The sequence below is a fragment of the Chionomys nivalis genome, chromosome 2 (assembly GCF_950005125.1).
Source record: "Chionomys nivalis chromosome 2, mChiNiv1.1, whole genome shotgun sequence".
Lineage (NCBI taxonomy): Eukaryota > Metazoa > Chordata > Mammalia > Rodentia > Cricetidae > Chionomys > Chionomys nivalis.
Window position 1 is genome coordinate 99,534,385 of NC_080087.1, and position 144,179 is coordinate 99,678,563.

Sequence of the window (144,179 nt, forward strand, 5' to 3'; positions counted from 1 at the left end):
TACTTGGTAAATTTCCACCTTTTCACTCACTGCATCTCATATGGTAAAGAGCTCTTTGTCCCTTCCAGTTACAAGGACACCAGCCCTATTGGGCTTGAGCCCCAACCTTATTACTTCAACTACGTTTGATCACCTCCTATGGTCAGTTTCTTAAACACAGTCATGCTTGAGGGCAGAGCTTCAACATATATGAATTCTGCAGGAATACAACATCTCTTCTGTAACAGAAATATGTAAATTTCAATAGTCTTAGTTTTTCAGTTACCCGCTTGAACTATTCTTTTTTAAAGCTTAGATATGTTGAGTTAATAATTAACCTGATTGTCATTAATATTAGAATGATAAGGTATGATGACAATACAGCTGAGAAAGTGGATCTAAAGCCTAGATAAGGAGGAATGATCAATAGATAGATAGATAGATAGATAGATAGATAGATAGATAGGATGGATGGATAGGTAGATAGATCAATAGATGGATGACCGATAGACAGATATATGATAGATAGATAGATAGATAGATAGACAGATAGACAGACAGACAGAAGTCAATGTGCTACCTTTCATTACAAAACAAATAATAGGATATAGCCAGACAAAGCATCTATGTATTTTCATTTAGTCATCTGATAAAAGATGACTGAGACATTAAGATAAAGAATATTTTCCTATCAGGAATACACAGACTTAATATATATATATATTACACATTGCATTTTAAGGAGCCTAGTCTGAGGTTCAGAGAGGAACTTAAAAGACTTTCTACATTCAAGGGCTATAGTTTAATGTTCCTCGAATAGCCATAGAGTGCTGGTCTAAAATACGGACACACAAGTGGGCTTTGTTCTTTGTTAGTTTGCAAAGTCCATAAGTGCCTAGGTCTGACAGCTTGGCACTTTCAGAGTTTTCTTAAATCACATCATACTTTCTTCCACTAGGCTGTCATTCTGACTGAAGCAGTAGGTTATACCTTTTGGGCTGAAGTATACAGCAAAGAATCATTGATGTGCAGTTGAAACAAAAGAGAAACAAAACTCTCCCTCCCTTTGTTTTGTTCTTCCGCTGCTTGGTGGGGACAGAATAACCTCAGATCATCTACTGGGGCCTTCTAGACATTTCAGAGTAAAAGGGTTAGAAACAACTGACTTGAAAACCTTGATATCTAATACTTCTGCTGGCTTTCTTTGAATTTCCTTTGACAGTTTTTTCTTTCTTTTTCTTCTTTTTCTTTTTTTTCTTTTTATTGTTTATTTATTTATTAAAGATTTCTGCCTTCTCCCCACCACCACCTCCCATTTCCCTCCCCCTTCCCCATCAAGTCCCCCTCCCTCATCATCCCTAAGAGTAATCCGGGTTCCCTGCCCTGTGGGAAGTCCAAGGACCACCCACCTCCATCCAGGTCTAGTAAGGTGAGCATCCAAACTGCCTAGGCTCCCACAAAGCCAGTACGTGCAGTAGGATCAAAAACCCATTGCCATTGTTCTTGAGTTCTCAGTAGTCCTCATTGTCCATTATGTTCAGCAAGTCCAGTTTTATCCCATGCTTTTTCAGACCCAGGCCAGCTGGCCTTGGTGAGATCCTGATAGAGCATCCCCATTGTCTCAGTGTGTGGGTGCACCCCTCGCGGTCCTAAGTTCCTTGCTCGTGCTCTGTCTCCTGCTCCTGATTTGGACCTTGAGATTTCAGTCCGGTGCTCCAATGTGGGTCTTTGCAGACCTGGAACCACCTTTCATAGTTGTGTATGGATGTGAAAGGTATACACACAGCTCTACCTATAGGCATTGCCATCCACCGTGGGAAGAGGCCATGATTCTAAGTATACCATGTCCAATAATATACATGTCTGTTGTAATAAGAGCGGCGGGGCTGCGTCCCCGGCACCCGGCCGCCCGCATGGCTTACTTACGCCCCGAAATAATTACACGGAAACTGTATTCTTTTAAACACTGCCTGGCCCATTAGTTCCAGCCTCTTATTGGTTAGCTCTTACATATTGATCTAACCCATTTCTAATATTCTGTGTAGCCCCATGAGCTGGCTTACCAGGGAGGATCTTAACCTGCGTCTGTCTGGAGTGGGAGAATCATGGCGACTCACTCACTCAGCTTCTTTCTCCCAGCATTCTGTCTGTTTACTCCACCCACCTAAGGGCTGGCCTATAAATGGGCCAAGGCAGTTTCTTTATTAAATGAAAGTAACTCCTCCATCACATGTCTTACTTTGATAAATAACTATAGAAAATGTTATCCATTTGAAAATAAGTCCTTAAGTGAAACTGAAGTCTGTACCATCCAAAGACAACAGGCAAATATCTATAATCCCTTCTTTCAAGAGCCCGAGTCAGGAGGACAACATGGAGTTTGAAACCAGGCTGGACTACACAGTGTGTTGTGGACAAGCCTGGACTACAGAGTGAGACCTGCCTTGAAAGAAATGATAATAATGTTAATTGTATTCCCTTTTTGTGCAGTTTCTAATCTGAAGGAGAGAAAGTGAAGCTGTCAAAATTTGTTGTCTTTTATCTGGAGATCAGTTCCTCACTTGTGGACCTGTTTTGAGCCTGGGTGACTCTTTATTCTCCCGTGAGCTCTTTTCACTACGTTTCCCCATTAATCAAACAAAAATAGTGTGTGTTACTAGCCTTCTGTAGTCTGGTATGAATTTAAATTGTTATCTCTATTCAGGGGATTTATATTTTTGGATTTACCCATAATACTAGAATAAATGTCTCTCTATTTTATTTTTTCTAAAAGAATCCATAGACACAAGCAGAGAAAACAACTGCTTTAGTAGTCAGAGCAACTTCTCATTGTTGTCAAAATCATACAGAGGACTAGTTACCGTTTTTGAGAAGACTGGTGTTCAAACTGTTTATGTAAAGTTAAGGGCAGAACTATAAGGAAGGAACAATTTGGCACAGTATTTTGGAAGTCAATAAAATCAAATTAAGATTTACAGGTGGCTTCTTATATGCTAGGCAGCATGAAAGAATTTTTACATTTTCTTAGGTCACTTAGAAGTTGCTGACAACTTCTGTCCACCATAGAAGACATAACATCGTAGAGAGTAAAGATTTCCAAAACTCTCTCAACTAACAAAAGAAGTCTGATCTCTCTGACTTCAGTGTATATTGTCTCAGTGCAGTAAAATATTGTCAGTATGCATTTGGATGTATGGCTGCATTTACTCTAGTCAAAACTTGCTTGGACCATTTTGGATTAATGTGCTCTATTCATGACTGCTATGTTACTTTTGCTGGGTTTTACATGGTAAGTGAAGATGAATTGCTTTTAGAAATGTCCTTATTGATGTATGTTTGCATCAAACCATTCAAAAATGGTTTGTGTAAGGTGATAAAAAAGGTTATTAGAGAAGAAAGATGCAAAAATATCCAAGAGCTGCCTCATACCCAACTGGTGAATGTTACTTTCCAACTAGCCTCTGAATATGAACATTTCTGCATTATTTGAGAATCAGTCAGGTGAAGCCAAGCCACACAATTTTATTAAGCTCAAACGTCAGGACACCCTGAGACACCAACAATGTGAAAGTATGGATGACACATTGTTATATATCTAGAACATGTGGTTGGCCTGTTGGGTTATTGAGACTAATTTTCTATTTACTCTGAATTAGATTATTCTACAGTTTCATTTAAGATTGTGGTATAACACTTTACTAAAATGAATAAATCATTTTATCTATTTGTGAAATAAGGAGAAAATTAGGTGGCAAATAGAAACAAATTAATAATAGTTTGCAAGATACAAACTGACTTGGTGGCTTGTTCAGTAGGATCATTTTTTTAAGGAAACCTGTAGATTATTCTGGGGTCTAAACAGCAAACATATCTGAACAAAATAGTGCAGGAAATGCAAACAAATCTTGTTTATGTAAAAAAAATACACTCATTTATCTACAATCAATTCTCTCTATATGAATCAGGGCTGGCTTGGAATCACATTTTTTTGTGCATGCGTGTGTGTGTGTGCTAGAAATACTGTCTTTATTCCATTCCAACAGAAAGTAAAAATATGCAAGTGTTTTCCTGAACTCTTTCAGAAGTTACCCTAAATAAATGTGATTAACAACCACAAATCCTGTTAATTTAAAGCACATTTTCTATGGGCTTATATTTTACGATCAGTTTTTGGCTAACTCTCTTATACATTAGGAATATCAATCTACAAAAACACTAAGAAACATATAGTTGACTTAATTATTCAGTCCAACATGAAGCTTACACAGTCTTTTTGCACATTTGAGCTCTGTTTCAGAATGCCCTTTCTGCTTATAACTTTCACGCCCAAGTTGAAGATATAAGGCGCTTAAGACTTTACTCTGTGCTGATTCTGTCCATTGGTGCAATGGTAGTAACAAAATAGAGTAAAATGAATGTACAATGTGGTGTTTGGGTTTTGAAGGGGATCTTAGTCTGCATGTCTGTGGCAAAATTTTAGAGATCAGGGTGACTAGTAAGCAATAGGTTTATTCCTCTCGGTCTGGGAGACTGAAGTTAAGAGCAACATGCCCATAGAGTCTGTGTCTGATGGGAATCTGCTTTGTGCTTCCTAGATAGAGTCTTCTCGTTGTGTCTACTCAGGGTGGAAGGGGTGAGAGACCCCAGTGGAGTGTCTTTCATAGTGACACTGAGGAGATCTATGCTGAAAGATTTTATTTTAAAGTATGTATCAACTTGAGGGTTAATATTTCATCCCACTGATTTGGGGAAGAACCTGAGACTATAGCAGTCTCGTTTCTATTTGCTATTTCTAATATCAAGTTGGCATAAAAAAATTGAGGCTGCTGAAATAAAATTTATAAAGCAGATCCATACCACTATAAAAGGTGGATCCTCCATTTTTAAAAATGCTATTTATTCCTGCAAACTTTAAAACCTGACTGATTGGAAGTGGTCAAGTCACTTTAAAGAGAATCTTTAGAGACTTGTGGAAAGTGATATTTATAGCAGCTTGAAATTGAGCAGAAAGCAAGCTTCGGAAGAAGCACATTAACCTTCAGGGTAACATGGATACATACTGTGTGACCTTTGAATGGAATTCTTACTGCTGTGGCATTCCAAAGGAGAAAGCAATGCATTTTTCATGAAAACAAAACAAAATGAAAAACCTCAAAAGATATAAGAAAGACGTATTTTGCGTACTAGTTAATGTCTCTATAAGACAAGTTAAGAAATAACTTGTGAGGATAGAAGGTCTTCATCGATCTCTACATCAAAACAAAACAGTACAAACCCTCCTGGGACCTGTTGTTTGAAAACAAAGGATTTTTTAAAAAAATACTTTTCTAATGTTAAAACTGTTTCATGAAACCAGGCATGATGGCATATTTATATTCCCAGACCTTGGGAGGCTGACAAAGAAAATTATGAGTTTGGGGATTGATAAGAACCCACGTCAAAGACAAACAAACAAAAATCCCAGAACACCAGCTTGTATTATGCGAATTCTTTGTCTCTCAACACAATGAAGAGACATCAAGATTGAACCATGCATGAAAAGTCTGTTAAGAGTTGCCCATGGACATAAATCCTGCTCTGATAACCTGAACCTCAGAGCTTCTCTGAGTTCTTAAAGTAGTTTCACAAAGCATGGAGGCCACAATGCTGGGGATGCATTTAGGGAGAGAAGACTAGACTGTCAACATTTGCAGGTGCTGATTCTCGGTCTCCCTTCCCTTGACAGAAGTTCATGAGATGCTAGTCAGGGGAATCCAGATTATTACACTTACGTTTCAGGACACAGAGATACTGAAATAGAGTGAGGAGCACAGGAGAGGAGAGACGCTTATTAGGAAGAAACATTCCACCCTTGGATATTCTTTCAAGACTCAAGATGACTCAGTCTGACTCTCCAGGGGCCCCTAGATGACAGAGAATCCTCAGTTCTACCTTGCCCTGTATTCTATCAGTTTTTATATTCACTCAAAGGCTTAATATTAATTGTAATTGTTTAGCCAATAGCTTAGGCATATCATTGACTAGTTCTCACTTGTAAATTAACCCATTTTTACTACTCCGTGCGTTGCTTCATGGCCATCGCTTACCGGGGATGCCCTGGCTTGTTACTGCTTTGGTAGCTAAATGGCATCTCCCTGACTCTGCCATCTTTTTCTCCCTATCTTTGTTTGGATTTTCCACCTGGCTCTATTTTTCCTGGTCACTGGCTGAAATAGCTTTATTCATGAACCAATGAGAGAGTCACATATTCACAACACACAGTAGGACATCCTGCATCAGGTATGACTTGATTTTGTTCATTAATTTACCTAAGTATGTGTCTAGGGAACATATTATGTACCAAACAGTATACCAAGATTCTGGAGTGGAGACAGTGAAGAGACTAGAACAAGGACAGCAAAGTCCTTTTCTAAGTAATGCACTGAGCCAGGAGAAAAACATGTAGGTGATAATGTGAACAGGAAAGGGGAAGAGCAGGTAGGGAGCATGTCAAATCAAGGTGTGTGGTGACACCGCTAGTCTCAATGTTTAAAACAAGTCACAAAGGAGTGAACCCCTTATGCTCTCTTTGAATTCTGTTCCAGTGATCAATGTTGGTGAATTATGTCTGTTCTCCTGCAGGAGAAGACAATAAAAGAAATATCTCCAATGATCTGCAATATTTTTCTACTCATACATGATCTAGAGTTGACAGTAAGTATTCAAGTGTGGTTTCCAGTGAGACAATACCATCACTGGCTTCAATTAGGGATCTGTGTTTACCCAAGGTATCTATTCTCAGTGGCCAATCCTGTGGCTATTGGATGAAAGGTATTTCCATTAAGGAAAAAACTTTCTATCCAAGAGATAATGCAGTTTATATATTGGGCCATCTTCTGGGGTTTAGCAACCTATCTGGACTTCTTTAAGGGAAATCTGAGTTTCTTGTCTATCCTGCAGTCTTTGGTTAAGGTTTAGGACCATCCTTGCCTTCAGTATCATGTTAGTAACTTTCTTAAAGGCTTGCAAGTGAAGCAGGCTGCAGATGGCACAGATAAGGACAGTCCGGATGAAACTTGCTAACTTGGTTTTCCAATGAATTTCACATGGACAACAGTTGTCACTATGAAAAATTTAATTGCAATTTGATTCTTTTTTTTTCCTATTGGTTCAACTATCAAAAGGTTACATTGCTTACGTAAGTTATCTTGTAGTTCTTGTGTGATAGAACTGTTTGTGCATCAAAAGAAAGACAGAAAATTACAAGGTGGACTCTGTACTGTTAGCATAGCTATGGTTTTTCATATATCTACGGAGCATGACATACTCACTTTATTTATTCATGATTTGTATGACAGAAAGGCAGCTTTTATTATTTTTCAATTAACAGCTATACTTATTACAGTTTTCTTTAGTCTATAAAATGAGAATTTAAATCAATAAGCCAGCAAACTTTGTTGGATTATTACTAGATATAATCAATATGAGGATCTAAGGAGTCATGCAAATGAAAGACTTTCCAAACTGTAAAAACAAGATGGAGGTCTGAAAAGATGCCTGACCAACATATGGGCATACATATCATCGTTGTATTCTGGAAACACTCTTGGTGACTTAAAAGATGAAAAACAACTGAAAGGTTTAATATCTATCCTCAGATTTGATACGGTTAAGGAAACTGGTTCAACATTTGTGTAGTCCAGAGTATAAACACTAGTATTCAAAGGTGCTTGCTCCAAAGTGAGTGCCAACATGGGAAAGCTGGGAGGGCTGGTATTAGATAAAAGAAGCTTAAAAACAATCATGCTCTAGGCTCATGCCTGTTTTTCGCATGTCCCCTTCCTACCATATCAATGTCAAACCCTTATTTATTGGTTTAGCTGTTCTAGTTCCTAGGAACTCTCTGCCTTCAGTCATGAAGCTCATCACTTTCTTTCCTGGCTGCCAGCCTGGACTAACACACATTTTAATACTGAGAATATCTCATTATGTCAAATCAATACAGTAATTATCATTTGGAAGGGAGATGGACCTACGTTCTAGTCTCTTTCACCACTCCCTGCCTCTCTGACTCTGGACAAGGCACTGAACAATATTGAGTCTGACTTCCTTCAAGTCTCAGCTAGATGATGTTCATAATGATGTCATTATGACCATTAAATAGTGTCCAAAGATGTCCTGCATATAGGAACCACTTCAGAAGTGACATCCGTTGTTAATTTTTATGGATATATTACTCCTATTAGATGATTTTGTGCTCGCTTCATGCTCTTCCTTAGATACTGGAAGCTGGCATGAGGGTCAGGTCCTTAGGAAGTATCTGATAAATATTTAAAAATTCATTGTAGTGAAAGCAAAAAGGACAGAAATGAAAGCAGAGATATTTCGTTTGAGGGAACAGTGAAAACAGAGTTGAAAGAGACAAGAAATTAGAAATCTCTCTGATCTTATCAGAGGAAAGACAAGCAGAGATTCAGTTCTGTCAGCTGGAGAACTACAGGCTGGGCAGATCAGGTTCAACAGTTTGCACCTGCTATGGTGCGGAGTATGAAGTCACTCTGTTTTGGGGAAGAGGGATATGCCGAAAATTCTGAGTAATGGATGTATTTAGGAAAGCAGGTGCATCCCTATGAACCCTGCGATGGGTGGTTTTAATGTCAACTTGCCAGAAATTGGAATCACATGAGAAGGGAACTTCACTTGAAGAATTGTCCTGGTTGACTCAGTGGTTGAGAGAAGACCTACCCTAGTGTAGGTGGCACCTTTTGGGAACGGCTAAGATAAACAGAGGACCTGGCACAGGGAACAGTGCTCCAATTATGCCACCAAGTTGGTTACCTTGCCGCTGCTACCGTTATTGCTTTCTCCATCTCAGAACCAGTATTTCCAGGCTTCATCACTGACCCAAACCAGCCGTTCTCTAGGAACCTTTGAGGATTTTCAGCTCCAGGTTGTGACTTGTCTGAGGCACTAGCCTCAGGGACTGAACAAGCACTGTGTTGTAGGCTTCTGGCGTGAGAAAGCCACTGCAGGATTCGCTCTGACTGCTGATGCACCAGCCCCAGAGACTGAGTCACTGCTGGGTTCTCATCTCCTTAGACGTGAGGCAGCTATCATGATTACTATTTTAACATACACTGATTTGATCATTTTTTTTTATTGAAAATTTCCACCTCCTCCCACTTCCATCCCCTCCCCCACTCCTCCTCCCCCTCCCTCTCCAGTCCAAGGAGCAGTCAGGGTTCCCTACCCTATGGGAAGTCCAAGGTCCTTCCCGCTCCCCCCCAGGTCCAGGAAGGTGAGCATCCAAAGAGACTAGGCTCCCACAAAGCCCGTCCATGCAGTAGAATCAAAACCCAGCGCCATTGTCCTTGGCTTCTCAGTCAGCCTCCACCATCAGCCACATTCAGAGAGTCCGGTTTGATCACATGCTCCATCAGTTCCAGTCCAACTGGTATTGGTGATCTCCCAATAGATCAGTCCCACCGTCTCAGTGGGCGGACGCACCCCTAGCGGTCCTGACTTCCTTGCTCATGTTCTCCCTCCTTCTGCTCCTCATTTGGATCTTGGAGCTCAGTCCAGTGCTCCAATGTGGGTCTCTGTCTCTATCTCCATCCATTGCCAGATGAAGGTTCTAGGGTGATATGCAAGATCAGTGTGGCTATAAGATAAGGCCAGTTCAGGCATCCTCTCTTCTGCTGCCCAAGGAACATGCTGGGGACATCTCCTTGGACACCTGGGAACACCTCCAGAGTCAAGTCTCTTGCCAACCTTAAAATGGCTCCCTTAATTAAGATATCTACTTCCCTGCTCCCACATCCACCCCTCCTCCATCCCAACCATCCTATTTCCTCAAGCTCTCCCCATCCTCCTCTTCTCCCTTCTCTCTCCGAATCTCCCCTTATCCCCACCCCACCCCCACCCCCGTGCTCCCAATCCTTGTCTGGCAATCTTGTCCAAACCAGGTTATGGTAATACACACTTTTAACCTCAGTAGCCATAATGACAAGCGCCTTTAATTCCAGTGTCACAGTAGTTGCCATAGAAACTGGGATGTGCATGCCTTTAATGATGGTGGGGCACACTTTTAATCCCAGCCCTAGAAGGGATTATAAAATGGTAGGAAATAGCTCTCAACACACAGCTTCTTTTTGAGATTCCTGGAGGCAGGATCTCCATTTCAGACTGAGCTTGAGGTAAGAGCCAGTGACTGGCAGTTTTGCTTTTTGGATCTTCAGGTTGAACCCCAATTTCTGACCCTGAGTTTTTATTAATCGTGTTTCACAGCACAGGAAGATTCCATGCAGACAGTCCATCTGAAAAAACTGAAGGGTGTCTTAAAGATAGTGATTCATGACTTTAGAATCGCCATTAATCTTTGAGGAATGAGCAAAGCAAAATTAGGAACATATGTCCCCTACGCTTTCGGTGTGGCACTTCCACGAGAGTCACCAGGAGTTAAGTGGAATGATGACAAGAAGCATATGGCACCAGATCTGTGCTAAATTAATAACAGTATGAGAACACAGTTAAACAGTGATAATCCCCTTGTTATCCAGTGTCTTTTCCCTTTCCAACCACCGCACAGTACATCATTAAACACCCCAAAGACACTTGTTAATGGGGACATCTGACATGTGAGGAGAAGCCATGTGGCCTAGCTTTTGAAACAAGCTGAAGAGGCAGTGATTCGAGCTTCCTTTGCAGGGCTGCCATAGAGTCATTTGGAGATCAAAAAAAGAGGCTAGACCTGACGATGCTTGAGGCACTCCATCTGGCTCTGCCCCATGCTGTTGCCATAGCCACCCATCTCCTAGCAACAATGAATAGCATTTTCATGTCTCTACAGTGACAAAGCATGAGAGTGAAAAACAGAAGTATGGTCACAGTATACTAATAATCTCAGAGGTTATTTCATAAATTAAGTTCAGCCTGAAGAGCTCCATGAATATTTGATTTTGTGATCATATCTTTCCTGGGGTGGTCTTTGGTTTGGGTTTAAATGAAGGCAGTCTGCCAGCCTGCCGTTGAATATCAAATGACAAACATCATTACAAAAGGGTATAATAAAGTTAGACTTTATTTTAAAATCCCATGGAAAAACAATTATCCTTTCGAATAGCTGCTCAGCATCATCTAGACTCTGGGGAGAAGCGCTGGAGTGGAAAAACCCAGCCTTCGGTTTAGAAGGCGTATTCTGTTTGGACACAGCCAGGCTCAGGCAAGCCATTAGCAGCATTTGCAGTGGGCAATGAGTCTCGGCTGAGGTACCAGTGAGGAAGCTGCATAAAGAGAGAAGGAAAGGCCACTGGCATCATACTTATCCTTGAGAAAAAGTGCAAAAGTGGTAACTCATCACAGAGGAGGGGAACTGTTTATTTCTAAACATGTGTACCTTACTTCAAGCAGGTTTTATTTGAATATTCTCCCTGGAGTATTCTATGAGGATGGTACCTTCTTTTTTTTTCTTCCATAAATAGTAACTCTCAATCCAAATAACCCTCACTTTTACCAACCCTTATGCTCCCCCTGAGAATGCTGAAGATTTTAGATATCCATTGAGATGGAGATAGTGAAGTCAGTGGCAATTTTCATTTCAGAATACTATCGTGTCTATATTTTTCCTTTTTCTGTCAGCTAGAGATCATGACCCATCTCTCATTTAGAAGTAAGAATCTATCTGTCACAGTTCGAATATTGCTTTCCTGATTTTTTTTTATGAGAACCTGGGCTTTTGGTAAATGTCACTGAAAGATGAACACAGTGAGAAAGCACTTCAGGAATCCGACTGAGAGAATTCACTGGAGAGAATGCCGAGCATCCAAATAATGTGATCTGCAGGATGGAATAAAACAATCTCCACACTTATGCAGGCTATTAGCATGTGTTTACACATCACATGTGGAGTTGAGTTTAGCTGTGTTAACTGCTTTGTGAAAAGAAAATCCCCCTGAAATTAAATAATCAAAAAAGATAGGTGAATGCTGATTTTATGAAATAAACAGTGATTGAGGAGAGAAGAAAAACCAGCAGGACTCAGCATGAAGCAAATTAATTCATGTTAGAGATTTACTCTCCTGAAGAAATTAAATTGCCCTCTTCCTAATCAGTACAGTTCTTGTATATTGTTTCTTTTCCATTCTTCCTAAATTTGTTTCATGTTAGGATTCTAATTTTTCACTCTATTATTTTTTAAATTATAGCTTAAAACTCCCTTTCTTTGAGAGGTTCTGTGAAGTTCTGTACTCGGTTATTCACCATTTCTTTAATGTGAAAAATAAAATTATTTCCCAGTTATCGCATTTACCTATTTCATTTGCGGCAGTTTCAGAGGATGATTGTAAGAGGATTCCATTACTGTGTTTTTTCCTACACTGGAATGAGTGTTGACTCATGGGATCATGTGTAGTCGTGATACTGCTTTGTAATATCTGAAGGAAAACTGTGTCTCAGTGTCCTTTTATGGTGAATGGCTGCTCAATTGCTGTCTCTGTCTACATTCTCACCCTGCAGCAAGCGGGAAAAAGCACAAAATGTTGTTCTCCCAGTTAATGCTGCACACAGTGAAAGATATCAACACACATTAAAACTGCAACCACGTTCGAGAAGACACGCAGAACTCTGCAAATGCCATCGTTGTTTGCCGAGCTCGAGCTGCCGAGATGGCGTATGGTTTTCAATCTGCCTTCTACTCCTCTGCGTCTTAAAATAAACCATGTCATTCTGGTCCTTGGTTTTTGAATGTGAGTTGTGCCTTCAGTCTGTTGGGATTCATTCACTAAGTTATTCTAGGGCTGAAGCGTTTGTCCTTTCTCTAATAGTCACTGCAGCATCACTTTGCCTAGAGGAAGCTACTGACTGTGCCTTTGGAAAACTGACACACGAAGGGCAGAGCAGCAATGTGACTCAAACCCTGGGCAATAAACTCTTCTCTCCCACAGGAGCATTGGCAAATGGGAAAATCCGACGGGCACCTGGATTCTAGCTTTCATATTAAACGACGAGTTCAGCCTTCCAAGCATGAGTTGTTAGAACATCACCACAGAGGATTGCTGAAGTCAATAGTAGTCGGTACTCCAGGAGAGAGGTGTATGAAATCAGTCTCTGAGATAATTGGCACACTCAAGCAGACTCCCTCTGCAAACGTACCTGCATTAAGTGTATGGAAGAAAGGGGCTAGTGTGACACACCTTTCAAGCGTTAGTCACCACTTCTTGTAACCATCAGAAGACAAAGAGGCTCTGCTGAATACCTAAACAGCTGAGTTAGTGCCAGATGTACGCATTACCAAAGGCGATGGAGGTAGGGAGGCCTTTGGCTTTTAATGGAAACTGAATCTTTTACAGCTAGCAAGTTTTGAAGATGTCTTAATAATGGAAAGGATCAGAGCCCTCCTACGGGATGAGATGGTGGTAGCATTAAGTCCCTGAGACAGAATGAACTTGACAGGACATTAGTCTTTGCAGTGTCATGTCTTGCTAACTCCCAAGATCAACTGGCATTGAAAAGAGAGTTAGAAAATGGTCAAATAGAGTAAAAACAGTTTTAAACTAAGCACAGAAACAGATAATTTCAGGATTGCAAAAAAGGTTGGTGAGATAACTGTATCTTGTATCTATGATATGCAAGTGTTGATTTATAATGAAATCATATTCAGATTGGGCTACAATAGGTAAAGGACAGAGTGTGCTCCAACACTAACATATATATATATATATATATATATATATATATATATATATATATATATATATATTATAATGCTTCATTGTTTAGCACATTATTAATTTGTTTCTCTTCTACATAATTGTCCAAAATAGGGGCTTCAGGCAGGCACAAGTCTTTTCCCTAAATGAGGTTCAGAGACACCGGTTGTTCTGTTTTATGACTCTATCATCAAAAGGGACCTCAAAGTCTATCACATTGGTCAAAGGAGATAAATAGTCATGGAGAAGAGGCAGCTACTTCTTAGGATAGGAAGCACAGCAATAACTTGATGCTATGTAAAGGGAGGCTTATCTAGCCATCTGGCAATTGTATTTTTTAATAGTTGAACAGAACAAAAACAAAAGATTTATTAATTAGTTAATTCAAGAAATTAGAGCCCAAATCTTTCCAAGAGAGGCAAGAGACATGACTATAAGATTCATTGATGCTCTTTTCACAATATTTAGGAAATGTAAGCAACTTCAGTGTCCTTTAACTGATGAATGGATAATGAAAATATGGTATGTATACACTATAAAATAATATTCAGCCATAAAGAAAAATGGAATCATAAAATTTACAGTTTAGATGGAAAGGACTGGAAAAGATTATATTGAATGAGGTAATCCAAACCCAGAAAGACGAACAAATGTCTTCACTTTGCATGCATACATATGTTCACGTACATGTACCTGCATACACTGACACATCACCCAACACACACACACACACACACACACACACACACACACACACACACACACACACAGAGTTACTTCAGTGCCACCAAACACATAAGAGAATGGGATAGAAAGGAAGATGAATGGAAATAGACAAAGAAACGCTATTGCTTGATTGTAGCAAATGTGACCTCTTTAATAAATTTTTGAAGACAAGGCCTCAGAAGTTCTCTCATCCACAAAAGTATCCAGGAAAGAAAACGAAGGGTCTGATGTCTGACTTTACAGCAACTTTCCAAGTCTTCTCCTGGAGTAAAAATTTAGACCTCTGTGGAGCAGCTTGCTTTGGCAGCTCTATCTGCATATCCTGATTTTACCAAAGTCTCAAAGACAAAAGACATGGACGTGAGAAAAACCTTTTATACTTTAGGGTTAAAGTGAATTAAAAAGATCTTTTCAAAGTGCATTTTTGACACTGTGGAAAGTCTGCATTCAAGAAGAGGAGACTTGAATAATATTGGAAAACAGAGCAGAGCAGCAGGACACAGATGGCAAAGGCACAAGCCGGCAAGTTTACGTTGTGGATGTGGAAACTTGTATGTCAGTGTCTTCACGGCCAAACTGAGATTGTCATACTACTGAACTCATGGGATTGTTGTAGGGGTTAAAAATAGGATATCATGAAGTTGTACAGCATTTTAATACCTGACAAAATAGCTCTCAAACCAAAAGTAGTTGGAAGAGATATAGAAAAAGGCTATATATTCAAAGGAAACAAATTATACTTAGAGGAGTACTTCTCAACTTTCCTAAAGCTTCAACTGTTTAATACAGTTTCTCATGTTGTGGTGACCCCAACCACAAAATTATTTTTGCTGTTGCTTTATAACTTTAATTTTTCTGGTGTAATGAATCGTAATGTAAATATCTATGTTTTCTTATGGTCTTAGGTGGCCTTTGTGAAAGGGTTATTCAATACCCAAAAGGGTTGTGACACACAGGCTGAAAACCACTGACCTAGAGGATATTGCAATTCTAAATAAATATGCATCAAACACAAACAGATTGAAGTTCATAAAATATACACCACTATGACAAAACCTTGTATTGATTCTCACACAGTGATAGTGGGTTGATTTAATACTCCCACTTTCTCCAGTAGACAAGGCATCCAGACAAAAATAAAACAGAAAAAGTCTGGAGCTACAGGACATCATAAACTGAATCTACAGAGCATTTCACCTAAGCACAAAAGAATGTGCCTTCTTCTCAGCACCTCATGGAATATTCTCCAGAGTTGGCCACATGCTTGGATATGAAGCAAGTCTCAACAGAGGTAAGAAAATAGAAATAATACCCTATGTACTATTAGATCACCAAAGCTTAAAGTTGGATATCAACAGCAAAAATAACAGAGCTTACAAACTCATGAAAACTGAACAACTTACTGTTGAATATAGATGTTAAATTCCTTGAAATTATTTTTAGAAATAGGGAACTTCGAACACTTACCTTGTCTTTTTAACAGATAAAGTTGTTTTTTGAATTTCAAGCATACATAATTAAAATAAATTCTATAGCAGAAACTAAAAAAAAAGATAGAAATTAAGAAAAAAATCGAAAAAACTTTTAATTAAATGAAAATTAAAACACAACATACCCAAACTTATGGCACCCAATGAAGGCAGTTCAAAGGAGGTACATTCATAACACTGATTGTCTGCATTAAAAAAAAAGAGGACTTGCATATTAGTACCTTAAAGCACATTTGAAAGCTCTAGAACAAAAAGAAAAATTCACACTTGAAAGTAGTAGATGACAAGAGATAATCAAACCAAGGGCTGAAATCAAAATAGAAACAAACAAAAAATGCAAAGAATCAATGAGATAAAGAGTTGTTTCTTTGAGAAAAATCTGTAAGACTGACAAACAGCCAAACTAACTTAAAAAAAGAGAAGATCCAAATTAATAAAATTTAAGATAATGCGGGAACATTCCACCAAAAAGTGAAGAAATCCAGAGAACCATAAGAAAATATTTTAACATCTTATACTCCACTAAATTGGAAAATCTAAAAGAAATGCATAATTTTATATATTTCATATAACTTTACCTTCTTAAGTTAAATCAAGATCAGATAATAAAATTAATCAGACCTATAACCCCCAGTGAAATAGAAGCAGTAATTAAAATCTCCACAAACCAACACAAAACAAAACAAAAGCCCAAAGCCAGAAGGTTCAATGCAGAATTCTACCAGACTTTCAAAATAGAAACAGAAAAAACATTACCCAAGTATTTTTAGGGGGGGAAATTATGCTGATACTCAAACCACATAAAGACCCAACAAAATAGGGGAATTAAACAATATCCCTTATGAACATAGATGCAAAAATTCACAACAAAATACTTACAAACCTAATGCACAAAACAATCCCACACCAGTTTGGATTCAAAGGGGTATTTTTTTTAGGGGTAAAACTCATAGAACACCACCAGTCCCGAAAGGAGTCTAGTCTCTGGAGCAAAAGCTGGAACCAAGAGCTGGACCCAAAAGAGGGAGCAGAGGACTGCTGCTCTTTTTTTTAAAGAGAAATAGACCACTCCTCAGTGGACTGGTATTTCAGTGACTATTGGCTGAAGGAGCAGAAGGTGCTCCCGCAGCACAAACCAAACACAAGAACACATCAAATAGTGAAAAATGGCCATGTTACCCCAACAATCTACAGGTGCAATCCCTGTCAAAACTCCAGCACAATTCTTCACATAAAGCTGTAGAGGTTTTGTTTGTACTTTCATGTTGTTAGCAGAATGCTACTGATTTCATCTGTTTTGAGTTTTGCTTGCTTTTTAAATCATCCCTCCAGTGTTTATTTTAATAATGTCTAAGTTGGTGAACTACAGGCCCTTGAGTGGTGCTTTTTACATAGAGACCAGCAAGTATTAAAAGAAAGTGGGGCTCCAAGATGCAGCTGAAGAAGATATCAGTTTACAATTCAAACTTTATCAAAATGGGTGGCAAGAAAATTATTCTAATCTTGTCCAGAGCAGAGGATTATTTCCTATCACCGCAGCAGCATCTGAATTGAAAGCTTCTGATAACACAGCAGAGATTCTATATGGGCAAAGTATGGGTAATAAGATATTAGTGAGCACAGCATACAATATTACAACCCATAGTTATACTCTCACTTAGTATACCTCCATCAAATTCTGGGAAGTTGAATCATAATTTTAATGAAAAATTAAATGTGGAACTCTGAAAAGGCTTTTGTACTGAACAATTTCCTTCCATTTACATTCAACAATTATTGATACCAAATGCTTGGTATGTTATAAACAAACAAGCAAACAGAAGAAAAAATTCAAAGAAAAGCACAAGTAATACACATAGATGTGGAAGCTCACACATTTACACACACACACACTCAACAGAAACACAAAACTGGGTCCCAAATCATAATATATACCCAAAAGACCTGTGAGGTTAAAAAAAAATGCCCCAACAAAGCATTTTGAGATAAAAACCAAGCAAGCAAACAAGCAAGCAAGGAAACAAAAACCCTTTTGTTTTGGGTTCACCATCTGTTATTGAGCATGGGGCCTTCCTTTAGCAGTGGTTTGTAACACCAGTGAGACGCCATTGGAGAAAACTTTTCCTTTTGTGAATAGGTATCAGTTGGAAATTGCTTCTGAGATAAGAATGGTGCCCAGGTTGAGCTCCTGGACATCAGCTGAAGAGAGGGAGAAGTGATGTGGGATCCTTTCTCTCTGCTGTGAATACCATTGGTTAATAAAGAAGTTGCTTTGGACCTATTGTAGGAGAGAATAGGGCAAGATAGAAATTCCAAGCAGATAGAGGAGGAGAGAGTAAGCAGAGTCAAAGAAAAGCCATGTAGCTGCTGTGGGAGACAGACACAAAACACCTGACAGAACCTTACTGGACACTGGAAGCCAGACAAAACCTTACTGGCAGGTCACAAACACGTTAATTTAAGATTTAAGAGTTAGCTAGAAATATCCCATGTAAACATACTATTTCCTCTCTGAATATTTTCCAGCTGTGATTCTCTGTTATCTGTTCCCATCTGCTGCAGGTGGAAGCTTCTCTGAATGGTGGCTGTGCAAGACAGTGATCTAGAGCTTAGTAGAATGCCATTAGGAGTCATTTTATTGATTTGTTCTTTTAGCAAAAAAGGAGTGCTTGGTTTTTTACCTTGGTCACTGGCCAATTCAGTCTCAGGTTTTTGGCCACCTGAGCAGTGTTGGGGATGAACTCCATCTCATGGAGTGGGGCCTTAAATCCAATATTGATATCCAAACCAGATATTGGTTGGTCACTACCATAGATGTGCCATTACTGTGCTAGTATATCTTGTGGGTTGGGCACTGTTGCAGATGGAAGGTTTTGCAACAAGGTTGGTGTTTATCTTTCTTCTTTAGAAGCGTGCAGAATTCCTCCTAGTACCATGAACACTATTCATTAGGAGTAAGGGCTCTGATAGGCGGCAGTTCAACTTTGCCATATTCAGTGAATTGTATAAGTATTGTCTTTAGCAATAGGGTCTTGCTATCGGCTTGTGGAGGACAACCAGCAGGCTTGGCAATAGCCTGAGTTGTTTATGGGTTCCCATGACTCTCCTTTGACCAACAACTCAATTTTATGTAATCCTTTCCCGGAACTGGAGTCTTCATTTGGTGAAAAGAGATGTTCAGCTGGGGTTTGATTTCCCCCATTATTTGGTGATTCCGTATTTATTTAATTTAGAAAAACTTCCGGTATGTTAGTTTCCCTTATGATCCCTTAAATTACTCTTAGTTTTAGTGGTCCCTCCCCATTTTCTCTGCTTCATTTCATCTTCCCTATTCCTCCCTGTTTGTTCCTCCCATTTCTGTCTCCACCCCCAATTCCAAGCATGCACCTATCTATCTATTACTATCTATTTCTTGGGAGATCAATCCCTCCCACCTAGTTCCTTACTCTATATGTAGCCTCTGCATTTTATATGTATATTGATTCTAGTCTGCTTATTTAAGACTTAACAACTAACTTCCACACCCGAGGGAGTTTGCTGTGAGCTTGTGTCTCCTAGTAAGATTAGAAGTTACACCCTTAAAGTTTCACCAACACGACTTCCTAAGTATGAGCTCAACAAGAATGACACCAATGTATATGTCAAAAACTGAGTAGGGAAAAGCACACACAACTTGCACTCTACATAAAGAACTAAAAGCAATTGAGAAAAGTTGGGAGCAGGAGAGATGGTCTTTCCCCTAAAAGCTCACCAATTGGTTGTATAGACAATACCAAATTGTAAGCCCTGAAAACATTCATACAAGTAACATTATACGAACTCAAAATATTTAGGAATATGTATGTATATGCATATTTGTGTGTGTGCATGCATATATAGATACACACATACAAATATATACACCTACAAATCCATGTGTATATATATATGCATGCAATAACAACTAGTGGAAAAAGAGGCCATGAATCTAAAGGAGAGAAGCAGATGTATATGGGAGGGTCTGGAGGGAGGAAAAGGAAGGGATAAATGTAATTATAATCTTCAAAAATTTGAAAAATCTTTAAAAAGGTTGTTGAGGACAACTATTATATAAGAATCTAGTAACTGATAAACTCTGAATCATGACTGATAAAATATTCATTTTGTATTCAATATTTTTTTGCTTTACAATAGATTAAATTTTAAAATCCTTGATTATTCTTAATGAACATGAAGGATTTCATGTATGAAGGCAATTTTGTTGACCTCATTCCACTTCACAAAGACTTCTCGTTCAAGGATAAATCCTGCCTTGCAGAGAGATAGAATTCCGGCTGTTGCAGCCCCATAGAAAATGATTTCCTTTATTGTTCAGTGTAGAGGGCAGCTTCATATGTAGGTCAGTGTTCGAAATGCTATATAAAGTTGGAAGGACAATGGAGAATCCACCTTCCACCCGTGCAAGGGCTTCCATGTTGTCTTCAAACAATGCTACCCAATAAAAATCTCACCACTTACAAGTGACTTGTGATAAAGCAAGCTGGAAGCAAACACTTTATCTTTTCTGCTGTGGTTATTTGGTACCAACCTGCAGAGATGTATTCACTTTTTTAGAAATCACTTACAGCTCTGAAAGCCTTATGGCTTTCTCCTCTAGGTTCTTCAGAAAATTCTTCTTTCAGAATACAAAAGCTACAACAAAGCTTTTGCTTCTCTCTGTAAAACCATTTTAAAAAGTGATTTGCCATGGTCATGCTTAAAACAATAAGAGCTTCAAAGAGAATATTGAGTAAACAGCTGCAATCTGTCTAGAACCAGGACTTAATTTTCTGGCACAATATGAGGGTAACCTTGCTTACCACAATATCTATGGGTCATTTGATTTCTAGGGCTGACATAACCACATTTTTCATTCATATAACTTAAATTTTCCAAGTCTAGAATTCATGATATGAATAACATGGTTGTCTGTGGAATTAATTTAATTTTCCCTACATAATATATCATTGGAAGCAGACCTTTGTAAGAAATAAAGAATTTAATTCAATATACAGAAAATTCTTGATTTCTTCTAAATTAGTCATATACATTTTCTACATTGTTGTGTCAATAGTGGGAAATATTGACTAACTGGCTCTGTATCTATTTGCTGAACCTTGTCAATCAGAACTTTATATTTGTCAGCTATAAGAAAGTGTTCCCTGGAGCCCCAATAATGTTCCAATCACATTTAGTGTAGCAGGTCTATGGCCCTCCACTTGCCAGACAGCGCTCCAATGATGGGTGGGCTGAGAGCTAAGGTTAGCCTAGATGGAAAAGAGAAGGGAAGATTGGGGACCGTAAGACTTTCTTGTGAATTTGAAAGGGATTTGATTTGTGGATGGATAGATTCAGTCATCAATTCACTAAACAAATGTTATTAATGTTATTCCTATGTGTTAGCACATGGGGAAAAGCATCTCCAGAAAAACAACTTATCCTCTCACAACTTCCCTGTAAATTAAGAAGCCAGATTTTTCCATATCACTGATTGTAAAAGACTAAAATTTCTAAGCCATTTCCAAAGCTGAGTCGACCTAAATGTAAAGTTAAACTTAAAGGATTTACATGCTAGGTATCCTTCCATTCTCCCTTGGTGTTGATTGTCTTTTTCCAATTGCCATGTGAATGACTATGGACCTAAGATTGGCCTTCTCATTGTTTGTGATACACAGGACAGGCAGTGTGTGTGTGTATGTGTGTTAGTGGGTTCTTTAAAGAAGGTGACGGCACACAGGGAACAAAGTTAGATGATGAAGTAAGCATTTAATACTTTTGGGAAGAGAGGGAAGTTTCTGTTCTTACCTTTGCTTCTAGGTAAGTAAGGAATCTATCCTGGGTGTGAGTGAGGTAATTGTTCTAGAAGACCGGGACATAAGAGTGACATAGTTGTATGCACAGTAGCATTCAACAATATTGTATGCTTTGGTAATCTGTAATTGTAAAAAAAAATGTAATAGGAAGCCAAGCACTTGGCACCTGAAGTTAGGCAATAATATTGATTTTAAAGATGGGTAAAGTAAGAAAAAAAGTGTTTCCTTGGATGGTAATTAAACCTGTTGGCTAAAACATCCTACAATTCATTGTGCTTGCTTCTAACTCACTCTGTTTTCTTCCACCATCATTTATTTGGTCTAAATGTTCTACTTGGAAAAGGGAGATTATAATGTTTGTTGCAGTGTAGCCATGATATACTATATTAGATGGGGTTATTTCTGCTGTGATGAAACAACATGACCAAAAGAAACTCAGGGAGGAAAGATTTACTTTGCACACAGTTCCATATAATATTTCATCACCAATAGGAGTGAGGGCAGGAACCTGGAGGTAGGAGCTGATGCGGAGGCCATGGAGGAGTGCTACTTATTGCTTGCTTTATCCTTGGTGATGGAAGGGGCCATGTACAATAACATATCCTGCATCTTAGAAGGCATATCTCTGCATTCCCCACACCATGGGACTCCTAAGAACTTTGTTAAGATAGGAGGCCCTTGAACTTTGCTTGGGTTTGTTTCCTGTCTTCTGATACACATATGTGTTACTAACAAGGCCAGGTAGCTGTTACCTCCTGCTCACTTTGTCCAATTAGTATAATATCATCAATATAGTGGGTCAAGGTGATTGATGATCAAGATTCTTTCAAACTAAGTTGAGACACAGGGCTAGTGACTTATTATATCCCTGAGGTAAAACTGTGGATAGTTGTGCTGTAAAAGGCTGCAGGTCCCTTTGGTGAAGGACTGGAGAAAAGCTAAGAGGAAAATTCTTAGTTATTTTTATCACAGTCCTTCCTCAGAGGGACTTGACCATTCCTTCATTCAAGGGGTTCTGGTCTGCAAACTGGCTCAAGTCTGGAAATTTCTTCATGGGCCAAGATTCTCTTTTGCTACAATCCAAAGGAGGCTTTCTTTCATTTGCTTGAGAATAAATGGATTCCAAATATATAGTTCTCTTTTATAGCTCCTTTTGTTTATAGATAAAACAAAGCCATAGTAGACTTTGTATCTTTTTATGCTTGGACACACCATGATTGACCCAAGGTCCAGAAAGTTCTTCTTTTTTTTTTCTTAAAAAAATCACATTGCGCCGGGCGATGGTGGCGCACGCCTTTAATCCCAGCACTTGGGAGGCAGAGGCAGGTGGATCTCTGTGAGTTCGAGACCAGCCTGGTCTACAATAGCTAGTTCCAAGACAGGCTCCAAAACCACAGAGAAACCCTGTCTCGAAAAACCAAAAAAAAAAAAAAAAAAAAACACATTGCCTGTGCTGCCCAGTACAGGTCAGGCCATTATGCATTATGGACATGGCTTTGCCTTTCTGCCCATTAGGACAATTATGATCACGTTGCCTTTGACAATTCAATGCTACCACCTGGCTCTTGCCACTTCAAGACCCAGTTAAACCCACTGCATTTAATTCATCCAACTGAACAGCAGCATCTCTGATCCCAAGGTGTTGCACAAGAAAAAAGTGACAATAAAAGCTCTTCAAATGTATTTGTGTCCCTTGCATCATTTTGAGTCTTACAGGATTAGTGAAGGGCGTGCCTTTTGGGAATTTAAGAGGTGGTATATGCTTTGAACCAGCATCCAATATACGGTGGAGTTTCTTCCACAGCCAGGATTCACAGGTCTAGGAACCAAGAGGTGGAAAAGGGAATATTTCCACTCTATCACCCTTAGTGACCTATTAGGAAAATTTTGATTTCTGTTTCCATGAGCTTACGTTCTGTTAGCCTAGAAGTTTTGGTTCCAGGGAGTGCAGGAGAGGTGGTGGTGGTGATATTGCTCCTGCCAAGAGCCACAACAAACATTCCTTTGAACTGGAAATTTAGACTTCCCCCGGGGCCACTTTGGACTTCTGATGCCTTTAAGCTAAACAGTTAAAAAAGGAATAACTGTTATGAGAAGATTGATCCAAATTGCCATGGAAAAATTGGATTTCTTCTTCACAATGGAGATAAGAAATACTATGTCTTGAGTGCAGGAGATCCTTTAGGGTGTCTCTTGGTGCTACCATGTCCTGTGATTGAAGTCAATGGGAAACTATAGTAATAGAATCTAGGCAGGATGGCAAAGGGCACATACCCATCAAGAATAAAGATGTGGGCCACTCCTCCAGAAAAAGAACCAAAACCTGATGAGGTACTTGCTGAGGGTGGAGAAAATTCAGAATGAATAGTAGAAGAAGGTAATTATAAATACCAGTTAAGACTATAACCAGTTGTAGAAATGAGGGTTACAATGGAAACAAGTGTTTCTGTCAAATTTTTTAAAGAATGTGTGGCAAGATGTTTCCTTTTCTCATCGAATATAACAGGTAATATAACATCAATCTTTATCATGTAACATAACATCAATTTACAATTCATATAAATTGGTACAAGGGGTAGTTATACTGTTTTAGGTGTTATTATGGCCTGGTTAAATATATAATGCACTCAAGATTTCCACAGGGTACTTATATCTTGTTAGGTATAATTATGGCCTGGTTATAATTTTCATTTGGAAATTAAGTAAGTGATAAGGAGATATGATTTTGTGTCAAGTTAACAAGGGGTGGACTTATGATTGCTAGTTTTTGGTTGGTAACTTGATTACATAAGGAATTAACTAAGACCCCAGGCTGGGTACACCTGCGAGGGATTTTTTTCTTAACTAAATCATTTGAAATGGAAGACACACTTTGAATCTGGATTTTTGAGGTGGAAGGATGTACCTGTATCCAGATCTTTTGAGTTGGGAAGATCCACTTTTAATCTGTGCTACACTTTCTGGTGGTAATCTATATTAGGGACATAAAAGAAGGAAGCTCTCTTCTCTTTGTCATTCTTGCTGGCAACTCCATTCCTTCACTGGCCTGCTTCAGGATTCTGGCTTAAGATCAGTCGAGGCATCCAGCCTTGTGGACGGAACAACTACTGGATTCTGGGACCTTCCATTGGTAGACAGCCATTGTTGGATAAGCTGGGTCACAGCCTATAAACCACTCTAATATTCATATATATATATATATTACATAAATTCTATTAGAGTTCTGTTCCTCTAGAGAACCCTGACTTGTACATATGAACAGTTTTCAGTTAGATGTCCGTTTTGATGCCAGTCTGTTGAGGGACAGAACGCTTCTGTCACCAAGCACATGGGAGAGTTTCCGCACTGCATGAAAGGCATTAGGGTCTCTGGAACTTTGGGGATAGCTACCATTGTTCTCCTGCCTCCCAGGGGATACTATTCCAATCAAATGAGAGACAAAATCTCAACTCAAGTGCTGTTAGAACTTAACATTTGGAGGAAAAACTAGTCTAAAACAAGAAAGGAAAATAGGGAAAGAGAGTAAACCGGAGTAGCATATCTCAAACTATCTACAATAGCGGTATTTCTAAAATTGCAATTGTGCTGTGGACTTCTTTTGATAAAGTCTAATAAAATAATAAAAGTCCAAAAATAAAAAGATGCATGAAAAAGAAATTAAAAATCCAGAGACTGAAGATATCTGAGACTTAAATTTATACTACGATTTCAATGTATGTTTTTTTTCCATGCCTGTAAAAATTTCTAAATGCTTACACTCAGTTATATAATTATCTTGCTGTGCACCAATGACAATTAATATCCTGATTCCAGTGTATGAATGAGACTTGGGAAAAGCCTCAGATATTAAAATTTTGAAGTTTAAAAAATATGTGCAAAAGAGATAAAATCTACCTTGGGCAAATCTACCTGGACCTGCAGCTAGCACTTGCGACCTTTGGATAAAATAATGACAGGACTTTCAGTTTCCTATATTTCATTTTTTTATCATTTCCCTTTACTGTGTAAGTGTGGTCTGAGTCTTTTGATGTTTAATTCTCTCATGGCCTGGATTCAACCCTGTGTGCTACTCCAGACTGATCCCTGATTTTTAAATAATTCATCAAACCACTCATGAAAGGTTTTCCATCTTGTAAGAAAGTAAAAGTACAGGGACACATTTTTTCTAACTTACATTTTATTTTCTTCAGGCACTCATTTGTATAAAACATTTCTAAAGAGAATTTCTGTGAATAGAATCCATACAAAGAACACATGTACACTATTGGATAATACTCACTACTATTTCTTCCGGAGATTATGATTTGAACACTTTTTTTTTGTCATTCTTTCCTCCCTCAAAAGCATTTGCTACACTCCTCCTTGATCTCTTGTGAACCCATTGCCTCTTTCTTCATTAACTACTAACATTTTTTAAATTAATGGTAATTATATATGGGAACAAAATAGGATATTTCAATATAGTTATTCAATGCTTGATCAGATCCATTGCTTCAAATATTTATGATTTCTTTCTATTGAGGACATCAAAATCCCTTTCTTCTAGCTATTCAAATAACTGCTGTCAACCATAGTTTTTCTGTTGTACCTCAGCACCACTGGGCCCACTCACTATCCTCAATTCCTCCTTTCTCACTTTTCATGATATGGCCATTACCCTGAGATCAAGCTTTTCTACATTTGAAACCATAAGTATTTCTCTTCTTATTATTGACTGTTTTCACCTACCACATATTCTATCCATATACAGCAAACGACACAATTTCATTCTCACATGTTGGAATAGTATTTCGCTGTGTATGTACAGTGTATTTTCTTTCAATTTACTGATCAGTGGGCATTTAAGTTGACTCCATGGTAGAGCTATTGTGAGCAGCAATGCAATACACATGTGACTATAGCTATCTCTGGCATGCTTATTTTAGCTCCTTTGGATATATAGTCAGTTGTGAGACTGATGAATTGTATGGTTCCAATTCTCATATTTTTTTTCAGGAGGATAAGTACTATTTTACATACTTATCAATAGTGGACATTGACTTGCCAGCATTTGTTATTTTTTCTATCTTTTATTAGACAAGAAAAGTATTGGGTTATTAGAACACTTTTCTGTTAAAGGGACATACAAATAGCCAACAGAGATCCACCTGCCTCTGCCTCCCGAGTGCTGGGATTAAAGGCGTGCGCCACCACCGCCCGGCAAACGGTTTTCTGTGTTCTTATGGCTATGTTTTGGTAGGTTCCATGTGGCTAGACATTCATTTTCTCAAGGTTTCTGATTTGTTGGCATGTAGTTACTTCTATTAGTCTTTAACAATCCTTTGTGGTCTAGTCAAACTGACTTGTTTTTTTTTAGCTGTTTTCCTTTACTTGCGTTTTTCTCTCTCTTCTTATTTGTCTACCTAAAGATTTGTGAGCATTGTTAATTTTGTTCTAAACAGGGGGAAGAAAACTCATTTCCTTAATCTTATGAATTGCTTAGTAGCATCAATTTTGTTTATTTCTGCTTTGATTTTTTTTTTTTTATTCTTTAGGCTGGTTTTGGAGAAGATTCATTTTTGCTTCTCTAATTCATTGACATGTACCATCAGTTTTTTATATGAAACCTTTTAATTTTTTAATGAAAATACTTGACAACTGCAAACTTGATTCTTAAGGCTGCTTTTGTTATAATCCATAGATTTTGATTTGATAAAGTATCAAAATGAAGATACTTTCATCTTCATTTATTCCTTAATTTTGCTGTTAATACAAGAAAGTTTTAGTTGATTGACATGTATTTGTAAAACCCCAGTGTAACATGAGGGCCTGCTTGTTGTCGGGGTTTCTGTCCTGCTTGGTTCCTGCAGTCTGTAAGCCCCAAAGAAATCACACAGAGGTCTACATAAGTCATAAACTGATTGGCCCATCAGCTCAGGCTTCTTATTAACACTTATAACTTATATTAGCCCTTTATTTTAGTATATGTTGGCCACATGGCTTGGTACCTTTTTTAGCAGGGCAGGTCACATCTTCCTTCTTGGGTGTCTGGACAGGACTACAGAGGAATGGGCTTTCTTCTTCCCAGAATACTCCTGTTCTTATTGCCTCACCTCTACTTTCTGTCTGGCTGTTCCATCTATACCCCAGAAGTTTCTCTTGTTGATTATTAGTTCTATTTCACTATGGTCAGAGTAGATACATGATATGACTTTGATTTTTGTGAACTTATTGAGACCTGTGTTTGCTTAACACTCCATGTCCTGGTAAGAAGAATGTGTATTCTACAGCTTTTGAATGCAATATATTGTAAACATACAGGAAAAGTCTATTTGGTGTAGAGAATAGTGTAACTCCAATATTTCCGAGTTTATTTCTTTTTAAATGTAGTATCCGTTCGTAATGAAATGGAGGTGTTTCAACTCCCAATTATAATGTATAATACATAGTCCTTGTCTCCCTGCAGATCTAATAATGTTTACTTCACATGCTTGGGTCTTCCTATATCAGGTGTGTTTGTATTTACAGTTATCTACATTGTTGAATTCATTCCTGCACTGTTACATTGTTGTCTTCTATCTTTTAATAATTTTAACCTATTGTCTACCCTATCAGATATAAGTATTGCTAGTTTTGTTTGCCTATGGATTCTGTTTTTATAATATATCTTTTATTACTTCACTTTAAGTATATGTGGGGGTCTCTTTGAAATTGAAGTTAGTGTTATACTAGCAGCATTTAATTAAAAATTGTTTTTAATTGCATTAAAAGATTCTTGTAATTTCATTAAATTTTATGGTTTTTTGTATACGTTAAGCTTTTTCTGTCTGTATTATTTTTCTTATTTGTGGTTTCTCATTATTGATATCATATTGTCATTTTGTCTTCTCTTTTGTATATCTGCTATATTTTAAGAATTGCATTTTCATTTGCTTTAGTATACTAGTCAACATTTTGCTTCTAAATATGATCCCTTAAGCATTTATTTGAAGACTAAGTGAATGGTAATGAAATCTCTTAATGTTCACTTGTTTTGGAAAGACCTGATTTCTCCAGCTCTGAAGGGTAATTTTGCTCGATATAGTGTTTTTGGTTGTCAGTTTTCTTTTGTGTTCATGACTTTGAATACACAATTTGATCATCTCCTGACTTCAATTTAGTAATCCTCATATCATTGTTGAAATGCTTATGAAAATCATTATCTTCCAGATATCACTGACAATATGTATTCTCTCAAATATCATTATGCTTCTGTAGCCTCATTGTTATGGATTTTTGGTAGGCTTCTCATTTATTTATCTTTTTAGCGTCTACTCTTAGGAGTTGCTTTTTAAAAAAAAACTTAAAATAGATTCTTCTTTTGTACAATACATCCTGACCACTGTTTTCCCTCCCCCTGCCCTTCCCAGCTCCTTCCCAGCTCTCCTCTCCCCTAAACCTACCCCCACTCTGTTTTCTCTTCGGCAAAGAGCAGGCCTCCAAGGGAGGATAGACAAGACAAAAATGCAATAAGACAAGGCAAAAGCCCTCATATTGAGACTAGACAAGGCAACCCAATAGGAAAGAGCAGGCACCACTGTTTGGAGTCCCAGCTAACAGCTGTAACACATATGCAGAGTACCTGGAACAGACCCATGCAGACCTTGTGCTTGTCGCTTCAGTGACAAGCTTCAGTGACAGCTTGTCATTTCTGTGAGCCCATATGAGCCTTGATTAATTGATTTAATGGGCCATGTTCTCCTTTCCCTTTGACTCTTACAGTCTTTTCTCTTTTACTTCAATGGGGTTCCCTGATCTCTGAGAAGAGGGACCAATGGGGACCTCCAATTTAGACTCTCTGTCTCTGCATGATGTCTAGCTGTGTTTCTCTGCATCTGCTCCCATCTGCCGCTGGAGGAAGCCTTTCTTATGACGACTGGACAAGGCACAGATCTATGAACATAGCCTTAGGAATCATTTCACTGGTATTGGTTCTACCCTAGGTCTCTGGTTCCTGGTCATCCAGGCGATGTAGGGCTTCTTAAATGACAGATAAATATTTAAAGAGATGTTAAATATGCTTAGTCATCAGGGAAGTGCAAATCAAAACTACTTCGCGATTCCATTTTACATCTGTCAGAATGGCTAAGATCACAACACAAGTGATATATCATGCTGGGAAAGATATGAAGCAAGGGGTACAGTTTTCCATTGATGGGCAAGTGCAAGCTTATACAACCACTATAGAAACCTATATGGTGGTGCCTCAGAAAGTTCAGATTTGACCCAACTATACCACAATTGGGCATATAACTAAAGGATGCTTCATCCTACCCTAGAAGACTTGCTCATTGTGTTCATTGTGGCTTTATTCATAATATCCAGAAACTAGAAACAACCTGGATGTCCCTCAACTGGAGAATCAAGAAAAGTGGTACATTTACACAATGGAATATTCTCAGCTGTTAAGAAATGACATCATGAAATTTGAAATGAACGGCAAATGGTTGCAACTAGAAAAAGATTAACCTGAGTGAGGTAACTCAGACCCAGAAAGACAAATGTGATATGTATTCACTTATAAGTGGATATAGCTGTTAGGTAGATCATAGTCAAGCTACAGTACACAGACCGAGGAAGGTTATGTAAAGAGAAGGGTTCTAAGGTGGGAAGTATGGATCTCTCTGGGAAGGGGAAATAGAATAGATTTTGTGGGGGAACTGGAGGTAGGTAGAGATGGGAATGGGAAGGATAAGGTTTAGGGGTAGGAATGGAGGAAGGCTGTGTCAGGAGAGACAACTGGAATTGGGGGAATTTGAGGGATGGTGTGGGAGTTACTCTTATAAATGACACATTGCCTTCTTTTTCATGTGCTATGAGAGGCTACATTAGTATTTGTGTATCTAACAGATTTGTTATCAATATTAATTTGATAGAACGATTGTTGTTCCTGGGGAAGACATGAACAAGGTCTATCCCTCCTCTTAAGGTCTCAATGACAAATCAAGGTACAAGTTCACCAATGTTCACTCTGGGGAACAGATTACTTTATTGTTATTATTTAGGGAGCATTGATAAGGGATTACTTACTGGAGTGTGGGTATTCCTCCTGCAAAAAGGTTACTCTGGAAAGTCTATATCCAGCAGGAATGGTGACTTTCTCATAGCCACATAAATGTGAACTACATTTGCTCATCTTCCTCAGTTTATATGCCCTTCTATATACTCCTTCCTGAAACCTACCGCAGTTAGGGTAGAGTTGCATACAACAGGAGGTATGGAGCTGCTGGGTGCTCAAGTGACCCTCTCCACCACCCTCTATGATGGATATAAATGGTCACCAAATCCAACTGGGATGACCTTTTACATGTGAGCACAGCCAAATGTCAAGATAGTGGTTATTTGGCTCAGAGGATAGTACCATTTAACAGCCACTTTCTTCCTGGTAGAACAGACTCTGTTAGTTTTAGCTTTAGTTGGACACTTTAGTGTAGTGTCCATGTAGTTTCTTCATTTATAATTGGTATTTTCAATGTCTGTCAGTGTCTTGGTAGCTTAGGATGCAGGGTTTATAGGTAGTGGTATTGTAGACGGAACACAGATTTTTAAGTGGTGTTGCTCTTTGTGGTTCTGAAACCAGGAATATTGAGCAATACTCACATAAGCATCATTCAGTGTAGCAACACAATAGTATGACCCATCCAGCCTAAGCTATTGAGACAATCATAGTCACCAACACTGATCACAGTATTCTAGTTCCTGAATATTTCATAGAGTTGAGCCCCAGCTATGCCCAGATATGGTTACGTTAGTCTTGAGATGTGTGTGGGTGACTTCATATCTTAAACTCAGTTTTCACATCTATAAAAGAATAAATATATAATCAGAGTGCTGTTACAATCTTGGGATATATAGAGATAGAGATAATATAACCCTCAAATCACAGAACAAAGGGTATACTGATGTCACCAGAATCTGCTTATCATCATACTAGTAGTCAAGAATGTTAGACATAGCTATGAAAATAGAGTACATTGCTTCTAGCGCAGAAAAACTTTTGAATATCTGTTTAAAATGTCAAGTAAGGTTTGCTTGGTACCTTCTTTTTCTTTAGTGCTTTAGAATAATTAAAATTTAGGAAGAATTAAGATATATAATTTCTTACATTTTAAATTAATGCCATAAAATAGGATATGGAATGATAGGTAAAACTGACTGCTGGACATGGTAGAAAAGAGAGGATTTCCTAATTTCTGAATAGAACACAAAAAGTTTATAATTCAAAACCATTATATATTTTCTTTTTAAAAAATATTTTATGAATTCCTTGAGAATTTCACATAATTTATTTTGAACATATTCTGCCACTTCTATTCCTCATCTTAACACCCCTCAACCTTCTATCCCTTCACACTAAACTTTGAGTTTCCTTCTTTTTTTTTTTTTTCCATTCTGTGTTTAGTCAACGTTGTGTTGCTCAGTCTTGGCACTGGGTCCTCTTCTTGTGTGTAGTCAGCCTATCAGGGGTAACTTGACGAAAGAAAATTTCCTTCTCCCAGGAGTTATAAAATGCTAATAGCTCCCTAGATAACGGTGAGATTATCTCTTCCTTTTTCTATGCTGTGATTTTTGTCTTACTGGAATTTGTGCAAGATTTGTGCATGCTGTCACAATCACTATGAGCTCACATTTGCGTCTGCTGTAACTTCTTGTGCTTGATAAGCTGAAGAGGTAGTTACCTTGCCATGATGGGTTCTTTCCTGTATTCATCATATCAGTGGGTAAATATGAGTTTACCTTCTAAGGCATCAAAGCAAAATAAGTCAGAATGAGTCATCATGATTTTGAGATACTTAGTCGGCGGCTTGATCTGACTAAAGCAATTTTAAATTTTGCCTGATTTACTCTTCCTGGAGACATGGTAATTTTTTAATTTTTTAACTGGAAGAAAAAAACGGACGTGACCAAGATGCCTAGACAGTAACATAAGGACTATAGGAGGTCTACCAAGGAAAGCCAGAGACATGAAGGAGAGCCATCCTAATAGAGAGGCTATATGTGCTGTGGGTCACAGAGTTAAAGGAGCAGGGTGAGCTAAGCCTTCTAAAGACCAGCAAATTTCACTGTTAGTCCCGCATGGCAGTCATGGGTCTTCAGGATCTGACACTTTACTTTCCTGCTAGATTTTGATCTTACTTTAGCCAGATCATTCCTAGCAATGCCCAGATTCTCTCATTTTGGAATGAGAATTTCCGTGCCACTGTGTGCTGGAAATAGGTAACTCGCTTTTGAATTTAGGAGATTTCCTTGATTTTTCAAATGAGATTTAGATGTTGAACTATTTAACTGTCTGAACCGTTAACGACTATGGAGGCTTTTGAAGATGTCTTTAATATTACATGAGATGATGATGAGACATTGAGGACCAGGGGATGGAAATTTATGATCTAAAGTGATGTGTTTAGCTGTAAAGTTGGCAGGGGTGGAGCTGTGGTGGTTAATCTCAGGTGTCATCTTTATCACCTGAGAGAAGAGGCATTATTCCAATTAGACTAATTAAGAAGGAATACCCACCCACTGTGTGTGGCGCTTTCCCTGGGTGGTACCCTAGGAAAAAGGAGACAAGGGAGTGAAAAGTGCCAGTCTCTGCTCCTTGACTGTAGATGCAATGAAACATTTACCTTAAACTATGGCTTCTATGATTTTTCTGCTATTATGGACTGTGATCTAAAACTTTGAGCTCAAATAAACTCTTTCTTTCTTAAATTGCTTTTTTAAGTGTACTTTTATCACAGCAATAGGAAAAGAAACTAAGGAAAAACCCTGAATGTGGGCCTTAATGGCTGTTTCACGAATCCTCCCTTCTCTCTTCCTACCCACAACCTTAGAGGTACAATTATTTTCCAGTTTTAGAATAATAGACTAGTTTTCCTGACTTAGGAATGAATCAGGGGAATATTTGGGAATGAGAGAGGAACTTCTATCTCATACTGAGCCATACATATTCTTGAAAAAGGGCAGAACGAAGACCTAGAAAAAAGTAAAAAACATAAAAAACATTCATCATGGCATTTGCAGTTACTTAATAAAAATACCAAAGGGTTTTGTCTAAGTAAGATGCTTATGAGGTTTTCCTCCTTTCCTTCCTTCCTTCCTTCCTTCCTTCCTTCCTTCCTTCCTTCCTTCCTTCCTTCCTTCCTTCCTTCCTTCCTTCCCTCCCTCCCTCCCTCCCTCCCTCCCTCCCTCCCTCCTTCCCTCCCTCCCTCCTTCCTTCCTTCCTTCCTCCCTCTCTTTTTCTTTCTTTCTTTCTTTTTTAGACAGGGTTTCTCTGTGTAACAGTCCTAGTTGCCCTGGAACTAGCTCTTGTAGACCAGGCTGGCCTTGAAGTCACAGAGATCCGCCTGCCTTTGCCTTGAGAGTGCTGGGGTTAAAGGTGTGTTCAGCCACCGCCTGGTTTGTGAGGCTTCCTTTACTCTGACTTGTAAGACAAGGTAGACTCATAAAATTTACATGTGCATAAAGTAATTTATGTTTTAATATGCAGTACATCTGTGGCCTAAGGCATGAATTATGTAATTTAAAGATAGTCATGCTAACCCTACCAAGTAAGATATAGCAAGTAGTGGAGCATATCAGGCATTTTGTTAAGTGCATTATATGCTACTCAGAATGATAGGAGGAATGTCATAGGAGCAACTCCATTTTAGGGACTTTGCCTATTGATGAAGAACCAGATCATCTCTTCCCTGACGACATTCTTACCCCTTTCCTCTTGTACACTTCCCTTCCTTGATATCAGCTTCTGGTCTTCAGAAGAACTTTCTAACAAGGACCCTCAGTGGAGGCTACACTGTGCTAAGTCTAAGGGAGGCAGTTTTCAATATCTTTTTGGTCCTTTATGTCATCGCTAGACTTACTCTTGGCCCTGTAACAAACATGCTTTCTGCTGGAGCTCTTTTTCCATCCTACTTCCACTTCCTGAGGACTCTGATTCTTGGTATAGATCTCAGTCCACCCAGCTTTTACCCACAGCCCCTCTCAGCCTTTCTGCCTGTGAGACATCTTCGACTTTTATGACACCCACCCACCTACAGAATCACTCTTTGCCAAGAACCCCACAGGCACCACATTTGCAAAGGATCCAGAATGTGCAACAGATGCAAAAGAACAGAACATCCACCCAACAAAGTCAAGACCAGATACCAACACCAAGAAACACTTCAAATATCATAAGCCTAGATGCTTAGATCTCAGTACAGAAATACAAACATGCACAGCCAAGTCAGCATACCTTCTTATAAAGCCTGAAACTCTATTACAATATAGTTACATTGAAATACTATATAGTTGAAGTATGTGACAAGGTCTTCAAATTAGAAATTATGAATATCTTCAAGGACCTTAAAGAGGAAATGAATAAATTTCTTAATGAAGTCTGTGTAAACACAAACTAAATTGAATAAAATAATGAAAACAATCCAAGACATAAAAATAGAATTTAACAAGGAAATAAAATAACTAAAGAAAATGCAATTTGGTATGAAAAATCTTACCAACACAGTATAAGACATAGAAGAGAGATTCTCAGGTATCAAAGACTGGGTAGAAGAGATGGATTGCTCAGTCAAACAAATGTTATGTCTAAAAGCACCTCGTTGTAGTAATATTTTATTTGTATTTTAATAAATAAGCCTTGCTCAAAGATCAAAATGCAAAGCTAAATCACTAGAGGTCAGGTAGTGGAGGCACACACCTTTAATCCCAGGACTCAGGAAACAGAAGCAGATGAATCTCTGTGATATCAAGCCTACCCTGGGCTACACAAGATCAATTCAAATATAGATTCTTGTGGTGGTGGCTCACACCTTTAATATAAGTGAATAGGGAGGTGGAGACAGGAGCAAAATGACTTGGCAAAAAGAAGAATATAGAGGGGAAGAGACAAGAACTCACTGGGGTGTGGAGTCTGAGGTTTGAAGAAGACAGTGCAGTCTAGGCAGCCTGAGGATCACTCCTTCAATATGAGCATTGGTAGAGGTAAAAGGACTCTCTAGTGGCTTACAGCTCTGCTTCTCTGATCTTCCGCTTTAACCCCTATATCTATCTATGTTTCTATTATTTGCGCTATATCTAGTACCCAATGTTTTGGGTACAAATTCACAAAAAAGCCATTTACCTGTTATTTTACAGCCACTGGCATAGGACAGAGCTATATGTAGTTGAAGTCACTGCCCTATCAGCCAGGATTTTCTTTCTCTCCTGGTGGGCTCTCTCTGAATGCCCTTCTTGGGCTTCTGACAAAAAAAAAAAAAAAAAAAGAGGTAGCCTTGAAATCCAGTCAGGCTTTTACTGTTCTACACAGCAGCAATAAGCCTCATATCATTATCATCCTATGTAGTTTTGGTAAGACAATTAGGAATTCTTTAAGGGAGGAATTAATTATAAGAGAGAGTTTCCCCCCCACATTAAAATGATGTGGGATTTCACTCTGTATTATTGATTAATAAAGAAACTGCTTTGGACTTATAGCAAGGCAGAACTTAGGTAGGCAGGAAAGGCTAGGCTTAATGCTGGAGAAAGAAGAGGGGAGTCAAGGAGAAACAATGGAGCTGCAACCAGAGTCAGTCATGCTTAAACTTTGCCGGTAAGACACTGCTATATGGCAATACACAGATGAATGGAGATGGGTTAAGTTAATATGTAAGAGTTATCCAATAAGAAACTAGAGCTAAAGGGTCAAGCAGTGACTTAATTAATATAGTTTCTGTGTGATTATTTTGGGACTGAGCAGCTGGGAACCAACAAGTGGCATCTCCTCCAACATGAAAATATGGGAAACACCATTAAATGGAGGGATTTGGGTCTCTATATGCTTGACAGTTTGAACATGGAATGATTAAATGAGAGGATAACTAATTTAGATGGGATTTATGTAATGTCAATTGTAAACTATGTCATTTTATCAGCTTTATCATTTTTGTCTTATGACTAAAGAATTGGTTAATTTGAGTGCTATGATACAGGTATTAGAAAAACTTAAAACCAGATCACAGAGATATTCAAATCCAAACAGAGAAATTAAATGGAAAACCAATTTCACGTTGCATTATAAAAATACAGAGGAACAGTAAGATTTTCAAACAACCAACCGTAATATATCCAATAACCTTATAGGAATTGCCACATGAAAGAGGCTCTGTAAGAGAACTAAATGGACTCCTGTGCCAGTGTTAGGTTTAAAGAAATTCAAAGAAGTAGTAGTTTCATATGTCATGCATTCATCTTTTCTGAAGCAAATGTTTGACTAGTGGTCAGTTTGTAATAGAATTATCCCTAAAGACTGGATAGACTTGGCTAATGCTGTTTAAGAGCTTGATCCACAATTACTATGGAGTACCTGGTTCAGAGGAGGGTCTAAGACTATTGAACAATGGAGTAAAGCTAGAGATATGGAAATATCCCAAGACTGACTTCTTGGAGAAGGAAATTATGCTACTATCTAAAGAGAATTCATATATATATATATATATATATATATATATATATATATATATATATGATGGTCACATCCTAGTTATATGCCATGAAGCTTTGAGTGCTTGGAAAATATTTGAAGAAGTAGGAAAGAAGATTGAGTCACTAACTAAAGTCATATAGGACCCCAAAGAAACCTTTACAAATTTCTTACATCAAAAGTAAATAGAATAATACTGAATTCAAAAACAAGACAAATAATAATTTAATCTCTGGGTTTTGAAAATGATAATTCTCAATGAAAAAGGATAATTAGTCTAGTGAAGGCAAGATCAGCACCTTTGGGGGACTGAATCTGATATAAAATTAGCATTGAATCTCATGACCAAGATGATACTTGGATAGGAGAGGTGATTTCCAGAGGTTTGATGAAAAATTAAAATGTCAAGTGTTTCAATTGTGGCAAATCAGGTCATCTCAAAAGGGTTTGTAAATAGGTTTCCCTAGAAACAATGTTTTTTTTTTCTAAGCCTAATCTATTCAGAATGCCCCTCTCTTCTGAATTATGTAGAAGGTGTGGCAAAGGCAGGCAGTGAACTAATGAATTTAGGTCAGCAAGGGATATTCAAGGTAATCCCTTGCTATGGGGAAACTCCTTGAGGGGCCTCTCACAGGCCCTTATGCCAAATCAAGTTCAATTATTTCCTGTCATCATAAACAAAATTCCTTCCCAGAGCTATTAAAGAAGCTAATGTTTATTGTAAGAAAGCATACTGCTCTGGAAAATAGAAGAGGTTTAGAAGAGAAAATAAAAAAATTCAGGAGAAATCATAAAGTGACTATTTTGGCAAACTTCTATAAATAAAAACTGAATTTGACAGTCTGGTATTCCTTTGCCTTATCTATTGCTTAAAGGATGACTTCTTATAGTTATAGTTTTAAAAGATTGTTTCTTCACTATACCTTTACAAGAAAAAGACAGAAAGATTTGCCTTCACAGTGGTTACTAATAATAATTTTCAGCCTGATAAGAGATATCAACAGAAAGTTCTCATACAGGGAATGTTAAATAACCCATCCCTGGGCCAATATTTGTGTGATAGCTGTTGGAAATGATATGTAAACAATTCTCTGAACCTATAGTTTATATGGACAACATTTTACTATCTAATTCAAATGTAGATACTTTAGAAAGAATGTTTAAAGGAGTAAAGGAAGCTTTGCCTTGTTGGGAATTACAAATTGTTCCTGAAAAATACAAAGAGGAGATTCTATTAATTGTTTAGGCTATAAAATAGGTTTACAAAGCACTAGACCCTAAAAGGTACAAATTAGGAGAGACTGATTACAGACTCTTCATGACTTCCTAAGATTGGTAGGAGACATTTATTTATGGCCCACTATTGGAATGAAACCTGATCTACAGATTAACTTAAACAAAACCTGAGTTGGTGGCAAAAATTTAAATAATCTCAGGAAATCATCACCCAAAGCTGAGAGAGAATTGACTTCGATTGAAGAGAAATTACAGAAGGCACATGTGGATTGCGTAGATCAAATCTTAACTACATTCTGGTCATAATACCTTTCAAACATTCCCATGCAGGAATTTTAAAGCAGAGGGAAAAATGATCTTAGAATAGATCTTTTAATCATACAAACCAAGTAAAAAATTAAAAATTTATGTGGAAAAGGCCTCTGAGTTAATTCTAAAAGGAAAATTGAGACTTTGTCAATTAGCAGGAATAGACACAGAAGAAATTATATTTCCTTTTAATAATGATGAAATTGACAAATTATGGGAAGAAAGTAAAGCCTGGCAAAAGACTTGTAGTAATTTTTTGGGTAAGATTAACAATTATCCCCAAAACAAAAGAATTCAACTTATAAAGAGAACTAGTTGGATCCTTCATCATGTTATATGAAACACACCAATAACTGGGACCCTACATTCTATGTTGATGCAAATAAATCAGGAAAGGCAGGATACAAATCAGAAAATTTAAATAAAGTGGATCAAAATCCTTATAATTCTATCCAAAAGGCAGAATTATATGCTATTCTCATGGTACTAAGTGATTTTAAGGAACCTCTTAACATAGTTACTGCTCCGCAGTATGCAGAAAGAGTTGTTTGCATTTTGAAACCATGAAATTTACACCAGATGATACAGAATTGACTTTATTATTTATTCAGGAACAAGATACAATCAGGAATAGGAATCATCTTATATGCAAAACACATCCAATCCTATATGGGCCCGCCAGGTCCTCTAACACAAGGTCATGTGGAAATCAGTTAATTATTGATTGGAAATGGGCTGATAACCTCAAAATTTCATTAAAACATCATGCCAATAGCAAATGTTTGAAAATATCTTTTCCATCATATGACACAAGCCAAGGAAATTGTTAGGAAATGTCCTACTAATTCTTTTTTTAATTAATTTATTTTTTATTGAAAATTTACACCTCCTTCCCTCCTCTCACTTCCTTCCCCTTCCCCCACTTCCCCTCCTTCTCCCTCTCTAGTCCAAGGAGCAGTCAGGGTTCCCTACCCTATAGGAAGTACAAGGTCCTCCCTGTTTTCCCCAGGTCCAGGAAGGTGAGCATCCGAACAGATTAGGCTCCTACAAAGCCCATCCATGCAGTAGAATTAAAACCCAGCGCCATTGTCCTTGGCTTCTCCATCAGCATCCACTGTCAGCCACATTCAGAGAGTCCAGTTTGATCACATGCTCCATCAGTTCCAATCCAACTGGTCTTGGTGATCTCCCCTTAGATCAGTCCTGCCGTCTCAGTGGGTGGACGCACCCCTAGCGGTCCTGACTTCCTTGCTCATGTTCTCCCTCCTTCTGCTCTTCATATGGACCTTGGGAACTCAGTCCAGTGCTCCAATGTGGGTCTCTGTCTCTATCTCCATCTATCGCCAGATGAAGGTTCCCTCTGGATGGAACTCCTCAGCACTGACCCTACTAGTTCTTTATACAACCAAACATCACTACCTGCAGAAAGAAACACAAATGGTACTGAAAGAAGTGAAATCTGGCAGATGGATGTGTTCCATTTCATAGAATTTGGAAAACTAAAATATGGACACCACACCATTTTCAGTGGGCAACTGCTTTGAGTTCAGAAAAGCCTGATTCTGTAATCACATGATTGCTAGAAGTTATAGCCATCAGGCTATACCTGTACAAATAAAGACAGACACTGCTCCAGCATATGTCCCTTTAAAATGAAACAATTTATTGCTTATTATAATATAAAGCATATTATAGGTATACTACACAATTCTACAGGATAGGCAGTTATAGAAAGATTAGATCAAACTCTGAAGGATACGTTAAATAAAAAGAAAGGGATGATAAAGACCCCCAGAAATAGATTGCATAATGCATTGTTAACTTTGAATTTTCTACATGCTAATGAGAAAAAACCAACAGAGAGACACTGGAAAGTAGAAAAAAACTAGAAAATTAAATCAACTGATATACTGTGAAGAAGTAATGACCTCAGAATGGAAACCAGTACATGTGTTATGTTGGGGAAGGGGTTTTGCTCTTGTTTCCACAGGAGAAGAAAAGCTATGATACGATAAAAAATAAAATTTCCATGTGAACAAGACATACCCCTTAACTAGAAGAGATGATAGTTCATCAAGCAGCATGGCTGTTTAATCTAAACTAACCTATAAAACTAAAAAATGCTTTTTATTTTGTCAGATATTCAGATATAGCTCTCTAAAAGGGAATCTCCTCAAAATTAGGGTTAGGGAAAGGTTTTCTTTCTTTTCAGGAGAATAAAGGTATGCAGCTAAAGAATCTGAAGACTTCTGGACAAATGATACATCTGGAAAAAAAAGATAAATCATCCAGAAGAAATGTCCCCAAAAAGAATAAATTGACCTATTAGTTATCACATTTCCAAGATGATAAATTTTTTATAAATCTTTCTAAATGTTTGTTTCTTCTCTACAGACATATTAATGCAAATGGTCTTTATATTTTTGTCCCAGTCCAGTTAAAGATTAAAGCTGACATTGAAGTTGGAGTGTGGTTTTCTCCTTCTTTAACTTAAGCATGCTTATTAAAGTAAAATCCAAAATCTCTTTCTCATATCAGAAGAGCCACCTGATATGGGGACAGTAGAATAACGAATATTTAAGAACTATTTTATTGTCACTCATCTTATTATCCTTTAGTTTTATATTGACTAACAACTTTTCTTAAGGTATAAATTTTATAAGATGAATATATATACATACATTATATATATATATATTTAAACTTTTTGTAATATATTAATGGTCATATAGAGTACTAACGATCCTAGAAAAAGATTTTGGTTCTTTCCCATCTTGCAAGATGGCGGACAAAAAAGCCAAGAAGCCTGAAACAAAAGAGAAGAAACCTGCAGCCAAGAAGGCTGGCCGTGATGCCACTGCGGCTTGTGCAGTCAAAAAGGATGACCCTAAGGCTAAAAAGACCAACAAGGGGTAGCCCCATCGCAACGGAAATCCAGTCCTTGTTAGAGGGATTGGCAGGTACTCCCTATCTGCTATGTATTCCAGAAAGGCCATGTACAAAAGGAAATACTCAGCTGCAAAAACCAAGGTTGAAAAGAAGAAGAAAAAGGAGAAGGTCCTTACTACTGTCACAAAACCAGTGGGTGGTGGCAAGAATGGTGGTACCCAGGTGGTTAACCTTCGGAAAAAAATACCCATGTATTAGCCTACGGAAGATGTGCCTCGGAAGCTGCTGAGCCATGGCAAAAAAGCCCTTCAGTCAGCACGTGAGACGCCTGCGTGCCACCATCACTCTTGGGACCATCTCATCATCCTCACCGGGCGCCACAGGGGCAAGAGAGTGGTTTTTCTGAAGCAGCTGGACAGTGGTTTATTGCTTGTGACAGGACCTCTCACCCACAGCAGAGTTCCTCTGGGAAAAACACATCAGAAGTTTGTCATCGCCACCTCTACAAAAGTTGTTACCAGCACAGTTAAAATTCCCAAACACCTGACTGATGCTTACTTCAAGAAAAAGCAGCCGCACAATCCCAGGCACCAGGAGGGCGAGATCTTCAACAAGAAAAGGAGAAATATGAGATTACAGAGCAGCGCAAGGCTGATCAGAAAACCGTGGACTTGCAGATTCTGCCAAAGATCTGCCAAAGATCAAAGCTGTTCCTACACTACCAGTTCTCTATGAGAAACGGATGTATCCTCACTAACTGCTTTTCTAAACTGCTAACAACCTAATTAAACAGCTTCATGTGTTTCAAAAAAAAAAAAAAAAGAAAGAAAGAAAGAAAAGAAAGAAATAGAAATATCTTAGAGCCACCATGCTGGCAGAACCTGTAAATTTATCTATCAGCCGCCCCTAACACTGACATCCGGTAGGACTTTTAAACTTAGAAAGCATGGCCTGTGACCAGGCAGAACGCGGAATGAGGAACGGGCACCGCCTGGTCCCTAGTACAGCAGGAAGGCTGGCAGAGGGAGGGAGCATGCCCTTCACCCTCCCACGAGGTCGGCTTCAGGTAGGAGCTGACAGACAGGCTGGAAAAAGGGTAGACTCAGAGCACTACAGTCTCAGGACAGTTAAAGGTCTGTAAAAATAAATAAGCAGGTTAAATATGCTTCCTTTTTTCCATCTCACAATTTTGCTTCTTTAGCAAAAATCTACTGCTCATAGGTGTGTGGATAGATAACAGTTCCTTTGGTCCTCATATCTGTTTTATGCCAACAGCAAGCTGTTTTCAGTACTCTGGCTCTGTAGTGAAGTTTAAAGTCAGAGATTGTGATGCTTCCAGAAGTTCTGTGATTGTACTGGATTTTAGGATTATTTAGGCTCTCCTGAGTTTTTGCTTTCCTTATGAAGTTGAGGATTGTTCTTTCGAGGTCTGTAAGGAATTATGCTGTAATTTTAATGGGTATTTGCATTGAATAGGTAGATTGTTTTTAATAAATTTGGCATTTGTTATGTTGATTCTAACTTCCCAAGAGAAGAGGTGATCTTTCCATTTTCTCATGTCTTTAGTTTCTTTCTTCAAAGATTTAAAGTTCTTGCCATATGGGTTTTTCCACTTGTTTAGTTAGAGTTACTCCAAGATGTTTTATGGTATTTGCAGCTGTTTGTAAAGGGTGATATTTCTCTGATTTCTCTCTCAGCTCATTTATCATCTTTGTAAAAGAGGAGCATTTAGTCTGTTTTCAGGTTCTGGCTATGACAAAATAATTCTGCTATGAACATAGTTGAGCACATGTCCTTATGATATGGTTGAACATCTTTTGTATATAGGCCAAAAAGTGGTATTGCTGAGTCTTAAGGTAGTTTATTGCCTAATTTTTTGAGAAATTGCCATACTGATATCCGATGTGGCTGTGCCAGCTTGCATTCTCATCGGCTATGGAGGAGTTTTTTTCTTTATCCCACAGTTTCTTCAGCATAAATTGTCAGCAGTGTTTTTGATATTGGCAATTCTTACAGAAATAAGATGGAATCTCAGAGTTGTTTTGATTTGCATTTCTCTAATGGTTAAGGATGTTAAGCATTTTTTAAATGTCTTTCAGTCATTTTAAGTTTATCTGTTGAGAGTTTTTGGTTTAGGTCTGTACCATATATTTACTGGATTGTTTATTATTTTAATGACTAATTTCCTGAGTTCTTTGTATGTTTTTGGAGTGGATTAGTGTTTAGTAAAGATTGTTCCCCATTCTATAGGCTGATGTTTTGTCGTGTTGACTATGTCCTTTGCTATACAGAAGCTTCTCAGTTTTAGGAGATCTCATTTATTAACTGTTTCTCTCAATGTCTGTACCACTGGGGTTGTATTTGAGAAGTGCCAGTGCATTCAGGTGTACTTATAACTTTTTCTTCTGTGAGGTTCAGTATTGTGGGTTTTAGGTTGAGGCCTTGAATTCATTTGAATTTCAGTTTTGTGCACAGTGATAAATCTACTTTCATTCTCTACATGTTAATATCCAGTTATGCCAGTATTATTAGTTGAATATGCTTCCTTTCTTCCATTTTCCTATCAGCTAGGCAGACTTGCACCGTAAAAGGAGGATAACTTACAAGCTTTCAATTAGTTATACAATGGTTAAGGTCTTAATTATAATATTTTTATGGGAGACTTTTAGACACTGAGTAAAATTCTTAAAGGGAACAATGAGTCAAATTCCAGTAGACAGCTTATAGAAGCTGCCAAACAGGTACTCAAGAAGGTAGACTATATATCAGCAGTTAGAGTATATAATCAGCAAGTACTTAATATTAATTTTGATTCAGCCTTAGCAAGCATGTATATTAAATTTAAAATTTAATCCTACAGCAGTTTTATGGGAAAACGTTCGCTTTTTATGGCTGCCTCTTCCCATTTTGCCAGTTTGGATATTAAACTCTTAATTTAAAGCAGTAACTTGTTTTGCTCAGAGGAGCAGGATGGAATCTAGCAGGGAATTGACTATGATCAAAGTTTCTTATACTAAGCAGTAGATTAACTGATAATTTTAAAATAGTGATTCTTGGACAATTATGTTGGCTCAATTTAAAGGCCAGAGTCATAATTTTTCCCAGCTTATCATTGCTGTTATTTACACAAATATATTTTGCTAAGGTTATAGGTAAAGATCCATTAAAGGATGTTATGCTAAATTTTACAAATGGCTTTTCCAATGGAAGAATTGCATATGTGGTTAAAAATGAAAAGGAATTGTGGAGTGTGCCATGGCTCCATAAACACAACTTAAAAGGATAAAAGTTACAGACAGATCTGCTCCAGACAGATCTGGCATGGTGACACCAAGATGATCTTGTTAAGGCAAGGTGAAAAAGTCCTTGCAATGATTAGGAAAAAAACCCCAGCCCTATATTAGTTTGGGGTCGAGGATGTGTTTGTGATTTTTTTCAAAAAAAACAAAATAAAGCTGAATGAGATGAGTGCATGTACAGAAAAGGAGTGGCAGTCCTGATGATATCGTAGCTGATATCACCCCCATACAGGAGTCAGAATGAAAGGAGTTGGAGAGGAGTCCATGGTCTAGCCTTGCCTGCCACCACAGAGAGAAGTTTCTGATCTTCAGGACTTGCTGGGCCACTCTGCATTGCAGGGTGCCATGCTGCACCGAGAGACAGATGCTGAGCTGTTTCCAGACACTTGGGACACACACAGTCACAGAGGCCCTGCTGCACTGACTGCAAAGACTACAACTTGCTTGCAGTCTGAATCCTGTTTGCTTTGGAGCTGGATTAGAAATGCAGACTGAACATTTGAATGTTTTAATCTTTAGAACACAGAACTCATTTTGATGAAAATATTGTACCTGAGAGCTAAGACTTAAACTTTTCCCTCAGGGAAAGAAAGAGTCAAAATAAGGAATGACTGAAACCCCTCTTCACTTAAGAGGGGGGCAACCTGAGGATTTAACTGCTGCTCAGAGACTGGAACTGGTAACTGATAACAGCAATGTCATTGTACTCTCACCCATCAGGAAAAAAAAATTTTCTTGTCTTTTGATTAATATGGATTTAATAAAATTGTGATATGTCAAATTGTGGATTTAAAGTTAATTTCCATTCTAGAATTATGGTATTTACCTGATAATGGTTGTAACTGCTTGTAAGATGTTGAGAAAAGTTTGACACACCCTGGAAGTGTTTGGATTTAATGCCTGTGCTAAGAGTTCTAGATTTTGATACAGTATAAAATTATTGGGAGCTCACCAAGGCCAGCTGGACTGTGACTGAAAAAGCATGGGATAAAACCGGACTCTCTGAACATGGCAGACAATGAGAGCTGATGAGAGGCCAAGGACAATGGCACGGGGTTTTGATCCTACTTCATGTTCTGGCTTTGTGGGAGCCTAGACAGTTTGGATGTTCACCTTCCTAGACCTGGATGGAGTGGGGAGGACCTTGGACTTTCCACAGGGCAGGGAACCCTGACTGCTCTTGGGGCTGGAGAGGGAGGAGAAGAGGAGTGGGGGGAGGAGAAGAGGGGCGGGAGGAGGGGGAGGGAAATGGGAGGCAGGGAGGAGGCGGAAAATCTTTTTCAAAAAAAAAAAAAAGAGGTGCTCTAGACCAGCTGAAGAAACATTTTCAACTCAGGTGATCCTCCTCTCATTTAAATAGGAGACTATAGTCTTTAGTAACATGATTATTTATAAAACATCACCGTCTCTCCTGACTAGAAAGTATGGCTCCAAGATACAGAGCCCAAAAGTTTCTCTCCTTTAATCTCTTTTGTTAACAGAGGTTAGCAGTCAAAGATGGGTTTGAAGCTTCTTCTTCCAAGATGCCTAAGACAGGAACTCGCATGTTTAGAATGCCTGTTTTAATGACAGGTTAGTCTTGGGAAGTTAAGGAGTCTTTGCTCAAGACATACATAATAATCTGTCCTGTTGTAGAAGCACAGGTTTTATTAAAATTAATAAGAGAAAGTGGATTGTCGGGGATGGATTATACAAGCCCATATTTCTACATTGTATGGCAGTCAAAATTCTGACTGACCTGGCAAGACACAGTTTGCACCTTCCACACAGAAGGTGTTTATGTAGCCTTTGATAGTGAGACAACCTGATGCCACCCAAAACAAATCAGGATTGGCTAATGCTGTTCTGCTCTTCTATTGTAATTCAGGAGGTCACCTGGGGAAGAGGTGATTTTTAGTCTACATGACAGAGAATGCATAGGTGTGAGGTGTGGACTTGACCAAAGTCATTCTCCCAGCCACCTAGGAAAGAGAATGCTAATGAACTTTTCCCTCAGTTTCTTATTTGGTATAAAAGCTGTTTGGATAATAAATCCAGATGATTTTTAGGATGTGAATTCAGGATTTCATGAAGGCTCACTGAAAGTTCCCTCCCAATAAAGTCCTGTGAATTGTGTTTTTCATTCCCACACCTCCACTCTGGTACAAGAAATAATTTATGTCAGGGCTAGACCCTGACAGATGCCCATATTTCCAAGATGTGAGGTATGTGGTTTTTGGTCTTTCATTGTATATTTGTCATTGTTTAGGATGACTGGTTACAAGTTGTTACTGTTAATGGTCATGAAAACAGCTAAACAAAGGAAGTTATATTCAAGGTTCTTGTTTTGAATGAAAAATGGGGATAGAGGTATGATTAGATAAAAGGGTAGATTGCTAAATCTACTCTGGAAAAAAGATATAGAATTATAAGATAACCGGGTATATTAATAAGTCTACTCTGAAAAGAAACAAGGAAGGATATAGATACGATAAGATAAAAAAGTAGATTATTAAATTTACTTTTAAAAAGAAATTACTAGTTTTAAATGTTTTACATTGGAATAGACTTTTGTATATTGTATACAAATTTTGTATGTTGATACAAATTTGAGATTAATTTTGTTACTATGCATAATTTATACTCTTATTCAACTCATTTAACAATGTAATGCAAATTTCTAGTCCTTGAGAATTATTACCAACTGTTTAGGATAATAAAGAAATGCAGGTTAGTAAGTAGTTAATCACCTATTACAATCAAACTTGTAGTCACATTAGGTATGACTAATATATATTTTAGATATATTTTAGATAGACTTAAAATACTTCAGAGATTTACAGAATATGGCATTTAAGATGTTTAATAACATGGGCTCTATTTTTATGACAATGAGACATGTCTGCTTCTGCCAACAGCAATCTAATTCAGAGAAGATAATGGGCATCAAAAAAGCTTCACGTGGAGTTTATTTTTTTGTGGCAAAAGTAAGCCACTAGGGAAGAAAATGCCCTTGCCTACTGCTGACAGTATTCTGTCCTAACCAGATAAACAGAACACACAGAAAGAAATGACTGTCAAACATTGTCAAGACAAGAGGGACAGCCCTTCAGAACGTCTTGCTTCACAGAGAAGTCTGTTGGATATGCTAAGCCTGTATGCTAAAGATGCAACCCAGTGCTGTGAGAGGAACCTTGGGTGACTGTCCAGGCAGTCAGGTGTTTTTGTCATTTCTCACATTCTTTTGGAAGTTGCTTCTCCCACTTCCTGCTTACTAGTTAATATTATTTCCTTTTGCGTCTCTGAGGGAGTTGAAGACTAGATAGTCACAGTTACTGATTTTCTTATTTAAAGGACACAGAAACTCACTCAAATGGTATAAAATATATAAGATTGAGAGATATCAAAAGATAGTTTTGGGTGGTAATATATACCATGATAGAAAGTAAATTAGGTACAAGACTTTGAACTCACAAAGATAGGATAGATAATTCAAATGGACTAGACATTGTCCTGTATATGTTATATATAGTTATTTTACTTGTATATAGTTTTTATATTCATTATAGTCTTTTTTATTTTAGACAAAAGGGGAATATTTTGTAGTGATACTTTATTTGCATTTTAGTAAATAAAGCTTGATGGAAATTCAGAGTGCAAAGCTAAGCCACTAGAGGCCAGGGAGTGGTGGCACGCAACTTTAATCTCAGTACTCGGAAAGACAGAGGCAGGTGAGTCTCTGTGAGTTCAAGGCTACCCTGGGCTATATAAGATTGATCCAGAAACAGATCCTCGTGGTGATGGCTCACAATTTTAACCCCAGTGTTTGGGAGTCACACACCTTTATTTCCAGCACTAGGGAGGTGGAGACAGGAGCAATATGATTGGGTGGGGAGAGGGATATAAAGGGGAAGAGACAAGAACTCTTTGGAGTGTGGCATCTGAAGTTTGATGGAGACACAGTGCAGTCTAGGCAGTCTGAGGATTGCCCCTTTGGTCTGAGCATTGGTAGAGGTATAAAGTCTCTTTAGTCCCTTATGGCTCTGTTTCTCTGATCTGCAGCTTTGTCCCCTATATCTATCTCTGAGTTTTTATTATTTGTGGTACACCTCATACAGAAACCATCCAGGTTATCTGGGACACTACAAAAAAAGCTATTAAAAATAAGAATAGAAGAAGATAGGAGAAGAAACCCAGGCCAAAATCACAGAAAATATTTTAGAAGGAAATTTCCTTAATATAAAGAAGGTGGTGCCTATTAAGGTAAAAGAATCAGACAAAACACTAATAGGGCCAAAAAAGAAATTCCCTACAACATGGAATAATCAAAAACCAAAAGTGCAGTACTAAGAAAGGATATTAAAGATGCAAAAGAAAAGTACAAAATTGCATGATAATTAGGTCCAGTAGAATAATATCTGATTTCTCAATGGAAACTCTGAAAGCAAGAAGGCCCTGGACAGATATTCTACAAACTATGAGAAACTATGAATGACAACTTAGACTGCTGTATACAGCAAAACTATCAATTCACAATCAATGGAGAAAGAAAAGAAAATGTAAGTCTAAATATAAACAATTTCTATTTATCAACCCATCTCTATAGAAGATACTTGGAGGAAAAGTTCAGTCTACATAAGTTAACCACGGACAAGATGATACAATGAATAAGTAATACTAGAGCAATAAATCAAAAGGGGAACTCTATATCATAACAACAAAATAAAAGTAATCAAATAACACTGCTCATTGATCACTCTCACATCAATGGTCTCAATTACTCCATAAAAAGACACAGACTAAAAGACTGGCTTATAAAACAGGATCCATATTTCTGTTGCACCCAAGAAACACACCTTACCATCACGGATAAACATTGCTGCATGGTAAAAGATGGAAAAGAGCATTCTAAGCAAATGGACCCAACAAGAAAGCAGTGATAGCCATTTTACTATATGGCAAAATGTACTTCAAATAAAACTAATCAGAAACGGTAGGGAAAGATACTACATACTTATCAAAGGAAAAATCCACCAAGAAGATATCGCAATTTTACATTTTGCACCAAAATACAAAGGCACCCAACTTTGTAAAAGAAACACTGCTACAGCTAAAATCACATATTGATCATCACATTCTGAATGGATGAATTTAGTACCCCAGTCTTGTCAATACATGGGTTAACTAAACTAAAAGGATACTGGAATTAAATAATATTATAAGTCAGCCTAGCAGGAATCTACATGATACTTCACCCAAACCCAAAATAAATATATCTTCTCAGCACTTCATGGAATTTTTTCCAAAAATGATCACATACTTAGAGACAAAGCAAGTCAACCTATATAAGAAAATTGAGATAATACCCTGTATCTTATCAGACCACAAGGTATTAAAGATGAATATCAACAAGAGAAACAGCAATAAAATATTTACACTTTAATCAATGGTCTATGCTATATCCCTTAACTAAAAGAAATTTAGCTTTCTTTTTGATTCCACATCAAACAGCTTCTTGAAGCTCCATCAGTCTTTCATTTACTGTTTTTTTCCCATGAGAACGTGGGCCATTTCTCCTGTAGTAAACTACTTCCTTTGGGCAGAGAGAATGTAACTCTATAATGATGAGAAGAAATCATTCTGGGAGTATACATATTTTGGTGTCAAACTCACCCTTAAAGCAAAGTTTACATTTTTAAACACTTTTGTAATTTCTAACTTAGTAAGATGACTTTAAAATATCTTTATAAAATAAAATCAGAATTACTATATTATATTTTAATATTATTTAATATTAATTATTTGAATATATAAAAGAATAAAAAATGACCTTTTTTAGCTGCTACCAAATAAAAAGGTTTAGTATGCCCTCAAAAATAAATTGAATAGCTAATGAATATGATGAAATTAGTTCACACATGGTTGGTGGTATGGTACAGGCAAGCACTTTGATTTTGTGATTTAACCCCAAAGGAGTAATATAATATTACTGTGTTTGATGAGAATATTTGATAAAAGCTAAGTAAATGAAAGGAAAATTAAAAGGTTGTGAAGTAAATGTGAAGAATTGCTATATTATACATTACTGCCAAAGGTAGGACCTTTGACTTTCAGAATATCATCAAAAAAATTCTCTCCTGAAATGTGCAATATATTCCCAACCATTCCAGTTATTAACATTTCAATAAGAATCTGTTATTTTTTTATTTTTTTTGCAAATATGTATTTTATTTTATTTTATTATTTTTTATTTTTTATTGTTTTTTTAATTTATTAAAGATTTCTGCCTTCTCCCCGCCACCACCTCCCATTTCCCTCCCCCATCAAGTCCCCCTCCCTCATCATCCCTAAGCATAATCCAGGTTCCCTGCCCTGTGGGAAGTCCAAGGACCACCCACCTCCATCCAGGTCTAGTAAGGTGAGCATCCAAACTGCCTAGGCTCCCACAAAGCCAGTATGTGCAGTAGGATCAAAAACCCATTGCCATTGTTCTTGAGTTCTCAGTAGTCCTCATTGTCCGCTATGTTCAGCGAGTCCGGTTTTATCCCATGCTTTTTCAGACCCAGGCCAGCTGGCCTTGGTGAGTTCCTGATAGAACATCCCCATTGTCTCAGTGTGTGGGTGCACCCCTCGCGGTCCTGAGTTCCTTGCTCGTGCTCTGTCTCCTGCTCTTGATTTGGACCTTGAGATTTCAGTCCGGTGCTCCAATGTGGGTCTTTGTCTCTCTCCTTTCATAGCCTAAATGTTTTTCTTTGGGTTCACCTTCTTAATTAGCTTCTCTAGGACCATGCATAATAGGCTCAACGTCCCCTATTCATGGCTAGAAACCAAATATGAGTGAGTACATCCCATGTTCCTCTTTTTGGGTCTGGCTCACCTCACTCAGGATAGTGTTTTCTATTTCCGTCCATTTGCCTGCAAAAATCAGGAAGTCATTGTTTTTTACTGCTGAGTAGTATTCTAATATGTATATGTTCCATACTTTCTTCATCCATTCTTCCATTGAAGGGCATCTAGGTTGTCTGTTATTTAAGAAGAATCAATTTGGAAAGATGTTAGAACATATACTGGGCAGAAACATTTGATTGTAAAATAGGCATGGGAAATCCTGAAGGCCTGATAAGTCTTACAACATATTATTTTAGTCTTGATTTGTTCTGTTTTTCAAACTTACTTGACATTTCTTTCACAGAACATTAGGTGTTCTTTGAAAATATTTAATGGGAAGATTTTATCTTTATCTTTATTGCAGAATTTCTCAGTCTTTATTGTAGGAAATAGACTATAAGTAGCCTAAGGAAACTTGACGTGAATGATTTTAAACTTCATTGAGCAAGGGATATTTTTTTCTTGGAAAATATGCTAGCATCTTTCACCAAATAAATTTGTATAGAACACTGCTTAAAGAATGGTATCCAAGCAAACAAAAAGGAAGGGGGTGATCTGGACTTAAAATGAATCATATACTACATTCAGAAGCTAAATTCTGGATTTCTGTACACCATTTTATTATCTATACCATGACTCATTTGTTTGGATCATTCAGCATTTGTTTTGAATTTACCTTTGTTCTTGTGAGGAAATCAAGAAACAAAACAAAAACAAACAAAATTAAGTTGTTCATTCTTGCTGCATTTTTTATTTTTCTTTCTTTGAAAATAATTCTTTTCATTCAATATATTCTAATTATGGTTTCTTCTCTTCCAGCTCCTCTGAGACTCTTACTTCTCTTTACACCAGAATCTACATTCTCACATTCTCTTTTCTTTCCTTGGAAAACAAAAATTCATCTAAAGAATAATACTAAAACAAGGCAAAGCAAAATCAAACAAACCTGAACATGATGATTCAAACAAACAAACAAACAAACAATCAGAAGAAAAAAAACCAAAGAAAAACCACAAAACCAGAAGAAACATGTATAGACACAAAGACAAATGCGTTCACACACACAGCAATCCCACAAAATCACAAAACTGGAAGTCTTAACATATACACAGAGCACCTGTAGGGTTAAAAAAATGCCCTGACAAAACATGATGAGTCAAAGAACTTTGAAAGACGCCATTGTGTTTGTTTTGTGTGTTAGCTGTGTGTGGGGCCTAGGTCCCTGGCCTACTCAGTCTCAGGTGCTTGGTCACCTGAGCAGTACTGAGGACAGGTTCTGTCTCATGGAGTGGGCCTTAAATCCAACCAGATATTGTAGGGTTACCCCCACAAGCTTTTTTGTGACACTATTGTGCTAATGTGTCTTGCAGCCAGGTCTTCACTGTAGATCAAAGAGTTTGTAGCTGGGCTGATGTTTACCTTCCTCTGGTAGCATGCAGAGTACCTTCCAGTACCATGAAAACTAGTGAGTAGAGGTCACGGTTTTAGGTAGTCACCAGCTCAACTTCTCCACGATTGGAGTGACAAGACACGTGAAGGAGGACAGTTAGCGTGCAGTAGTCTGGAAAGCCTAGGACACTGCACTCCTTGTTATCATAATCATGTAGCATGATACCATAAAGACTTCCAAAGATAACCAAGTTGGAACGATTGCTTTAATCTCCCTACGGTAAATTGATTCTATTAGGGTTTCTAATTAGATTACCAATCATATGAGTGTAAACGGGAGATTCTCTTTTCCACTCCTTTCTCCCCAAAGAGGATTGCACTTTTGAAACATTTGTTTGACCTTTAGGTTGTAATTTATTTCTTGTAAAGCAAAAGTTAAGAATAAATTATATGATTTAGACAAAATTATGAGGAAACAATGATAAAATGTGGTTTGTGACTTTTCCCTGTGAAATGTATGTAATTTGGTTTTATGGGTGTAGCTATAGCCCCCTGCATTCCCTCTGGTTCCTTTCCCTCAGGACCTCTAGTTTCAGATTCAAGCCTGATAGGTTCAAATCTGACCCACAAAGGACCCACACCATGATAGCATGGGCCTATATGATAATATCACATTTTTTTTTACATATGGAGGGTGATTTAAAAAAAATTCATTTTTTTTACTTTTATACCTCTTACTGATAAAAATGATTTTTACAGATTAACCTCAAAACCTAAAAATGCTCAGAGTATGATATTTTTCAGACCTTTACTGACTCATTGCTGCTGATATTCTTAATCTCATTTCTAGGATTACAGCTGTAGTCAGTTAACTCCATTGCTTTCCAAATTTTTGAATTTTAGTGAAAACTCCAAAGGTATAGTTTTATTTATTTATTTATTTATATTATTATTATTATTTTTTTTTGGTTTTTCGAGACAGGGTTTCTCTGTAGCTTTGGTGCCCGTCCCAGAACTAGCTCTTGTAGACCAGGCTGGCCTCAAACTCCCAGAGATTTGCCTGTCTCTGCCTCCCGAGTGCTGGGATTAAAGGCGTGCGCCACCACCGCCCGGCTATAGTTTTATTTTTGACATGCAGTAATTGCACGCACTTTTGGGATGCAGTGTGACAGTTGACTGTGTGTTTGTGTGTGTGTGCACGCCCACACATGTGTATGTGTGTGCATGTGTTTGTGTGTGTGTGTGTGTGTAAAATGACCATAACAGGGTAATTGGTACATTTCTCACTGCAAACATTTATCATATCTTTGTAGTGTAGACATCCGGAGTCCTTCCTCTGAACTGTTCTGAAATACTCACATAACTGTTGCTCACCATAGTTTTCCAGCTGAGCTTGGGAACAGTGGAAGGTGTTTTTCCTCTCCAGTTACAGTCTTGTTCCTTGTAAGATACTCTCTCCAGTAATCCACTTCACACGGTCCCTATGCCCACTTCTATTCTCTTTCCTACTCAGATAGGATTGAACTTTGAGTCTTTATCTGCTAGAACATATGACATCTATTTCTCTCTCTCTGAGATGTTTCACTTAACATAAACATTTCAGATCTCTGAATGTTGCTAAAAAAAAAAGAGACTGCATTTCATTCCTTTTCTGAGAGCGGTATTTCATTCAGTACAGATATCAGCTTTTGTTCACTGATTTGTTTGTTGATTGGATTCTCTTCCTTGCCTACTGTGAACAAGGATGCGTAGAATTAGCACGTTCACATGTCCTCTTCATCAGCTCAAATCTTCTATTATGGTCTGCTCTTAAAACTACTTTCCTCAAGTGTGGACATGATCACATGGTTCTTCTTTTTAATTATTTAGATATTCAGTAATAGTAGTTTTCTGATCAAAACCATTCTCACATTCACAGAATAAATGTAATCATAAGTTTTTGAATTCACTTTGCTACTGCTTATGCATTTGTGTCTGTAAATAAGATTGTTCAATAAATATTGCTCCCTGGATTGCCCTTCTCTAAAGTTTTTAGTAATCACATTTTTATTCAGGAAGTTAATAATGCATATAGAAGGATTATATTTACAATTTTAGAGACTGTCCTTAAAATAAAAGAGTGACTGTAATTCACAATTTGGGTGATTGCTGATATATAGCTATTACATATTAAGAAAGAGCTAAAGGAAGAAGAACTAAAAGTTATAAGATCCAGGACTCTGTTTTCACTCTGACCCTTTTTATCTATGTGCCCTTGCAAAAAAATTAGAACTTTTTGTTGCATTTGAAAAAAATGCTGTTTTAAGTTAAAAGCTGTACTAACAAAGAAGAGATGAAAACAGACTGCATAGGAGAATTTTGCACTGGGATAGTCTAAGCAGGAACATGAGCTTGAATTAAGACATAGAAATGATCATAGAAGGTGAATAGATCTTTGACTACAGTCAATTTTTCTAATCTGCTCCTTAATTCTGATGGAACTCAGATACCCAAATGGTGTTTTTTTTGTCCCCTTGCTAATTGTTTATTTGATGCTGCATATAATAAAATATCACTGAATATGACTTTATTCATTCCATATAGATACAACAGTACCTTTCTCATTTATGGCAGTGAAACTGACATTATAAATTATGATATTAAATTGAGCTATTCTTCATAAATCTAGTGTGGTGCCTGGAAAGCCACATGCACTCAAAACTTAAAACATAAATATTTTAAATATTTTAAAATATTATGAAACAATTAATGCCCTCCAAGGGTAAATAGAAAGAAAAGTCCTATTGGGTTAGTAACAGTAGAGTGGGTTTAGAAAAGCTGGGATCCTGTTTTCTAACTGAAACAGTGAAGGGCTTGTAGCGCATAGGTGGTTATAAACTTCAGGCAGTACAATTGTTACTAGTGGGGTATAGTAGTTTTCTAGTATAGCTATAGGTGGGAGCAAGCAACTTTTTTCTTTGAGTGAAATCAGTGTAAAGCTGTTTTTCAGTCTCCATGAGCTATTTTCTTTTTTAGGTCTTCCTGCCTCTCACAGATGTAATTGGACAGCTATTAACTCCCCCCTTTTTATTTTATTTATTTATTTATTTATTTATTTATTTTAAATCACTGCTTGGCCCATTAGATCTAACTTCTTTTTTTTTTGACATTTTATTTTATTTTTTTATCACTTTTTTTATTTATTTATTAAAGATTTCTGCCTTCTCCCTGCCACCACCTCCCATTTCCCTCCCCCTCCCCCAACAAGTTCCCCTCCCTCATCATCTCTAAGAGTAATCCGGGTTCCCTGCCCTGTGGGAAGTCCAAGGACCACCCACCTCCATCCAGGTCTAGTAAGGTGAGCATCCAAACTGCCTAGGCTCCCACAAAGCCAATACGTGCAGTAGGATCAAAAACCCATTGCCATTGTTCTTGAGTTCTCAGTAGTCCTCATTGTCCATTATGTTCAGCAAGTCCGGTTTTATCCCATGCTTTTTCAGACCCAGGCCAGCTGGCCTTGGTGAGTTCCTGATAGAACAACCCCATTGTCTCAGTGTGGGTGCACCCCTCGCGGTCCTGAGTTCCTTGCTCGTGCTCTGTCTCCTGCTCTTGATTTGGACCTTGAGATTTCAGTCCGGTGCTCCAATGTGGGTCTTTGTCTCTGTCTCCTTTCATAGCCTAAATGTTTTTCTTAGGGTTCACCTTCTTAATTAGCTTGTCTAGGATCATGCATAATAGGCTCAACGTCCCCTATTCATGGCTAGAAACCAAATATGAGTGAGTACATCCCATATTCCTCTTTTTGGGTCTGGCTTTTTAAACGTAGTTAATTGTGCTTCTTCTCAGTGTATACCTAAGCTTGTCAGATGAATTTTTCCCTTGTCTGTGCTGAATGGAGATAATCCATAGCCTACCCGAACATTTTCCACCATTCTTACCAGCTGCTCATGAGCATAAGCAAGATAGATGATTCCATAGAGGACACCTGGGTGTGTGCATAGTTCAAGAGGATAACAATCTGCCAGATCATGACAACAGATTGGTCCTCTTGCCTCTCTGTTGTCTGGGACTCTGTGTTTACCCTTCATTGTCTTATGGTTTATTGAGTAACTATATTAGCAACAACCTCTAATAGTGTGGTTGTTTTCCTTGACTCTTGCCATCTCTTCCTATTTGTTCCATAGCTCTGTACCTTAATAAAAAATTGGTTGGATTTTAAATGGAAAGAGTCGATTATACTGGAAAAAATAAGAATATCTAAGGTCTCTCGAAGCCTAGACACTTTACTTTCAAATGACTCAGAAGAGTCTCCTTCTAGAATTGATTGATTAATTGTAGAAACAATTGGTTTCTGTTTTTACTTTCAAGCAATTGACTTTCTATTTTCTTCATAAAAGAAATAAAATACATGTACACCAGTGCTTGCAGGAAAAAAACTTAATTCATGAAGCCATATAAAACTACATATTTCTGAAAAGGTCTGAATTCAGAACCCTGTCGCTGTCACAAAGGAGCAAGCAGGATGTGCACCCCTCTTTTATATAACGGAATATACAGCATTGTTGTCATCACTACCGCAATCTGATCTACAGATGTTTCAGCTGAGCATGACAATTAAGAGGACCATCTGCTAAATTAAAATGATAACAATATCAAATCTGTTAATTAAAAATTAAAAATGTAATATTAAGTAACAAATTAAGTTATGTTTGCCATTATAAAAGGTATGTCTGAGATTTGAAGAACTGAGAGTGAAGTAGCTGGAGCTATTCTCAGAGTAAGAATAATTATAGAAATGTAGGCATTATAAGTAAATGATTATTTTTAGGAGTTAAACATTTACTTTTATCAATATGAGAAGTCAAGGTTATGAAGAAGACTCAGTTGACCTCGATGTACTGAACACTGACCTTTTATCACTCACTTAATAAAGTTGGCGGGTTTCTCACAAAGTGTCAGAAACAGTTTTAAAATTAGGTCTGAGTGCCAGGTGTTAAGACAATAAGCTTTTACGGTTGAATTATGAGTGTCAGCTGTATCTCTTCCTGCCTTAATTAAACACACCACTTAACCTCCTTGTGGAGCCTCATCCTGTCCAGTTATCACAGCACAAAACACCCTGCTTACCTAGAAAGGACATAGAGTAGATCTTGAAAGGTATGTAATCTCTGGGCTCCCCATTTAAGGAATGGCATGTAAGGGTCTCCTGTGGATGAGGACAAGCTGAGTCAAGAGCGTATCACACAGACACACAAACACACACACACACAGAGCTCTTTCAGAACAAGAACAAAGCATGCCATAAACTTATCAGACAGGAAACAGGATGAATTTTTGCTATAATGGTCTAGAAAATATATTGGTAGGTATTTTTGGCCCGGGACTGTTAAGATTCTCAGACTCCTAACTGCTTATCCAACTCATGTGAGTTTTGAAACCAGTGGTAATTTGACTGGAGTGACATGAGGAGTTAGTAGACCTGTAATGATTCATTTCTCTTTCTCTATTACAAAGCCTTACATGGCAACAATTTTATCTTACATTTACCAAGACTCAAAGATGACTGGCACTCCCATTTGTATCTTCTTTAGTTTCAACCCTGCCTCAGCATTAACCCACAAGGACAGCTTTTAAGAATGATAAGTTTATAAAATTTCATCTATGGACTATGGCATAAACAGTATCAAGTAGTTGAATGTTAGCATGATCTATCAGGATTATAGATAGCACATTAGTGTTCTGTTTGGGATACCTTAGTTTTGATTATAATTATCATCTAATTTCATATTAATACACAGTAGCCTATTGACAGATGTATTTGTTGTATTGTCTCAGATATTTAATTTTAAAACATGTTTGTTTGTGGGGCATGTCAGTGTACACCTTTAACCTTAGCATTCGGAGTGTAGAAAAAACAGACTGCTGTGGATTTGAGGCCAGCCTGTTCTACATAGCAAGTTCCAGGCTAGCCAGGGTTGTTTGGTGAGACACTAACACAAAACAGAACAGAAAACCAAATAAATGCATATATCTCTTCCCAGTAAATAGTAAATTCTTGAGGAATTGAAGAGAGGTTATATTTCACTTACCATGGAGTTTGTAACACTCCAGATGCTCAGTAAAGAAGCATTGTCAGCTCTTTTAAAAATAAGGTAACATGCATGCATGCTCACTGTGTAAGAGTTATACAATAATTGTATCAAAAAATCTCTTGACAGATCCAGGTATTTTATTATTTCTGATCTGAAGAAAGATGAGATGGAGGACTAAGGCAGTAAAGAATATGCTTTGTCTCCTAATAAGAGGCAGAACAAAGATTCAAAACCATCTGAATAGCTTTGTATTTAAGGTGGGGATTTCTAGTAAAAATGAACACAAAACAGTGTTTTAAGACAGCATGTTTTACTAATCAAAAAATTATAAAGGAACTTGTTAATTTGTAAACTAAAAAATACAAACAAACTAACAAATCCAAAATGTGATATAGAAACAGGGTTTGGCAACACTAAGTTTTTGTAGGATTGTGAAAGCATATGAAACTTGGGTTAGCAAGATTGTTGGGAACTTGGTCTTTTTAAGGTCCAGTTTTTCTAAGACAATAAGACTGAAAGTTATTCTCCATAGTTTTTCCTTTATAGCACAGATCTAGTCAGAAGAGTCTGGCAGCTGGCAGTGTGAGTCTCCATCATGCATGGCTGAGTCAGAGTCAGTGGCCTGGAGACAGCAGGATGAGTCAGCCAGGGAAAAAGCCAGGCATTGTATTTTATTAATGGAAAATTCGTCATGATTTTAATCAGAAGATTAAAAAGGAGAAATGTGGACATTTCAGCCTGACAGCCTTTAGAGATTTCTCTTGGGGCAGACAAAGAAGATGAGATACTGCCTTTATTGTTTCTCCCTGAAGCCCCCCTATAAGACAAGATTTCAAAGGTAAGAAGAGAGTTCAGTCCTGGAAACACAAGAAATGGAGTGGGAAGATAAGGCAGGAGGGAAAGGAAATCACACAGTTTGTTATGATTTGAGATACTACCTTAGTAAACTAGTGTGTTTCCACTGGGAACTCTGAGTGGCCATGCACGATAGACTTGGGAAAGCTGAGAAACTCTACCAGTCTCTCACTGGCATTATTTGAAGGGTGATTACAAATCCACTTGTTGGCTGCATTGGGTGTGATGAACGTTCACTTATGACCCACGAGAACAGTATTTTCAGTGAGCAGCTTTGGATATGATGAAGTCCTGAGTGATATGGGTAGGCTCGGTGAAGACTGCTAATGGGGGAGCAAAAAGAGTCATGTGGAACCATGACTAGAGGACTTTGAAATTTTCAGAGGATTTTTACAAGCAGTTCATGACTTGAGCTTCATTCTTACAATCATCTGATGAAGAGAGGACATATACTATCACTCTTATTTTAGAGATAAGGAACTGGGGGCACAGAAACCTTTGGTACCTTTCCCATGGTCATACCGATTGTAAATAACAGGACAGAAACAACAGAGAGTCTTTAAGTTAAGAGACAATGAGATTTTCCCCATGGAATGCATAGTTTTGTGGTCTTAGGTAATTCTGATACTTTGCCAAAACATCATGGGAACTTCTAGAATTAAAATTTGCAGCGTGGGCTATGAGTTCTATCTTCATGTTGGAAAAGAATCACAGATAAGTGATAAATTAAGGAATAGTTTCATAGGCATTTGGCTTAAATGTAAAGGTAACAGAAAGATACAGGGAAGAAAAGAGAATACAAAGAAAAACATATAGAAACAAGTGTTGTAAACATGAACAAAATGTTCTCAATCCTGCTCTTTTCCTTCTTTAATAACTTCAATTTGTATGTCTGATAATCAACTCACTGTTACTAAATTACTTAATGAGTGGACCTCAACAGTGAACCCTCTGTTTCTGCTCTCAGATGGAGTCCTTGGCACAGCACGAGTGTATTTATTCTATTTTTGTACAGAATTGACATTAGTGATGTGTCGTGAATGAGATTCCATTTTCAAGCAATGTATGCCGTATCTACTGTGAGATTCTAGAGTCTCTTTAGTTATTTATTTTGGTAGTGTTGTGAAGTACTAATTGCATAGATCCGTGAGTTATCCTTAAAAATATTTATGTGATTTTTCTGTTGTTTTTCCCATTAGGCACCTTGCAACTAGCCTACCTGAGATTCCATCTTTTCTGGAAGACTATGATTTTAAGGGAGTACTCAGATTTTGAAACAAAATACATGACTGTACGAGCCAGGCTATTTTTTTGAGGAAGGATTTTCTATATTCCTCGGTTTGCTCTGTTGCCACATGAGCAATAGAATTTATATTCTCTGTTGTTAATATGTTGTTATAGTCACAGCTAATTTGGAGGTTGTAGTCTGTGTCACCATGGAGATTAGATGCAACCTAAAGAATGCTGTAATGGAGGAAACCTGCTCTTAGCTTCACATGATTAAAGTAAATAAAAACCTGTAACCAGAGACTGCTTGTTTGTTTTCCAGCTGCTCAGACCCGAACAATCACACAGAAACCATATTAATTACAACACTGCTTGGCCAACCATTCAGGTATATTCCTCGCTGGCTCTTAATATTTTAAATTAACCCATTTCTACTGATCTATGTATCACCACGAGTCTGTGTCCTACTAGTATATTTCTGGCATCTTTCTTGTTCTGTAGCTACATGGCATCTGCCTGACTCTGCCTTCTTTTTCTCTGTGCTCAGCTTAGTTTTCTCACCACTTATAACCAATGGTAATAAAACATATTCACAGCATGCAGAGAGGAATGCCACATCAAAAACTTGACTCTTTCTAAAATGTTTTTGAAAGGAGCAGGGACTAGGAACAGAAACATTTAAATGTCTGCCCAGATGATCACTTATTTGGACTTGGGCTAGAGAGCCACAGGTGTTTTCATGAGGATGCTGTAAGAATGGAGAGACTCTTGCTTCTCCCAGTACTAAAAAGACTGCCCTATGCCAACTCAAGTTATGATTATATTTAAATAAATTTGTGCTCTCCATCTTGATCATTTACTGAGGCCCTGAAGTTAAGCCTTTTTAGCCTGTCCTTTTGTTATTTGTGGCAGTGTTTTTCAACCCTCCTAAAGTTGTGACCCTTCAATACAGTTCCTCATGTTGTGGTGACCCTGAACCATAACATTATTTTCATTACTACTTCATAAATGTTATTTTGCTACTGTTGAATTATAACGTAATATCTGATACTTCTCATGGTCTTAGGTGACCCCTGTAAAATGGTTGGCTGACCCCAAATGGGTCACGACCCACAAATTGAGAACCATTGATGTAGAGGTTTTATAGAAGGGCCCAGTGCAGTGTGTGAAGGTGACATTTTAGCAAATGCTGCCAATTGGTTGGCCAGGGGCAAGATTGAGAAGGAATCAGGAAAAACCCTGATAGAAGCTTAGGTAGCCATTATTCATGACCAGGAATATCACTTGAACCCAAGAGTTGAACCCTAAATTAAGTGTCTCACTGTCTACACAGTAAGTCTTAGAGAGTGCCAATAGGATGTGAGGATCACACAAGGGAAAGAGGATGAAAAGATAGAATAAGGTTCACTGAGTTCCTCACTGGAGTGAACTACATAACCAAGATCTCTGGTCGCTCTGACCATGGACTCATTTATCGGAATGATTTCCTAGAAGAGGGAAAGTGGGACTGAAGGGATGGCTCAGTGACTTAGAACACTGTCTACTTTTCCAGGGGTCCTGAGTTAATTCCCATCAACCACACGGAGACTAACAATGATCTATAACTTCTTCTGGTGTGCAGATGTTCACACAAACAAAGCACTCATATACATAAAATACATAAATAAATCTTTAAAAAGAAGAGTGAAGATGAGATTAAGAAAAAGCTTTGATTTAGCATCACCTACAGGTAGTATTTAAATTTTCTGAATTTTATTAAGCTATAAAACAGTGGTCTACTTAATTCAGTTTTTCTCTGACTGGTTAGGGGAGCAGTGCAGATGGGCAATGCAAAGGGAGACCGTGCTAGTTAAGGACAGAATGAAGACTTTACTATTTGCACATGATTTAACATTTATCACTCCGTTTTTTTTTTTTTCATATCTCTTAAGATGTCAGCTCCCAACTCTTAAATATGGGGGCCTCCAGTTTGCTTTTACCAAGTACTATCATTTTACCTCTGCCATAGTTGCCTGTTTTCTCAATGAATGCATTTTATACATGTGAATTTGAGTATATGCATGAGGCTGTGGTGCATGTGTGTGCACTCATGTGAGACCAGATGACAATGTTGGGTGTCATCCAAAGGAATATCATCCATGTCTTTTAACATGGGGTTGCACAGGGGCCTGAACCTCATCAATTGTATTAGACCAGCTGACCATTAAGCCCTCAGGTTTCTTTCTCTCTGTTTCTACTGTAGTGGCATTGTTAAAAACACCATCTTGCCCAGCATTGTCACATGGGTCTAAGGACTGAGTTCATGTCTTCAAACTTCCATATCAAGTATTTAATATTTCCGCTGTCCTCTATCTTTTCATCTAGAGAGAGAGAGAGAGAGAGAGAGAGAGAGAGAGAGAGAGAACACTATTATCATAGCCCAGGCTGGCTCAGGTTTAAAACTTGAGCTCCTCCTTCCTCATCCTCATCCTCATCCTCCTGGGGTGATGTACACTCAGCTCTATCTGCAATGATTTGAAGCCATTCCTTTCTTGGAATTCTGCTGTAACCAAAGGTTAGATATTTTTATTCCTCTTGGACAAAATTCTGCTTTTATGCCATGTCTTCCCACTTCTGTCTATTTACAGATGTTTGCCACATGAATTTTTCCAACACGGTACCACAGCTTGCTTTTTTTCTTGTTCCACATCTTACTTAAATAATAGCATCAGTGTTCCTCAGATCAGAGTTTGAAGTTTTTCTGGGCAGGACCTGAGTTTATCAACATGTCTGTGTAATGTCTCTGGAATGAATGTCCCCACTTTGTGCCATAATATTGACTCTGTCTTCTGAAATGCCCTCCCTTTCCATCACTCTGGTCTGGTATACTTGGAAAATCCAAACTTTGAAGACATTGCTACTCTTTCTCAATATATTTCATTATACACTTAAGTCTACACATTATATATATATATATATATATATATATATATATATATATATATATCAGATTTATTTATGTATTTACCACCACTATCAGTTTTTGCACGATCAAGATAGTCTTATCATCTCTCTGACACTGGCCTTTGCCTTGTTTCTAACAGTTGTTCTAAACATTTTTATCCTTTCAAGGATTAAAGAGACAAAGTTGCTTTCCAACTGTAACACCTAATTAGTAATGATAACAGCCTTCCATATTTACTCCCCATAGATAATGAATGATTCTGAGAGGTACAAATTAGGTATAAATAATTTCTTGCTTCATGTAGCACATCTTTAAATGTTGCTGCTGATAAGTTAAACAGAAATGTGTGAAAAGTGATTATGAACTCTAATAGTTGCAGCCTGTTGAAAGGACTATAAATACCTGAGGAGGAAGATGGAGATAATTTGATGGTACAAGCTGTTCCCGTTAGATTATATAAACACATGGTTGACAAGCCACACAATCAGTGTCCTCTTTGTAGTTGTCTGCTCTCTCCATTTTCGTAGCTCTATTTTCACCGTTTAGAACGACACAAAGAAAACACCACCTGAGTTGACCTTAAAGGTTTTGATTATGCGATTTTAATCCCATGTGTTTTTCTTCTTCAGTCGCATTATGGGTTTTATTTATTCTGACGATGAACATGTTTTCAACCTAATTAGTGTCCCCTAATTTCAGAGTAGAGGATCGATATTGGACTTAACAATTAAAAGTGTTCTGTTTCGTATCTCTAACTATAGGTGGAATGCAGATTCGTTGGTGTTTGTCTTTTGTCGTCTGTATTCCAAGGACATAGTGTGTTTTGGATTCAATAATGTGTTTTTTCCTTTTAGTTCTTTTCTTCATGGAATAGAAAAATTTAAATGGCAAGTAAAACAGAATTTTAAAGAGTTACTATAAACTGTGGAAGGATTGAATTGTGGAATGAACAAATACTCTTTGACTTGAGATCTTCCATGATGTTTTGTTTAAAGAGGAATAACCTTCCCTTTCCATGTAGTATTTCTTGTTGCTTCTTCCTCTTGCAAACAGGAAGTAAAAGCAAAACTTGACTAAAGAATCTAATTAAAAAATTATAACCTGAACAGAGCAAAAGAAATCTTTTGTTTCAAATGGAATTATCTATTGGCACCAAGGACAGCACAGAGGGAACCAATTTTATGGGTGGAACAGGATAAGGCAGCTCCAGCAGGTTATTACAAATCAGTAGACTAAGCAACAGGGAAGTAGACTGCTCTGTATATATGTGGGTGACAGAGTATTTGCAAAGACTGGACAGGAAGCTGTGCTATCACGATGCTCAGTTAGCCAGACTAAAGTAGGCTGTCTTCCTTCCTTCCTTCCTTCCTTCCTTCCTTCCTTCCTTCCTTCCTTCCTTCCTTCCTTCCTTCCTTCCTTCCTTCCTCCCTTCCTCCCTTCCTCCCTTCCTCCCTTCCTTCCCTCCTTCTTTCCTTCCTTCCTTCATATTCTATAGGAAAGAGAGATGGGAGATGCTGTTTTTTGCAGCCTCTGTCTCCCTCTACTCTTTGGCAGGCATTGACTGATAGACTCTCACATCTCGTTTCCCTCCATTTGGTTTATATGCACAAGGTGACTATTTGGGGGGCTGCATGAGTTAGTGTGTTTATTTTTTACAACTGATGAGCCTTGACCTCATAAAAACTGTGTTGGAATGATACAAACATAACTGTTTTCAAATCCAGTAATTTTACAGCCAATTAAAGTACTCTTTAGGGAAATCGTGCATCTTCCCAACCTAGGAAATTCAGTGTGTTTGTGTGATTTCAGGTTCTCTCTTTTGTTTTGAACTTTTTGTAAGGCTTGGAAGAATGGCCTGGCCACCAGTACATCTTCAAACAAATATTACAGGCAGGTATTCCATTGTGTTTTGATTACATGATTACTTAGATATCCTTTCCTTCTTCCTTATTATAGTGTTTTGGTAATTAGTTGCTTACTTTCTGAAATTTATGTTTCAGTTCACTCCTTAAATCTAGCTAGAAGAAATGTAAGCTAAAGTGATAAACATTGTTTCTGATACACTAATTAAGTTGTCTTTTAAAAAGATGGCTTGCATGTGTATCTGTTTAACATGTTTCATTGGAACTGTTGCAGTGGTATGTAATTTTAATGTAAAATAGTCCTCTTTGCAGGGAATCCAGCCTGCTGCTGAATCTTTAAATTTCCAGTGTCTGTTGTCATAGCAACTGGAATTGACTCTGGTACCCACTGTGTTCAACATAAATTAATTTAAAGACATAGCATTTGAAACAGTTTAGTCAATTTTAACTATGTATCTGGCTAGACTTCAGATTTCAGTGCTACTTTATGTTTAAAATGTCATCATATGTGTTGCTTTCACGCCAATTAGACACATTTGTGGGGTTCAAGGTTTTAAAAGTGATTTTTAAAAAATGCTGGAAAACTGCTTCCTGAATTTCTTGTGAGATGCAATGCTTTAATAATGTAAAGGGTATTTCTTCTTTAAGAATACTGCAATAATGCACTCTGTCATACCAGAGTACACTGGCGATATGTGGATATATGGGTTTGATATTACCCAAAATAAATCCTCATTTTTGCATGTGCAGGACAAAGATCTCTCAGGACTGTGCTGGGGTAATCACTCTAGGAGAAGGAAACACTATATTTCCCACTTTTTATGTTTAACCCATTCCTATTGGACTGAGGTGATATACACTTTCTCATTAAATAATTATTACTAGCTTGAAATTATTTTTCTTGCAGTCTTCAGTGATTTTTAGGAGCATAGTTCACACACAACTGTTTAGTAAGAGCTAAGGCTTCTGTCTTCCCTCTTTCGACTCAGGCTCCTCTTAAAACAAGGGCTTCTGTGTTTGGTCAATGAACACTGAATTGTTCACACTCTGTTGCTATTACAGTTATTATATGAAAGTAAGTAAAATGTAAATTGGAGTAGACAGTGAAGTTTAGGGGATAGTAGTGATTTTGTTTTTAAATTTAACATTGTGTGTATGTGTGTGTGCTCATGCATGCACAGGCCATGGCACAGATGTGGAGGTCAGAGGACAACTTGAAGGAGTTAGTGTTTTCCTTCTCTATCATGTGGACTCTGGGGATTGAACTTAGTTTGTCAGACTTGACAGCTAGTGCCTTTAACCAGGGAGCCATCTCACCAGGCTAAGAATAGTGATTTTTTAAAATAATATATTTATGTTTGATAGTCAGAAAATATTTCTACTATTTTCCATCAACTTTGCCTAGTAAGAACTACTATATATTATTTCTGGAGAATGACTATCAAAATGCTATCAAGCCTTATTATATCATGTCCTCCTAGTCACAACAAATATTATGGCTACTTTATAGAAAATAAAACATGTTTTAAAATCATCTTCCTGATAGAAAGGAAGCACAGCTTTCTGTGTAATGGTTCCAGTTTCTCTCGGTCATCTAACATGAATTTGATGCTATCTGAACCATCATCCTTTGCTTTGGGATTTAGAATGAGAAACGAAACTGTGGAGGTCCAGGAATACCACTTTCCCATTTCTTCTGAAATTAGAAAGAACTCTATACATGAAATATTTAGGATTCTACTTAAATATGTAAAACTGAGCTGCTGCATCAGCCTATGAGGGTTTATCTGAGTGAATTGTTTTCTGCTCTGCTGTATTGATAGAATTTAGGTAAAGACTGGGATTGATCCTAGCTCTGAATGACTCATCCAGACCCACCGAACAGTGGCACAGATGAAATGGCAGGACACAGCGGAACTTCACTGCTCCAGGGGGATTAGCTCTGAGACTGTGTGTATGTGTGTGTGTGTGTATATTTAAAAAGTTTAAAACCTTTATTTATTTGAATTAAATCCCACAAATGTTAAATGAGTATGTCATTAGTCATTATGCTGAATTTTTTTGTTAGTTGCTGGATGTAAATTTGGATATTTTTTTTATTATGTTCACTTCAAAATATACTTTCATATAAGTGTAAGAATTACTCCAATAATATGCACATATATGAGAATTAATACAATCATAATTTAGCATGGTAACTTGACCCCTATACTAAACTTGTTATGAACATAATTTTAGATCACTTATGATAACCTGAGGAAGTAACCGGCAAACTTGAGAAAAGAATACACTACTTCAGTTCTGAGCTGAGTTCTTATTTTCTCCAAGTATTCTCAGTTCTATCCTGAAAATCTTAAATTTGATAAGGTGACAGCATCATGGAACTACTGAAAAGGGAAACCACTCTCATACAGCATTATTGAAAGCCTTCCGAACACAGCCACACCCTTCCTTAGTCCGATATTCCCAGAGTCACCAGCTTTGTCTGCAGTGCAGGAATTTAAAATTCACCTATCAAAAGCTCCTGGCATGGAGGCAGACCTTACACTCCATCCACACTGAGCAGCCCCAAGTGCTGCAGAATATTCAGTGTTGGTAAAACTGTTGGGAAAGATCAGAGTACGATATTCCTCCCTCTTGGCTCCCTCCATCCTTCAGCAGAATTTGCTGAAAAAACAATGCAAAGACAGATGATGGTCAGCTTTTACCCTGCCAAAGTAACACAACAGACAGTCAATTGTCTTACTATGGGTTTTCCCAATTTTCCTATCCTCCCTGTACCTTAATCTAATAGATGAGGATTAAGGTTGTAGGACCTTGCTCATCACATTCTTCAGTAAAAAAGAATGACTCCCCTTGTGCCATGGAAAATGAAGCCTCAAGATGAATTTTAATAAAAGAAACAGGAGGGCATGCATTTCACAAAGTATGGACACGTTTTCCTGGTCTGAGACTTATACTTATGGTTGTAGAGAAAAGATAAGTTTTTCACTTTTTAGGCTATATTCCAGAAGAGCACTGGTGGAATTAAAAGTAAATAAGGAAGAGATGGAATGAGGAAAAAAGGCTTTCGGTAGTCTCCATTAAGAACTCTGAAAAATGGTTACTTCTCTGGTGGCACCTGCATCGTTTTGGAGTCAGGCTATACTTGTCAAACTGTTCTATTCTGTTAAGTTTAGGCTTCTAGAATACTATGAATATTAGCCGAGCTATCAGCTCTGTTTTAGCAACAAAGACTGGACATGAACCAATGGATCCAGAAGCCAGAAAGTGTGGGAGGCTCTTGAGAACCAATACAATTTGGAGCTAAGGTTAGACCCCAATTAACCCATAAGACACTTGATTCCCACTGAAGACGCTCCATGAATGCCAACAGTTACCTAGCAGAAATCCAGCCAACAGCCATCACTCCTACGACCCCCGTCCCCTGTCCCCCTGGTCAGTGAAGCTCATTTAATTAAAACTGAGAATCAGAAATTGGGGTTCAACGTGAAGGTCCTAAAAAGAAATTAGACAGTCACTTGCTCTTACTTTAACCTCAGTCCGAAATAGCGATCTTGCCTCCTGAAATCTCAGAATGAGACTGTGTCCGTGAGCTGTCTCCTCCCGTTTTATACTCCTCTCTAGGGCTGTGATTAAAGGCATGCACCACTGGGATTAAAGGCCCGCATGGCCTGGTTTCTGTGGCAAACTACTGTGGTTACTAGGATTAAAGATGTGTGTCACCACTGCTTCGTCTGTAAAGCTAACCAGTGGGGCTGTTTTACTCTCTGATAGCCAGGCAAACTTTAATTTTTAAGAATTCAAATGAAATACCCCTACAAGGCAGCATTGCAAATGGCTACTTGTAAACTATTTAATTTTCAGATCCCAATGAATTGAAATTAGAACAGGTGTATAGGCAAATTTCATGTGCATATATTTGCAGCAAATTCACACACAGATGAATTTGCCCTATTTTTTTTCTCACAATTTTCCTTGGGGCTTAGTTACTATATGTTACCTACTTCATCAGTTCTGTCCCAAGTTCGTAGGAGGCACTGTTCAGTACTTTCCCACTGTTTCACCCCTGCTTTAGCAGTAATAATTTCTTTTGATCATCTTCATGTTCACTTTTTTCTTCTATTTATTCAATCTGCAATGAATTTCATCCAACCAAATTTTATTTTGTATTTTTCAGTTTTAGAGTTTCTATTTGTTTATTTAAAAAAACATCTCTATAGTCTTCAGACATTCCCTAATCTTTTCCCATATTTTACCCATCTTTTCTTTAAAAATTTATATTACTATAGGTATTTTGAAGCTGTCTATTAATCCCAATATCTACTTTGTATTTTTTCTATTAGCTACATTTTTTCTCTTGACTAATGAGTATATTTTCCCAAAATTCTTATAAGTCAAAATTTAAAAATACTATGTTTGTATGGGTTTCTTATAAAGATTTTTAGGTCCAATTACTTACTTTATAGAATATATATTTTTCTGTATCAAAAATTATTCATAAATCATTTAGTCCTAATTTATTGCCTTTTATTATAAAACATGATACTTCTGGATGTTAATGAAACATTGATGTATTTGTTAACCTCTTTGACTTGACAGAATCCTAATTTATAAATCTGGACTCCCCCACTGTCCAACATCTCTACAGTGCCTGCTGCCTTCACCAAAGCTACTTGGAATGTCACCCTAAAAACGTGGAGTCAGCCAAGAGTTCAAGTTTGAATTTAGAGGTTTCCCCTTGTATAACACCCTTACCATATTTCTCCACAAGTTAGTAACAGTCTTCCATTATCTTCTGAAACTCCTGAAGCTAAGTTCATTTTGGTTTAATTCTATCTACCCTAGGAGGTGTACTGGTGCAGACTATGAGAGCGAAGCCTCAAAAATGGGGATTTTCACCAATGTGGGTCTTCCCTTTCAGAGATTAGTCTCTTTCAGCTTGCTCTAATTTTGCCTTATCTTGGTACCCTTAAACAGTGCTATTTCCTATCAGCATTCTTAACTAAAGCAGAGGACTGGTTTGGTATAAGCTACCAGGTCAGTATTGAAAAGCTGACTATAAAGTACTTAACATCTGTCAGTCTAGAGACCAAGGGAAACTCGTTGGAGATAGAGTTTAAAGCACAAACCAAACTGTGGCTTCATAGACTTTGGCAAGGGGACTGACATTTGTTCTACGCATTATAGAGGCATGAGGATAGTTTAAACTGTGTATTATTTGAATGATTAAAAGTAAGACCTGTGGTAGTTCTATGCGAAAATATAGTACATTGTAATCTTAGTAATTCTATATTGAAACAGTATGTTACAGTATTAGGATAGTGTGTACTAAACATAATATGTATGACTCAGGCAGTAACAGGTGAAATAACAAAACTTCATAGTAGAGAATGATACAGGCAAGGATGCCCCCTGATTGACTTAGGAGAAAAGAAAAGAGGGGTGGCAATTGCTTTAAAAGCTGAAAACCATCTAATAACTGAGGTGTAGTGTACTAGAACTTTCATTGGTTAAATACCTCCTATTGTTTAAGGTTCTAAGACTAGAGGGAGGAAGGGCATTATTTTGAGAAAAACAGACAAGTCTAAGCTGTTTTGACATTTCATCTTAACCATCCCCCCCAATAAATTAGAGACTTTCTCAATGAGATCTGCTAATTGAGCACCACCCTAACATTCTTTGCTAGTGTCGATCAAATTTTAAAACAAACTGCAGAAAACATACAGAGCACAAAGAATCCTTAGTGTCTTGGAGACAGAATGCAGTAAACTCTTTTAAATGTGAGCTCCACTTTAAACAACTGAATTACCATATTTATGAGATCAGAGATTATTTCTGACTGTATGAACTATTTTACTTTGTTTTTCTGACAAAATGATGTGCTAGGTTTGTAGTTTATCTGTTCATATTTTAGTCTCACTACAGAAACTGTAAAAATGATTTAAATTAAAAATAAACCCTGGTGTCAATTCCAGAATGAAAGCGAATGGTGAGCTTGTACATGTGTGTAGCTCTGGAGCCAACAGCCATGAAATAAAATCAAAGGAATATTTACAGATCCATTGCATGCAAATCTGTCCCCTTGGTTTGTCAAAGATTCTTGCTAAACTTTCTTATTTGAAAAGCTAGCCTTTGGCTCAGTTCTAAATAAACAGTGCATATCCATGTGGGAGCAATGAAGAGGAACTGTAGCATCTGGTAAGGCTTTAAAAATAACTTCCTACTTATGTAACTGAGACTTCACCAAAGATCAATGAGATTTTTTCGAGACTGAGACCCAAGGAAATAGTTCCTTTGGAAGCTGTTAATTCATGTAGCAGTGTTATTTCGAAGGAAAATCATTCCTACCCAAGAAGCAGATGCTAACAGACCATGGTCCTAGAGTCATAATTCTAGGTTATGGAGTTCTGAGTTTGTGTTCCCAGCTTCATTTACTACCATTAAGAGCTTTTGCTTTTAATTACTTTATTGATCTCATACTATGCATTTCTTTTAGCCTGCACAAAACATCAGCTTAAGTGGAGTAGACAGGTTTGCATTTGCAGTCACACTAAACGACTTAGTTATAAGACAGAATGGTGCCTAGTGCTTAGGCACTTGCTTGGTGTTTCTGGATGGTAATATTATCTGTAATATTGTATGCTTCTGGAATAAAACATACTTTATTGCTTTACCAATTAAGCCCAGTGCTGCTTTTGAAATATGATGTTATTGTACTGTCTTTAGCTTTTCAGCTCTAGAGAACTTCAGAACTTGGAAGCAAAGTTTATTGTGATTCAACTAAAAAAGGTATTTACTTGGGTTTTCTTTTAAACTTTTCTTGGAGAGTTTATGTTCAATAAACATACTACTGTCTCTGATAACTAAATGCAGTAGGATAATGCATAACAATGGATACTGCTAATAATTTTTACTTGGTGGGTGAATAGATTGGACTACAGGTATGTACTTACCAAGATGCAACTTTTAAGAAACTATAAGACACTCCTATTACCCAGTTTTCTTACATTTCCAATTCTCTTTTGTGCTCTCCTTTCTTTTGCTGTTATAGGCACTTGCTAGTCACATCAAAGGAGCCCCAGGTCAAGGGTCCTCCAAAACATGGGAATTATGCATACTGAAAAACATTAGAGAGCTTCAGGAATCTGCAAAGAAAAGAGCCAGAGCACTTATTGTGAAGGGTGTGTGATAACCTCACATCTCATGTGCGTTGTCTGCTCGTTAGCAGCTGATTTAGGTCTTTCAGGCTGTTTTTAATAATCCCTATCTCTTTTGAGTGCTAGGAAAATAATTTTGGTATCTTAATTGGCCACATTTCCTCATTTCTTTGAATTATGCAAATTTTAGCCATCCACATACTCCAAATAATCAAATTGCTAAGCTAAAAACAGAGGATGTAATATATATGTATTTATGCCCTAGACTCTACTACCACGTGCTCCTAGAAGCGCAATTGCTTTCCTAAATCAGATTAGTGTAATAAGGGTTTATTTTATAGAAAATGAAATACAATCTAAAACATTTTTTGGAAAAGTATTGTCTTAGTTAGGGTGTCTATTGCTGTGATGAAACACCATGACCAAAATCAAGTTGAGAAGGAAACAGTTTACTCGGCTTTCACTTCCATATCACTGTTCATTAGTAAAGGAAATCTAGACAGGAGCTCAAAAAGGGAAGAAATCTGGAGTCAGGAGCTGACGCAGAGGCCATAGAGGGGTGTTGCTACTGGCTTATTAATTATGGCTTGCTCAGTCTGCTCTCTTATAGAACCATGGACAACCAGCCAAGGGGTGGTATCATCCACAATGGCTGGGCCCTCCCACATCAATTAAGAAAAGGTCCTACAGGCTTGCCTACAGCCCTGTCTTATGGAGGCATTTTTCTCAACTGAGGTTTCCTTCTCTAGATGATTTTAGCTTGTCTTAAGCTGACAAAAAACCATCAAGTGCAAGTATTATGTTGAAAAGTGGTGGGGCAAGCAGTCAAGGACATTGATAGTGAACTGGAGACAGCACTGAGTGGTATAGTGCCTTCTTAGGAAATTAACATGCTGAAATACTGACCAGGACTTGTAAACCTACCTTTCTTTCTCTCCCTTCACTTCTACCTCTCAGCCCCTGCTTTTTGCATCATATATTCTCTCAAAAAATTTTAATAGTGCAAATTTAGTTTTGTTTTTTTTTAAATTGTACCAGTAATATATAATATGTACCTATTATGATATTATGAAGAGAGGAACAGAACGAGTTAAAGCACTGATTTATAATACCTTCCAGTATCAGTCATGTGAATTTGATTTGTCACAATTTTTCTGCATTCTGAGAAGTTTGGTAATAGCAAACTGATAGGCTGTATTTGTTAGACATCTATGAACCTACAACTTACAATGTGACTGTTATTTTGGAAACCATGTTAGGAAATGTTTAGTTGTAACTTTGTCTTTAAACTGCATATGAGAACTAAAGATTTCCATGTTGTGTATCTTTATATTTAGAGCAGATTGTCTTTTTGTTTCATTATTCCTGTGATTATCTAATACTTGAGCCCAAAGCTGTTCTTAAGCCTTCATATAAATGCCATCTACTCCCGGTGAGTGTCAGTGTCCTAGCCCTGGTTATTTTGGATCCATATCCTACATTTAGTCTCTCAGTGGAAAGAAAAATTGGAAGGACAGTTCTTTCTTTCTTTGTATTTAATTGTTTTTATATTTTCTCTTTCTGTTGAAAATTTGACATCATAACAAATACAGTTTTCCAAGTTGAGTCCAACCCTAGTTATTCCTACGATGAAATTTCTTTATGATTATATCATTTATTTACATATTAGTGACAGTGTGTTCTCATCAAGTCATTATTGTGATTCATCAATGTTATTTTCATGTGACAAACTCTATTTCCATAAGCATTATTCCAGAAGTAAAGCCTTGATAGCTGGAAAGAAGTCCTTGAGGTAGCTATTAGGCTTTCCATAGAAATATTATTTTTTTTTTCTTCGTTTTTTTGAGACAGGGTTTCTCTGTGGCTTTGGAGCCTATTCTGGAACTAGCTTAAATATTCTTTTTTGTAAGGACATGATCTGTCAGAAGAGGCGGAACTTAGCAAGAAGCACCTAAGTCAGTAACCTTAGCATCACTTGCATATATTGGCAAGTTGATGGAAAGAAATAAATATATCAGAAAGAAGTATATTACTGGAGTTCCAGCCTTTCTGCTCCTGAATTAAAAAGACAAAGTCCAGGAAGATGGATCATTGGATGAAAGGACTGGACTTGTAAGCCTGTTCACTTGAGTTTGATATCCAGAATCCATGGTGTGGGAAGACAACTCACTCCTGAAATCTATCTTTTGGCCCTATGTGTACCATTGTGTGTATGTGTGTGTGTGTACATACAATAATTAAAAATAATGATATCAATAGTGATGATGGTAATAATTATAGTTATGGTGATGATAAATAGTGCTTTAATAAAATTAGTTTTTTTCTTTCTTTGGAAGTGAAAATTTTCACATAGGATTGTGTGTCTTGACATTTTTGTTCACAGTTAGTGGAGCTATTTGGAGAGGGTCAAGGAATGTCTTTGAGCTGAGGTCTGGTGTGCAGACACAGGCCCTAAAGGGAGGTTTTAAAGGTTCTAGGGAAACTCTGCTTCTTGCTTGGTGACATATGGACAAACAGCTCCATTAGAAGCTCCCTCAGCCACAGACTAAGATCAACCACTGCACCTTCTTCATCTATGTACTGTACCTCATGAGCCTCAAGTCAAAATATCTTTCTCCATTTAGTGTTTCTGATAGACATTCTTTCATAGTTATGAGACAAGTGTTTAACACAGTAGTGTCCCTCAAACTTTGCTAGAATGAAATTATTTGGAAAGCCTACTATAATATAATATTTAAATGATAATATTTTATTTAATTTATATATGAACACATGCATTTTGATCTTACAATAGAATATAGAGATTTGGAAAGGTTGTGGCCAGGTGGAGAACTATAACTTTTAATAAGTTCCCAAGACCTGTGGAATCTGAGATGTATGGAACACAGTGGTTTTTCTGGAAAACAGTTGTGGAGATTTGAATAAGAATGTGCCCCATAGGCTCATGCAGTTGAATGCTTGGTCACCAGAGAGTGGAGTGGAACTGTTTGAAAGGATTACAACAATTAGGAGGTACAGCTTTGTTAGAGGAAATCTATCACTAGTTTCAAAAGCCCATTCAGGAGCTCATTTTTCCCCTCCCCAAACCCATGGTTCCAGATGTGACTCTCAGCTATGACACCGGTACCATGGGCTAAGCCTCTCAAACTGTAAGTAAGCCCAAATTAAATACTTTCCTTTGTAAAAGTTGCCTTGGCCATGGGATCCATTCACAGCAACAGAACAGTGACTAAGACAACAGTGCTTCTCAAATGTTCTTAACCACAGGAGTCACGTAGTTCTTGGCAAGGTAGATTTATGCATTACTTGGCATCTACTGCAAGAAGAAGCTTCTCTGAGGTAGGCTGAGCAAGGCTTTGACCTATGGATATAGCATTATGTCATAGTAATCAATTTTATTGCAATCTTCTTTTAGTAGAATAATGTAATAGGTTTTTTTCTCTAACCCCATGACCCATGTAGTTTAGGTTCTCATGCCCTTTTGCACCATCAGTTATAGGTTTGATTTCATAGAGTGTAAAGGTAAAAATTAAATGCTGTGGATCCCCAAGTGGCTACAGTGGCAGAAATGCTGCAGGTCCCCGAGTGGCAGCAGGCAATGGGTCCCAGGCAGGGATGGTGCACGAGACCACGTCACAGGTCTCCAAAGGTGGCTGGTCACAGGTGGCCACCACATGGCAGTGGCAGGTGAGAGACAGACAGATAGGCACGCCATGCACAGTGTGGTTAGATATTTATTTAGTGGGTTATGGAAGTATGAAAGGGAAGGGGGAGAAGGAGAGAGAGAGAGAGAGAGTGAGAGAGAGAGAGAGAGAAGGAGAGGGAGAGAGAGAGACAGAGAGACAGAGAGAGAGAGAGAGAGAAAGAAAGAGAGGGAGAGAGAGAGCTGCCTCTTTGAGAGGGAGATTGAAAAGGAAAAAGAGTCAGACTGCAAGCTGTAGTAGGGGCTGCGGGCCTCTTCCCACAGCCCGGCTCATGGTTGCCTGGCTAGCTTATGCCCCAAAATAATGACACACAAACTCTATTCATTTAAACACTGCCTGACCCATTTCTATTCATGTGTGTAGCACCCCAAGGAGCGCTTACCGGGAAGATTCTAGCCTACGTCCATCCTGGGTCGGAGCTTCATCGCGTCTGCCCCGGAGAGGGGAGCATGGCCTCTGCTCCAGAGAGCAGAGCTGTCGAGTCTGAGCTCACTTCCTCTTCCTCCCAGCATTCTATTCTGTTTACTCCACCTATCTAAATTCTGCCCTATCAGATGGGCCAAGGCAGTTTCTTTATTAGCCAATGACCTTCCTCCATCATTTCCCCCTTTTCTGTTTAAACAAAAAGGAAAGGCTCTAACATAGCAAAATTACATATAGCAAAACAGTTATCAAGTAAGAATTACAATTATAATATTTACATCTATTTTATCTTTATCATAACTAAAGAAAACTATAACTATCTATCTATTCTTCAACTCTATCAAAGACTCCAGAAGGATATAATATTACCTAAGCAAACAAAAAGTAAGCAATTTTCAAAACTCTAGAAATGACAGAGACATCTCGCTGCCTGGACAGTCACCCAAAGTTTCTCTGTACCGTTGGGGCATCCATCTTCGGCCTACAGGCCCATAGTATCCAGAGACTTTTCCATGAAGCAGGAAATTTCAAAGGTAGTTCAGTCACTATCTGCTGTGTCCTGCAGAATGTCTCGCAGACTCTTTCATAAATCAGGAACCCCGAAAGACCATCTCACCTTTAGGCAAGTTCAGCAGTCCTCTCTCTGCGGGTTCTTTGTGTCCAGTTTATGCAATAGTCCAGGCAAGAGCAGTTTCTTGCCCAAATGGCTATCAAACTCCATAAGGTGCCTCTTTGATGCCCATCTTCTTTCTTCTTGAAGTAGATTGGTGCTGCCAGGAGCAGACGTGTCTCATTGTCATGAAAAATCCTAAGTTATTAAAACACTTAAAATGCCCTATTTTATAATCTTTGAAAGATATGAAGAATGCCTATCTAAAATATATCTATGTACATCTAGAAAATCTAACATGATTACAAGCTTGACTATTATTGATAATTATCCATTAACAACCTATATACATTACATTTTTAAGCTAACTACACAATCACAATACCTTAATATCAGAAATACATACACATATAATAAAATTGACCTTAAATTAATATCAGTAAACCAAGATTCATATCAATGCAAATTATTCAAATCTATATCATCTCCCCCTTTAAATGTAAAAGAACATTTATAAACAATATTTGGGAATATGGACGTAGTTATTTCTCTCCAAACTGCTTCCTGCTGAATGGGGGCGCTGTTATTCAGGTCTTTTATGGGATAACCTGTCTGTTAGGTTCATCTCAGTAGGCAGTTGAGCAAAGTAATTTTCGAAGGTGTTCACAGCAACCTTTCAGGAGGGCGTGGTCTATCATACCATATTGAAATAGAAGAAATACACAGGGTCTCATCCGCTGTGAAAACAAAAGAAGAAACTCTTTTCCAAAGTATCATATCCTTAGATCCAAATTCTGAAGTCAAGGTATTTTGAAAATATCTATCTTGGATTAGTTCAGCAGCATTTATAAACAAATATCTTTTAGCATCTGTTGCTCCTTCCTCAGCATTAAAACAATTCAAAGAGAGCATAATAGCATACAGTATCAAGATTCTCTGTGTATTTTCCATCTTTGTGCAGCTTTATTTTAACTCTATTTTGTTTACTTTTACTTTTATTTTATATTTTCTGTATATCTTCGTCCTGTAATAACTCTTTAGACCAGGCTGTCCTTGAACTCACAGAGATCTGTCTGTCTCTGCCTCCCAGGCAGTGGGATTAAAGGCGTGTGCTACCACACCGTGAAGTCTCAGAGGTCAATCTCCCTCTGCCTCCCAAGTGTTGGGATTAAAGGTGTGTACTACCACACCCAATTACTCTCTTTCTTCCTTATTTTACTTTTAAGAACTTTAATTTTCAGCCTGTATATATTTTTAAACACACTGTAAATCATTTAAAGTTTTCTTTGTCTTTGAATCTCTCTTTACTGTATCTCTCTCTTTTTCTGACCACACGAGCCTTTAAATTACTGAGCAATATCAGTAGGACGAAAGCCGTGGCTTTGACGGCTGGATCCAGCACATTCCTTAGCTTTCCAGCCTCATGGCGGAGATACCAGCTGTAGCCATGTTTATCACCACAACTCTGTGGTGTTTCAAGGTCCTTGCCAGCAAACAAGCTACAACACTCAAATGCTCTCTCTGTAGCTGACCTCCTGCCTCAAACAGTCCTGGCAGGATGGCCCACAAAGCCGGCATTTTAAAACAGCACAACTTTTTTCCTGCTACGGCTGAAAACCGAAAAGTACACCTTCAGCTTTTCACCAACACCGTTTTAAGTGTTTCGTGGCAGGACCTCTTAAATGAGCTGCAAGGTTTCACAGCTGAAGCTGAGTCAGGAAGCCTCTCTTAGATGAGAGCACTTGCTTGCCTCTAGCAAGCAGAGCAGACCCGAGAAATTGTTGCTACCAAGAAAACATGCTTTACTCTATTCTTTCCCAAGTTTTCTCAAGCTTTCTGTAGATTCAGTTATCCACGTGGGCGCCATCTGTAGTAGGGGCTGCGGGCCTCTTCCCACAGCCCGGCTCATGGTTGCCTGGCTAGCTTATGCCCCAAAATAATGACACACAAACTCTATTCATTTAAACACTGCCTGACCCATTTCTATTCATGTGTGTAGCACCCCAAGGAGCGCTTACCGGGAAGATTCTAGCCTACGTCCATCCTGGGTCGGAGCTTCATCGCGTCTGCCCCGGAGAGGGGAGCATGGCCTCTGCTCCAGAGAGCAGAGCTGTCGAGTCTGAGCTCACTTCCTCTTCCTCCCAGCATTCTATTCTGTTTACTCCACCTATCTAAATTCTGCCCTATCAGATGGGCCAAGGCAGTTTCTATATTAGACAATGACCTTCCTCCATCAGCAAGCAGGAAGGAAGATCTGCCTGCCTCAGCAGACTAAGAGTGGGTGTGGCTTGTCTCTTAAAGAGACAGAACATATCATTATATGGAGAGAACCTTAAATTCAATCAGAAAATTGCTGGTTAGTTCCATAACCATTGTGACTGTGTTCCATCAATATGTCTTGCAGGCAGGTCACTATTATAGATCGCAGAGTATGTAATTTGGTAATATTAATGTTTGTCTTTTTCCTATGGTAGCATGCAGAGTACCTCACACTGTCACTGGGTATAACAGCCACACATTAGAACAGGCCACATGCTCAGGAGTAGTTGGCCTACATAAAATGAACTGAGTGGTATTTTTTTGTGGACATTATTTTTTTTAAATTTTTTTTGGCATTTTTGTCTGGTTGGTCTTTTGCCTTGTGGTGCGTGTGTGTGTGCATGCGTGTGTGTTTGTGTGTGTGCATGTGATTCTTTTTAGTTCTTTGATTTAGTTTTTTTGGGGGAGGAGTATATTTTTGAAAAGAAGAGAAAAAAAAGCATGAAGTTGGGTAGATAAGGAGATGGGGAAAAACTGGGAGAATTTGCAGGAGGAGAAAACATGATTAATATATAATATATATATATGTATATATGTATATATATATCTTCTTTCCTCTTCTTTCCACCAGACATTCAACCTAAGGAATTCTGAGTTGAAGACAGAGAATTTGCTTTTCTAACACATTCCCAGGCCATGCTGATACTATTGGTACCTGAACTACCTACTTGTTTTTTTTTTTTTTTTTTTTTTTTTTTTTTTTTTTTTTTTTTTTTTGGTTTTTCGAGACAGGGTTTCTCTGTAGCTTTGGAGCCTGTCCTGGAACTAGCTCTTGTAGACCAGGCTGGCCTCGAACTCACAGAGATCCGCCTGCCTCTGCCTCCCTAGTGCTGCTGAACTACACCTTTGAGAACTACTGATGTAATACAGAAGGTCTGGAGTACTTTTTCTTCAGTTTTAGGAGTCTAAGAGGCATCCCTACAGGGGCCTGAAGCACAAGCAGTCTGGAGACAGGCTTAGCTGAGGAGCAGGGACATCAAATCTCTGGCAGGCCACTAGAGACAATGCATTTCATTTGAATTTCAAAGAGAAAAATGACTTCACTTACCTCTTAGTTTTAATGTAAAACAGTGAAAGTGCTGTGTTACAGGCCTGGCTGCCTCTCTGTGAGGTAGTCTCTTCTCTGGCTATTCCCAGATGCATGTAAGTAGATAAAAGATTGAGTTAGACTCCCTTGGCACCAATGAGGGTACTAATGGAGTGGGCTGGGGACAAACTTTTCCTTTTCTGAGTCAAGGAGAGGAAGGAAAAGGCGTTTGGCTGTGATATTGTAATGAGAAGAGTTATGCTTGACACACTCCCAGAGGACCTCGATTTCTATTTTTGAAGTGGAATATTTGCCTCCTCCTCCTCCTCTTTCTTCTTCTCCTCCTCCTCTTCCTCCTCCTCCTCCTCCTCTTCTTTTTCTTCTTTTTAGAAAATATCAAGATGGGAGCATTTTCAGTACCTCTGGAGAGTGGCTTTTAGACCACTTCAAAGCTTATCTCCCTTCTCAGAATGTCTGTTCACATGCTGTTCAGTACAGCCCCAGAAACAAATGACCCCCAGCAAACCCTGACCAACTCCTCCAGTGGAATAAAACTTCTTTGAGGGACAGGGATACTCCAGGAAAGGGGCTTAGAGTTACCCTGTCAGGGACACACCGGATCTAAGTCACAGGTAGGGAAGCTCCATATGTCCTTTTGATATTCCGAATGATTATCTCTATGTAGACATCATCTCTCTTCTTGCTCAACTCCTGTTTCTCCTAGATTGAGGACCATAGCTAACCTTATGGATGGTATTAATCTTGATTCCTTAAAGATATGGGGGGAGAGAAAAGGTACAAAAATACTGGTTTGAGGCAGATGGGTTAAATCTGCACTCGGACATCATTCTACTCTCTGAGACTCTCGCCAGATTGGAATTTTCTTTCCTTCAAAACAAATATTTGTGGAAACATAAGACAGTTTAATGGTTGTGGACAAATTCTCTCTCTTCATTAGAAGTAACTCTAGAGTATTTTTGTTGTATCAGCTGTAAGTCTGTCACATATCCATACGTTAAGATCACACAGAGTGTAAGTAGATGATGGAAGAAGATATGGTTATAATGTTATCCCACATGGAAATTTCTTTTCAGGATACAAAGAAGACGTGCCAACGGTAGTTTAAGTGTGTCTGATTGAAATCATTGGTTAAGATTCCTTCCTGAAATAGGGCTTCTTGCTAAATTGAAACTTGAAATTCAAGGCCTGGAAAGTTAATACTCTGGGTTCTAAAGCATGCCCAGGAAAATAATCTTTTCTTAAGATCAAGTATTATAGCATCAAAATGACAACACTCCTGACTTTTGGTTCATTACCCCCGGAAGGTAATGAATTTCAAGGTCACACTGAACTTGCTTTTTAATGACTGACAGTGAATAAAATATACTTGAACAAATACAAAGAACTTCTCAGTGAAAAGACCGGGTAATATGGTTTGCATTTAAAATATAGCTTGCACCAGAGCATAGTGGTATATTTATGTAATCCCAGAACTCTGAGGACTGAAGCAGGAGAGCTGTGAGTTTGAGACCAGGCTAGACAACATTAGTGAATTCAAGGCCACCCCTTGCAATATAGTAAAACCCTGTCTCAGAAATAAAAGTCAAACTGAAACAAACATACAGTATGCTTTAGTTCAGAAATATTTGTTGAATGCATATTATATTTTAGCTATGGGTGACACCAGATTAATAAAACACAATTTCTGTTCATGGTTAGTCCCAGGTAGGTGGTGAGAGGAGCAAACATAGATAATTCAAGGGGAAAACAGGATGCTGAGTGTGTCATGGGTGATGCATAGAATTCAGAACCCAATAGGCATTTACAATCTAGATTCTTCCTTTTTAAAAATTTCATCGCTATGAGTAATTGCCTTACTCTACCTAAACAACTTGCTTTGTTATATTGAGACAAGATCGCAATATGCTGTCAGACTGGCTTTGAACCTGCATTGGCATATCTTTACATTCTAAACACTATGGGTAAACATAGAAATTTGCCCTACAAGATGTTTCTCATCTCTAACACAAAACAGATATTCAGACTATAAAATAATATCAAATGTATGTATTTGAATGAAAGTTTACCAAAGAGTACTTAAGAAAGGTTTCCAGACTGTACAAATAGTATTTTCTTTCTTTTTTATTTATTTATTTATTTTAATTTATTTATTTATTAAAGATTTCTGCCTCCTCCCCACCACCGCCTCCCATTTTCCTCCCCCTCCCCCAATCAAGTCCCCCTCCCTTGTCAGCCCAAAGAGCAATCAGGGTTCCCTGCCCTGTGGGAAGTCCAAGGAACACCCACTTCCATCCAGGTCTATTAAGGTGAGCATCCAAACTGCCTAGGCTCCCACCAAGTCAGTACGTGCAGCAGGATCAAAAACCCATTGCCATTGTTCTTGAGTTCTCAGTAGTCCTCATTGTCTGCAATGTTCAGGGAGTTCGGTTTTCTCCCATGCTTTTTCAGACCCAGGCCAGCTGGCCTTGGTGAGTTCCCAATAGAATATCCCCATTGTCTCAGTGTGTGGGTGCACCCCTCACGGTCCTGAGTTTCTTGCTCGTGCTCTCTCTCCTTCTGCTCCTGATTTGGACCTTGAGATTTCTGTCCGGTGCTCCAATGTGGGTCTCTGCCTCTGTCTCCTTTCATCGCCTGATGAAGGTTAATATTCAGGAGGATGCCTATAGGTTTTTCTTTGGGTTCACCTTCTTATTTAGTTTCTCTAGGATCATGAATTATAGGCTCAATGTCCTTTATTTATGGCTAGAAACCAAATATGAGTGAGTACATCCCATATTCCTCTTTTTGGGTCTGGCTTACCTCACTCAGGATAGTGTTTTCTATTTCCATCCATTTGCATGCAAAATTCAAGAAGTCATTGTTTTTTACTGATGAGTAGTACTCTAATATGTATATATTTCATACTTTCTTCATCCATTCTTCCATTGAAGGGCATCTAGGTTGTTTCCAGGTTCTGGCTATTACAAACAATGCTGCTATGAACATAGTTGAGCATATCCTTCTGTTGTATGATAGGGCATCTCTTGGGTATATTCCCAAGAGTGGTATTGCTGGGTCCAGGGGTAGGTTGATCCAGAATTTCCTGAGAAACCGTCACACTGCTTTCCAAAGTGGTTGCCAATACCAAGCTGTTTTCAATATTGTAGCTCTGTAATAGAGTTTGAAGTCAGGGATGGTAATGCCTCCAGATGATCCTTTATTGTATAAGATTGTTTTGGCTATCCTGGGTTTTTTGTTTTTCCATATAAAGTTGATTATTGTCTTCTCCAGATCTGTGAAGAATTTTGATGGGGATTGCACTGAATCTATAGATTGCTTTTGGTAGAATTGCCATTTTTACTATGTTGATCCTCCCAATCCAAGAGCAAGGGAGATCCTTCCATTTTCTGGTATCCTCTTCAATTTCTTTCTTCCAAGACTTAAAGTTCTTGTCAAATAGATCTTTCACTTCCTTGGTCAGAGTTACCCCAAGATATTTTATGCTATTTGTGGCTATTGTGAAAGGTGATGCTTCTCTGATTTCCCTCTCTGCTTCCTTATCCTTAGTGTATAGGAAGGCAACTAATTTTTTGGAGTTGATCTTGTATCCTACCACATTACTAAAGGTGTTTATCAGCTGTAGGAGTTCTTTGGTAGAGTTTTTGGGGTCGCTTATGTATACTATCATATCATCTGTAAATAACGAAAGCTTAACTTCTTCCTTTCCAATACGAATCCCCTTGATTTCCTTATGTTGTCTTATTGCTATTGCTAGAACTTCAAGCATAATATTGAAGAGGTATGGAGAGAGTGGACATCCTTGTCGTGTTCCTGATTTTAGTGGGATGGCTTTGAGTTTTTCTCCGTTTAATTTGATGTTAGCTGTCGGCTTGCTGTAAATAGCTTTTATTATATTTAGGTATGACCCTTATATCCCTAATCTCTCCAAGACCTTTATCATAAAGGGGTGTTGAATTTTGTCGAATGCTTTTTCAGCATCCAATGAAATGATCATATGGTTTTTTTCTTTCAGTTTATTTATATGGTGGATTACATTGATAGATTTGCGTATATTGAACCAGCCCTGCATCTCTGTGATGAAGCCTACTTGATCATAATGGATAATTTTTCTAATGTGTTCTTGGATTCGGTTTGTCAGTATTTTATTGAGAATTTTTGTGTCGATATTCATGAGTGAGATAGACCTGTAATTCTCTTTCTTGGTTGGGTCTTTGTGTGGTTTTGGTATCAGGGTAACTGTAGCTTCATAAAAGGAATTTGGCAATGACTCTTCTGTTTCTATATTGTGAAATACCGTAAGGAGTATAGGTATTAGCTCTTCTTGGAAGTTCTGGTAGAATTCTGCATGGAAACCATCTGGTCCTGGGCTTTTTTTGGAAGGGAGATTTTTGATAACAGTTTCTAATTCTTCGCGACTAACAGGTCTATTTAGATCGTTTACCTGATCTTGGTTTAGCTTTGGTATATGGTATTTATCTAAAAAAATGTACATTTCTTTTGCATTTTCCAGTTTTGTGGCATACAGGCTTTTGTAGTAAGATCTAATAATTCTCTGAATTTCCTCTGTGTCTGTGGTTATGTCTCCCTTTTCATTTCTGATCTTATTTATTTGCGTGTTCTCTCTCTCTTGTTTAATTAGTTTGGATAGGGGTTTCTCGATCTTGTTGATTTTCTCCAAGAACCAACTTTTTGTTTCATTGATTCTTTGGACTGTTTTCTGTGTTTCTATCTTGTTGATTTCCGCCCTCAGTTTGATTATTTCCAGTCTTCTACTCCTCCTGGGCGCATCTGCTTCTTTTTTTCTAGAGCTTTTAGGTGTGCTGTTAAGTCCTCAATGTATGCTTTCTCCGTTTTCTTTAAGTGGGCACTTAGTGCTATGAACTTTCCTCTTAGCACTGCTTTCATCGTGTCCCATAGGTTTGAGTATGTTGTCTCTTTATTTTCATTGAATTCAAGGAAGACTTTAATTTCTTTCTTAATTTCTTCTTTGACCCAGGTGTGGTTCAGTAGTTGACTGTTCAGTTTCCATGAGTTTGTCGGCTCTGGGGGTAGCATTGTTGTTGCCTTCTAACTTTAGTCCATGGTGATCTGATAAGACACAGGTGGACACTGATTTTTTTTGTATCTGTGGAGGTTTCCTTTGTTTCCAAGTGTGTGGTCAATTTTCGAGAAGGTTCCATGAGCTGCAGAGAAGAAGGTATATTCTTTCCTATTTGGGTGGAGTGTTCTATAGATGTCTGTTAAGTCCCTTTGCTTCATTACCTCCAATAATTCTCTATTAGTTTTCTGTCTGATTGACCTGTCCATTGGAGAGAGAGGTGTGTTGAAGTCTCCTACTACTAGTGTGTGTGGTTTGATGTCTGCCTTGAGTTCTAGTAATATTTCTTTTACATAAGTGGGTGCTTTTATATTAGGGGCATAGATATTCAGGATTGAGACTTCATCCTGATGAATTGTTCCTGTTATGAGTATAAAGTGTCCATCTCGATCTCTTCTGATTGATTTTAGTTTGAAGTCAGTTTTGTTAGAAATTAGTATGGCCACACCTGCTTTTTTCTTAGGACCATTTGCTTGAAACACCTTTTCCCAACCCTTTACTCTGAGTAGATGCCTGTCTTTGTGGTTGAGATGTGTTTCTTGCAAACAGCAGAATGTTGGATCCTGTTTTCGTATCCAATCTTTTAGCCTGTGCCTTTTTATAGGTGAATTGAGACCATTAATATTAAGTGATATTAATGACCAGTGGTTGTTTACTCCAGTTATTCTTATTGTTTTTGGTAGTAGAGTTTGTGTGTCTCCCTTCTTTGAGTAGTGCTGGTGAAGGGTCGCTAGATGCCTGAGTTATTGTAGGCAGTGTTGGCAATGTTGGATTCCTTGGGTTGTGATTTTCCTTCTATTACTTTCTGTAGGGCTGTATTTGTGGCTACATATTGTTTAAATTTGTTCTTATCCTGGAATGTCTTGATTTCTCCATTGATAGTGAACAATAGCTTGGCTGGGTATAGTAGTTTGGGTTTGCATCCATGGTCTCTTAGTTTCTGCAGTACCTCTATCCAGGACCTTCTGACTTTCATGGTTTCCATAGAGAAGTCAGGTGTAAGTCTGATCGGTTTACCTTTATAAGTTATTTGCCCTTTTTCCTTTGCAGCTCTTAATATTCTTTCTTTAACCTGTATATTTTGTGTTTTGATTATTATATGGCGAGGGGATGTTTTTCTTTGATCCAGTCTGTTTGGTGTTCTGTATGCTTCTTGAATATTCAAAGGAATATCTTTCTTTATGTTGGGAAAGTTTTCTTCTATAATTTTGTTAAAAATATTTTCTGGGCCTTTGAGCTGTGACTCTTCTCCTTCTTCTATTCCTATTATTCTTAGGTTTGGTCTTTTTACTGTGTCCCATATTTCCTGAATGTTTTGTGATGAGAATTTGTTGGCTTTGCTGTTTTCTTTGATCAGTGCATTTATTTTCTCTATGGTGTCCTCAGAATCTGAGAGTCTTTCTTCTATCTCTTGTATTCTATTGATTATGCTTGTTTCTGTAGACTCTGCTCATTGACCTAGACTTTCCATATCCAGCTGGTCCTCAGTTTGTGTTTTCTTCCTTGCTTCCATTTCAGTTTTCAATTCTTGAACTGTTTCCATTACCTGTTTGATCATTTTTTCTTGGTTTTCCAGGATATCATGTACGTATTTACTCATTTCTTCAAACTTTTTGTTATACTTCTCATCCATTTCTATAAGGGCGTTTTTTACATGTTGTTTAAGGGACTCTATTGCTTTCATAAATTCATTTTTTCCCACTTCTTCTGTGTTAGGGTGTTCAAGTCCTTCTGTTGTAAGATCATTGGGCTCTGGTGTTTTCATGTTGTTTTTCAGATTGTTGGGTGAATTCTTGCCTTGGTGCCTGCCCATCTCCTCCTATTGATGCTATCTAATGGGTCTTTTAAAACTGGGTCAGGTTTCCCTGCTGGCCAGGGGCTTACAAAATGCCCTCGCTCCGTTTCCTGGTTCCTGTCGCGGGCCAAGATCCCTCTCACCACTCAGAAGGGTCTTCAGGAACAGGACCAGGCTCCCCGTTTGCCAGGGACCTCGCCAACAAAAGGCCTACCTCTTTGATTTAATTGTAGTGTGGCGATCTGCTCTCAGAGTTGAGCGCCGATCCTCGCCGCTTGGCATCTGCCTAAAAATAGTATTTTCAAATGTACAGTAGATAGAGGCTCCAAGACCCGATAGAGGTGTAATATTGTCATTTGTGTTTGGTAGGGTTATGTCACTGTTTAAAGAAAAAAAAACATGACAATCAGCCTATATAAAGAAAACAAGTTTATTTTGTTTTATAGTTTGGAAGGCCCAACTCATGACCATTTGGCCCAATAGCTTTAAATATTTTGCAGTACATCATGGCAGAAAGACATGACAGAGGAAACTACTTACTTTATAGCCAGAGGGAAAAAGAGGAAGCAGAAGGGACAAAGATGTCATGGTTCCCATTGCTCATACTCACAGTGAACTGAAGAGTTATTATTAGACCCAACCTCTTAAGGCCTCTACCACCTTTCAGTAGACTGAGCTGGAACAAGCTGTTAATATATGAACTGTTAGGGAGTAGTCTAGAACCCAAATCAGATATTAGGGTCATACTGTGGCAAGTAATTTGAGATGGGTCTGGAAAAAAGGCAGAGGCTCATTCCTTGAAAACTTCAACTCCATTTGGATCCAAAATTTGGAATTTGATCATCCAGACCAGACCAGAGAATGGCAATTAGCCAAGGGTGATATATAAATATATATTTGTTTGTGTAGTACATCATTTTGAAATAAGGCTATCTTACCTAAATGCCTAATTTCTGGCTTCTTGTAGAACTTTACTGTGATAATCCTATGTTTCCTTTTAGAGGCAATTGTTTGAAGATAATGGCAGTTCTGTGATGTCACATTGTGTAAGCCACCTGCTCAAAACCACCTGGGGTTCCTCCTTGCCTTGTGGAAAAAGCACAAGCCACCACAAGGATAAACATCAGTAGGTCCCAAACAACCTTTTCGTTTCCTAAAGGACCTACTGCCTCCCAGTAGGTATACTGAAAAAAAAAAAAGCTGTTACTACATAAACCTTCAGGATGTGTTCCAGATCTCAAATCCAGATGGTACCCTTATGGGGTTTCTTTCTAGCAAGTAATTTGTGTTGAGTCCAGAAAATTGGCTGAGGCACAATCCTTAGGAATTTACTGAACCTCTCAAAGTGATATGATGACAGACCCTAAAGACTTGGATCATCATTCAATTGATGTTGGATAGGATGGAGAAAGAGTAACATTGATACACTGCTTGTTGGAGTGCAAATCAGCATACCTATTCAGTATGGAGGTTCCTCAAAGAATTAAAACTAGAACTACCATATGCTCTAGCTATGGCACGCCTGAACATAAGGACTCTGTATCCTTCCACAGAGACACTTGCATATTCATGTTTACTGTTGCTCTAAGCACAATATCCAGAAAGTGGAATGAGCCTAGATGTCTATCCACAGATGAATGGATAATTAAAATGTGGTGTCAGCTATAAAGAAAATTGAATCACAATATTTACAGGAAAATGGTGTGATATGGGATTCCCCTCCATATGCTGTGAATATGTTTTATTACCATTGGTTAATAAAGAAGCTGTTTTAACCTATGGCAGACTAAAATATAGCTAGGTGGAAAAACTAAACAGAAGGCAGGGAGAAAGAAGGCAGAGTCAGGCAGACACCATATTGCCACCCAAGAAGCAAGATGTGAGGTAACAAACCATGAGCCTTGTGGTAAAATATAAAATAATAGAAATGGGTTAATTTAAGATGTAAGAGCTAGCTAGGAATATGCCTGAACCATTGGCCAAACAGTGTTCTAATTAATATATTTTTGTGTGATTATTTGGGTCTGGGTGGCTGGGAAATGAAAGCACAGTCTCCGTTTACAATAGTGTATCTTGAAAGTCAAATACAAAGCAAGAACACCCATGTTTAGAAAGACAGAAACCACATGTTTTCACTTACATCCGAATCCTATCCTATTACACACACACACACACACACACACACACACACACCCCACAATTGTGGGCAAAGTTTAATGATAAAGAAATAAAACCAGAGGAGTGTAACATTAGGTGGTGTGGAAGCATGGGTATGAAAGGAAGCAAAAAGCCACTAAGGACATGAAAGAGGAATGGAATCTGGGGAAGAAAGTATTAGGGGTCATTTGGGGGAGCAGGAAAGGAAAATGGGAAAAGAAAGACTATAAAAATGCATTTTGTTAAAAAAATCCATCATGATATATAACACATGATATGCTGATTAAAATAGAAAAAGGATTAGAATTGGAATTAGAATTTCCCAGGCTCAGTGCATTATATTTGATGGTCCATTCTTAAACTACTTAATACAGACTCTAAAATAATACAAATGCCCTTTGTTCTATGACACAACTAACGTGGATCTTTCATGCTGCATTATCATCCAGTGAGGGGTCTTGTTGGGCAGGTTCTGCATCTTTCCATTTGAATCTAGCCCCCAGATAGTAGCATTTCGTAAATGTTTATTGAAAGAGATAGCTAACATAGAAAAGGAACTACGACACAGTGATTAGATGTGCACAGATGGGGAAGGAGTCAAAGATGTTTCCAAAGTGCTGCTAACTTCGGCCATCTCTTAGAGAGATGGGGAAAAAAAAAACAAAAGAAAAGATTTTTGGTGGGAATATAACCATTTCAAGTCTAGACATGTAGAATTTGAGATTTCTGAGATGTGTAAAAGGAAATGTCAAATTCTGTGCTCAGTGATGGAAGACTTCAGATATAAGATTTGTGGGGGGGCGACTGGGAACAGTATTTTCTTTCTTTTCTTTTGTTTATTCTCTTTGAGGCAGAGTTTTACAATTCAGTCCAGGTTGCCCTTGATTCTCCTTCCTCAGCTTCCAGCATGCTGTGACTGAGGTGTGTATCAACACATCCAGCTGGAATATATTTTATGCTTTGTTTTTCTCCTTTTTCTTTTTTAGAGATTTTTAAGTCTGATCATCTATTTATTGCTGCTAAAGATTTATTTTTTGACTAGACTCAGAAGCTCTCAGTGAGAGAAGTCTCTTGGTGATATGTTCCTTGGCATCCTTCATTCTCTTAGTAAAAATTTTAGCACATTCTGCAGCTGCCTCCGTTTCTGTCTTACTGCATTGTTTCTCTTGTATTAACTTGTTTTGACACCATAAGAACTCAGTGACTAGCATTGAATTGGATCAGGAACCAAAATTAGAAAGGCTGAAAACAATCTACTCTGTGATGTGCACACATGGAAGTAACATAGTCAGTTTTCAATCGCAGCAAGTACTAATTGCATCAATAAGAAATTACATTGTTTCATCAGGAAACTTCTGGGGTTTCTGTAGTAGAAAAGTCTTGACTACACCTGATCCAGCTATATGCTAGTTACTGACTTCTTATGGTGTTAAAACAAGTTAATATACAGAATGTTCTTCAAGCCATAAGGTGTTTTCATCTTTGAATGTTTTGGATAGAAAACATGTGGTTCTTTATAAACCCAGAAAGTTGTTGCTTGTACAAGTGTGTCCTGTCCTCTTAACCATGGAATGTGGTCACTGGCAAGCTGTGCACTGATTCTCTTAGCATGATTGGCCCACAGCAGAATTTATATAAACAGATTAGTTGATTGAATGAGCACTCAGTTTTAAGTTCTTTATTTCTTCCCCCAATTTTTTTTTCTTCGAGACAGGGTTTCTCCGTAGCTTTTTGGTTCCTGTCCTGGAACTAGCTCTTGTAGACCAGGCTGGCCTCGAACTCACAGAGATCCTCCTGCCTCTGCCTACTGAGTGCTGGGATTAAAGGCATGAGCCACCACCGCCTGGCTTCCCCAATTTTTTTAATGTTTATTATTGGCACTTCTTATTTTGACACTAAATTGTGCACTGCTGTATTCATCTCTATTTCCTAATTGTATTTTAAATTCTTAGAGCAGATATATTGTGCCTCACTTATTTTTTCTCACCTACACAGCGCTTGAAAATATGCATGCTCTTCATGGATTTAAAATCAATATTGTAAAAATGGCCATTTTGCCAAAATCAGCCTATGGATCCAATGCAATCCCAATAAGAATTGCAATTGAATTCATCGCAGAAGCAAAATAATCCAAAAATGCACATGGGGACACAGAGGACCTTGTATACCCACAGCAATTCCCATTAATAAAGATATTGCTATGGGTATTACCGTATATGATTTCAAGTTATACAACAGAACTGCAGAAATAAAAACAACACAGTATTGACACGAAAACAGACTTATATAAAATAGAAGAGAATATCCAAATGAAAAATTATGCAACTAGGTTCCATTTTTGTTTTTATTTTAAATAGTCTGTCTCTTTGTCTCTATCTATCTATCTATCTATCTATCTATCTATCTATCTATCTATCTATCTATCATCTATCTATCTATCTATCTATCTATCTATCTATCTATCTATCTACCTACTTATCTCTCTGTCTGCCTGTCTGTCTCTATCTGTCTGTCTACCCATCTATCTATCTAGAGAGGCCAAAAATACACATTAGAGAAAAGACAGCCTCTAACAAATGATGCTGGAAAAATTGGAAAGTTACAAGTGAAAGATGAAATTATATCCTTTTCCCCCTTATCCTGTATATGAATCAACTCCAAGTGGATCAAAGAACATCAAACTAAAAACCCACAACTAAAACAAAAAGGGACTATTTGACAAGTCACACACACACACACACACACAAACACACACACACACACACACACACACACACACACACACACACACATATATATATATATATATATATATATATATACAACTGCACATAGGACACCAGCAAAATAGGGCATAAGTCCAGCAATTGACAAATGGGGCTTCTTGAAGTCAAATAGTCTATACAGCAAAGGAAACTATCAGCCAAGTAATGAGGCAGTTTACAAAATCTGAAAATATTTGTCAGCTTTACATCTGTCAGAAGATTAATATCTAGAATATAGAAAGAACTCAAGAACATTGACACCAAGGAAACAAATAACATAATCAAAAGGGAATGTAGAACTGAATAAGGAGTGTACAAAATAAAAAACAGTATTGGCCAAAAGCACTTTAAAAATTTCGTAACCATTAGTCATCAAGAAAGTGCAAATTGTAACTACTTTTAGATTCTTTCTTATCCTAGTTAGAATGATTATTATAAAAAACCAATGACAGCAGATTCTGTGAGGCTGTGGGGTGAGGAGAACTCTAATCACTGCAGGTGGGAGTGTAGACTGGCGCACTATATTCTATACTATGGAAATCTGCATAGAGGTTCTTCAAAAAGCTGGAAATAAACCTGTCATATGATCCAGCTATACCACCCCTGCGTGTATTCCCACAAGACTGTGCTGTACTACAGAGAAACTCGTTCATCTATTTCTGTTCTATTCTAATACCCAGAAATGGAAGCAGTTCAGATTTTTAGCATCTGATGACTGTATAATGAAACCTAGCACATAGCTGAATTTTATTTAACTATAAAATTTTAAAATTTAGAGGCAAATGGATAGAACTGGAAAAATTCAAATTAAGTAGTAATCCCACCCAAAAAGGCAAATGTAACATATATTCAATCATATGTAGATCTAAGTTTTGAATCTTCAGATTAACATGGTTAGCTAGTAGAACCTATAGGATCCATGAAGGTCCTATAGAAGATCAGTATGTGTGTGTAATGTGCCTTACAGAATACCAGAACATTGGTATTATAATGGTAGAGAGAAGGAATGCTAGGGGTGAAGAAGTTTAAGTAGGGAGGAAGATGCAAAGAGCCCAGAGGATGGAGAAGGTGGTTTAGCTAAATAGAAGACTGTATGAAAAAGTCAATGGAAACCTACCACTTTATAAGGTGATTGAAACTATGGTTATGAGAAAGGGATAGGAAATGCCCTCTATGACTGGATGATGCTACTCCTAAAGCCATCACTTAATAAAATAAAAAACCCAGTGCCAGGTGAGTAGTATGTTCTTATGAACTTGTTATAATCAAAAATGTCATTATAAATGACAGCAAATGCTGTGAGGCCATGAGGGAAGGAGAACCCTATTCATTGCAGATGAGAGTATAGACTGGTATGGCCACATTTGAAATCTGTATAGAGTTTCCTAAAAAGGCTAGAAGTTCATCAATCTGATATGGAATTTCCCTCTGTATGCGGTGAATATGTTTTATTACCATTGGTTAATAACGAAGCTGCTTCAGCCTATGACAGGGCAGAATAAAACCAGACAAGAAATCTGAACAGAGATATAAATAGAGAGTAGGTGGAGTCAAGACGTCATGTAGCTGCTGAAGGAGACAGATGTTGGAACCTACCAGTAGGCACAGCCTCATGGTGATACACAGATTAATAGAAATGTGTTAATTTAAGATGTAAGAGTTAGTTAATAAGAAGCCCGAGCTAATAGGCCAAGCAGTGTTGTAATTACTATAGTTTTTGTGTGATTATTTGGACCTGGGTGGCCAGTAGTGAATGATCATTCTGCATTTACATTTATCATATGACATAGCTATATCACCCCTGGGCATGGAGGAGGTTGCAGAGGCTTTCAAACTCTGAACAGTCCTCATGGTTACCCTCTAGAACTAGATGATAAGACCCTATTTCTAAAGATATCACTCACTTTGGATGAAGACTGTAGAGAAATTAAGCTGCAACAGAGGTAGAAACTTCCTTGCTGGCTAGCTTTTATGTGCCAAGATGATGCTGGGGAAGAAAAGGTACCAATGGTCAATCACTTATTCCAGCTGAACTCCAGGCTACTGATGAATTCTGGGAAGGGACAGTCATTTCCTTCACCCAATGGTTGGTCCAGCAAGTTCCAGTGGACCCTTCCCAGACTGTAGCCACATTGGTAGCCTTGTTAAAGGCAGTGTATTCCACAACAAACAAACAAGCAAACAACCTGCAAGACAGCCTAAATATAGAAAAGGACTGTAGAGAGGAAGGGAAATAGCAAAGGTGCGAAGGAGATATATATACACACACACATATATATGTATATATATTAAATTATCAACAAATTTAATCAGTCTAAAAATAAAACAACATGTGATAAAGAACTTTACTATTATTTCTTGCCTATATAGCATTTACTCTATTGTTACTATAATTATTATTTCCTCCTATTTCATAACTGTTCCAATATCTTAAGTTTATCTTCTCCCCTTCCTCACAGGGTCTCTGATGTCAGCTAGGAAGATGATCTTATTATTTGGAACCTTTAAACTCACATATTCAGCCTATGATTTCTAATAATTTATTGATTGAACTAGAGCTAGGGGTGCTATGATCCAAGGCAAAAAAAAAAAAATCTCTCTTCCTTTCTAGGAGTAACAATCTCAGATAATCCAGTGTTACTCACCTTGGATGGAACCCTTCTCACCCACCGACAGCTTCCTTTAGTGTCTCTGTGATCATTTTCAGTGCTCTCACTGTTTGGTGAAGTACTGAACTTCCGCAGGCACAGATGATTGGATCTCTTTTCTTCTCTAGCCAGGGAGTTCTTTAAACAGACAGAAAATTGATATAACCTACATGGTAACAAAAGTGCAGCTAGTTCTGAGTCCGTTTGTCTAGTGTCAAGTGGATCTCAGACAGAAATTTTCACTTCTTTTTCTGGCCTTGACTAAACTAAAATATTTAAGCCTTGAAAATCTTACCTACAAATAAGGACACATTCACCATACTGTACTAAGTTAGGAAACCAACTCACCTCTAATACCCCAGACGACACTGAGCGTCTTCAGTCCAGGATGAGTAGAATAGAGGAAGGTGGGCCAAGTGATGCAAATGTCAGCAGCAGAGGCCATCCCAGATCCTTCACATCCTCATTATCTACTAAATGTGATTCCAAGGGCTGAGGGGCATTAGATCTATTGTAACATTCTACTTTAAAATTATGTTTAAAATGACCCCATTGTACCTTAAATGACTTTCCTCATGATACTTGTTCATCGTATGTGCCCCTAACTGGAGCATCTATCCCATCCAGAGGATGCTGCTGTCTTTCTAGCTGGAGGGGCTGTTTGTTGCTCTCAGGTGACCTTTAAAACGTGCCGGAGCCTGGTTGCTGCGACTGTTCATGAGGGTCATCTCTGCACTGGCCACCAGCAACTCTGAGTGCCCTTTCCTCAGGGTCTGCTAAGAATAGTTGTTTTCCTCAAGGCAGTTTTCAAGGTTGTCATAAAGTCTAAAGGGCCAGAGAGACACAAGAAACCCACTGACAGGCCTCTGTTTTCTGTTTTTTTTTTTTTCAGAAGGACGTGTGCATTCTAAAGGAAAACAGAGAAGTCTATGCAGCCTGCCACTAAGGAAAGAACTTATGTTCATATTAAAAATCTATAAGTTAGACTTACTTCCCTTTGTCCCTGGCTCATTGGGGCATCCAGGAGTTCCTGTGTAGGTGCCGAGAAGTTTCATCAGGACGGGTGAGTGTGTGCTATCCTGGGGTGGACGGTCCCGGTAGAGAGCACAAACGCCCCTCCCCCAGCTCCTGCTGCAGGGCTTTCTCTCCTACACACCCGCCCCCACCCCCACCCCCAAGCCTGCCTTGTCTGCAAGGTCCTTAGCTGTGGAACAGTTTCCTGCCCTTTCACTAAGGCTACCAGCCCAGACCAGTGAGTGCCTGACTAGAGGGCAGGCCTCAAGGTCCCCACCAGGGGAAGCAGGCCCCTGCTGCTGGGGTTGCAGTCTCTGCTTGTGATCTCCTGGACCTGCTCTCCCTGCCCCCTATTTCCCTTGGTCCCGGGCTCATTGGGGCCACCAGGAATCCCTGCATAGGTGCTGAGAAGTCCCATCTGGATGGGTGAGTGTGTGCTATCCTGGGGCGCACTGTCCCGGTAGAGAGCACAAACGCCCCCCCCCCAGCTCCTGCTGCAAGGCTTTCTTTCCTACACACCCGCCCCCCACACCCACCCCCAAGCCTGCCTTGTCTGCAAGGTCCTTAGCTGTGGAACAGTTTCCTGCCCTTTCACTAAGGCTACCAACCCAGAGCAGTGAGGGCCTGACTAGAGGGCAGGCCTCAAGGTCCCCGCCAGGGAAAGCGGGCCCCCGCTGCTGGGGCTGCAGTCTCTGCTGTGATCTCCTGGACCTGCTCTGCCTGCGCCCTACTTCCCTTTGTCCCTGGCTCATTGGGGCATCCAGGAGTTCCTGTGTAGGTGCCGAGAAGTTTCATCAGGACGGGTGAGTGTGTGCTATCCTGGGGTGGACGGTCCCGGTAGAGAGCACAAACGCCCCTCCCCCAGCTCCTGCTGCAGGGCTTTCTCTCCTACACACCCGCCCCCACCCCCACCCCCAAGCCTGCCTTGTCTGCAAGGTCCTTAGCTGTGGAACAGTTTCCTGCCCTTTCACTAAGGCTACCAGCCCAGACCAGTGAGTGCCTGACTAGAGGGCAGGCCTCAAGGTCCCCACCAGGGGAAGCAGGCCCCTGCTGCTGGGGTTGCAGTCTCTGCTTGTGATCTCCTGGACCTGCTCTCCCTGCCCCCTATTTCCCTTGGTCCCGGGCTCATTGGGGCCACCAGGAATCCCTGCATAGGTGCTGAGAAGTCCCATCTGGATGGGTGAGTGTGTGCTATCCTGGGGCGCACTGTCCCGGTAGAGAGCACAAACGCCCCCCCCCCAGCTCCTGCTGCAAGGCTTTCTTTCCTACACACCCGCCCCCCACCCCCACCCCCAAGCCTGCCTTGTCTGCAAGGTCCTTAGCTGTGGAACAGTTTCCTGCCCTTTCACTAAGGCTACCAGCCCAGAGCAGTGAGTGCCTGACTAGAGGGCAGGCCTCAAGGTCCCCGCCAGGGAAAGCGGGCCCCTGCTGCTGGGGCTGCAGTCTCTGCTGTGATCTCCTGGACCTGCTCTGCCTGCACCCTACTTCCCTTTGTCCCTGGCTCATTGTGGCATCCAGGAGTTCCTGTGTAGGTGCCGAGAAGTTTCATCGGGACGGGTGAGTGTGTACTATCCTGGGGCGGACGGTCCCGGTAGAGAGCACAAACGCCCCTACACTAAGGCTACCCAACCAGAGCAGTGAGTGCCTGCCTAGCGGGCAGGCCTCAGCAACCCCCGAAAGGGAGTGCAGGCACCTCCAGCTTGTACTGCAGTGTCGCCTGTGTTCTACTCGACCCCGCCCGACCCCTTGCATTCGGCCTTCTTTACGCGGGTCATTGGAATACCACGCATCCATGTTTTGGTGTTGAGGAGTTCATCTGGAAGGGAACGGTTCCTGCCCCTACACTGAGGAGATACACCTAGAGAGTTAGTCACAGCAAAGACTGGTCCAAGACATCAGGCCTCTCCTGGCTCCATTTGAAGGAAAAGATGGGCAGGCGCCAATGCAAGAATTCCCCCAACAACTTGAAAGGCAACGTGACATCACCAGGATCCAGGAATACCGAAATGAGAAGTGTACACCCTAATCCAGAAGAATTAGAAGAATTCGACTCAAAAGTGAATTTTATGAAAATAATAGAGGACCTTAAACAGGAGGTGAAAAACTGCCACAACCAATTAGAGATTACAAACAAAAAGGTAGAGGAAATGAATAAATCTCTCAAAGATACCCAAGAAAACCAAGAGAAACAAGAAAAAGTAATCAAACAGGTAAGGGAAACGGTTCAAGACTTGAAGAATGAAGTGGAAGTAATAAAGAAAACACAAACCGAGGGAAGGATGGAGATGGAAAATTTGAATAAACGAACAGGAACTACAGAGACAAGTACCACCAACAGATTACAAGAGATAGAAGAAAGAATCTCAGACACTGAAGATACCATAGAGAAAATAAACACTCTCATCAAAGAAAACAGCATAACCAACAAATTCTCATCACAAAACATTCAGGAAATCTGGGACACAATAAAAAGACCAAACCTAAGAATAATAGGGATAGAAGAAGGAGAAGAAGTACAGCTCAATGGTCCAGAAAATATATTTAATAAAATTATAGAAGAAAACTTTCCCAACCTTAAGAAAGATATTCCTTTGAAGGTCCAAGAAGCATACAGAACACCAAATCGACTGGATCAAAAAAAAACATCTCCTCGTCATATAATAATCAAAACACAAAACATACAGAATAAAGAAAGAATATTAAGAGCTGCAAAGGAAAAAGGTCAAGTTACCTATAAAGGTAAACCTATCAGACTTACACCTGATTTCTCTATGGAAACCATGAAAGCCAGAAGGTCCTGGATAGATATACTGCAGAAACTACGAGACCATGGATGCAAGCCCAGACTACTATACCCAGCCAAGCTTTCATTCACTATAAATGGAGAAAACAAAATTTTCCAGGATAAAAACAAATTTAAACAATACGTAGCCACAAATCCAGCCCTTCAGAAAGTAATTGAAGGAAAATCACAAACCAAGGAGTCCAACAATGCCCACAATAACTCAGACATCTAATGACCCTTCACCAGCACAACTTGAAGAAGGGAAACACACAAACTCTACTACCAAAAGAAGGAAAGAAAGAAAGAAAGGAAAAATGACCGGAGTTAACAACCACTGGTCATTAATATCACTTAATATCAATGGACTCAACTCACCTATAAAGAGGCACAGGCTAAGAGATTGGATACGAAAACAGGATCCAACATTCTGTTGCTTACAAGAAACACACCTCAACCACAAAGACAGACATCTACTCAAAGTAAAGGGCTGGGAAAAGGTTTATCAAGCAAATGGACCTAAGAAACAAGCAGGTGTGGCCATACTAATTTCTAAGAAAGTTGACTTCAAACTAAAATCAATCAAAAGAGATGGAGATGGACATTTTTTACTCATAACAGGAACAATTCACCAGGATGAAGTCTCAATCCTGAATATCTATGCCCCTAATATAAAAGCACCCACTTATGTAAAAGAAACGTTACTAAAACTCAAGGCAGTCATCAAACCACACACACTAATAGTAGGAGATTTCAACACTCCTCTCTCACCAATGGACAGGTCAATCAGACAGAAACCTAACAGAGAAATAAGAGGATTAAGGGAGGTAATGAATCAAATGGACTTAACAGACATCTATAGAACATTCCACTCAAATAAGAAAGAATATACCTTCTTCTCTGCAGCTCATGGAACCTTCTCGAAAATAGACCACATACTCGGTAACAAAGCAAACTTACACAGTTACAAAAAAATATCGGTAACCACCTGTGTCTTATCAGATCACCATGGATTAAAGTTAGAATTCAACAACAATGCTATCCCCAGAAAGCCTATGAACTCATGGAAATTGGACAGTCAACTACTGAACCACACCTGGATCAAGGAAGAAATAAAGAAAGAAATTAAAGTCTTTCTTGAATTCAATGAAAACGAAGACTCAACATACTCAAACCTATGGGACACTATGAAAGCAGTGCTAAGAGGAAAGTTCATAGCATTAAGTGCCCACATAAAGAAAACGGAGAAAGCACACATTGGAGACCTAATAGCCCACCTTAAAGCTTTAGAAAGAAAAGAAGCAGACTCACCTAGGAGAAGTAGAAGACTGGAAATAATCAAATTGAGGGCTGAAATCAACAAAATAGAAACACAGAAAACAATCCAAAGAATCAATGAAACAAAAAGCTGGTTCTTGGAGAAAATCAATAAGATTGATAAACCCCTATCCAAACTAATCAAACGGCGGAGAGAGAATACGCAAATTAACAAAATCAGAAACGAAAAGGGAGACATAACCACAGACACAGACGAAATTCAGAGAATCATTAGATCTTACTACAAAAACCTGTATGCCACAAAATTGGAAAATGTAAAAGAAATGGACACTTTTTTAGATAAGTACCATATACCAAAGTTAAACCAGGACCAGGTGAACAATCTAAATAGACCTGTTAGTCGCGAAGAATTAGAAGTTGTTATAAAAAACCTTCCCACCAAAAAAAGCCCAGGTCCAGACGGCTTTAATGCAGAATTCTACCAGAACTTCCAAGAAGACCTAATACCTATACTCCTTAATGTATTTCACAATATTGAAACAGAGAAGTCATTGCCAAATTCCTTTTATGAAGCTGAAGTTACTCTGATACCAAAACCACACAAAGACACAACCAAGAAAGAGAACTACAGGCCAATCTCACTCATGAACATCGACGCAAAAATACTCAATAAAATACTGGCAAACCGAATCCAAGAACACATTAGAAAAATTATCCATTATGATCAAGTAGGCTTCATCCCAGAGATGCAGGGCTGGTTCAACATACGAAAATCTATCAATGTAATCCATCATATAAATAATCTGAAAGAAAAAAACCATATGATCATTTCATTAGATGCGGAAAAAGCATTTGACAAAATTCAACATCCCTTTATGATAAAGGTCTTAGAGAGATTAGGAATACAAGGGTCGTTCCTAAATATAATAAAAGCAATTTATAGCAAGCCGTCAGCTAACATCAAATTAAATGGAGAGAAACTCAAAGCTATTCCACTAAAATCAGGAACACGACAAGGTTGTCCACTCTCTCCATACCTCTTTAATATAGTGCTTGAAATTCTAGCAATAGCAATAAGACAACATAAGAGGATCAAAGGGATTCAAATCGGAAAGGAAGAAGTTAAACTTTCATTATTTGCAGACGATATGATAGTGTACATAAGCGACCCCAAAAACTCCAGCAAAGAACTCCTTCAGCTGATAAACACCTTTAGTAGCGTTGCAGGATACAAGATCAATTCCAAAAAATCAGTTGCCCTCCTATACACAAAGGATAAGGAAGCAGAGATGGAAATCAGAGAAGCATCACCCTTCACGATAGCCACAAATAGCATAAAATATCTTGGGGTAACCCTAACCAAGGAAGTAAAGGATCTATTTGACAAGAACTTTAAGCCAATGAAGAAAGAAATTGAGGAGGATACCAGAAAATGGAAGGATCTCCCTTGCTCTTGGATAGGGAGGATCAACATAGTAAAAATGGCAATTCTACCAAGGGCAATTTATAGATTCAATGCAATCCCCATTAAAATCCCATCAAAATTCTTCACAGATCTTGAGAGGACAATAATCAACTTTATATGGAGAAACAAAAAACCCAGGATAGCCAAAACAATCTTATATAATAAAGGATCGTCTGGAGGCATTACCATCCCTGACCTCAAACTCTATTACAGAGCCTCAGTATTGAAAACAGCTTGGTATTGGTATAAAAACAGAGAAGTTGATCAATGGAACCGAGTAGAAGACCCTGATTTCAACCCACAAACTTATGAACACCTAATTTTTGATAAAGGAGCTAAAAGTATTCAATGGAAAAAAGAGAGCATCTTCAACAAATGGTGCTGGCAGAACTGGTTGTCAACGTGTAGAAGAATGAAAATAGATCCATATCTATCACCATGCACAAAACTCAAGTCCAAATGGATTAAAGACCTCAATATTAGTCTGAACACACTGAACCTGATAGAAGAAAAAGTTGGAAGTACTCTACAACATATGGGTACAGGAGATCACTTCCTACGTTTATCCCCAGCAGCACAGACATTAAGGGCAACATTGAATAAATGGGACCTCCTGAAACTGAGTAGCTTCTGTAAAGCAAAGGACACTGTCACTAAGACAAAAAGGCAACCCACTGACTGGGAGAAGATCTTCACCAACCCTGCAACAGACAAAGGTCTGATCACCAAAATATATAAAGAACTCAAGAAACTAAACGTTAAAATGCTAATGAACCCAATAAAAAAATGGGGCACTGATCTGAACAGAGAATTCTCAACAGAAGAAATTCAAATGGCCAAAAGACACCTAAGGTCATGCTCAACCTCCTTAGCGATAAGGGAAATGCAAATTAAAACAACTTTGAGATACCATCTTACACCTGTCAGAATGGCTAAAATCAAGAACACCAATGATAGCCTTTGCTGGAGAGGTTGTGGAGAACGAGGCACACTCATTCATTGCTGGTGGGAATGCAAACTTGTGCAACCACTTTGGAAATCAGTGTGGCGATTTCTCAGGAAATTTGGGATCAACCTACCCCAAGATCCAGTAATACCACTATTGGGAATATACCCAAGAGATGCCACATCAAATGACAAAAGTATCTGTTCAACTATGTTCATAGCAGCATTGTTTGTAATAGCCAAAACCTGGAAACAACCTAGATGCCCTTCAATGGAGGAATGGATAAAGAAAGTGTGGAATATATACATATTAGAGTACTACTCAGCAGTAAAAAACAATGACTTCTCGAATTTTGCGTGCAAATGGATGGAAATAGAAAACACTATCCTGAGTGAGGTATCCCAGACCCAAAAAGAGGAACATGGGATGTACTCACTCATAATCGGTTTCTAGCCATAAATAAAAGACATTAAGCATATAATGTGTGATCCTATAGAAGTTAAATAAGAAAGTGAACCCAAAGAAAATCATATAGTCATCCGCATGGAGAGGGGGAAGTAGACAAGATTGCAGGGCAAAAACTGGGAACTTGCGGGTGAGGTGGCATGGGGCAAAGGGGAAATGGGATGAGAAATATGAGAAGGGGAGGATGGGAGGAGCTCGGGGGATTGGGATGGTTGGGATATAGGAAGGATGGATACGGGAGCAGCGAAGTATATATCCTATCTAAGGGAGCCATCTTAGGGCTGGCAAGAGACTTGACTCTAGAGGGGTTTGCAGGTGTCCAGGAATATGTCCCCAGCTGGTACCTTGGGCAACTAAGGAGAGGGAACCTGTAATGACCCTATCCTATACTGATGAATTTCTTGCATATCACCTTAGAACCTTCATCTGGCGATGGATCGAGGTAGAGACAGATTCTCAATTTGGAGCAACGGTCTGAGCTCTTAAGGTCCAAATGAGGAGCAGAAGGAGGGAGAACAAGAGCAAAAAATCAGGACCACGAGGGATGCACCCACCCACTGTGACAGTGGAACTGATTTATTAGGAGCCCACCAAGGCCAGCTGGTCTGGGACTGAATAAGCATGGGTTGATTCCGGACTCTCTGAGCATGGCGGTCAATGAAGACTGATGAGAAGCCAAGGACAATGGCACTAGGTTTCAATCCTAATACATGAACTGGCTTTGTGGGAGCTTAGCCTGTTTAGAAGCTCACCTTCCTGGACGTAGATAGAAGACCTTCGTCTTCCCGCAGGGCAGAGAATTTGGACTGCTCTTCAGTATCGAGAGGGAGGGGGAATGGTGTGGGGGGAGGAGAAGAGGAGTGGGGATAGGGGGAGGGGAGTGGGGGGAGGGGGCAATATTTGGGAGGAGGGGAGGGAAATGGGAAACGGGGAGCAGGTGGAAATTTTAATTAAAAAAGAATAAAAAAAAAAAAAAAAAAAAAAAAAAAAAAAAAAAAATCTATAAGTTAAATGTAATACGGACTACAATAAGTAAATAATTTATAAATAAATAAAATTGGATATTTAAAAAAAAGTAAAACAAGAAAAGACCCCCTGCCCCATAGCAAGATCACAGTGATCTGAAGAACACTTTGTAGATAAACTATTCTAACTGATTATACAACACTAACAGACTACACAGTTTATAAAGACGTAATTTTGTCTATTATCTTTGGAAAATACATGGAGATTTTTGGTTGATGTTCTGAGTCTAGTTTGGAATACTGCCTCACAATAGCTCCTGCCATTCTCACCTTCTCTATATTTCTCTCAGGATCCAGAGCTACCTTAGAGGTCCCAGTCAGTGCTAGCTGGCATTTTCCCATAACATGGCATCAGAGTGGATAGTGGGAAGAACAGGGGCTAATTTACTGAGGTGAACTTCAAAGAACTCATGTTTAGCCTACAGCAAGCTTGACTGAAAGCTTTCTGCTGGAAAGGAAAAAATTTTGAAGGTTTTCTTTGGCAAATTCTGAAATGAGCTAGATAAATTATATTAATAGTATATTATATTTCTGCCTATATATAGAAGTTTTAGGAGACAGGATTTCATATAATCCAGGCTAGTCTTGAACTTGCTATATAGCTATGGGTGTCCTTGAACTCCTGATTTTGTGTTCTAGGTGTGCATCACAATTCCTGGTTTTGACTTTCTGTATTTCAGGGAACGAATATTTATGAGAGTTTTGAGAACTGAGGACATTTGTACATTTGTATACATTGTTTACTTGTTTTCTGTAAGTTATTAGTGCTAAGTATTTTATGCACCAAACCTCTACAGCTTGAATTAGATTAGAGAGAGAATCACAGAAAGCAGAGTATTGGTGTTTATAAATAATCAAGTTTATTAAACTATATCTAAATATATTTTGCATTATGATTTTTATATTTTACTCTTCCTTCTCTTATGGGGAAAAATGAGAATGTTTTTCACTTCTGAATAGACACGATTTTTGTAGTCATCTAAGGCTATAAAAAATGCAAGGAAAGTTTGCATAGAGACACACCCTTGAAATTCCAACACTCAGGAAGCAGAGATAGGAGGACAAAAATTCAAGGCATTCAATGTTTAGTAAGTTTGAAAATAGCCTGGGTTAGCCATAACCCAGTCTTAAACTTTTTTTCTTCCTCAGAGAAATAAGAGTGAGAGAGAATCTCTTTATTCTCTATTTTATATCTCTCTTACCCTTTAGAGTCTTGGAAGGTGGCCACCTCTGTGCTCCTCCTCCCTTTGCTCTTCTGAGCTCTGTAGTTTGAATCTTGTCCCAACCATTTTACTAATGTACTACATAGAACAAACTGGTACCCTGGTATTAGTCAAATTTGAAGGCTTCTTTTAAATTCTTGTGCACTCAAATTCACTGCGGAATCAAATCATCTTGCCCTAATGTCTTTGACTCAGTTCATTTCCTCCCAGCTCCTTGAGCTCCTGACATTTCCTTCTCTCCCAGTGGCCATTGTTCAGAAATAAGAATTTAAGATTCTCCTGTTTCCTATACCCAGGCTGTACATGAGAATCACCAGAGAAAACTTTAAATATAAATGATGTCTGAGGTCCACCCCCAGAGGGTCTGTTTTAATTGCTCTGGGACATGGCCCAAGTTTGGAAGTTTTTTTGTTTTTTTTTTCATTAATAGCTCCATAGGTATTTTAACATTCTGCTAGGACTGAGAACTATCTTAAACGGTGACTCAGGCTTCAGGAAAGTTTATTATTTTCTTTGAAGTGCAAAACTGGCTCAAGCTCCCATCCTGTGGGGACCCTTTAGGTTCTCATGAAATAACTGAGATTTCTTAGTGGTTGCGGTCTCACGGTATTTTCAGCTGTTTCTGGCTTCATCACTTTGTATCCCTTGCATCTCACCTCTTCACTTAGCTCATCCACTTGCCTCTTCTCTGCCTACCCAGGCACCGCGCTCACCAGTTTTCCCTTGTTCCCTCTCACAGAAGTCATTTTATGATGACAGACATTACTGAAGGTAGGAGCTGCTGTGAGGTTGAATTTGCAAAGAAAGAAGACATGGGGTATTTCTCTTTAGAGTCCTGCTTCTTGTGGTTTACTTGGATCAGAAGATCTGACGCCTCAAATTATTTTCATGTGTTATGCAAAATACTTTACATTTCTATTTTTCTGCTCAACTCTGAGTAGAAACCTTCTTATTCATTTAAAAATATGGAGTCTTGTAGTTTATGAGTTAAGTTTTACTGATATAAAGTATAACCTCCCATGTATCTGGACCCCTTGACACCTTAGAAAATAAAAGTTTTTGTATTCAATTCTGCTGTGATGTTCCTTCTTTGTTTTGCTTGTCACATGACTTCTATCATCAATTACATTATTAAGCAAGATCCTAAGACACTCCCAAAGGCTCTTTAAAGTCTCTCAAACAAGCACTAATCTATGTATTAATAAGAAAGAAATTTACAGAAGCAATTAAGGTTCTGGACATTCACATGGAGAGATTATCCTAGATTATCTGAGTGGGTTCAGTCTAATCCTAGGAACCTGGAATGCAGGGATCAGTAGAACAGAAAACTGATCAAATGTTACAGAGAGGATCCCAACTATGATCTGTGCTCCCACGAAAAGGTGGCTTTTTTTCCCTAAAAATATCATACTTTCTCAGCTGTTGGCTAGGGTCCAGTTCTGTGTGAAGTGACTGCAGAAAGCTGTCGTGAGTCTGACTCCTATGCTTGTCTAGTGACAGAGTGGTGAACCTTGTAGCAACCTTAGTTGCTAGTTGCTACCTAGTACAGTAGCCAGGGGAAGATGATGTCTTCAAGAGAAATTTCAAAAAGGCTTTCTGGAGGGCGTGACCTTTGGTTCCAAAAAGTGTGTAAAAATCCATCAACTCTGCGAATATGGAAATAAACAGTGCATGTGATTGAACAGGAAAGGCAATTCCAGTAAAAGAAAGAATATTTCAGTGCTCAGGAGTCTTAGCTTGCATGTTTCTATAACAAAGAAATCACAGTGCTATGTGGATTTTAGCTAAGAGCATGGAGACAACCCCAAGAAGGCCCAGGAAAGAAAAATATTCTCAAAGAGAATATGCACCACTAAAGTAATAATAATTTTAAAAGTTAGATACTTCCAGTATACAATGAAACAAAATAAACATTTTCATTCCAAAATGGAGATAGGAGGGCAGAACCAAGAAAAATTGGACTGAAAACAAGAAAGATACCCACCACGTGAACACTAAATCCTGTGCCTTCTTTTCTATCTTCTGGAACTTAAGAGGTTGTTATCTGTGCTCCAATGAGCTCTGTATCCTACATACGTGTAATCTCTTTTTTAGGCCAGCTCCACTTTATTCCTTCAGGTTTCTTTAGTACATGTTCCATGGTGGCAATATCTCAGATATTCTGGAGTTTCCTTTTATTTTATTCGGTTATAGGTGCTGTAATATATGTTTAAAATGAAAAGACAGTTGAGTGTATTGATAATGAAGCTCAAGGGATGGCAAGGACGTAGTAGTGAGATGGCTCCTAAAACTTTCTCCAAACTAAAGAAAATAGTATCAGAAGATCATAGAAACTGTAAGAACCAAGTAAAACAAACAAAAATAATGTGTATCTAGAAAAAGATAGCCAACCAGCAAAACATCAAAGTAAAAGGAAGGTTTAAAGCTACTGAACAGTTACCTCTGGAGGAGTGGAAAATATGATGGATAACTAGACTGCAGAACATAGCATAGTCATTTTCTATGTATACAGTAAAAAAAAAAACAGTCTTCAGTCTCTTGTTTTATACCTAGATAAGCCTGGAAGAGTTTCCAGTCCACACACGTCATAGTTAACTTCATCAAACAGAAAATGAGGGAAAAGTACGAGATATTAGAACAACAGCAGGTACAGAAATTAACAGAATAAATTAGTGAATCTAATTCTGTGCCATTGAAATATGAGCCTAGATTTCTCTTTAAAAAGTTCTTGTTAATAACATTTTAAGTGGAACAGTAACATGGGAGGTGGAGTTAAGTACCACCAGCATCCTTGTCTAAATGAGAATCAGGATGTAGAATAATGAGGGTTTGGGTAGAACAATTTATAGTTAATTGCATATTATAACATAAGACCTAAGATTAAATGGCAGCAGATACTAACTTAAAGAATGTAGAATACTTTGTCAAATCAGCCACAGGCTTAGTATTTAGAAGGAAATTAGCTAAGCTAGTGTATGCCTGTGGTACCAGCACTGGGGGAGGCTTGGACTGAAGAATTGGAGGGTCATGAGCTCAAGGTCAGCATGAGTTGTATGGTGAGGGCCTGTTTAAAAAAAAAAAAAACAGATGGGGATACAGTTTAGTGATAGAGTGCTTGCCTACAGCCTGTGCATAGCCTGGACCTGACTGCCAGCCTTCTCCTATGAAACCAAATGATCAAAACCAAAACAATAAAAAAGAACAAGAAATATAAAACTAAAGAAGCAAGGTGTAAGTGAAAATATGTCTTAAATGTTAATGGTATAAATATATCCAGTATATTAAGGTATAACAGGTGAGTTTATTTTAAAAAAATAGATTCAGCTTTATGATACATACCAGTACAAAGTGGTCTTCCAATATGGAAAGTAGCATTTAAAGTGAGAGGTAGCAACAAAGATGGAGCATTAATGACATTTCACAATACAATGAGCAGCCAGACCATCAAGTAGATACAATTTTTTCCATTCACAATGTACAATGTAGACTCAAAGCATAAAAAAACTCTAAACAGACATTGAGACAGCTGAAGCAGGTTGTTTTCAGGTAAATTTACAATGACAGATTCAAAGGCATTCTACCAGAAGTAGGTAACTTTTGATGTAACCTTGATAATGACATGTCATTATCAATGAATAGTATACAAAGTAGATCTTTGTATCCTCTCTAATCGTCACAGTTACTTCTTGGGAAGCCTAACCTGTAGTTGCTCCCAGTTTCAAAATATCAAAACATTCATGAAACTAATGATTAGCTAAGTTGTGTTGGTGAACAATAATGGAGCCAGAAAATTGTAGTATTTGTATAAACTTTCAAGATGTTTAAGTTAGTATAAACTTTCTGTGCTATAACTTGGCAATGTTTAAAAAAAATCTTGTAATGTTGCATATATTCTTATTCTGTAATTATAATTTAAAAAGTTTTGTTATTTATATAATTATGTAAAAATGTACATAAAAGTTCATAGGGCTGCCCATCATGGACTGATATGTAATGGGAAAAAATAACCTAAATATCCTGAATTTAAGGAATTGATTAAAATTTATTTTTAGTGAGCTGATAAATAGTATGTGAAATTAATTTGCTCAGTTAATATTTCAGCAGTTTAGCAAGTATAGTTTAGACTTAGAAAGACAATGATTTATAGATTTAAGAATTTCATTCAACTAAAGGCATAATCTCTGAATGAAGTTATAAGTAATCACAGACCGAATTAGAAATAGAAGGAAATGTGAGGTTTATGTGCCAGACCTACTGCATAAGAATTCTAATGTCAGAGAAAAATGTTCACTGTATGCTATATAGGGGAAAAGGTAGAATTACCCAGGAACTCACATGACTGCTTAAATTATCTTTAAAGCATAATCAGGTTCACATATAGGTAGATAAAAATGTTAGTATGAATGTTAAAATTAATTATTTTATTTTCAGTTTGCAGCATTTTGTGTCTTTCATTACTATGATGACTTACTAATATTACAGTAAAAAATTAGATTTATATACTGTGATCTGCATGGATTTAGGGATTGACTTAACTAGAACAATGAGGGAATGAAGAAAGGACAGACAAGAAACATGGGCAGAAAAGCTGGAATTATGTGGACCATGAACTCAGAGGGAGACACACCAGCAGGGGCCCAGAGACTCAGCCTATTTATTTTACACATATGAATTAAAGAGTATATATATATATATATATATATATATATATATGTATATATATATATATATATCGTATATTCCACATACATGTCACATATATGCATGCATATGTGTGTGTGTGTGAACAAAAAAGTGGGTTTAGTTGATCTTGGTAATGTTGGTAAAAGGTCTTTATAGGGGAGAAGTTTCAGGTTACAGTCAGCAAGGAGGAAGAAACTGGGGTCAGCACTTTCAGGACATACAATGGCATTTCAATTCTGATTTAATAAATAAAATCTGCCTGAAGATCTGAGAGTAAACAGTCCTACACGGGTCAGCCTGACAGAGAAGGTTATGGTAGCCTTTAATCCCAGTAGCCACAATGACATGCACCTTTAATCCCACTAGCCACAATGATATACACCTTTAATCTCAGGAACCACACTTGTTGCCATAGAAATTGGATGGTGCATGCCTTTAATCCCAGTGGTACATGCCCTTAATCCCAGCCCTAAAGAGGAATATAAAACAGGGGGAGAGAACTTTCAGACACAGTCTCATTCTGGGATTCCTGGAGGCAGGATCACCATTTCAGACAGAGATCAAGGTAAGAGCCAGTAGCTGGTTGTTTTGCTTTTTAGATCTTCAGGTTGAATCATTATTTCAAACCCTGAGTTTTTATTAATCGTGCTTCAAAAGCCCACATTTCCACAAGAACCATGCAAAGGTATCACCATCGCCAGTGGGTTCTTGATATGACCATACCCATCCCATGTCAACAACATGCATTCATTCAGAACTTCTTCCCCTCCTCGTATTTGTACTTCATATTTAAACTTCAACATTTCATTATTTTTCCATGCTTTGAATCAATTTCTCCTTTAACTTCTTCATGTGTTTCAGACTTCTTTGAATGAACATATCAGAATCTGACATTTGGTGGAGCAATCTGTGTAAGTGCATCTTTCTCAACATGACTAGAATTTCTGGAGGGCAGTGATTCATCTTGACATAACTACCTTTCTTTTAATAGATGCTGTGACCTATTTTGTTGAGCTGAACTGAATTAACTCTTGGAACACACTTTCATCTAATCTCAGTTGCAATAAATCCATATAGCCTGTGCTCAAGTACTGGGTCAGTAATTGGAAACCGAATACAAGTGGTGATAAAACTCTGAGACTTCATTGAATTCCACCTCATGTTGGGATTTACCCAGATATTTTTGCTCTGTGCAAGCAAAGGTATATATTTTACTTCACCTAGAGTTTGATAAGATGGATATTTTCTCTAAGATAGAATACTTAGGTGGTAATTTCCCAATCTTCCTATAGCAGAGGAAGCATCCATCTTTTCAAAGACCCTTGAAGTTGGCAGATACAGATGGTTTTCATCTCTGAACCCCATAGCTACTATATGTCATTGTTGAGAAAGAATGAACCAGAAATAGCTGTTCCTAAAGACAAAATAGTCTACAGTCCAGAAAGGCAGATCCCTGATCTCCTATCTTTGTCTATCTCTTCCTGAGTCATTTGTGATAGAAGGCAATCAAAAGAGAAGTAATTTTAAGGCAGCAGGAGAAGAGAAGTGAGAGAAATTTCAGGAATTCATAATAGAAGAGAGAACTTGAGAGACTAGCCTGAGCCTTAAAGAGAGGCCTGGAGTTGAATGTAGAAGCATCATTATTTCCAGGAGAATGAAGCTGAATACCCTTATCACATATTTTTTCTTATGTTCAAACAATTATATAACAACAAATTGCTGAGCTGAGGTCCTGTATTCCCATTGCCTTGCTTTTATGTTGGTGATTATAAAACCATTTCAGGGAAGAAATGTGCCTCTTTATTAATGATCTGCAAAGAAGCGAAGTACGTACCATTCTGGGCAAACCATTTCAGAGTTAAGCAATCTTTGCTTTAAACATCAAAGGAATGATATGTTTTTACATAAAATATACATTTTCCATATATAGTAGAAAAATTAATTTGCATGCTTTTTTTGTTCTATGATTCATAGATGGAAGATTATTATTATTATTATTATTATTATTATTATTTGGTTTTTTGAGACAGGGTTTCTCTGTGGCTTTGGAGCCTGTCCTGGAACTAGCTCTTGTAGACCAGGTTGGTCTCGAACTCACAGAGATTCACCTGCCTCTGCCTCCCAAGTGCTGGTATTAAAGGTGTGCGCCACCACCGCCCGGCTAGATGGAAGATTATTGATCTCAATTCTCAGTCATAGAAAACCCCTTTGTATATGACAACTGGCAACAGCACCAGAGTTATAATTATTAGGGAAATGCCAATTGAAGATTTAGATGCCTCTAGTCATTGTCCTTACTGAAGGTTGTTAAGGCAATCATTTGATTGGCAGCTACATGAAAGAGAATGACTTAAATTTATGCAAATATAACACCAACAAAATTAATGCGTTTTCCTAGTTTCTCTCCACTATAATAAATCCTACATTGTCTTCCCCATTATAAATAATCTTGCCCACTATTTTTAATCTAACAACATTATTTATAAATCTTTAACAAGAAATAAGATATTATTTTAGTAGAAAGTTCTTGGTAAAATCAGGTGCACAATCTCATCATCATCCACGCAAGAAAACTGAAGGGCTGGGGTTTTTAGGCGAGTGAAGGAGCTAAGCAAGAACACAAGGCTCCTGGTGTATGGTCTCAGGCTTCCAGCAACTCTTTATTACATGGTTCTCTCCCTCCTGCTGAACAAGAGGTTTTCAGTTAGGGACACTTATACCTTGGGGCTTAAGTTTGTTTTGCTCCAGATATAATTCTTTGACCTATATTGACTCATGACTTCCATTACCAGCTCATAAGATAAACAGAATAGTCAAAAGCAAGCATATAGAACTTTTAGTAAATATTAATTTGATGAGGTAAATATGTATGCTGAATGCAGTAATGGACATTTGAAACTTGTGCCTTTTTTATGCTTGCTTTTGTAATTTTATTGACATAGTATTTTATTTTACTGTACTTACGAGACTAGAAATATAGACCACAGATGGACTGAGAATCACTGCTGCAAGTCAGGCACTGATGTCATCGATGGGGCATTGACAGAAAGAGGCATGTACAATCTTACATAAGCAATTAAAAGGAGAGAAATTAGAATATACTATGGTTGACACTGGACATCTTATGTGGGTATTTTATTAAAAATAAAGTAGGAAAAGAATAAGAGCCCAAGTGTATGGCACAAGCTCATGCTGCCTTCCAAATAATTCTGTTTATAAAATTCTTTCAGAAATGTGAATGTTTTTTCCCAAGGTCAAGAAGTCTTTTAGCAGTTCATAGCACATAGGACAATTACTAAATACTGCCACTCTTATATTCTTTCACCAAGTTTTTAAAATACCATTCTAAATATATGATGTGGTGTCTTAATTTGAATTTTCTAAGTGTGATAGTATATCTCCTTACCTACTAGCCAGCTTCATTCTAGTCCCCAGTCTAATGTCATTGTCACTGTAAAATGTTTTACTCAACCCCATGGGCTTTCTTTCACCTCTAGATGAAGCAATAATAATTACCTCCCATTATCCAAGTCAAAGAAAAACTCAAGGATGTCTGAACACAGTATCAATCGCAATGAAATATTTTGAAGATTTTCTTCCAGGCCTGTTAATGATAATTACCCTATCAGACAGAATGGTCTTTTATTAACTCATATAATACAGTAAAGGCATGTTCCCAGAAACATCATCAAACAGCTTAAAAGTAAGTAAGAAAACTGAGTAGTGAGTGATAGCTCTTAAAGAGGCTGTGATGATTCTGAACACTAAGTGAGATAGTTAGAGCTGCCCCAGTCAGGGTTTCAAGTCTCGCTGTTACGTGCAGACATGGGATGCAGGCTAATGCCCTTCCATTCACTGTGAATGCCCTATCTTTTTTTTTTTTTTTTTTTTTTTTTTACAACAAACCCCCATCAACACGTTCTCCATCAAGCTGGTTCTGAGGTTTTTCTTTCTCTGTGCCATGATTGGGTAATGTGTATATCAATAGTTCTCTACCATTAAGTATTCTTGTTTATATATTTTCCTGTCAGAACTTTCCAATGAGCAAGGCAACAACTGTTCTGTGTACATATTAATAGTCTCAGCACCTGGTATGTAATAATAGCTCTATAGCATTTGCCGAAAGAATGATCAGATGTCTGATTTACCCTTCAGTTCATGTGAGTTATAAAATATCCCCATCTGGATCCAACTAATCATATTTCTTCATTAATCATAAAATGCACACGCAACTGCAGTACTTCTGTCCAGTGTTTTTTCTTGCACATTATCTGTGGCAGCAACAGAAACTACAAAAGAGACCAGAGTCAAGAAGGAAGCTCACATGGTTGTTACTATTTCTGGTGCTATTTATTAGTTTCAACATTTGGTCCTCATGAGTCCAGTCCAGTCCAGCAGTAAGCTGATCAGCACTTCCCTCCAGTCAGATAGGGCTAATCTCTATCTCCCTTCACCTGTTTCATGCTCAGCACAAGCTGCACTTGATTCTTCTTTATCATTTGCTTGGAATTTCTACCCATGTGCACTACTCAGAAAGAGGTAAAACTCTAAACGTGAAATACCAAATGTACACCAGGCTCACACGTTGCAAGAATCACAAACAAGTTAATAAATTACTCCATTGCTTGATGCTTTCATTAGTTGAGCTGTCACTCTAGAAAATTATTTCCTTCTTATTAGGCGATACTGTTACCATGATTTACAGATTAAGAAAGTGTATCTCGGGAAAGACTGTGAGTTGTCCCATAAGGAGCAGAATAGATACTTAAATTTAGTAGTTAAATGCCAAATCTGTACATGTAACTGGGTCATGATTTCTTGGTGGGGGGTGTTATTCCTTCTTAAATCCCTTTTGTTACTTATCTAGCCTGTGAAGGATAGGCCTCATTTTTCAATTATGCTTGATAATTTATCATGTTCTCTAGCTGCCATTTGTATACCATTTTCCTATACTAATGACTATACTATTGACAGGCAATATTCAGGATTCTTTTTGTGTATGTATGTGCTCACATATCCCTGTGTGTGTAGGTGTACATGTGTAGGCAGGCGAGTGTGTACAGATGTGCATGGAAAAGTTGAGGCCATGGGGCACCCTCGGGTATTGTACCCCAGTAGAAATTTGCACACACCCCACCTTGTCTCCTCACACTATTCTTCCCAGATAAGTTAAAGAATCATTGATATTATAATTTTCTATGTTATTGTCTTACATTTCTTTTTTCAAACAGAATCACATCCCTAGCCCTATATAAATTTGTACAAACTCTCAAAGTCAAAGCTAGCTAACCCACAAAAGACTGAAATTTTTGCAAACACTGTTAAAAAGAGCCATGCACTGTAGTTTAAGCTTGCTAAACTTCTCCTAACCTCCTTGTGTTATTGCTTCATTTCTTGCCCTCTTATCTTTCATGGGGGCTATTGTGTTTCCAATTATACTATATCTCATTAACCTGATCTTATTAGTGCTGTCTATGATGTTTTCTCCATAGAAAATCATGAAATAAAACAAAGCAAAACTATTCCAATGGTTCCTGGAATGAATCATACTAAACCAAAATCCTGTTTTCCTATAAGCTGATGGGATCCTCTCTATAATACTCTGTAGATGACTATCAAGAAAGCAGAGTGAAAAATGACTGCTGTTCTAATGGGTTAATGATGTGCTCATACAGTTTTCCACATATAAAGAGGAACTCCTTCAATCTCTTGAAAAAATAAGCATAGGATATATAGGTGAAAAGGGAATATAGAGTGTGTGTGTGTGTGTGTGTGTGTGTGTGATGTGTACATGTGTAAAATGGAATTTAGCACTGGATGACTTCCTTAGTTGCTTCTCCAGTTTGGTGTTGATACGGGACCTCTGAACATACCTGGAGTGGATCAGTTCCATTTGAATAGATGGCCAGAAACTGCCAGAGAGTCTCCTGTCTCTGCCTGTCAAGCACACACATGCTGACAATCTGGGATTTTATTTTATTTTATTTTGAGGTTTAGGGGCACAAACTGCGTCCTCATGCTTATATGGCAAGTGTTTTACTGACTGAGCTGACTTGCAGCCTCTTGACATCGATGAGTGTTGTTTATATTTATTTACTTTTCTCCCCAAGTTGAAACTACCTTTGATAACTCTACTTCATAAAGATAACCAACAGCTAATTCATTTTATTTCAACACAACTTTGTGAAGGCTACTTGTAATTGTCCCAACAAAACCTAGAATTCCTGGGAAGACAGTCTCTACCAGATCTACCTGCCCAGATCAGCGTAATCTGGGGGTTATTTTGTGAGGGATTGTCTTGATTCAGTTATTCGAATGGGAAAGATGCACTCACCATGAGTGACAATATTTCCTCTGCCTTAATTGCATGAGAATGGAAGAAGCTGGTCAAACACAGGCACTCATACATTTCTTTCTCCCTGCTCTTCTCTTGACTGTGGATGAGAGGAGCTGCTTCAGGTCTCTGTGTCCAATACTTTCTCCCAGTGTTATACTATAACCTAGACTTGTAAACAACAACAAACACTTCCTCCACTAAGTTACTCTTGTCAGAGCACATTGTCATCGCAACAAGAAAGAAAACGAAGACAAATCCACACACAGAATTTAAACAACTCTTTGACTGCTGGGCCTGCATTAAAATTTTTCAGTCTCTGTTAAATTTTTAGTAATGATAATTAGGTAGCTGGTATGTTAAACAAATCAAACATCAGGGGAGTTCATGATGATTTCATAAGAGATATTTTTTGCCTTAAAGACCTTTATTCTAATCATGTTGTTTTTGATATTGACGTAGACACCAGGGAATCTATATTCAGTTACAAGTATTTTCCTGTGTGTATACAGAGTCAAAACAAAGAAGATGACTAGATAACTAGAAAGGCCACATTAACTCTTAGATAAATCAAGACAGTCACTGCCATTTCTTTGAAAAAGAAATAGGTAGCAGTTTTCTCACATGGATTTATTATCTCCACTACTGAATTGTAAAACAATTGTACTAAAGTATTATATATGATTATCTCTTGCATATCATAGGTCTTACTTAGTCTCTTTGATAATTTAGGTGAGACAGTGAGTCTTTGAAAATTTTCACCCATTTATTCAGTAGAGAAAGGGGCCTGCCTCAAGGGCAATGTGCACTGTAAACCAGTAAATGACTGCAGGACCAGTGAGTGTGAATGGGGAGAAAATAAGAAATGTCTGCAGAACATGTGACATCTTCAATAGACAGTAGTGTTCTTAGATAGTGTGATATGTTACATGTACATTCCTCAAATCATAGTTACAAGCCCAAGTACCGTATGAATATAAGGAATGCCGATGGTATCACAATACTGAACTGGTTCACAACTTCTCAGTACACCATTTGCTGCTTGGGATGATGACAAATGATGTGACTTGGGAAGAAAAAGTACAAGCTGGGTACCATGTTATCCAGAAAGATGGAGTTAATCTATGAAAGCTGCAGTGAAGTTGTCACTGTCATTCTGGAGGTGATGTCCGGTGCTTGCTTCTGAATATGCTAGATAGAAGCAGTGCCTTTGGAAGGCATCAAGCCTTCAAGATAGGGAAGCTCAAAAAAGACACCCCTCCATGACTCGAAAGTGACACTGGAGCAGGGGTATCATGTCTATTTAAGTTTTGCTTGGAAAAAGAACTGTTTTGAAGCAAGAAATTTGCTAATTTATATGCTGGATCCTGACTTCATTAATGGTGAATTGACACATCTGCCTTTTGTCATGAGACATGACTCCAAAGGCAAACTGGGTAGAAGGCTGGCCTTAGTTCAGAGACTAGCTTATAAAAGGAAAACTCACTGATCTCCAAGGCTGCTGATTTCTTTAATAAGCCAATGGCATTTGCTGTATGCTCCCATGCCATTTGTGCTGAAGCTCTTGTTCTTTGGAGGGTCTGTTCAGAGGAAAAGGCTCAGAGAGATATGCCCATGTATTTGGTTATGCCAATGCCTCCACCACACTTAGGCTTCCATTAGCAGTGGGAATCCACCCATCTCACTACTGCATAAAGAGCAATGAGCTCATTTCTTCCATCCTTATTCAGTAGAGCTCAGCAACATGTTCTCTGTAGAGGAGAGCATAAAAGCTTTCTGCCCAGGAATGAGGCTTTATCCTCTCTCTCCTACATAAACCTGACAAGGGTATGCTCTCACAGCGCACCTTTGACCCATGGGTTACAGAACTGGACTAAAGAACTCTGGACATCTTGCAGAAGTGCTCTGGGAATTGTCTCTTCTAAGTCAATGTCATGCTTCATGAAAATGTATAAAGGGAAAACTGGGCTTGTTATGAAAGGACAAGGCTTTAAATCCATGCTTACAACTTGCTGGTTATCTCAAGTTGAGCAAGACATCTTTCTTAATCTCTGTATGACATGAAAACAATAAGGTTTGGATCTAAAGTCTTATGGGACCGTAATGAGATGGTGTGTGAACAATTACATGCAAACACCACTGCCCTAGAAGGTTAAATTGTCACAAGAAAAAACAGGTTGGATGTCAAGGAATCTCTTAGTCTCACAGCTGTGTTACTTGCTACTTTCCTTACTTGATACCCACTAGGTGATGTTTTCTCAAAAGTCTTTGGAATTGAAGCTCTGTGAGGGTCTAAGTTGTTTTCTCCTCTTTAATTTATTAACTATTATTTTGTTCTTAAAACAGTCTCTAGGACATAAATAAGCTTTTTAAAAAATCCTTTTGGCTTCATGCATTTTGAGGAGTGATGATTTGGGGTGGTAAAAAGGGACTATGAGATGACTGTAGGATCAAATTGAACATGACTTTTCTAGGATCAGTCTAATTTACCAAGAATTACTAACCACCAGGACATTCCAAAGACTCCCCAGACTATGAACTAGCCTAATAAATTGCCCTATCTTGAAATCGATCTTGATAATTTGGGTTTCTCTGATATTCCTTGCCATGGGTCGCTAATTGTGTGCCTAGAGAAGCTGGTGTTTTTTCATTCTTCTATAGTACAGGTCACTTACAGGTCAGCAATATCACAAGAGGAAAAGATCTCAGAGGTGCAGCTATTTTAAGTGTAAAAGTAGCGTTGGGGCTAGAGAGCTGGTCTAGCCAGGAAAGATGTTTGCTATCAAACTGAGGATCTGAGTTTGATCATCAGAAACTACATGGTGGAAGGAGAGAACCTATCCCTTTCAAAGTCACCTTCTGATCTCCACATATGTACAGACATGATGTCTATATACATTTACATATAAAATAAGGAAAACATTAAAAAAGGAGCAAATGGGAAGCAACAGGTAAAGGGACTTGTGGAGTATATAGCTTCTCTTTAAATTCCATTGCAACCAGGGTCTACAGAATTAGAAAAAATCCCAACACTATTCTAAAGCAGGGTACCATCCTTCTGGATACCAATAGGATATTCATGAAGGGCCTTGTCTAGTTGGGGAAGGATATAGCTCCTGACTATTAATCTCTAAAAAGGTTTTTCCCTCATGACACCCTATGGACTCTATCTAGTAAGTAAAGAAAACAGACATAGGGAGACTGAGAGCTTTGGTGTTTGCCTTCATACATTGGAGACACATGCATGTCAGAGTTGAGAAAAGAAAATGAGAGTGGGTTAGAGAGGTGGTAGCAATTCATTGTTGAATAGAAAAGAAGATTGTGGATCCAAGGAGCTACCCATACTGTTTACACAAAGGGAAGGGTTGGTATGTGGGGAGAAGGCAATCAGAAATGCTTAATTATTTTCTGTCAGCCTCCTGATACCCACAAAGATTTGGTGTATGTGTGTTGGAGGGTGGGCACAGGGTTTAACTACTAGGCCAGCTGGTGTAGGAGGTTCTTCTCTTCATGTGTTGCTTTCATTGGTTAATGAATAAAGAAACTGCTTTGGGCCTGATAGGGCAGAACTTAGGTAGGCAGAGAAAACAGAAATGAATGCTGGGAAGAAGGGCAGAGTGGGAGACGCCATGGATCTGCTGCCGGAGATAGACATACTGGACCTTTACTGGTACTCCACAACCTCATGGTGATACACAGATTAATAGCCTGTTTGGATGCTCACCTTCCTGGACCTAGATAGAAGTGGGAGGACCTTGGTCTTCCTGTAGAACAGGGAATTTGGACTGCTCTTCAGTATCGAGAGGGAGGGGGAGTGGACTGGGGGGAGGAGAAGAGGAGTGGGGATAGGGGGAGGGGAGCGGGGGGAGGGGACAATATGTGGGAGGAGGGGGAGGGAAATGGGAAACGGGGAGCAGTTGGAAATTTTAATTAAAAAAGAATAAAAAAATGAGAAAATAAATAAATAAATAAATAAATTTAAAAATAAAAAAGAGTTAATAGGAAGCCTGAGCTACAGACAAGAATTATGGGTTAATGTAAGAGATAAGAGTTAATAAGAAGCCTGAGCTAATAGGCCAACCAGTTTCTAATTAATGTTGACCTCTGTGTGTTTCTTTGGGACTGAATGGCTGCAGGACTGGGCGGGACAGAAAATTCCATGAATAAAGTACCTTCTTTAACCTCTGTCAAAAAAAAAAAAAAAAGAAATGGGTTAAATCAAGATGTGAGAGCTAGCCAAAAAGAAGCTGGAACTAATGGGCCAAGCAGTGTTTTAATTAATACAGCTTCTGTATGGTTATTTTGGGTGTAATCTAGCTGGGAGGCTGGGATGAAAAGCAGACCCTCTCTCCATCAACACCCAGCTTAGCTGCAAACTTGACTTAAAAGTAAGTCAGAATTGCCTTGACCTCAAATTTCTCCTGTCTGAGCCTCATGTGTGCTGTATGAAAAATGTGCAACACTCAGCTATAGATTATGGTTTTGGAGACATTGGGTATGAAAGACCCATTTTAAGTTAATTTCTTCCAGAATACTGCCATTTAAAATGGGTATTTAAAATTACCATTTATTAAGCAGATATATTTTAAAATCAGGTACTGCAAACTGTCCATTCTTCACATACCCTGTGACATGTGCATAAACATACACATAAAATTAATAAAATATAATAAAATTAGACTTTAAGATTAAATGTTTCCTAAGATTTACAAGTATGTACACTATGTTTACAAGGTCTGGTATATCTTGAAAATAAAGATCTTTGGGATCTTTTAGTAGTCAAAGATTTGGAGCTTAATGAAGAACTTAGTAGGATATCAGGGGAGAGAAGAATCTCAAGTATTCTCTAATAATCAAATAAATTGAATTCAAACTCAAAGCTTGCATAAATAATTCATCTTGATCTAAGTCCACACATGGAGAAGTATTCTTGAGGCAAAATTTCTTGAACAAATATTTCCATGCTCCTTAATCTTCCATCATCAATTTACATGTTTATTGTATAAAATATTTAAAAATTCCATTGCTAAAACAATTTCTAGGGTGCTTGCTTAGGCATTCAACCATATATGAATGTTGCTCTCTTGTGTGATTGGGAGTTGAAAAACAAAAACAGAAGAAAGAAAGAAAGAAAGAAAGAAAGAAAGAAAGAAAGAAAGAAAGAAGTGAGAAAGAGAGAAAGGAAGGAAAACAGATAGATAAAGGTTTCCAATAGGTGACATGAGTCTGTGTTGGGACATTAAAGGAATTATGAGAGGCTCTTGAGCTGTGGGAGGACAGCTGCTCATGTAGTCAAGGCATCATCGTTATTGATTATCGTATTCATTTTTAAACCATCTGTTGCCAAATACAGGCACTTGTAGACCCATTCTCTCTTGTTGCCCCAGTGTGTGTCTTATGCATATTTAATTTTCAGTACATTTCAAAGGAAGCAACAGCTTGCACAGATGGATGACGCTGGAACAAAGAAATAATATTAGACCATTCTGTTGATGGTTCTTTTGTTTAAGACAAGATTATTCTTTCATATTAAACTACTTTAAATCCTTGGCTGCTGGACTGCAAATATGGTTTAAAAAACTAAATACTGCCATCTGGCGGAACAAAGACATAATATCTAGAAGGTACTTTTAGGACTTTATTTCCTCCTTCCATTGTCAGTATGCTCAATAGCATAATAATTTTAAATGAATTGGCTGATATAATCAGTAAGCAAAAGAAAAAGTATACATTTAAGATACCAGTGAACATTTTTGGAGTGTCTAGCCAGATGCAGTTATGTAGTAACAAGATTTCCAATTCAAATTCTTTTTGCCCACGAGGACTGTGAAGAATGTACAAAGCCAAGGAGCTAGATTATCTTAGGCAATTATGCAAAGTAATTTACGGTATCATTTACACTGTATGAATAAATAAGACCCACCCATGAAGTTCCAGGATGGTCAAGTGATGAAAAGCTACTTCATGATCAGCTATCCCTTCATTCATTTGGTGTAAACTTTTCTAACCTTTGGCATTCATTTCTGTTTGAAATATAAAATCCTAGAGTTTCTGATTTTCTTTTTACCTTTTTCTGTTCTTTCACATTTTTATGAGAATTCAGGAAACCTTGTTCTCAACAGGGCTGAAACTGTAGTGAATACCAGCAGAAACCTGTATTATGTCATTGAAGATCCTCTCCCTCCTGTCTAGCTTTTCTGTTTTTTAAAGACTAAGGCATGTCCTGAGGGAGGAGTTATCAAAACGTGAAGTGTTTCCAGGCAACAGACTCAGTCCATCTATCTTCTGATTTTACTGAATGTTGGCCCTCTCCGCGGAAAGTGAGAATACTTCTGGCACAAAGACAATCTTTGATAAATGCCGAATTAGATCAAAATGAAGAATGCTCTTCTCTTCCAGCCCTTGTAAGAAGTTTCAGCCAAAACGGAATTCCTGAAGTGCTAATCAGCCTCATTACATCCTAGTTAAAATCCTTCAAAGGCTTTGTAATTAAGAAATTTCTTACAAGGTTATTCACCAACTGTTCCTTATACATTTATTCTCTTCATCTAAGCACACACACACACACACACACACGAGTCACACACACACACAGAGTCACACACACTCCAAAACAAATCAACATATACTTCAAAACATATTGACACACATACATACAAAGACAATGCTCTTCAAACACAAAACTATGAAGACTATATGCCATTCCTCAGATTACCATGATGTATAGACTTGATGACTTTTAGTCTGTTCTCTTTGGCTTTACAAAGACAACATGTTTAGTCTGTTCTCTTTGGCTTTACAAAGACAACATGGTTCTAGAGGTTTAAAAATGTGATAATGGTTTCTGCTAAGCCTTGGACTTGATTTTGGTAAGGACCTGCATTGGCTATCATCAGGGTGGCAGGGGAGGGAGGCATCACACAGTGAAACAAGAAGCCTGAGAGAGAAGCAAGGGCCTGACTTGCTCTTCTATACAGATTTTTTTTGTTTTTGTTTTTTTGTGGAAACTAAGTGGATTCTCATAATACCTTTAATACTGCCACAGTTAGAAGCAAACTTTTAGCACATGAATTTTGGGGACAGACTTTAGCTGTGTCTGTAACTAAATTGTAGCACTGACTAAAAAAAAAAATCCTACATGTTTATATATTTTCCTAGTGAACTCTCATAATCTTAAAAGGTTTTGTGCAAACACTACTTCAAAGTGAGTCTGTTCTTTAACATTTTCCAATGAGCAGTAGTGCTTTCTGTCTGAAAACCTCACGAAGATTCTCTAGACACTTACTCAATTTGTTTCTTGGACCCATTTCCTTTACCAGGTGTCTCGTGAAATCAGAGTCTATAGACTATATCTTTAGAGTGAGGTCATTGTTATTTTGAGTGCTAATTGACCCCTCTATGACTTTATTAACATGATTATTAAAAGCATCAATGACTGGTTGATGATGTTGATAATCAAGTTTAATGTACAATTTCTTTTATTTAATAAGGGCTCTACCTATCCCGGGGTCTTTATAATCACCCATTAGGGACAGCCACAAGATGGTGTTCTCATCAATAAGATGGAACTATACATGGTACGTACTATTTTCTAGCTATTTCCTCATTCCTAAAGTACTTGGTATTTGTTTCTTTTTCCATTTCCGTTTCTACCACCTGGGACTAGGTGATGACTAGCTGAATTCCCTTAAATTTCAAGATGGAAACTAATGACGGCTGGGCAGCCCTGACATCTGGAACCTTGAGCCATGGAGACCAGAGCTGCCAGTCCACAGTGCCCCAGATTGTCATGTCACAGAAAAAAAAATCCTGTCATTCAAGTCCCTATGTTTTCAGGTGTTTCTTATGACAGTTTTGCCGGTATTCTGATATCTTTTCAAATGGAAACACTGTTCTATGGCACTAAAACTTTACTTTCATGTCTCTACTTGGGAAATAGCTTCCAACCGCATTATTTGCTAGGATACAACCTGAAAATAGGTTATGGGAAACATTGAACTATTATTTCTGTAATGAGATAAAAGAACATGTAAACCTTCTCCTAATTTGAACACTAGAGTTCAAATTATCATAAAAGTAAACAAAACAACTCCATATAATCTTCAAAAATATTCTTAATTCTCAAGACTCTCTGCCTTGTTCATGGTGTCTCTTACAGCAACAGAACACTAAGCCAGACCTATTCATCAGGGAGAAAACCATGTCTGTAGGCCTAGGTAGCTATCTGGGGCCAGTGAGGTTATGCATTATCGATGAGAACCTGCTATTATAATATCAGTAGACCAGCAGAATGCCTAACTTCACTCTAAAACTCACTCTTATATGCAATATTTATCTGTCTTTCTTCCTATAATGTATTTTCTTCTTAAACTCAATTATATTGATGCAAATGACAAGATTTCATTTTCTTTTGTGACTGAACTGAGAGTATACATTTTCTTTGTTTCTTTTATATGTTCCTTTAATGTTTATCTGTTGATAATTACCTAAGTTTGCTCCTCGTTTGGAGTGCCATGAATAGCACACAGTAAATAGGGGACTGTGGATATCTCATTGACATACTGACTTTATTTTTTTAGGAAATATACATAGAAGTTGGGTGATTGGATAATGTGGAAACTCTATCTTTAGTTTTTGGAGGCTATGCTAATTTACATTCTCACCAACAAGTACGTTAGAGATTTTCTCTTTACTTCGTTGCCAAAGTTTGGGTTTCCTACAGCATTTTTAAGTGAAATGCTTGGGATAAACTTTCAGTGCTTGAAAGCTAGTAAAGACAAGTAAAGAAGTGGAAATGGAATCTGCAGAAGGCCATCTGGGCTTTGTATAAGCAAACTTGTTTGGGCATCTTCAGTCAAATTTTTATATAGCTTTGTTCATGCAGAAGAGCAGGCAAGGGAATACATCGAGCATTAGCTACCCTTATTCCTCTCCCCTGCCTGAAAAATCTAAGCAGATCATAGGGCATAAAAGACAAGAAGGTACATTAATTATACCCATTCAAATTACCTAAGTGTCACATATATTTTATAAAAGGAAATAATTCAACTTATTACTTTCAATGTAATTATATTAAAGTACTTATATGAAATAATTATGTATCATTGTGTGTTTTATGATTTCTCAATAACACGAATCCCCTATGTTAGGAAAAATCCTAAAATGAGTCACTCCACCGGTGCAAAGAAATCCAATCAGGTCAACTCAAACCAAATTAAAATGCCCTTGTTTTATTAAATGCAACACTCTTGGGTGGCCGAGAACATGACAGGGGAGACAGAAAACAGAGGAGCACATGCAAAACCCAGGACCCCATGTTCCTCCTCTGGTTGCCCACTTAAATACCCTGTGGGAATGGTCCTGACCCTCCCCTGGGGAGGTGTCAGGACCTGGCAAACTGAGATTTGGAGTTCAGACCAATGCAACTCCCAGGTCAGGGGTCTGGGATGGATGACAGGGGCTGGGGGTGATGCTCCCAACTCAACATCACATGCTGGTTTGAGATAAGCTCCTAAAGAAGTTATTGAATATTAAGAGTCACCGTGAAGGTATATTTTCTGTCCACTTGATTAGATAGAGATATTCCAAGTTTATTATTAGGATTGCATGCGAAGGCATTTCCAGGAATGTTTAACTGGGAGGGAAGACTGATCCTGAATATGGCAGTATCATCCCATGAGCACCTTTGCTCATTCAGTTCCATACTGAATAAAAATGTGAGAAGGAGGAAGGCAGCTGAACAATGGAATTAACTTTTCTCTGCTTCCTGGTCAGATCCATAGTTCAAATCCCTCTCACCACAGCACCCTTCCCTCCATGGTTCATAGTACTCTCTCCAATCATGAGCCAAAGTAGATTCTGCTGTTAAGCTGCTTTCAACTAGATTTTGGTTGCAGTGAAGGGGAAAGTAAGTAGTAGGGTCAGGTTGCTATCCATGAGTACTTTAGATATATTTTCTAAAGAAATCTCGTTAGTAGTTCTAAAATAATTCAATAGACTAAACAATAATGATTAATTTAATTGAATTTACTATGTAGAGACAAGCAATGAAATGTGATGATTTAAATATAATTCTAAAGACTTCCAAGAATGTGTAGAATGGTCACTGAGAAAATGTACTAATGCATATGAATTGAACTAAAATGAAGACTGCTTAGGACAATATGGAAAATCTCTCACTACCTGCGAGTACAATGAAGTGCTACAGTGTAGGAGGGAGATAGCCATTACTCATTTATGTGAAGACTGGATCTCCTGGTGAAAAATATAACAGGACTTAAACCGAGCCACGACTAGTCCATTCTTTTTGGAACTTCTACATTTTAAGTCATAAGTTTCTTTTCCAGCAATTCCTTTCAGAAGCTTCAGCTGGAGCTAGGAAAAGCTCAGAATAATACGTCACTCATCTATCTACCTAGAATGATAATTTTCCATTTAGTTAGGAAATAACTTCCAGTGTGTTTTTCATGTTTCTTCATCTTTCACAAACTTTAAATTGTTCTCCTGATTTTAATTTAGACTTATTATATTTTTTTCTGCTGAAAAGAGAAATATTTCATCATTCCTTTCAGTAATCTGCAATTTGAAATTATGTGTTAGTCAGAATATAATTGCTAATTTTGATTTGCTGTAATCATTTTCCTTCAAGTAAAATGAGAAATATTTTATCATTTCTTTCACTAATCTGTAACCTGCAATTATATTTCATCCAGAATCTAATTGCTTCTCAAATGAGGTAGCATATTTCTTTTCCTTAAGAATGTATTGCTTTTTCTTTCTGATATTACTCTGCAGAACAGCCTAAGTAGAGATATACAGAAGGTTCACTGCATCATTTGTATGTATGTATGAACAGGTCAGGCCAGCAGCCTCACTAAGATAATCAGCACCCTCCTGTTGAGCCATGACATTTGCACACAATCTTTTAGGTGATGTTGAGGCTTATTTGGCATATGGACATTTATCTGCTCTCTTTAACTATAAAGAAAGAAATATTTACAATTTACAATAACTTAAGTAACAAACTAGTATTTACTAACTACAAAATATTCTAGTTAAGTCAAATTAAATTCTCCTCAAATTTATTAATGTTATTTACTTGGAAAAAACAATCATCAGAATATAAGCTGAAATTTAGTGAAACGCTCCTTAATATCAAAGCAATAATTGTGCTGAATGTCTCTCAAACCCTGGTATATTTGGGATGTTTTTGTTCTTTTTTTTTTAAAGATTTATTTATTTATTATGTATACAACATTCTGCCTCGATGTATGCCCGCACACCAGAGGGCACCAGATCTCAGGACATATGGTTGTGAGCCACCATGTGGTCGCTGGGAATTGAACTCAGGACCTCTGGAAGAGCAGCCAATGCTCTTCACCACTGAGCCATCTCTCCAGCCCCTGGATGTTTCTGTTCTTAGGAGTTACTACTATGAATCAAAGCAACACACAACCAATGATGATCAAAACAGGACAGTTAATAGCACCAAGATATGTTTCATATTGCCCATTAGATGAAAAGTTATAATCAATCCCTTCACTAGGAGCAGAGTCTCACCCTCCTAGTTGATTACTCCTTCCTCATGACCTCAGAGGCTGTTCCTCAAGTTGACTTAGGTCTCTTCAGGTGACAAATAGGTGAAAGGCAAAAGGATGAGTCCTTATAATGGTATGGCACCCCCAGACATTGTGGATCTAATTCTGATTCCTCAGCACACCAGAGCCTGAAGGAAGGGCCCTGGATATATAACATTCTTTTCTGGTTTCTTGCAAATAAGTGTTTCTGAGAAAATAGGAAATCATCCAAACAGGGACATTTGTTGTGTGATGTTTTACTTTTTGGACTCTTTTGGGTGGTTCTACCACCTACCTCCCAAATAAATCACACACAGAGGCTTATTCATAGTTATGAATATCCGACTTTAGCTTAGCTTATTTCTTGCCAACTTTTCTTAAATTATTCTTACTACCTTTTGCCTCTGGGCTTTTAGCTTTCTTAATTCTATATATCTTATTTTCCTTCTTACTCTGTGGCTTGTTGGGTGACTACATGGCTGGCCCCTAATATCCTTTTCTCCTGTTCTCTTGCTCCTCTTTTTCCTCTTTCCAAATTTTGCCTTCTATTTATACTCTCTGCCTGCCAACCCCTTCTGTCCTTTATTTTGCCTTGCTATTGCTACTTAGTTCATTACTATACCCTCAAGTGTAAACAAAAGTCACACACCCCAAAATAATATTCTACAACAACATATATACCTTATTGCAAACTTTTCCATAGTAAATTATCCCATGTCTTATATGACTAATAATAGGATAACAATATGGTAGGCAATGTATTTAATTGGTATCTCAAAAAATATAATGAAAATTACATTGGTTTGGGGATGTGGCTTAGTACATAAAGTGATTGTAGTGCAACCATGGGGATCCAAGTTCAGATTTCAAGCTCCCATTGAAAGAAAATAAGAAGTCTAGGACTGGAGGAATAAACCTGCAGTCATAACATAGTAGGGCAGAGACAGGAAAGATCGTTGGGGATGATTGGCAAATCAGTCTAGTCAAATCAGTAATCCTCAGGTTCAGTGAGGGATCCTGTTTCAAAAAATAACTTGGAGAACACTTGTGGAAGATCTCTGACCTTCCTGTGGACAAGTACACATATATATAAGCACAGACATAAATGAATATGTACATATAATTGAAATTATTTCACCTTAGACATTAATGTTCTCAGTTTTAGTTTTATTATATTTGACCTATGAATTCCATTTATGAGCAGTTTAATTGGCAAAGCAAATTAAACTGATAATGTCAGATACAATATTTAGGGTCAAAGGCATTGTGGGTCTAGAAATCAATTAGAAAAATTGTTTTTGTCTAAAGGAGTTTCAGCATCTGTGATCTCTGTCTTGGTCAGTGTTCTATTCCTCCAAGCAAACACCATGACCACTCTTGAAAAGAAATCATATAAAGGGGCTGGCTTACAGTTTTAGAGGTTTAGTCCTTTACTCTCATGGCAGGGAGCATGACAGTATACAAGAAGACATGGTAACAGATTTCTCCATCCAGATCCTGGATCAAAAGGCACCAAGAAGAAAACACTGGGCTTGGCTTGATCTTTCCAAACTCTGATGCCTACCCCCAGTGACACACTTTCTTCTATGAGGCCACACTTTTAATCCCTCTCAGAGAGTGTCACTCTGTGATTCATTCAAATCTATGAGCCAATGGAAGACATTTTATTCAAACCACTACAACCATAGATATTGTGTTTCTTTACCTAAGTAATTGCAGAATGTTTATGCAAAAAGTAAAACTATATTTCCAATACAGAAATAAGACTTATTATGCTCACCCTTTAGAAATAAAAAATGAGGACATTGTTAGTTTTTTGTCTCTCTGGAAAGGTCTTTAATGACACAGATTGTTATATACAGTGCAAACATAACTGTTTTCATGGAAAAAACTAAAGTTGAATATTTGAACATCTTTGTAATCATTTTCTTGAATAAAATTTAGAAGCATAATTGCTGTCTTATAAGTATTATCTTTAAAGCAGTGAATTTAAGTAGATAAAGCATGGTGGAAATTTTAGTCATCTTATGAACCTTCTGTGTTGTATGAATAGCTGTTTCCTAGAAAATGGTGGATGTTTTTGGATACATTTATTTGAATCTAGACAATACATAGAAAAATAAGCAATGGAATTACCATTGTAAGCAATATATTGCACATTAGGGAAAGGGGGGTGTTGAAGAGTATGCAATGCCTTTGGCATTAGTAATACTGACAAGAAAAGAGGCAACAGGGGAAAGCTGCACACTACAGTAGACTGGTGAGTTGGTTTTGAGTGGGAAGGGAGCAGTAACCCATACTTCGCCCTTTTTTAACATAGAAATCCTTTATGCATGCTGCAGAAAAGTAGAAAATATTGAGAAAGAAAAGAAAGATGTGCTGTTTCTTTCAGAGCTATGGAGTTGAAGTTTTGTTAGTGGTTATTGTCTAGTTCTATAGATGTGAGCCAGGTCTGGAGTCACAAATACAGGGTTATGTTGCTGTGAAGTGAACAGGCAGGTCAGAACATTTATTCCACATGTGTGGCTCTTGTATACTGCACATTGGCTTACTCTTTGTTTAGTTATTCAAAACTCAGAGCCAATGAACTAGAATGTATTTGCTTTGACTTCCAGTCAATTGATAGTTACCCTATCTGCAAATTTAGTCAATCTTGTAGGAAACAAGCTCATCAGCTCTTATTTTCCTGTTGTGATTTCTTTGAAAACCGAGTATTTAGTTCTTTAGTGTTGCAAAACTAACTTATTTAATGTAATATAAATTATAGAACAAAAAAACATCTAAATTTATGACTCAAAACAATGCAAATTTACACCTGAGTTATGCCCCTAAGTTCGGGGGTATCTGTCTGTCAACTCTGCTATTCCTTATGTCAGAGTCCTCTGCTACCTAAAGGACTCTGAAACAAAGAAAGCACGTAATCAAATAATGGTTTTCAGTAATTCAAGCCTGGGTATTGATGAAACATATACATTTACCTTCCACCAACATGTATCATGTGAACATACTTACTGATAGGTCATTTGGGTACTCAGTACAGTTTCAATCTAGAATGTCCCAAAAGTGTGTGGAATACTTGGTGCTGCTGGGAAGTGGTAAATATTGAGATGGTATTGTGTGTTGTTGATTATAGGTGGCACAGTAGAGACAGAAGCTCCCCAAGGTGAAGCCTCCATTTTTGAAAGGAACTGAGGGGTCCAGGCTTCTTGGAAAGAACAACATCCAGCTAACTCACTCCAGCTACTTTATTCAAACATATGAAAGGTTAATTGGAGCTAGGAAAGTTTCCAACTTCCAAAGTCATCTTTCTCTTGCTGTCAATGAGAGAAGACAACCCACACAAATATCAGTCCCTTTTGATCATGGCTACCCATAACCAAAAGTAAGAACGCCAGGTCTGCCAGGAGTATCTTAAGACCAAGATACGACCAAGAACAGCAGCAAGTGTTCACATTGCACCAAGTGCAGATTCTCCAGAGAGACATTTCTTCAAGGTTTAAACAGTCTCAAAACAATTTCTCAGCCTCAACTGATTAACAAAAACATAGCAAATGTTTTACTAAAACATTTTACTCAAAGCCAGACACAAAGGCCTTATTATACATTTAACTTAAAGCCCGACATAAAGGTTTTACTTGACATATAAATACAAGATGGGCCTAGAGGCTGCTTTTCAGGTTATTATGGCCTTGAAGGAGATGGTGATACTTGAAACTCATGCCCCTATTTCTTTCTTTTTTTTTTTTTTTTTTGAGACAGGGTCTCATCTATCCCAATCTGGCTCCCAACTACCTAGCAAGGATGACTTTAAGCTCTTTTATCCTCTAACTGTCATCTTCTGCACTGGAGTTATAGACCTGTGGTACCCTCTGAGTTGATGTGGTGCTGAGGACTGAGCCAGGGCATCATGCACTCTGGACAAGGATGCTTGACTGAGTCAGAGCATCATGCACTCTGGACAAGGATGTTCCACCGAGCTAGAGCATCATGCATACTGTGCAAGCATGCTAGGAGCTGAAATGCATTTCTATCCCTCTCCTTTTGTTATTTTATGCTTCCCGAGAAGGAAGTTTTGTTGCACTACATGCTTCCACCATGGTGTGTCACCACAGGGCCAAAGCCAACTGAAAGTAATAAAGGGAAAATGGTCATTTTGTTTCTATTTTATTTTTTAGGTAATTTGTAGAGCTTCTTAAGTAGAGGATTTATAAATTTCATTAAATGTGTATTCTGAAAGGTTTTTCTTTGCTTTCTTTTCTTCAGCTTCAAGGATCACATTCATATGTGTTAAAGTTGGTCTGTATCATTCCACAGTTCACAAATGCTCTTTCTTGTATCAACCATTTTCCTCCCTCTTCCCTTTGAGTGGTTTCTTTTGTCTGTCTTATCTTACTTTTGCAGCATTTAAAATCCTATTATTCCTTTCTAGCTAAGTTTCCTTTTCAATTTCAGAAACCATGTTTTCACCTCCAGACTCCATTTGGTCCTTTAAAAAACATTTTCTACTTCCCTCCTGTGTTGCTTTTACTTCCATATTTCGAGAGTGTTATGATATCTATTTTGGCATTTTGCTTTCCAGTTTTATTATTTTTGGTGTATGTATTTTTATTGAGTAATTATTCTTTTGAATGTTAATAAATACTTTCTGCTGAAAAATACCTAGTAATTTTTATTGGGTGCTAGATGGTGAATTTTCCATGGTTGAATGTCTGAATTTTATTGTTTACCTTAAAGGAAAGTTTAACCAGGGGAGAGAAGTGTGGCAGTCATTGGGATCAAACCTAGGGTCTATTGTATACAAGAATATCTAACCACTCAAGGTTATCCTCAGTCCTTCTTTATTTTATTGAGGACTTAATATATATATATATATATATATATATATATATATATATATATAGCTTAGGAAGTCCTTGAATATCCTACATTGTTCATGCTAGCCTCAAATTTATGATCTTTCTGTTTTTGCTTAGACACTTCTGGGATTCTAGTCATGGGCCAAGTTTGTTTTCATAGAATCCAGTTAGTGCACTCACATTTGATTCTTAAATTAACTTTGATCTAAAGTAATTCAGTCTTACTATGAAGAATTGACCCCCTATGATCTTTCCTGACTATCCCAAGGGTCCTTCTGAATCATTACCTTTGAGCAACAGTTGCTATTTCCTACCTATTTTTGACTTTGTAGATCTTATTCCTTTCTGGAATTCTGCCCTGTTGCTTCCTGCTCCATTTGTCATTTGGTGTAGGAAGTTCTTTTGTATATGTGTTGCTTTTATTGGTTAATGAATAAAGAAGCTATTTTGGCCTGAAATAGGGCAAAATAGAGCTAGGCAGGAAAATTAAACTGAATGCTGGGAGAAAGTAGGTGGAGTCAGTGACACACTGTGTAGCTGCCACAGGAGACAGACATCCTAGAATTTCACCCAGTAAGCCACAGCAACGTGGTGATACTCAGATTAATATAAATGGGTTAATTTAAGATGTAAGACCTAGCTATAAATATGCTTAATGTATTGGCCAAACACTATTGCAAGTAATATAGCTTCTGTGTGGTTACTTTGGGTCTGGGCCACTGGGAACGAGTGAGAACCTTCTGCTCACAGTCATTGACCTTTGATTTTTTTTTTCTGACTCAGAAAATTCTATGCTCTGCTTAAATTTCTCTCTTGTTCTACAGTTCAAATTGTTTGTCTGAAAAGAGGCAGGACAATTATAATACTAAACTCATTTGTATTTTTCCTTAGAAATCACATGCTTATCTTATATCCAGTATCTGAAAGTCATTTAATACATACTTATGTTATTTTCTACTTGCTTCTGTAAGGAAAGCAATTAAAGTTTTGTTATTCTGTTTTTTCCAGAAGTAGACCTTTCAACCAATGAGTTCTTTGTGTCTGTTGTTGAATGCTTTTAATATTTACATTTTGTAAAGATAGACTGTAATTCTTCAATCTATTGTCTAGTGTTTACCAAATCCTATACTTGAGAGTTTTATATGTTTAATTATTAATTTTACTTAATTATATAATTAATAAATGCATATTCTGCACAATGTATAACTATATAATTAAGTATTATTGATTAATTAAAACATTTAATGCTATTGCTTTTTCCAGTTGATATTTATCTTTTCCTGCTATTCACTGGTTAAGATGAGGGTATAAAGAAGACTTTATACTTCCTTAAAAATAAAATAAATTTCAGCATGAGGGCATTCCCGTGGATACTATGGTTACAGGAAAGAATGGATGGGCATAGCCTTGAGTTTGTAGTTCAGAAGATTTTCTGATTCAGACATGATTTCTCACAGTGCTCATTGTGGTAAATCAATAGTGATATGATTCAAAACAATCATCAAGGGCATTGGCACAGCGATATCAGATCTCCAGAGGCTTGTTTGTTTACCTGGTGCTTTTCGATATTCTTCAGAGGTAATTTCAAAACATAATTCATCCTTGAAAAGGCTATATTGCATAAATCAGATTACTGCTAGTTTTTAATTAGCCCATGTCTAAATGCTTAGCTTAATATTTATCATTACTATAAGTGTACGTATATACAACATGCCAAGAATTTGTTCTTAATAAAATATATAGATAAAAAAAAATAAAATATATAGATTTTAACCTCATGTCTATTTAATGTAATTAATTCTTTAAACATATGCATTTATATGTTTTGTTTCAATGGTTTGTAGAGATGATGCAGATAAAGGTTTACTTGATTGTGTGTGTGTTTTCTATATGCATATACATAGTCTCCATCCACTCAAAGAATTTGAGGTAAAATTTGACATAAGATTGTGTTAAAAGTACTGAGCTTATTCACAACCTTCTCTTCTTTTTATCCTTAATTAAAGAAAACATTAATAAGATGCCTAAAGTGACAAGTACTTGCAGATAGTCTCTTGTGTAATATGAATTATCTTATATGTTGGGAATTTAACAATGAATAGGAGAACCATGTTTCTTATGGCCATGGAGCTCACTGGAAGGAGATGAAAATGAATAACATACAAGTAACCAATTGAAAAAAATAGAGAAGAGCTATAATATAAAAAAGGAGGGAATGCAATACTAAAGGAAATGTCCATCTTTCTCCTCCAGGAAAAAAAAAGAGGATGAGAAAGTCAAATTACTGTTTGGATAAACAGTGCTCCCTAAGAGCTGCAGAGAAAACACTGTAAGACTTTGCAGTGTGTCTTCTAAAATACTGCATGCTTTAGAAAATGATTTCTCCTTTGAACACCTTAATATGACTGTTTGACTTTTCCATATGCAATATGTAGATACCGTTTCCTCTCATGCCTATGTCTTCATAAGTTGTTAATCTACATTTACTTTTAAGTGTCTCAAATCAGCACATTTTGTACCTTTCTCAGTCTTTTCCCAGGCCAGTCAACATTGGAGAGTCAGTGAGTCCTGTACAGGTGAGCACATTGCTGATACACACCACTCACCATTCACACTGAGGAGAATGGTCTGAGTTAAGTGCCACCTTTCTTTAGCCAACACTCAGACGTTGGCTGCTGTATTTCAATGAAAACCTAGCAGGCTAATTTATAAGCACAGTACACAAGAAGGTTTGAGTCTTCAGATTCCAAAAGCCTGGGGAGGCTCTGTGGAGATGCTTTCCACTTCAGTGCTGCATGGGACGAAAAACAAAGGTGGCCAAAATCCCCAGTGCAATGCCAGCAATACATGACTGTTTATTAAGAATGTCTCCTTTGCTAACATAGCTGTGAATGTAGACAATGGAACACAGTTTTGTACCCATCCATTTGTGGCTCAGCTTAGGAAAATATTGATAATAATTTGGGTCTTCCCTGTACTCTCTTATGCATTACATAATAACTTAGAAAACTTTGAATAGAATTGACTACATAGCCAATTTGATTTGGCTCTTTAATGTTGAAATGTCCTTCCAAAAAGCTATACTCTGTGTTTCTGTGCCCACACTTTATAGATACTCTTGTTAATACAAAAAGTATCCCTGTACATGAACATAAGTGCACACACGTGCGTGCACACACACACACACACACACACACTACACACACAGAATACATTGGTTAGCTCCACCTACTCTTATAAACTGTCATAAACAATGTGCTTTAAACAACATACACTAGCTTTGCACGGTTTGGGGATCTGGGAAAATCAAGATGCAGATACCAGCAGATTGAAATCACTACTTAAGGCTTCTTTGCATCTCCTTCCTGCTCTCATAAAGTCACTAGTACCACCACAAAAGCACAATCTCTTGATGTACCACTTCAGAGGTTGGAGTTTAATATATACTGTTTGGAGATGTGCGATACGAAAGTTTAGTTCATAACACATGGGAATTTTCTCATAAGTATCAGAGTTAAGCCAAGTTTCAGTATTTAGCCTATGTTGACCTGCAAAATCTTGCCTGAGTTTCTGGAACTATAGGTGTGTCAATATTTTCAGTCTAAAGTATGTTGTAAGCCTGGCGGTGGTGGCGCATGCCTTTAATCCCAGCACTCGGGAGGCAGAGGCAGGCGGATCTCTGTGAGTTCGAGACCAGCCTGGTCTACAAGAGCAAGTTCCAGGACAGGCTCCAAAACCACAGAGAAACCCTGTCTCGAAAAACCAAAATAAATAAATAAATAAATAAATAAATAAATAAATAAATAAATAAAAATAAAGTATATTGTATTGATAATTGCATGTGAGGCCTTATTATTAAATGCTCATTATCAAATTTAAACCAGTTAAAAATTTCTTATATTCAGTTATTTTGTGTGTTGAGGGAGGCCAGCACATTTACCTGCTGAGCCATCCCTCTAGCCCGAAACAAGTTTGTATCTATTGTTTTTCCAGATAATTTGAAAATAGAATGTTGAATTTCTATTGCCATTTCAAAAAAAATTTCCTAATTTATATTTTTGATTTAACGTTCAAAAATTTATTACAGTTTCGGCTGACAATAACATGCAAACTCTAGAAAGGAATGTTTTGTTGAATTCGTACTGTGAATAGTAGACGGAATTCAGATGCTACTTTCACTGCTTAACATTTTTATTGGATCTATGAGGTAATTATCTTCAGTTGTTTCTTTTAATGCTTCCCTCTAAAACCCCTTTGCTTGGAAGTGGGGAAAAACAGGCTGAAACAGAATTGAAACTCAATTATGAACATAAGAAATTATATAATCTATATGAATTATTTAAAAAAATCACAATGGTAGAATTAGTGCTTAGAATTTAGTCAGGACACGGGAATTACAAAATATAAACTTTTATAGAAATTTTAGTATAAGAATTCTGTTTGAGGAAGAAACCATGGTCTACATGGTTCAACTGAAAAAAAAAACGAAGCTAGAATTAAAGTCAGAGTCTAAATAGGAAACATGAGCTATAAAATGTGAAGTGAGAAATTGAAGTATGAGAGTTACCGTCTTTGGGGGGGGGGAATGAAAGAACCCTTATGTTTATCTCTGAGCTAAGAGCAAGTGTTGAGTCTACCCACCACTGCGATTCAGACCTGGCTAGAGAAGGCATGGCTATCACTGTGCAATGTTGCATGGCCATAGCTGGTGTAGAGTCTGTGGGTGTGTGGAAGGTTCAATGGAATGAGGATTCAGAGCAGGCAAAGCAGAGCATGGTAGGGTGCTACAGTGTCTCACTTTTGAAGGCTGACTCAACCGCTAAGTGCTCTGGGTCCATCATAGGATGTTGGCAGCATGAAGAGAGGAACTCATGATCCTCTAGCTATAGCATGGGAGGAACAAAAGAAAAATAAGTAGATTATTAAAGAAGAAATAGAGATGGGATGCCTTGCTTAGCCTTATGCAGAGGGGAGGGGCTTGGTCCTAACTCATCTTGATGTACTAGGCTTTATTGAGGGCCCATGGGAGGCCTTAACCTTTCTGAGGAGTGGATGGAGATGGAGTAGGGGTGAGGAGGGGGTAACAGTAGGAGGGAAGGGGAAACTGTGTTTGGTATGTAAAAAAAAATTATTTATCCCTTCTCCAAAAAAGAATACAGAATATTGAACAAGAATACAGAATATTAAATAAGAATACAGAATATTAGATAAGACTACTGATGTAAAGCATTAGAGATGCAGGTGTAACAGCAGCTCTCCTTTGTGTAGGCCACACTTGTTCCTTCCACTTTGCTCTCAGCATCATCTAAGTCATAATCTTAGTCAGAATACCCACCTTTTACTATTAAACTCTGCTTAGAGTAGAAAATGAACCTATGGCCTTGATTTGAAAAGGTCAACAATATCTCAGAGCATCTTTTTACAAAGTAAAACAAAAAAGGATCTGGTGTGACAATTCAGTTGGTAAGATGTCCTGATGACCTGAGCTTGAGCCCAAAACCCATGAAAAAAAAAGAAAAGAAAAAGAAAGGAACTATGGAAGCAAAAAGCTTACTCGTTGTTGGTTAAGTGGGGCAAAAGTCTCTGATTAATGGGAGAGCTGTGTCTTTGAGGTACGATCTTCTGGGAAGTATTTTCTCAGGGTCTGCACACAGAAGTTATGGTCCAGAGTGGGGAAAGGCTGCAAATCAACCTGGGTAATATGTAAATGTCTGCCACATGGTATCGGTTTTGGTGGCATGAAAATTGCAGAATTGAAGGGTTATGGAGAATGACTGAACTTTGGCTTGGAACTATGAGAGTTCAGGAAAGGCCATTGGTGAAGGTGTAGCCTCACTTATAATAGAGGCCCCAGCATTCAAGGGCTTGAGGAGAGAACTCAGTTTGGTATCATATGGCAGGATTGGTATCCCTGAGGAGGGTGCAGGAGGCCACTGGCAAAGGTGCAGCATCAGTTACATATTGGCAATGCCAGGACCTTGGAAAGACCACCAAGGACTTCAAAATGTGGAGCAGATCCAGTTTGAGCCTATGAGATTCAAAATAAGAGTTTAATCTGATGTTTAAAATAGGATAAGGAAATGGTGTGGCCTACTAGTAATAAGTAGGAAAAAACTCCTCTATGATGTCGGGCTTCAGAGGTGAGCGCACCCCTTCTCTGGATTTAGGGAAGAGAACAGTCTCACATGAAAGCCTCAAGACTTAGTTCAGGGAAGGACAGTGGGAAGAGTGGTGGGGAAGCTTAGAAAGAACTTTTGCATGTGCTGTTTCTCAAATTTCTTTAGCTTGAAATATTTAGCACACCAAGACACAGTGTTTAGAGGATCTTGTGAACAAATCAAATAGAGTCAATTAAGGTATATAGTAGTATTCACAGTAAAATATATTATCTGTTATACTTTTGGTAAAATAATAAAGGAAGACACTTATCTCCAAGCTTTCAACATTTTATTAGCAGAATAATAAATGATACAGGATTGACTAAATGTTACGTATAGTCTAAATTTAAATTTCTGAAATTTCCAATATATATGAAGCATTTGAAATTCAAAACAAGTAAGGGACTATATGGTGTAAACTATCTTTAATTAATTAATTGCTTAATTAAAATCTCTTTTGACTAAGTCATAGACATCAATTTGTTAGCTCTCTTGAGAAATTTTACATGGATAAGTAAAATACAGGCATAATAATTATTCCTCTTTTTCTATTCTCTCTAGAAATTTGCTTTTTATCTTGATATTTAGCATAGTTTTCTATATAACATGTAAATGATTTCAACAAACATTTATTGAAGAGCAGAACTCATATAGGTTCCATCTCTGCTGAGCCCCCATTAGATGAGTCTATGAGTCATCCACAAATTTGTTTTATTGCCTTAATTTCTGCTTGCAGTTTTTAGAGGAAGTATAATAGCAGTCCAAATGATAAGATAAATGTTCAACTTGAGATTTAAATTTGGGCTGCTTCGGTCAATTAGACTTTCAGACCACACATAGAGGGTGCAGACAATTGACAGACAATTGAAAATATTTAATTTTCATTTTCAAATCACTGTTTCCCTTGGTTCAGTTCAATCCTAATTGCTTTGCCTTGCATGAAGATAATTTTTTGGGGGGTTGCATATGAGCGCCTCACATTTCTGGAAGTCAATGGAAATTTGCAAATTTTCCCTTCCATCCTTGAAAGGCATTGCTCTTTGAGAGAGGGGGCATGGTGCCTAAAGCACTTGGCCAGACATCTCTAGCAGTGCTGTTCCCTGACTCTGTCATTGATGGGAGCTTCTGTCAGAAAGGAGAGTTATGTTTCCGTGCTTTTCCTTTGACAATTAATCACATCTCTCCTCCTTTTCTAGCTGTTCAGCATGCTGTCTTGTTCAGAACCTGGTTCCAGGAGAGTTCAGCAACTCTGACATAATTCATATAGAAACTACAACTATAGCATTGTTGTGAGTCCTATGAGACCGAGAGACTCCGCTATAAGAGAGGCTGGCATTATTTCAGTTCTTGCTGACAAGACTATATAAAATCAGGCATAAATCCCAGGAGACTGATGATCAATGATGACATTTCAGTAAAGAACACAATAAGCAGCGGACATGCATTACCGGATTCTCCGTCAATCTGGTTTATTTCCACTTAGCCCATGTTTAAATGTGTACATGATGAGGAAAATCCTTCTTTACCACCTGAGATGTTCATATCACAGATGAAGTGTCTCTATGCAATAACTTTATGATTGTGTGTGTGTATGTGTGTCTGTGTTTAAAAAAAACCAAGTTTCAGTTGATGTTGTGACAGGAAGAATGTTTATAGGAACCCAGAAACATGAATAGAGACTGTCTTTGGAACAACCAGCCCAGCAGTGCTACAGTAGAAAGCACATTACTTGTTTCTTATAGCCATTATATTGGACTACAGAACTGTATTCTGCCCTCCCCGAATAGGGGTGGGTTTCTAGGTAAGAAATATTTGGGCCTAAAACTAAATTATTGAAAATAGGAAGATGGAAAATATGATTTTGTATTTGCTTATTGTGATTTACTCAGATTATATATTCAGATATTGTAAAAATAGCATAATTTTTAAAAGTTAAGTTTAAGAAAATGTCAACTGTTTATATCAAATAATATAATTTTTGTTATGCTAGCAAATGTCCAAGAAAGTTGAAGATCATGTTGCACTCACATATTCATAACAGCTTAGGAAGATGAGAAAAGGACATGTTAGTTTCTTTTCTTTAATTAATTTATTTATTAAAGATTTCTGCCTCCTCCCCGCCACCGCTTCCCATTTCCCTCTCCCCCCCCAGTCAACTCCCCCTCCCTCAGCAGCCCAAAGAGCAGTCAGGGTTCCCTGCCCTGTTGGAGATCCAAGGACCTCCCACCTCCTTCCAGGTCTAGTAAGGTGAGCATCCAAACTGCCTAGGCTCCCACAAAGCCAGTACATGTAGTAGGATCAAATTCCAGTGCCATTGTTCTTGACTTCTCGGCAGCCCTCATTGTCCACTATACCCTGATCCTGTTTTAGATGTTTGTTTCTTTTTATTTAAAACTTTCCTTCATACAATATATTGTGGTCATATTTCCCCCCTCCCCCACAACTCCTCCCAGATCTTCCTCATCTCCTTACCCAGTTCTTTCTCTCTTCCTCTCTCGCTCTCTCTCTCTTCCTCTCTCTCTTCCCCTCTCTCTTCCTCTCTCTCTCCCTCTCTCTGAAATGTCAAAACAAAACAAAAATGCAAAACAAATAAAAAAGAATAAAATCAAAACAAATGAACAATAAAACATAAGACAAAAGTATGAAAAATGAAACAATCCACAAAGACAAAAAATTATATGAAGTCTATTTTCTGTAGGTCAACTACTCCCGGGCACAGGCCCACCTGTGCGGTCATTGAAGTAGTTGATATACCCAATCCTTCAGTGGAAAATGCTGATTTTCCTTTCCTCCATCAGGTATTAATTGTAAATAGCGACTGAGGCTACCAACCCAGAGTAGTGAGGGCCTGACTAGAGGGCAGGCCTCAAGGTCCCCGCCAGGGAAAGCGGGCCCCTGCTGCTGGGGCTGCAGTCTCTGCTGTGATCTCCTGGACCTGCTCTGCCTGCGCCCTACTTCCCTTTGTCCCTGGCTCATTGGGGCATCCAGGAGTTCCTGTGTAGGTGCCGAGAAGTTTCATCGGGACGGGTGAGTGTGTGCTATCCTGGGGCAGACGGTCCCGGTAGAGAGCACAAACGCCCCTCCCCCAGCTCCTGCTGCAAAGCTTTCTCTCCTACACACCCGCCCCCACCCCCACCCCCAAGCCTGCCTTGTCTGCAAGGTCCTTAGCTGTGGAACAGTTTCCTGCCCTTTCACTAAGGCTACCAGCCCAGACCAGTGAGTGCCTGACTAGAGGGCAGGCCTCAAGGTCCCCGCCAGGGGAAGCAGGCCCCTGCTGCTGGGGTTGCAGTCTCTGCTTGTGATCTCCTGGACCTGCTCTCCCTGCCCCCTATTTCCCTTGGTCCCTGGCTCATTGGGGCCACCAGGAATCCCTGCATAGGTGCTGAGAAGTCCCATCTGGATGGGTGAGTGTGTGCTATCCTGGGGCGCACTGTCCCGGTAGAGAGCACAAACGCCCCCCCCCCAGCTCCTGCTGCAAGGCTTTCTTTCCTACACACCCGCCCCCCACCCCCACCCCCAAGCCTGCCTTGTCTGCAAGGTCCTTTACTGTGGAACAGTTTCCTGCCCTTTCACTGAGGCTACCAACCCAGAGTAGTGAGGGCCTGACTAGAGGGCAGGCCTCAAGGTCCCCGCCAGGGAAAGCGGGCCCCCGCTGCTGGGGCTGCAGTCTCTGCTGTGATCTCCTGGACCTGCTCTGCCTGCGCCCTACTTCCCTTTGTCCCTGGCTCATTGGGGCATCCAGGAGTTCCTGTGTAGGTGCCGAGAAGTTTCATCGGGCGGGTGAGTGTGTGCTATCCTGGGGCAGACGGTCCCGGTAGAGAGCACAAACGCCCCTCCCCCAGCTCCTGCTGCAAAGCTTTCTCTCCTACACACCCGCCCCCACCCCCACCCCCAAGCCTGCCTTGTCTGCAAGGTCCTTTACTGTGGAACAGTTTCCTGCCCTTTCACTGAGGCTACCAACCCAGAGTAGTGAGGGCCTGACTAGAGGGCAGGCCTCAAGGTCCCCGCCAGGGAAAGCGGGCCCCTGCTGCTGGGGCTGCAGTCTCTGCTGTGATCTCCTGGACCTGCTCTGCCTGCGCCCTACTTCCCTTTGTCCCTGGCTCATTGGGGCATCCAGGAGTTCCTGTGTAGGTGCCGAGAAGTTTCATCGGGACGGGTGAGTGTGTGCTATCCTGGGGCAGACGGTCCCGGTAGAGAGCACAAACGCCCCTCCCCCAGCTCCTGCTGCAAAGCTTTCTCTCCTACACACCCGCCCCCACCCCCACCCCCAAGCCTGCCTTGTCTGCAAGGTCCTTAGCTGTGGAACAGTTTCCTGCCCTTTCACTAAGGCTACCAGCCCAGACCAGTGAGTGCCTGACTAGAGGGCAGGCCTCAAGGTCCCCGCCAGGGGAAGCAGGCCCCTGCTGCTGGGGTTGCAGTCTCTGCTTGTGATCTCCTGGACCTGCTCTCCCTGCCCCCTATTTCCCTTGGTCCCTGGCTCATTGGGGCCACCAGGAATCCCTGCATAGGTGCTGAG

The 144,179-nt window shown here is 38.3% G+C and overlaps 1 long non-coding RNA gene and 1 pseudogene across 1 annotated transcript; both read left to right on the forward strand.

The window, feature by feature from the left end:
* Positions 1-41,509: 41,509 nt before the first annotated feature.
* Positions 41,510-42,386, forward strand: LOC130870200 (60S ribosomal protein L6-like; annotated as a pseudogene).
* A 17,587-nt stretch (positions 42,387-59,973) lies between these two features.
* On the forward strand, positions 59,974-97,095 carry LOC130870440 (uncharacterized). Its single transcript, XR_009056705.1, has 3 exons — positions 59,974-60,081; positions 61,648-61,713; positions 96,751-97,095. It is a non-coding gene; the product is annotated as an uncharacterized LOC130870440 (long non-coding RNA).
* Positions 97,096-144,179: the final 47,084 nt, after the last annotated feature.